A 144,179-nucleotide genomic window follows, 5' to 3' on the forward strand; every position below is an offset into this window, starting at 1 on the left:
TTTGTTCAGGCTTTGAATAGAGAAAGTGAATGCTTTCAACATACTATTTCTGCTTTTCCTGCCTTGTATTTCTAGAAGATAAAAGCAGGTGTATTCGATGGACCTCAAATTTGAACCCTCATATGTGATGAAGAATTCTCCAGGGAGATGAATAAGGAGGAGAAAGCAGCATGGCAGTCTTTTGTGGCAGTTACAAAGAACTTCCTTGGCAACAAAAAAGCAGAAAACAATGAACTTCTGGTTCAAAGGATGCTGTTAGCTTTCCGCGACATTGGATGTAACATGAGCGTTAAGATTCACTTCCTGAACAGCCACCTTGATAGGTTTCCTGAAAATCTTGGAGCAGTTAGTGATGAGAAGACTACTGCTGGAGCATCAAACAAGATTGTCCTCAACAAGTACACAAATGCAAGAGCTACAAGTGCAAATTTTTGTCTGAATAGAATTTAAATAAGTTTTGCACAAATTTTATGATTAAAATAAGTGTTTTAATATATTCTATTTATTGTAGACAAATTCTGATGCAATTATATCTTTTAGTGTATTTACTGCATTATATAAATTATTATATTTTCACAAAGATGATGCCCAAGACGACATTCTACTTCATTATGTTAAACTAAATGTTTACAATAAGATAAAAACCTAAAATCTTTTTTTTTTTTTTTTTACAGGGACAGAGAGAGAGTCAGAGAGAAGGATAGATAGGGACAGACAGACAGGAACAGAGAGAGATGAGAAGCATTAATCATCAGGTTTTTGTTGTGACACTTTAGTTGTTTATTGATTGCTTTCTCATATGTGCTTTGACCGCGGGCTTTCAGCAGACCGAGTAACCCCTTGCTCGAGCCAGAGACTTTGGGTCCAAGCTGGTAAGTTTTTTTGTTTTGTTTTGTTTTGTTTTGTTTTGTTTTGCTCAAGCCAGATGAGCCTGTTTTCAAGCTGGCGACCTCAGGGTCTCGAACCTGGGTCCTCCGCATCCCAGTCTGATGCTCTATCCATTGTGCCACCGCCTGGTCAGGCAAAACCTAAAATCTTGAATTGCAAAAACACTGTAGCTTACAGAGAAAAACTAATGTCAGATTTGAGATCAGCACACTTGAATTAGGTAAGAACAAGTGTTTTTGTGGATGCAACAAAAATTTTGTTCCCCAGTGTTATCTGCCACGGTTCTGCAGGCTGACAAAGCTCAGTTTGGCAGTCTTTGGTTGGGATCCGCCATGCAGTTGCGGTTAGATCCTCGCTGGGGCCGGAGTCATCAGACCGTGCTGAGGTCAGGGACAGTTCCTTCTCTCACTGGGCTGGTGCCTCAGTGCTCTCCCACGTGGCCTCCCTTTCTCCCTCTCCCCCTTCATCTCTCATCTCATACACACGCACATACGATGTCATATACAGGGTCCTGTAAACTGGGGCTTAAGAACTCCTGGTTTAGATGCTGTGGCATAAAATATACTGGGTTCATATTTGTAGTTATATTATTTTGGATTTCTTTTTGAATGACTGGGAAATGTTCTTCTTTGATGAGAAGATTAAAAATAAACTGTGGCCCTGACCAGTTGGCTCAGTGGTAGAGTGTCAGCTGGGCATGTGAATGTCCCAGGTTCGATTTCTGGTCAGGGTACACAGGAGAGGCAACCATTTGCTTCTCCATCTCTCCCCCTTCTCTCTTTCATTTCTCTTCCTGCATCCATGGCCTGATTGGTTCGAGCACATTGGCCCTGGGCAATGAGGATGGCTCTGTGGAGCCAACGTCTCAGGCACTAAAAATAGACCCTTTGCGAGCCTGGCCCCAGGTGGGCAGAACATTGTCCCCAGGTGGGAGTTGCTGGGTGGGTCCCAGTCAGGGCACCCGCAGTAGCCTGTCTCCCTATCTTTCTTCCTCTCACTTGGAAAAGAAGAAGAAAATAAAAAAATAAACTTGCTATAGTTTAGATGTTCGTAATAATGGAAAGTTAGAGTTTGTGTCAGAAGAGCTGGGATCTGTGAGGGGTTGGAAAGCTCTTAAAACACTCTCAACATCAGGGCCAGGGGTTAAGATTTTTTTACTTTTGGACCTGCTTGCATTTCAGATCTTGGAAGCCGGTCTCACTGGGAATCTGCCCTGGACATATTCAACACAAGTTTTATTTAGATGTGAATAAAATGCAGAGCAGTTCCAAAACTGGCCAGTTGTATGGTTTCAGATCAGCTGCCCATCACACTCTGAGAATGCAAATGAGGTAAGGAGAATGGATTTTATTTTAAGTGTGAAGTGATTGGGGGGTTTTGAGTTGGAGAGATACATGATCACATTCACATGAAAAACTATCCCGGCTTCTGGGTGGAGTTTGTTTAGACAACAGAAGTTGAAGAATAAGCTTCTGCAATCGGGCTGGCTCGGAGCAAGGGGAAAGGACAGAGACCAGGGCTGAGTGACCAGAATAATGAAGGGATTTACAATCATGTCATATTTGTATTTTAAAAAGTCATGGGAGGCTTGGATGTTTCACCTGGGAATATGAGAGGTGCCTTCGAATATGAGACTGGCTGTCAAGTAGAAGATGGATTAAAATGATTCCGAGTCTCAAAAGGCAGACCCAAGGATGAGAACTGCAGGCATGAGATTCGTGCTCAGAGTATGAAACATTCTCTCTCATAGACTTGCAGAGATGGGAGGGGCTTCATGGGGAGCCGGGGAGTTCTCATCACCGGAGGACTGTGACTGAGCAGGGGCTGGAGGACCCGGGGGACGGGGGGGAGAGATGTGCAGAGTCTAGGGAGGGAGCGTGGGGCCAGGTGACACGTAGACCCCTCTCTGAAAGGCACTGATTTTGGAAACTCAAAGAGGTAGCAAGATTAAGACCTGTGACTCTTTTCATTTACATGTAACACCACTACAGTAGAGAAAACTCATAATTATGTTACTCATCTTCGGGTTTTTTAGAGAACTTGGTACACGACATCTCCCAGGTTGGGGGGAGCTGCTGCTGACCCCTTGAGTAGAGGTGTGAGCTTTTCTTCCCACATCTAAACAACGTTTCTCAAAATACTTTTCTCTCATCTTCTTTAAAGAACTTGTGTAGGTGAAGAGTCTAGGCTCCGGGTTAGAGAAACCTTGCTTGAAATTCTCAGTCCACACTAGCTAATTGCATGAATGTAGGCAAATTATTTAATGTCTCTGAGCTCCATTTATTCATCTATTAAGTGGGGATAACATTTCCTATTTTTCTACGGTCATTATAAAGAATAATCTGTATTAAGTGCCCAGCACGTAGTAGGATTTCAATACACAGCAACCATACTCAGAAATACAAACATACATTTTCTTGTGCAAGTGAATGGAACCTAGCCCTTCCGTGTGGGAACTGGGGAGTATGAGTCACGGCGATTAAAGGGTGACTTGGCTAAAGGAAATACTCACTGATTGAATTGATGGAGTCTTCATTCCAGGATGTTATTCATTTTTTCCTCTAATAATGCATCTTTTATTTTTTTAAGATTTTATTTATTCATTATAGAGAGGGGAGAGAGAGAGAGAAGGGGGGAGGAGCAGAAAGCATCAACTCCCATATGTGCCTTGACCAGGCAAGCCCAGGGTTTTGAACCAGCAACCTCAGCATTTCCAGGTTAACACTTTACCCACTGCACCACCACAGGTCAGGCTAATGATGCATCTTTAAAGATAACCATTTACACGAGTTCTTAAAAACACTTTGAGAAATTAGCTCCAGTTCAGAGAGGATGATGTACGATGTTCAGCGCTTTCTCCAGATGGGTGCTGCGAAGCCAGAGGGAGTCCTTGAGTTTCTTTGATGAGTACACTTCTCCTGTGAGTATCAGATAAAGGTGGTGGTGGCAGTGAGAGGCGGCAACTGGTCTTCAAATAAACATGATTTGTACTTTAGTGGAAAACTGCAAAGTTCCCCACATAAATTTGAATAGCAAGTCAGTTCATTAAGCATCGTTATTGATATTGCAATCTGCTAGCAATGAATGCAATTACAAATCCATTTAGGAAGGCGTGTGATCAGGGTTTTGTTTGCTTTCATTTACTCTTCAGATGAGATGCCAGAATGATGTTTTGCAAATGAGAACTGCTGCCCTTTCATTCCCTTTGGGTCCTGTTCGTAGCTATAGCTCCAGCACCTGTCACAGGGCCTGGCACATGGATGGTTCTTGCCAGTCATCGTTCATTGTCAATGCCCTGTTCTGTGTCTCTGGTGTGCTTTTGCCCACTCAGCAAAGAGACACTCAGAAGCTGGTCATAGAGCCACCCTCATGTGTGTATCTAGTCTGCATGTCCCCAACCCCAGCAGCTGTGGTTTTCAACAAGTGTCACCCTTGACAACGCAGCCTCCATGTCCATGTTTCTAGTGAACGACCGAGACACACCAAAGCACTAGTGTGCGTAATCTGGGAGACTGTCTCTGTTCCCTCACTTTTCTGTGAAGCCCCAAGTGGAGGAGAGCAGACGAGGTCCCCCACGTTCTGGAGAGTGACAGAGAGCTGGCAGACAGGCCCTTTATGACTTTCTAAGATAATCTATTGATGCTGTCACTCCCCACAACAATCTTGAATAAAGTGAAGATGTGACCTTCGAAGGGAGCTCACCCAATAGTTTATCCATGTGGAGACTTTGGGCCTCATGAGGAATGCTGTAGTATCCTCATCTCCAGGTTCCCAGTAAACTCTCACTGAGTTTAGGGGTGGGGCTTTAAGAAAGGGTAGCTGGAAAAAAAAATAATAATAAAAAAAGAAAGGGTAGCTGGCATCTCTCTCCCTGGCTGGAAGCTGGCGGAGCTCAGAAGCATGGCCACCATTCCAGCTCGGCCACCAGGGGTCAGGGAAGAGCTCTTGGAGGGCTTGATTTCTTGATGCTGCAAATTTAGAGGGCTTTCTGAATACCCACAGTGGAGCTTAATTAGAATCTGAAGAATTCTCAAGCTATGAGGATGGATGGCACAGCCTGCAGTGGCTGGGAGGAAAAAAGGAGGAGAGGGACAACATTTAGCTTCCATTTCCCTCGACCCAGAAGGTGGTCAGGCCTAAGCGATTGTCTTACCTTGGGCTGCTATACCACAGACTGGGTGGTTTAAATGACAGGAATGTATTCCCCATAGTTCTGGAGGCTGAGATCAGGGTGCCAGCATGAAGAGGTCTCTGCTGCAGGCTTGCTGTGTCCTCACATGGCAGAGACCAGAGAGAGGAAGCCAGCTTTCTCCTGCCTTTTCTTTAATCCCATCATGGGGACCCCACCCTTATGACCCACTCACCTCCCATAGGCCCCACCTTCAAATACCATCACACTGAGGATTAGGGTTTCAACATAGGATTTTTTTGGTGGAGCACAAACACACAGCCCGTCACAGCCATTCAAAGGAGTGGTCTCAAGAGGGCAGCCTGGGGGCTCTGTTGGAGGAGGTCTTCTCATGGGAGGCAGGAACTCAGAGATGGTTCACAGTGAACAACTGGGAGGCAGGAACTCGGAGATGGTTCACAGCGAACAACTGGGAGGCAGGAACTCGGAGATGGTTCACAGGGAACACCTGGGAGGCAGGAACTCGGAGATGGTTCACAGCGAACAACTGGGAGGCAGGAACTCAGAGATGGTTCACAGCGAACAACTTGGAAGCAGGAACTCAGAGATGGTTCACAGCGAACAACTGGGAGGCAGGAACTCAGAGATGGCTCACAGCGAACAACTGGGAGGCAGGAACTCAGAGATGGTTCACAGCGAACAACTGGGAGGCAGGAACTCAGAGATGGCTCACAGCGAACAACTGGGAGGCAGGAACTCGGAGATGGTTCACAGCGAACAACTGGGAGGCAGGAACTCAGAGATGGCTCACAGCGAACAACTGGGAGGCAGGAACTCAGAGATGGTTCACAGCGAACAACTGGGAAGCAGGAACTCGGAGATGGTTCACAGTGAACAACTGGGAGGCAGGAACTCGGAGATGGTTCACAGTGAACAACTGGGAGGCAGGAACTCAGAGATGGCTCACAGCGAACAACTGGGAGGCAGGAACTCAGAGATTGTTCACAGCGAACAACTGGGAGGCAGGAACTCGGAGATGGTTCACAGTGAACAACTGGAGAGCGCAGAGTCCGTCCACGAGCCGAGCAGGAGAGTGCCTCCCACCAGGACTCTGAAGAGCCCACACAAGTGTGTCCCACAAAAGCCAGCATTTGAATAAAGGTAACACAGAATTGGGTACTTGGTGTCAGCCAGGGAAGAAACTTGCTGATGACCATTTAAGAAGAAAGACAAAGACTTGGCCCCTTTCTCTGATCTATCTTTCCCATGCATTGTCCCGGAAAGGGCGTGAAGAGATGAAATAAGGTGGAGGAAATGTCATGTTCAATCCGTACCGCAGGTCCCCAAGCCAAGGTCAGGTCTGACTGGGGAGGGTGTGGGCGGTGGAGGCAGGTGGTGGGGGAAAGGGGGAGGGAGGGAGCTTGGAATTATAGAGTTCAGGTTTTGTTTTGTTGGACAAGACTTTATAGTATCTGAAAATGAGTCCTTACAATGGTAAAAGGACTGTCCATGAAACCAAAGAGATTGGAAAGTCACAGGATCTGTCTAGGTCTAGGTACAGGTGTCCCCAAACTACGGCCCCCTGAGGCCATTTATCTGGCTCCCGCCGCACTTCCTGAAGGGGCACCTCTTTCATTGGTGGTCAGTGAGAGGAGCACTGTATGTGGGTGGCCCTCCAGCAGTCTGAGGGACAGTGAACTGGCCCCCTGGGTAAAAAGTTTGGGGACCCCTGGATGTCATCAAAAGGTAGAGCAAGGTAGGTCCATCAGAACATTCTAGAAGTAATGAAAAGAGAAAAATAAAAATGTTTGTATCATCATTGAGTTCCAATTACTCACTGAACTGTTTCCACGTGGAAGGAAGATGTTACCGAAGCATCCCTGGGCGGGAGGGAGGACAGGACTCCACCACGCAGACTGCTTCCCCGAGCGTCCTCGTTAGGTGTGCTTCCCCTTGCCCGGCCGCCCCAACTCCGCAGAGCTAGCGGCCCTGCGCTCGGCACGGTGCTCTTTCTCTCTTCTCCGGACAGAAGGTCGTACCCCTTCCCGAAGGCGCTCCAATGGTCCCCCCACCGAGGGGCATGACCTCGAGCTTGGTGTGTGTAAAAGGCAGCAGACCTCCTTGCACACTCGCCCTAGACTCCCTTTCTCCAGGAATAAAGTCTGTAGCTGGGTTTATAGTTTGATCTCAATCTGATAGAAGACACTTTTCATTTAAGTCAAATTAAGCAGCGATTGTGCTCAGAAAAGAGACCAAAGACAATTCCTGAAGGCAATCCCGGATTCTCAGGGGAAAGTTCAGTGGGTGTCTTGGTTTTAGACACGAAAGGCTCACAGTGGCATTGGGTACATGCTTCTCATACCCTCTTTCCAACCTTCTGGTGAATTTCCTATTTTGGGACATTGTCTCCCCTTAATTGGATATTGCTGAGCACTAATGTTATTTTCCAGATGGTTTTATAAAATGATTTTGAGTTCTCATTTTCTTTTAGTAGATGAGATCATTTGGAATAGAAAATTCCAAAAAGCAATATTAACCAACAAGCACAACAGGGATGGGCCTTTCTGTGGAAATTGCAGCAGGATACCACGTGATTAGATGGGGTTGAAAGCATCTTATGACATGATCTCTCTGTGGTAGGACTGTGGTAGAGGCTGAGGAATGACAGCTTTTGTGACAGCCTTCAACAGCCCCTGCTCCCGTGGTGTGTCCACATGTCCAGTCTTTGAAAGCAGGTGTTTTAATCCACGAATGATCCTGTTGATTATATCTTCAAAAGTTAACATCAACCAACTCCCTTCTCTTCGTCGCAATGGCCACCACTTTAGTCTGGACACCCACGTGGTCTCTTCCTTTCGAATTTGCCTTTCTTCCATCCATTCCCCCCAGGGTAGCAGAAGCGAATCATAAGAAAAAAACGGGTTAAGGTGGGGAATGGAGGCTAACTCACAGAATTTCTCTAATGCCTCGTAAACGAGAGCAGGGGAGTATACACCAGCCAGGAATAGATCAACAATCTGGTTGAGTAAACTTAAAAAACATTTCTCTTATTCTGATTGCAGCTCCCCAGACTTGGGAGTACTGGTGAGAACGCCCAGACTTGGGAGTACTGGTGAGAACGCCCAGACTTGGGAGTACTGGTGAGAACGCCCAGACTTGGGAGTACTGGTGAGAATGCCCAGACTTGGGAGTACTGGTGAGAACGCCCAGACTTGGGAGTACTGGTGAGAACGCCCAGACTTGGGAGTACTGGTGAGAACGCCCAGACTTGGGAGTACTGGTGAGAACGCCCAGACTTGGGAGTACTGGTGAGAATGCCCAGACTTGGGAGTACTGGTGAGAATGCCCAGACTTGGGAGTACTGGTGAGAATGCCCAGACTTGGGAGTACTGGTGAGAATGCCCAGACGTTTACTGGGTCACCCGCGCGGCTTCTGGGGGGAGGGGGCGGTTAGGAGCAGGCCGGGCTTCCAGACTTCTCTTCCTGTCCACACTGCAACTACTTTTCCCCTTTCCTAGTGGGTAGAAATGCTTCTGTTTGCAGTAGCCATGCAACCGTGCCTCTCAGATCTCCAGCTGTGGGCGGCGAGGGCTGCAGCTGTCTGACTCTGAGATCTATTGCTGAATTTGTGTAGAAGCCATGTTTTCCTTGCGCGGCTCCCAGGAACCGGCTGTGCATTGCAGAGATATTAAAAAGGCCCATTCCTGAGGGATGTAGAATGCCTCTGATGGGCACCTGTGGCTTGAGGTCGCCCCCCTTGCCCAACTATCCTTAAACTGTATGGCACTCTAAGAAGCATCCAGCGAAACTCACCTCCCTCTTTCCTTCTCTCCTTCCCTGCTTCCCCCGTTCCTTCCCTGCTTTCGTCTCTCCTTCCTTCCTTCCCTCTCTCCTTCCCTCGGAGTCAGACCAGCAGCCAAGGCTGATGGCTCTCTCTGTCTCTCCTGCCACCCTCCCAAGTCTCTCTCATAGAGGTTCCCCCTAATAAATCTCTCTCACATTTAATCCTGTCTTAATACCTGTTTCTCAGGGACCCTGTTTGTCAGGATAAGACACGAGAGACATTTGATACATTTATTCAGGAAGGAATGAAAAAATGACTTCAAATCTGATGTCTTTCTCACTTTTCTATTTCTTACCCTTTGTGTCCCTGTGCCCGATTCCTTGTTATAAAACTTGGAATTCCTTGTTCCATCCAAAGAGAAGCTCTGAGTCATCTTCCTCTTATGCCCGAGGTCAGGTCTCGGGTACCTGGAGCTGTTGTGGTTTTTTTTGTGTATTTTTTTTTAAATGATGGGATCCTAAAATTGCATGTAAAGTCATTAAAAATTCTTTCCATGGTGTTCTTGACAAGAATAAATGAGCTAACCCGTACAAGGAGCTTAGCACAGAGCCTGACACATAGTAGGTTCATTATAAATAGGTGAGAAGTGGTGGACACACGCACCACAGCTCCTATGCATCCGTCTGAAACAGCACAAGAAATATACGTAATTCAGCAAAAATTACTCACAAATGATGTTGTGATTAAAAAGAGGGCCCCTGGTTGGATCTAATGTTTATGTTTGCTTAGAGCAGGAGTCGGGAACCTTTTTGGCTGAGAGAGTCATGAACGTCACATATTTTAAAATGTAATTCCATGAGCGCCATACAATATGTTTAACACTAAATACAAGTAACTGTGTGCATTTTATGTAAGACCAACAGTTTTAAAGTACAATTCTGAATTCTTTTTAATAACGTTATGCTGTTGCTAACCAATGATGAATAAAGTACTTCTTACCATTAATGTGACTTCTAGTGCTGCATGGTTTTGCTGATGGCTTTGTAGCCTGGTTGATACGTGGTGAGGTTGAGCTTCATGCAGGCATTGAGACTTCCATCCGTTAAATGTGATTGTAGGTTGGTCTTAACGTTCTCTAGGTGTGAGAAAGACTGCTCACATGCATACGTAGAGCCAAACATTGTCAGTACAGCAATACTCACACGCTGCAGTGTGTGGTATGTGACGGGAAGTGCGTTCCAAGTTTTGACAATCAGCTGGTCTGTGCGTTGAAGTTTTTTCATTTATCCCCAACTTGTGTTTGCTCGCTAACTCTGCTTGCTGTCATGCAAGTCTTCCCAAATCTTCATTCAGTGACTTATTCACCCACATGTCTGAGGCCTTCAGGTCAACAGCTTGTAGCTCAAAATCTCTGACGGAGACACCGGGGATGTAACCAGGTCGGCGCTGTCCACTGCACACTCGTGTGGATGGGTGATGAACTTAAAAAGACGAGTGCGCTCACAAAATTCTCCAAAGAGTGCTTTGAATAACTGCAGGAGATTAGATGTGAAGCCCACTAGCTGCTGGAGATCAAGATGTTGAGCAGGGTCACTTGCTGTGCATGCATCTTTAAACTCTCCCAGTTTTTCAAAGTGTAGTAAACGACCTGTTTCAATGTCGGCGATGAAGAGTTCCAGCTTGTTTTCAAATGCAAACACTGCTTGTTGAAGGGATAAGACTGTATTTCCAATGCCTTACATGTTCACATTGAGCTGGTTCAGATGTTCAGTCATGTCCATGAGATAGTAGAACTTCAGGAGCCACTCAATGTTAGCTAACTTAGGATGCTTGACGTTTTTCATTTCAAGAAAAGTCCGGATTTCGCTCAGACAAGCCGCAAAACGGCTGAGCACCTTCCCTCTTGACAACCACTGCACATTGCTGTGCAGAAGCAGACCAGGATAATTATTCCCAAGTTCATCCAGCAGTGAAACTTGGGCAACACTAAAGTTGACCACCCGAATGACCAGCGACATCACCTCACCAAGCTGCTCGCCACACATCTGAGCACAAAGCGCCTCCTGATGTAGGATTCAGTGAAAACTTAGGATGGGTCTCTTTTCATGTTCACAAAAGAAGTGCTACAAATCCTCTGTTTTTCCCCACCATGCACGGAGCACCATCAGTACACACTGAAATAAGTTTATCCATCGGTAGATTTTTTTCTTTAGCGAACTCAGTGAAAGACTTGAATAAATAAATCCTCCCCTCTTGTGTCTCTTTCATAGGCAAAACAGCAAGACTTTCCTCAGGTAGTGTATCACCAACAGTGATACACTTGCAATCACTCTGAACTGGGATAAATGGCTTATATTTGTTGACTCATCTAAAGCGAGAGAAAAGAATGGTGTTGCATTTATGTCCTTCACTTGTGTTGCCTCAATTTGATTTGCCATCATGATGGTATGATTGTGAACAGTTCTTGCCGACAGAGGCATGTCTTTTATTTATTTGATTATCTTGTCTTTATCCGAAAAGTCATCAAAAAGTTCATTGGCAACATCAAGCATGAATGTTTTGGCATACTCCCCATCTGTGAATGGCTTTCCATTTCTCACAATTGCTAAAGCACCAGCAAAGCTAGCTGAATTCCAGTCACACTGTTGGGTCCAAACACGGAGTTGCTGCTGACTAGCTTGCACTCTGCACAGTAGCTCTTGACATGCTTTCTTCCTGCTGTCCCCCGCTGGATATTTCAATGTAAATGTAGTATGGCGTGTGTTGAAGTGCCACTTTATATTTGTCCGTTTTATCGATGCACTTTTATCATTGCTTATTAGACACACTGCAGAACCTGCTCTCTCCACAAAGGTGAATTCCTCTGTCCATTCCTGCTGAAAAGTATGTTACTCCTCATCTTTTTTTCTTTTAGCCATCTTCTTCGTCAAAAGGGTTTCTACAATTAGCTAGCTGACTACTTGATTAAAAGGAGGAAAGTTTACTTTCTGACCTCACAATGACCCGTGTACATTACGCATTATCCAATAAAAATTTGGTGTTGTCCCGAAGGATAGCTGTGATTGGCTCCAGCCACTCGCTACCATGAACATGACCGGTAGGAAATGAATGGATTGTAATATTTGAGAATGTTTTATATTTTTAACATTATTATTTTTTTATTAAAGATTTATCTGAAAGCCAGATGCAGCCATCAAAAGAGCCACATCTGGCTCGCAAGCCATAGGTTCCCGACCCCTGGCTTAGAGAGTTCTGCTGTTTACGGTAGGCCCAGAGGCCTCTTGGCCCAATGGTCCTTATTCCTCATGGAGTTCGACTGTAGAAAGGATTTGGGGCTGCAATCAAAATCATAGTAGCTGCTGATACTTTCTGAGCACTTATAGCCTAGAACGTGCAGTAACTTCCCTAGGGTCACAGAGTTAAGACAGGACAAGATGGGTTTGTGCAGTGGTGATGATGGTATTGATCTAAAGTTGGGAAATGAACAGAGCAGAAGCTTGGGATAGCTGGAGCCCTCACAGGACCCCAGTGGGGGCATTGGCCTGGCAAGGCTGGGGATCCCTTCTCAGCACCTCCAGGCGGCATCCAGTGGTGGACAAGCATGTGCTGAGTCCAGCAACTGAGCTGTGGTGCCGCTTTGCCACTAAGCAGTGTGGAACCTTGGGGAATAAGATGGAAAGCTGCTACCTACCTCAGATGGTTGTATGCGAGTCACATGAGATAACACACGTGTTCCGGTTCTGTTAGAGCACACCTTCCCAATCATAGTGGCCTAGAACAACTCACGATCCGCGGGACCGGAGTTTGGGCGGGTCTCTGTTTGGTGATTATTCCGCTCCATCTGGCGTTGATGGGGGTCCTGCTGGTGTTTGGCCGGCGGCCGGCTTTCTCTGCAGGGTCTAAGAGGGCTTCATGCTCGTGGCTGGGCCCGTGGTGGGCGAGGCTGGCAGGCTGGAGTCCGCTGGGCCACGTGCCCTTACTGCGTCACCCTGAGTTTCTCGCCGTGGTCTGTGCGTCAGGGTAGTCTGGGTTCTCACGTGCAGACTCAGAGCTCCGGGAATGAGTGATTACAGAAATAAGAAATAGAAGCTACCAGTAGTCTTTTAACACCTGGGCCCGGAAACTGGCATGATATCACTTCCTCCATATATTTTTAGGCTATCACAGAGCCAACCCGGATTGAGGGGGAGGAAGCATAGAATCCTCTTTTGGTGGAAGGAGCGTCCTAGCATTTGCAGCCCCCTTACTCTGCCACCACATGTAGTGTGTAGACTGCATAATTTTTAGGAGCTTAAGCTCGTTTCTTGGTTTCCCCACTTGCTGCCTACATAGCAGACACGTTACTTATACAGATCCTACAGTTCAGGTTTGTTTTTTTTTTTTTGTCTGAAACAAAAAAAGGGATATAAGTGGACTATATCTTTGAAAGCTAAAAGAATGACCCTCTGCTTCTTATTTTTGAATTACATTACGACTCCAGGAAACAAGGGCCAGGGAAGGAAACCAACTTGCCATGTAGTGAAATGAGTTGAGAGTCCATTGTGTTCTTCCTTCCAGGGCAATTATACACCTGTTTTCTCGGTAATTCTCCCAGCAACTCTAAAAGACTCTGACTGCCGCCATTTTTTTTTCAAATGAGAACCCTCTGAAGCTCTGGCCTAACACCACACAGCAGGCACGTGGTAGAGCCAGAATTCTTCCAGCCAGAAACACTCCCCCGACTTCAGGTCCTGATTGTGCAGCAGCTACAACTTCCCCCAAGGCGGATTCATTTGCTGCACGTAACGAAGGGTTTCCAGAGTAGACACTTCTACAAACCAACATCTGGCTGTCTGAGCTGGTAAGGGAAGGTATTGCAACAAAACAGAAAACATTTCTTTATCATATTTCAATATAGCACAACTTTTTTTTTTTAATTATAAAAGGTGCATGTTTGATGATTACATTTATTATAGGTCCGTGATTCCTGATATTGAAGAATTTTGCTGTTATTGCTGCATAGGCGAGGCAGCCTTGGAGAAGACAGAATGTTACCAAATTTGGAAATAAACTTTCTACTGGCATTTGGACACAAATGATTATTTTGCCACCCATTTATGGCAAGTGATGCTATTTATGTTGGTAATATAAATGTACTTTTAAATATATTTAAATGAAAATGTGGGTTAATTTAAAGAAAAAAAACAACAGTGAGATTGGTTGGTGCATATAACGCAGATTTGGAATCATGGGCTAATGAAATTTGGAAAATAATGATACAGTGAATGAAGATATCTACTCAATATTGGATATTGGCTAGATAGTAAGATCTAGATCCACATAGATATAGACATGGAGTGTGGAGAGCCATGCTTAGACCCGACAGCCCCTATTAGCGTGTCTGACTGTGAGCAGCTTACATAGCACCCACTGTGGTGTGCTCAGACACAGGGTGGGTGTCCATGCACAGAACCAGTTGCAGACACAGCACTTACACTCCAGTCTTGACACTTACAGGCCGTACAGTTATGGGCTCCAGAGCTGAAAAGAACCTCACCACTCCTCAGAAGTGAGCTTTCTCAAGGTCACAGGGTGAGGTAGTAGAGAAGTTAGGACCAGGACCCACGTTATTTGACTCCTGTTCGCCCAATGCTTTTCAACTCTTCTTCTAAGCTTTGAGCAGAAATAAGGTTCTAGGGAGATCGCTGTTGAAGCATTTTTACGGTGGCTGATTTATAATCCCTGTCAGATAATTCTAACGTCTGTGTCATCTTGATGTTCGCATCTGTTGCCTATCTTTTCACATTCAGTTTGAGAGCTTCCCTGTGGGGAAATGGCTGGGAACCAGACTGTGGTCCCGAGACAAGTCTTTTGTGCGGACTTTGGAAAGCAGGGTCCTGCAGGGGCTGCCCTGGCAAGCACTGGAAAGATTGTCTAAAGGAAAACAGTTGATCCCTACGGCCTTTTCCTTACATACCTGAAAGACATTAGTTAATTACCCTTCTCTGCACCTGAACCCAGGCTCTGTTAATTTACCTAATGAGCAAAGAGACCAATAAATTCAATGAGGCTGCAGAGATCTGGGCTCTCAGTCCTAGAGGCTGGGGGTCCCCTGTACCCATCTTTTTCTATATGTTGTGTCTTGTGTGTGTGTTTTCTTAAGTCCTGCAGCACCTCCCTTTCGTGCACGCCCACGGCTGAGCTGGTCTCGGCACTTCCCAGTTCTTGGTATAAGTTTTTTTTTTTTTAATTAAAACCTGGATGTGTTTGGGTAGCGTGTTAAAAGAATCTGAATTGCACTTGGATCTCGTGTTTTTGCTGGCCTCTGAAGATCTGGCGGCCGTTACTACCAGATGGGGACGGAAGTTCAGGTTCCCTCTTCTTCTCTGTTGACATCAAGTGGGGGGCCATCTTCCTTACTTGGTTACTGCAGAAGTCACACTGAGGGACTTCCAAGTCTGGGTTAGAAAGTCTTCTACCCATCTCTAGGGCATTTGCTCTGGGCACCTTCAGAAAGCAGGCCAGAGCTCTGAAACCCTAAGGCTGCTCTGCGGACAGACTACGCGGGACTCCAATACAGAGAGACAGCTGTTTGCGTTCTCCCAGCTCAGGTAGCAGACATGCACATGAAGACCCCTCCACAACCCGGCCCAAATATCCCCTAATTCCAACTGAGTGAGAGACCGCCTGTAAGGACTGCCTAGCTCAGGGTTTCTCAGCCGGAGGCGGGTACTTGCTTGTTGTGGGAGCCGCCGTGTATGTGGTAGCATGTACAGCAGCACCCTCCCAGCTGCGACAACTGAAAGTGCCTCCAGACATTTACAAATGTCCCCTGGAGAAAAAAAAAACACCGCCTTTAGTTGGTTAGCTGATCCCAGTTAACCCCTAGATTCATGAGCACATAAAATGATTGTTACTGTTTCGAAACCATGGTTTGGGGTGATTTGTTCTATAGCAGTAGACAATCAGAGGGGAGTAGGGAAGGGTAGGATGCAGAACATCGTCCCCTCACTCTCAAGCTCACCTGACGTGGGCCGCACTCTGTCTGCTCCCACCACCCCTGGAACTTCATGGTGGGCTATCCATGCTATCTAGATATATATTTATCGCTTACAGATAAATGACCCTCTACAGCAATGGTAGTCAACCTGGTCCCTGCTGCCCACTAGTGGGCATTCCCGCTTTCACGGTGGGTGGTAGCAGAGCAACCAAAGTATAAATAAAAAGATAGATTTAACTGTAGTAAGTTGTTTTATAAAGATTTGTTCTGCCAAATTTAGCGAAAATCCGACATAAAGTACTTGGTAAGTAATTATTATTATATGCTTTAACTTGCTGTAACTCTGCTTTATAAATTTTATAAAGTAAAGTTACTTCCCTACTTTATAAATTACCATTTAGGAACTGGTGGGTGATTAGAAAATTTTACTACTAAGAGAGATACAAAAGTGGGTGGTAGGTATAAAAAGGTTGACTAAGCCCTGGCCGGTTGGCTCAGTGGTAGAGCGTTGGCCTGGCGTGCAGGAGTCCCAGGTTCAATTCCCGGCCAGGGCACACAGGAGAAGTGCCCATCTGCTTCTCCACCCCTCCCTCTCTCCTTCCTCTCTGTCTCTCTCTTCCCCTCCCGCAGCCAAGGCTCCATTGGAGCAAAGATGGCCCGGGTGCTGAGGATGGCTCTGTGGCCTCCACCTCAGGCACTAGAATGGCTCTAGATGCAACAGAGCGACGCCCCAGAGGGGCAGAGCATCGCCCCCTGGTGGGCATGCCGGGTGGATCCCGGTTGGGCGCATGCGGGAGACTGTCTGACTGCCTCCCCGTTTCCAGCTTTGGAGAAATGAAAAAAAAAAAAAAAAAGGTTGACTACCCCTGCTATACATGATGAAAACAGTAAACCATGCACGTATTAGAGGAATAATAAAAATACACATTCTATGAGAACATTTGCTTTATATTATAAAATATGCATAAGGCACTTAAATCAAAATAAAAAGAAAAATTGGAAATCATTCAGGAGAACTAGCATGTGATTGTTTTCAGAAAAATGGTTGCTGATTCCACTTTCTTCTCCACTTGCTAGAAAAGAAGAGACACACATCAGAGCTTTATTGGAAAGTAATTTGTGAGGTTTACATGGTTTTTTTGTCCCTAAATCCTCAGAGGAATTTACAATGTGGAGTCTTCGATGAAGGACACTAAACATGTCCCAACACAGCTTTATTTCTGTAGAAGTTGCAGGAAAATTCTCCCCATGCCCAGGGCCTCACACTAAATCACAAGTCAAAGGAGGTACTTCTGTCAGGTTGCTGATGTCGCCAGGTGTTTATGATGACTTAGCAGGAAACCAGACCGCAGTCAGGGACAGCGATCAGCCATGGGACTTGAATAGTGGCCAGCCGATTAGCAGTCCTGTCTCTGACACATAATGTCTCATGAGATCATCTGTAAATTTAAACCCTTCCTTTTTTTTTTTTTTTTTTTTTTTTGAGAGGGACAGGGAGAGAGAGAGACAGGGACATCGAGCTGCTCCTGTATATGCCCAGACTGGGGAATTGAACTGGCAACCTCCATGCTCTAGGATGACATTCCAACCAACTGAGCTATCCGGCCAGGGCTTTTTTTTTTTTTTTTTAGAGACAGAGAGAGGAAGGGAGAGAAAGGAGTAGGGTCAGGGAAGCATTCCTTTGTTGCTCCACTCAGTCGTACATTCATTGGTTGCTTCCCTTGTGTGCCCTGACTAGGGATCGAACCTGCAACCTTGTTGTTTCTGGATGACACTCTTAACCAACTGAGCTAACCAGCCAGGGCCAAACCCTTCCTATTTTTAAGACCCATAGTTCTAAAATACCTACCATACATTTATGAAGACATGCTTGTGTCTCGCCCTTTCCCCCTTGGGAGGTGGCAGATCCATGAATGGAACCAAGGTATTAATCAACTGTTCTAAAAGGAAGAAGGGGTGGGAAGACAAGAGCGTCCCCAGACTTTATGACTTCCATCTTCTATGCTTGAGGATTCCACCCAAGGCCTTCGTCTCTTGCATTTGGGATCATGGTGCAGGATCTTCACAAGCATTTCTAACAGCCAAGGATAGGTCAACAGAGACCCTAAAAGTCTTCTATTTATTGAGGTGGTTTCCTCTTCAAGGTAAGGAGTATAAATTTAGATTGTGGTGGAAGATTCTAGGCCTAACCTGTTTGCTCTAGAGAAATAAGTGGTTAGAATGCCCCTTGGACCACTTAACTACAGAATCATGGTGCTTTTAACAAGACTGTGAAGTGGACAAGTTTCAGGGTGTTACATCAGGAATCCATTGACTTAAGATCCTGGACCACCAGGCAGCCCCAGATCAGAGCCGCCCCACCTCTCTCTGGCTGAGATCAACCAGAGCAGGATCTGTGGGAACACATGGCATCACCTGTGGCCCATGCCTGAATAATGCCAACCTTGGATCTGGCATGTGTGACTCTCAGCCTCCTAGTTTTATGTTAGAAAGACTTGGCTGGAATCCAACCTCTGCCTTGTAAGGTGAACCACAAGTGTCTCTTTATTTCTTGAGTGTCTTGTTATTTCTCTAGTTTCTGAATAGGAAGCAAACCTGAGCACTTCATGAATATATGATTATTATTATTAGGGATGAAGAATTTTGTTGCCAGTCACTGGGTTGAGAGACAAATTTATTCTCCAGGTGGGCAGACTACACCGTCTTGTCACTTCCTGTGCATGGCACTACATTGCTTTCTTGAGAATAAACATCCCTCAAAGCCGATACAACTCTTGAGACAACTCTTGCTGTTGTTTATAAAGTGAGCAGACACCTCTGATTTTAAAGGTGGTTGATTTTATACGATCTGTCCTCAGCGGTACATTGCAAATAGTTTATTTATCTGCCTGATGACTCCAAAGTCTCAGCAGAGGTCCTTGAGTGGAAAAGACCCAGGGCTACAGGTGTGCTGACTAGGGATGGGAGGCAGGCCCAGGAAAGGGATATGCCAGGTATGAAGAGCAGAGTCCTGGCCATCGGAACAGACTGAATCGAGGATCGTTTTTTTTTATGAAGACACATCTGTAATGTACCTTGTGCCTTCACTTCTTCAAGATTTCATTTCGGTTTTCAACAATTGAGCTGGAAACAACCTTGGAGATACATATGCCGTCTGGACTAAGATGACTGAGGAGATCATGGTATCTCAGAAAGGCGATTTCTTGGTTCCTACAAAATCTGGAATCACCACTGATCGCCAAGTCAGCCCAGAGTCACGGAGGGGAGCAGGTAATTTCTAAGTTCATACTCTGAGAGTGAATCCTGAATCTGTTTTTGAAAAAGACATACTTAAATTTTTTTTATTGATTTTTTTGAAGAGAGAAAGAGTGAGAGAGAGAGAGAGACATTTTTGTTCTACTTCTTTATGCAGTCACTGGTTGAACCTTTTATGTGCCCTGACCAGGGATTGAACGCACAACCTTGGCATATCAGGACCATGCTCCAGCCAACTAAACTACCCTGCCAGGGCCAAGACATACTTTTTGAAGTCTGTTATTTTGACTCTTGATGGTTTTTACAGTCTGACAGGGGGACAACTTATCTGTAAATCACAGGGGTAAAATTGAGGTCTCAGTGTACCATAGAGAGGTCAATTCTTGGAGTCTTTTATTAAGATGTTACTTTTAGAAGGGTCTTAATTCTTTATGTTCAGAGTTCAGTAATACGTTGGGTCATTTTTATTCCACCTAATCTCAAACAATTTGGAACTTAAAGGTTTGGTTCCACATGGAAAAGGCACTGGTTGAGTGAATAATTCTTTCAAACTAAAATACACCGATTGATCATGGGTTTGAATCTCAATACTCCCACCTAGTAGTTGAGTGATATTGTGCAACAGTGTAACCTCTCTGAATCTCCAGTTCCCTTTTCTGTCAAATGAGGGTACTGATAACTGATAGTACTTTCTTCTTAGGGTTGTTATAGGAACTGGATAAAATAATGTGAGGTTCTTAGCTCAGTTTCTGGCAAACAACGAGCCTTTGGAAAATATTAGCTATTATAATAATCACAAATAATGACAGAGGAGGAAGAATCTATCAAATTCAGTTTCTTCGCTCCAAAGCTGGTAGAACTACTCTGTTTTCTGTGTTCTTGCTATAATTATAGATAGTGAAAGTTTTTTGAGATAGTGTATAACCTTAACTTGGAAGATGTCAGTGGATTATTTTATAATATAATACCATAAAACATAAGAAAAGTCAAATTTTAATTTTCTAGGAACAGTTCCAACACTGGCACAAATTACTAATTAAGTCTAACTTTTCTAAGGGTCGACTCTGACAAGAATTTATTAAACACATACATCTCTGTCTTCTAGGCACTCGTTAGGAAATAGCCATTTGTACATACCTAGGGTGTCCATTTTTCTCCAGACATGTCAACCTACAGCAGAATGTCTCCCTCCCACGTTCTCTGATTATTTGGGGCAAGCAGAATCCCGTGCCTTGTTCTTGCTATTTTGGATTGTGACACATGTCTCCTTGTTCCTTAAATGTAGTGTCTCAGGGTTAGAGTTTATGCAAACTTTGCTTGTTTGGGATGAGTGGTCCTCTTTCAGTTCCTGTGTAGAAACATGTTTTATTACCCTGAAAAATATAAGTCCCCAGATATGCAGTCTCATCTAGAGAAATTCCAGTGATGATGAGAAGACTGTGGTGTGGTGGGAAGAGGAAGGAGCGGCGGCTTCTGGTTTCTGATCTGGCTCAGACTGTGTGATCATGGGCAAGTCCCTTCCCCTCTTTGAACCTACTTTTTCCCTTAAAAAAAAAGGGAAGATACTACTTCACTACATGCACGTGAAGCACTCCCCAGTCTGTAATAGAAGCTCAACTTATGTCATCTCTTACTTTTAGGATTATAATTACGCCCCTGATTTTTGTAATCTGGGAAGGCCATTGAGAGAACATTGTCCTGTGAAAACGCCTGCAAAGCTGCTAGCGCAGGACTAGCTACAGACCCCGCGGGAAGTTCATTAGCTCCTCACACCCTTCCTCACCCCCTATCTGGTCACGTGTTCTGATAGGCCAGTGGGCAGGACTGGCAGTGGTAGCAGGAAGGTTAGGTGCCTGACCTGTTTGTGTGAAAAGAATGGTGTCCCAAAGAAGCACAAAGGTGACAAAGTACCAGCTTCAGGCTGAATTCTCCAGTGGGCACAGGAGGCACAGTATCTAGGGTACCTGATACATTTAGGAGCCCACAAAACCATTCTAATTAAAAAAAAAACAAAAAATTATTATAATCATAGTAAATCTATAATAATAAACCTATTCTGGATTATCTTCACCTTTATACCAACACTGTCATAAGGTTTAATGTTTGCTGTTATTTAATGGAGGAAGGGGCCCCAGAGGCCCAGGCGCCCAGGCCTGCGGAAGTCATAAAGCGGCCCTGAGCAGCTCTGCTGACCGAGCAACCCAGGCCCGCCTCTGACATGCACTGGCCGTGAATTAGGTCACCCCCTTTCTTCTCTCAGCCGCCGTCCCCCACCCAGGCTCTGGCTCTCCCACACTTCCTGGGTTGACCTGGTGGGAGGCAACCATATCCTCTGACATTTAGGGGACTGTGGTCCAGAAAGGTCATATCAGAAGCCTCTGACAAGGCCAAATACTGTTGTTCATGATATTCAGAGATGTTGATTCAGCATCTAGGCATGTTTGTTTCTGCCCCTGCTCATGGTTAGCGAAGTCTACCAGCAGCGACCCCATCTTCCTAGAGCTGTCGGGAGAAAGACGACCAGCTCAACTCTGCCGACGTAGCACAATAGCTGGAAATAAGCAGTGCTGACTGTTTAGTGAAGCAAATGGCAGCCACCCTAAATGACTAGATGGACGAAGTGTCTGGGAAAATAAAGGGGGGCCCTGGGTAATGATTACTTCCCTTCCAAGAGACTAAGAGGAACCAAGAAAGCTTATTAGAACACATTTGAACTCACAGACTCCTTTCCCAACGACAAAGCCTTTGTTCTAAGTAGAAGTGTCTAATTTGCTTTAGAAACTGCAGAGCGTCAAACTGGGGAATTTCTCAACTTCGTAAAAATCTCAGCATTTCAGAGGAGGCAAAGTTTCTCTGCAGCCCTCAGTATAAGGGGGGTGGCGACCGGGGGGTGCAGGCAGAGGTCGAAACAAGGACTTTGTGTCCCAGGGCTTTTCCTTCTAGAAACCTCCTGAGCCAACACACAGCAAGGCCCCAGAGTGCGGGAGATGGACCCAAAGGCATGCATGCTGTAGAGCAGGGGTCGGGAACCTTTTCGGCTGAGAGAGCCACGAACGCCACATATTTTGAAATGTAATTCCGTGAGAGCCATACAACGACCCATGTATGTTACGCATTATCCAATAAAAATTTGGTGTTGTCCCGGAGGACAGCTGGGATTGGCTCCAGCCACCCGCAACCATGAACATGAGCAGTAGGAAATGAATGGATTGTAATACATGAGAATGTTTATATTTATATATATATATATTTTTTTTTTCCGATTACACACCAAAGTTTTATTGTCTAGCTTGGCCAAGCGGTGGCAACTCCAACAGTGGTCTGAGGGAGCGCGTGCCATGTTTTATATTTTTAACGTTACTATTTTTTTTTATTAAAGATTTTTCTGCAAGCCAGATGCAGCCATCAAAAGAGCCACATCTAGCTCGCGAGCCATAGGTTCCTGACCCCTGCCTTAGAGCATGTGTTCTATCTGACCAGAGATCCTGCGAATAGAGGTTATCATGTTAAGTCATGAATCCATTCATCCATCCTCTTAAGTTCCTTCGAAACTCCACATGCTGGTGATGTAAATGTGACAAAAACTTCGTCCCTGCCTGCTTTGTGATCACTTTTCTGCACAGCCCAACGTCTTACACATTTGCTTGTTCACTGTCTCTGCCTCCCACCTCCCTCTGCCCCAATAAGACTGTAATCCCCACGAGAGCAGGGGCATTGCTCTTTTGTTCATTGCTCTGAATTTAGTGCCTAGCATCATGAATGTATTTGCTAGATAAATATTTGTTGCATGATTTTGCTGAATTAATGAATGAATGAAATTATTTTATAGTAATCCTTAATGCTGAACAAACTGCTAAAATGAAAAGTCTATCAGAGCCATTCAAAGCAATTCTTATTACTATTTTGTAAGGATTTGGTTTAGGAAAGCATTTCAAAAGACACAGTAAAATTAATGTGGAAATGCCAACGCTTTCCTTTTGATACAAATATGTAACAGGGCACTACCATGGTCTACATCAACCTTTTTACAAGTTATTCACTTCGAGGAATCTGAGCTTCACTTAAACTAGCAATTGTCTTTAGTAACTTCCTTTTTTTTTTTTGTATTTTTTCTGAAGCTGGAAACGGGGAGAGACAGTCAGACAGACTCCCGCATGCTCCCGACCAGGATCCACCCGGCACGCCCACCAGGGGGCGATGCTCTGCCCCTTCCGGGGCGTTGCTCTGTTGCGACCAGAGCCACTCCAGCGCCTGGGGCAGAGGCCAAGGAGCCATCCCCAGCGCCCGGGCCATCTTTGCTCCAATGGAGCCTCGCTGGGGGAGGGGAAGAGAGAGACAGAGAGGAAGGAGAGGGGGAGGGGTGGAGAAGCAGATGGGCGCTTCTCCTGTGTGCCCTGGCTGGGAATCGAACCCGGGACTTCTGCACGCCAGGCTGATGCTCTACCACTGAGCCAACCGGCCGGGGCCTTTAGTAACTTCTAAATATAGCATTTGCCAGCTCCATAGTACAATTCACTTTTTAGTTGTTTTAAACAGTATTTCCTTTGCAGAAGACTAGATCCCTTCCCAGGAAAGATTAATCTGTTTGCAATAACCTCTAGACATATTCAAAGCCTGGTTGGCCCATGTTAACAAAAGAAACAGACCTAGGTTCTGAAACAAATCAAACAGCTTTCCAGGAATGAGCCACATGACTTTGTAAAATAATCTGATAGCTGGAGTTCAGCCTTAGAAACAGCAGGTATAGACAGTTACTATGTGAGATGATTTCTTCTTGGTGTCTGGAATTCCACAAAGTCATTTCTTTGCATTTGAAAAAGGCTCTGAATCTTTTGAGGTTTCCCCTATAAATTTAGCAGAATTAAAATACTATAAGCCATTATTTGCTAGTCAGTTTGCCTTAAAGAACCAGACAAAATTATGAAATAGTGACATAGGGAAAAGTATGACAACAAAGGATTGGGGGTACCATGAACTATAATGCCTGGGCCACCCATTTTCTAACCAATAACAACTTTAGATCTTTTATACTTAGAAGTATGAGGATATAGTTGGAGGTGGGATGAGGGTGCTTGAAACTATGCTTGCATAGCAGTTACATAAAATGAACACAACCTCCACAGTTTGTGTCAAGGAGTGGGGACAAAGAAACAATTGAAATGTATAAGAGGAATAATAAAGCTCCCCTAAGCTCTATCTTGGTGCTATCCTTGGCTCAGGTCCATTGTTGCCCTGTGAGAATTGGGCCCAAAATTGTCAGCACAGTTGTGTTTTAAAAAGAAGCTGAAAATCTCAATTTTTATGGGAAATGTTCCAGTGGTGGTGGTGGTGGGGGGTGATGATTTAGATCAGCTAGTCGGAAAAGTCCTATCTGACAAAGTGACATCCGAGTAGAGTCTTGAAGGAGATGAGAGAGTGAGTCACAAGATAGCAGGAGGCAGTCTTCCAGGAGAAGGAAAGAAGTGCAGAGATCTGCAGAAGGATGTGCCTGAGGGTCCACAGTGGCCATCATGTCTGAACTGGAACAACCCGGGGGAAGAATGAACGAAGACAAGGTCAGAGGGGAAGCAAGAAGGGGAAGGTACAGAAGTGCAGCCGGGTCTAGTAAGGGCTTTGATGAGACTATAATGGGAGGAGCACGGAGAGCCATTGGAGGGCTTTGACCACAAGTGAGGCACAAGCCAACTGGTGTTTTAAAGAGATGATTCTGGCTGCTGCCATGGGGAGAATAGTTTATAAAAGAGCAAGACCAAAAGCAGTGACTGTATTACCCAAGTAAGAGTGACTTTACATAGAGGTTGCCTGCTTTCTCACTTGCAAGTCTGCAAGTTTGAACTAGAGGTAGATAGTAGCTCTACTGACCAGGTTCTCCGGGACTCCAAACCTTTCCGAGTCATGGCTCTAAGGACTCACCTTGGGTATAAATCCAAATAGTAAAGAGTAGACATAAGGGTACTACTCTGTGGGCTAAGAAGTCATCTGTGGATGGAAGTGAGATGAGGAAAAGATAAAGAGGAAGCTACAAAGGGTACCTTACAGCTATCTCTTAAGAAAGGTGCCCAGAAGTTTCATAGACATTTCTGCTTATATCCTCTTGGTGACACCAAGCTGGAAGAATTTTTAGAAAATGTACATCTAGAAGACCAGATACCTAGTTAAAAATTCTATTAGTATAGAAGGAAGGGTTATAGATATTGGGAGGTAAATAAGAAGTTTTGATAACAGGATACTCTTGTAGTAATCCAGATGAGAGATTATGGTGATGGAAGAGGTGAGAAGCGGTTGGGTGCTGGATACAGTTTGGGGTAGAGGCAAGAGGAAGTGCTGATGCTCTGATTGCAGGGTATTAGGGAAAGAGAATAGTCAAGGGTGATGAAGGTTTTGGCTCAAGCAACTGGAAAATGGAGCTCCTTTGATTGAGAAGGCTTAAGAATAATCATAACTATACAGCACAATCAAATGTCAAAATAATCTAGAGATGTTTTCTCTCAACATATGTACCCTGATTTATCAATGTCACTGCATTAAATTTAATAAATAAATTTAAAAAAAAGAAAAAAAAAAGAATAATCATAACTTTAATTTTGGGGAAAGTTAATGTTGACACCAGCTGCAGATGTCAGTGGATATACAAGCCTGGGTTTATAGAGAGGTATGGGGCTTAGAAATAGAAGTTTGGGATTTGTCTGCATAGGTATGACATCAATAACTATGAAACAAGGAAATCACCTAGAGAATAAGTGTGGGTGGGAAAGAGTCAACAGAAGGTACTGAATCACTCTAACATTTAGAGGTTGAGTAGATTGGAGGCGTGAACAGTAAGGAAGGCAAGTAACCAAGGGAGGGGGTATGCCCTGGAAGTCAAGAGAATAAGTATTTCAGAAAGGAATGATATACTGTCAAATTCTGGTTCAGTTGAGTAAAATGAAAATTAATAACTAGTCATTGGGGTCTGACAACAAGAAGCTCATCAGTGACCTTGATATGAGTTGTTTCAACAAAATGGTGAGGGAGGATGTCTGCTTGAAGTGGATTCAAGAGAGAAAAAAAGTAGAGAAAGGAAGAGGGTGAATGCAGACAGTATTTTCAGGACTAGATCTGTAAAAGCTAGCTAAGAAATGAGGTAGTCGTCGAAGGAGGTTGTGCAGTGTTTTCTAAGATGAGATGCATTGCGGCATGTTCTGTGTGTTGATGGAAAAGATCCAGAAAAGAGGGAAATTTTGATGAGGCAGGAGAGAGAGAAGAAAGTTAGAGTAAGATCCTTCAGAGGATGAGAGGAAATGGTGCCCAGTGCACATATGGACTTTTTTGGCTTTCGAAAGGAGCGTGGATAATTCACCCAGGAGGGAAGGCAAATTACATGGGAACAGATGCAGGTAGGCAGTACAGGCAGTAGTGGGAGCTAATGGGAATTCTCCCCTGATTGCTTCTGTTTTCTTATTAAAATGCAATTCAAACTCATTAGCTGAGAGCGAGGAGGAGGGAGAAGGAAATGGAAATTTGTGGAGAGAAAAGAAAATATGAATTAGCTCTTGTCAGAAACTGGGTGAGTGAATGAACTATGGAAATGTGATGAGATTTCTGGACAGCGCTTTGGACCTATTTTATGTCAGCAGTCATGAATTTTAAGTTTGTGAATGTGAAGGTAGGTTGAGAGTTGGATGTCAGTAGAGTTAGGGATGGAGGGGGAGAGACTGAGTGAGAGAGGGAGGGAGAGAGAGGGAGAGAAGGGAGTTGGGGAGGGAGAGAAGAGATTGAGTTTATTTATTTAAGGGAGTCTTAAGAAATATGAAGAGACAATGCACTTTGGTCATAAAGCACAAAGCATGGGATAGCGGTAAGAAACTGTGTTTTGGATTCACTGGATCAACTATAGCTTTTTTTGGAAAAGTTAGCAAATTGTGCAAAAATAGACATTGCTACTTTTTAACATGATGTGTTAGAGTATGCAGAGATGCAGTTAAAATAAAATCCAGATTTCAGTGATTCAAAACACAAAAGCCACAATGATAGGATTCAAGTTGGTGACAACTTTTTTTCCACACAGTCATTTAAGGCCCCTGGTTGACGGTGGCTTTGCCAGCTTCAACATGTCACAGCTGGGGGTCATCCAAAACCTGTGTCATTAGTCAATCAGTAGTGAAAAAAGGCATAGAGGGCCAGTGTGGGAGGCTTTTCTGGGCCACTTTAGCATGTATTGCTTCCATTCTATTCCACTGAAGAGGACTTAGTCATTCCTCTGCAGGGGGAGCTGAGAGATAAAGTCTAGCTGTGTGTCCAGAAGGAAGGGAAGAATGGCTTTTGGGAGACAGCTGGCAAAGTCTATCACGATTAGCCCCTTTAGCCAACATCATCATCCCTTACATCAGGGGTCCTTAAACTTTTTACACAGGGGGTCAGTTCACTGTCCCTCAGACCGTTGGAGGGCCGGACTATAAAAAAACTATGAACAAATTCGTATGCACACTGCACATATCTTATTTTAAAGTAAAAAAACAAAATGGGAACGAATACAATATTTAAAATAGAGAACAAGTAAATTTAAATCAACAAACTGACCAGTATTTCAATGGGAACTATGTTCCTCTCACTGACCACCAATGAAAGAGGTGCCCCTTCCGGGTGTGCGGCGGGGGGCCGGATAAATGGCCTCAGGGGGCCGCGTGCGGCCCGCGGGCCGTAGTTTGGGGACCCCTGCCTTACATAAAACATAACTCATATACTCCTTAGGGAAGAAAACCCAAAATGTTGTTCATTTATTACATCTATCTCAAAGTCTAGGATCTCCAGGAGTTGCTCAGACCTCTCTTCAGGTCCAGATGTAGTTCTGGAAGGTCCAGCACCCTCTGAACTGAAAGACAAGTTACGTGTGCTTCATCTGCCCACACAATATACAAAGCTAGACGGGATAATCACAATGAAAACTCTCAAAGCTGTTCCTGCTCCATAGCAATCATGGAATCCTACCGGGGAGGTATTCCCAACCCTTGGAAGAAAATGTCTTCAGAGACACTGGGTCTGTCTTCCACTAGGCCACTACTGCTACGTCACTGGGTCTGACCTCTGCAAGAAATTTTCTTGCCCATGGTTCTTAGTGGTCTTAATAGTCTCTGCCCACCTGGAGAATATTCTTGTCTGTTATTCCCATGGCCACATATGGGGTGGATATTGCGAATGTGTGTTATTAAAGTCGTACACCTTTCATAGCCTGCTTTCTGCCCGTGCATGAGAGTAATTTTATTGACACAAGCTTGTGGTTTCTGAGCAATACAGTTTACTCAAAAACTCGATAGCGTCTGACCTACTTGTTTCCAGCCAGTTTCATGTAGTAGTAAACAGCTCCCAGTTCTTTTCTAGACCTGCCCTAAAGCCTGCTTCTCTTGCTCCACCCATCCTTCTTGCCCTCCTGGAATCTACGGTGATGTCTCAAACAACAGACTTGGATGGCAAAGCAACATTCTTTTTTTTTTAATTTTTTTTAATTTTTTATTTTATTTTACTTATTCATTTTAGAGAGGAGAGAGAGAGAGGAGAGAGAGAAGGGGGGAGGAGCTGGAAGCCTCAACTCCCATATGTGCCTTGACCAGGCAAGCCCAGGGTTTCGAACTGGCAACCTCAGCATTTCCAGGTCGTCACTTTATCCACTGCGCCACCACAGGTCAGGCAAAGCAACATTCTTGATAACATCTCTACACTGGGCTGTGTCTTCTTTTTTCCTTTTTTGTATTTGACCTACAAATCTTATTTTCTAACATTTGAGGTACAGAAACCATCAGTTTTCCCAGCCCTGAGTCGCCCTAAATTTTATGTCTTTTTATAGAGTGCCACTTCAACTGGCAAACTAGTCAAATCTTCCCTGAGTTCATCTCTTTCTTGTCATACTTTGCTCAATTCAGTAAATAGCAGCCAACATACACTAATATTCTTGCTCTTTCCAACTCTTTTCCCTGGAGCTGCAGACTTCGTGCATTCTCAGTCTGCCTTCCAAGTTATCATAGTTGATAATTCCATTGTTTTTCCTCCATGGATAACATGGGACTCTAGCTTTCCAGCCTTTGAGTTCCATTTTCTTTCTTCAGCCTGAATGCTAAGCTAAACAGCATACATTCCAGGTGTTTGTGATAGCACTCACTTTTAGGTACTAATTTCCGTATTGATTAGGGAAGATGGTAAACAAATAGACCCTTAAAATTCAGGGGCTTAAACAAAAATGTGTCCCTCTCTCACGAAGGAAGTTTAGGTCCACAGTAGTGCTGCAGTTTCTTAGAGATTCAGGTATGATGACAAGTCTGCTATTTTCCCTGCGTGGCTGCCAAGGTTTCCTTATGGCCACCTGCTCAATCAATTAGGAAGAAGAAAGCACATGGAGGAGCGTGAGTGGGAGGTTGTAATGAGGTCGGCCTGGAGTAGAACATGCTATTTCTGTTCACATCCCATTGGTGAGAACTTAGTCACATGAAACTGTAAGGGAAACAGGGAAATCAACTCCAGCCATGGGTCCAGGAAGGAGGAGATAACGGACTTTGGTGGCCAGCTTGTGGTCCCTATTACTCACAATAGTAACGGGTGAGAACAAATAAGGAAACGAATTCTTCTTGTAGGAGGACTTAACATCTTTGGAGCATCATTATTGCCCCGGGAGAATGAGAGGAGGTCATTAGGTTTACAGAAGAAGCTGAGGGCCAAATAAAGGACTTTTGGGCAGATCAGTGACTGGAAGTGTTGAATAAAGATATACATCAATTCGGTTGGAGCTGATTCGCTGCAATGTGATGGATGGGGAGATAATGACTTCTGAAGGTTATTGGTTTTTTCATTTCTAGAAGTCGGGATTTCCTTTGTTTTAAGAAAAACCCAAAATGGAATTTGAGAAAAAAGAATATCACAAGGGGAAGCTATTTTAAAGGTTAAAACAATGTACCATGCACCTCAATTTAGAATTCAGAATGAAGTGATAACGCTTCACTTATGACATGCATTAACGTCTGGCTTAATCTTGAGTACACTTTTGAAGAGCTAAAGAAGTGATTTTTCCCTAACTATAAATATATAACTGACTCAAATGGTGGTGTTATGTATATTGAACATCTCAGACTTTGGGAAGTACACTAACAGTCATTGTGATTTCTTTGCTTTTCTGAGGTCAGATGACACCTTGTGAATGGGGATGAAATTTTTCCTGAAGGAAAATGGATGTCCCCAGTGCCATTCACTCTGGGGCAAGGATGAGTGAACAGGCTTTGTTCTGGGAACAGGACAGACCTCGCCCTCTACGAATGCTCAAGAGTGGGAAGATGGAGTGTAAAAGAGGCTCGGGTATATGGCTGTGTCGGGTTTGAATTAGGTTTTCTCCGCTGGTCCCCAGCAGGAGCTAGGTAAGAAATCAACTCAAAGTTTAGATTTTGGATGTGATTTCTCCAAAGTGAATAGTTTCGGTAGCACTTGGTCAGGTTTTGAATGGTAGTCCTATTATCCCCTAAGCACCCAATAAAGGTTTTTGTGGTTGTTTTTTTTTAATCTTTCCCATTGTAAAATAAAACAGATATAGAAACTCCATGACATAAAGTTACACTTCAGTGAATTGTTAAAAGGCAAATACTTCCGTAACCCACACGGTCATGACATAGAACTTTGCCAGATGCCTCAAAAACCATCCGTTTGCCAGTATTGACCCTGTGCCAGTGTTGACTGGCAAGGATACATAATGAAGTCTCACTCACAATAGTAAGCAGAAACGTTTCTTAAAATAAATAATCCAAGACTTCTGAGTTTAGAAAGCTGAATGATCAAGTTAATATAAAAACTTACATAACATTTAGAAATTCAAAATACTATATATTCCATATCACAATTTAAAAAAATGTGCTTGCTGACTTCACAAAGAAAGGCTTTCTGCAGAGGTAAGAAATAAATAAGGAATAAAAAACCGAACTATGGGTTTGGATGACATTATGGGCAAATCCTAAAAATTCTTCAAAAACCAGTAATTCTCGCCTGACCAGGCGGTGGCGCAGTGGATAGAGCATCGGACTGGGATGCAGAGGACCCGGGTTCAAGACCCCGAGGTCGCCAGCTTGAGTGCGGGCTCATCTGGTTTGAGGAAAAGCCCACCAGCTTGAACCCAAGGTCGCTGGCTCCAGCAAGGGGTTACTCGGTCTGCTGAAGGCCCGCGGTCAAGGCACATATGAGAAAGCAATCAATGAACAACTAAGGTGTTGCAACGCGCAATGAAAAACTAATGATTGATGCTTCTCATCTCTCTCCGTTCCTGTCTGTCTGCCCCTGTCTATCCCTCTCTCTGACTCACTCTCTGTCTCTGTAAAAAAAAAACAAACAAACAAAAAAAAAACCCAGTAATTCTCATCTTTTACAAACTGATGTAGAAAATACGTAGATAAAGAGGGGAAAGCCCTGGCCAGTTGGCTCAGTGGTAGAGCGTCGGCCTGGCGTGCAGGGGTCCCGGGTTCGATTCCCGGCCAGGGCACACAGGAGAAGCGCCCATCTGCTTCTCCACTCCTCCCCCTCTCCTTCCTCTCTGTCTCTCTCTTCCCCTCACGCAGCGAGGCTTCATTGGAGCAAAGATGGCCCTGGCACTGGGGATGGCTCCTTGGCCTCTGCCCCAGGCGCTAGAGTGGCTCTGGTCGCGACAGAGCGACGCCCCTTAGGGGCAGAGCATCTCCCCCTGGTGGGCGTGCCGGGTGGATCCCGGTGGGGCGCATGTGGGAGTCTGACTGTCTCTCCCTGTTTCCAGCTTCAGAAAAATACAAAAAAAAAAAAAAAAAAAAAAAGAGGGGAAAAGTCTCCATCTCATTTTATGCCATGTCCTAATCCCTATAGATTCATAGAAAGCATTCATGATACTAATACTAATTTTTAATGTGAATACCAATTCATAATAGAATCTTAGAACAAATTTCTTTAACCTGAGATAGGAACTCATTAAAAAATAAAAGCGATGAGCAAATATTATACTTAACAGTGAAACCAGACAAGAATGTCTGTTATGCCAGTTTTTTTCAACAATATTTTGGAAGTCCTCGTTAGCACAATAATATATGAAAATAGATAAAAGTTTAAAAATACCAGATAAAGAAAAATCAAATTGTCATTTATAAGCCACATTAATATTTAGATAGAAGACTAAGGAAATTTAAAGACAAAGGACTGATAAGAGACATCATTAGAGTTACTAGCTGCTGGATTACCTTATGAAAAATTAATCCATTCTCATACATCCCCAGCCAGCAATTACAGGATAATTTTTTAAAAACACCATTTTCAGTATCAAAAAATCTGTCCACGACACAGTCTAGAGGCAACCTAGCAATAACTCTAGGACAGATGCCTAAGTTCTTTATAAAGACTATTACAAAACTTTATTGAAGGCGTAAAAGAAGATTTAGGTAAAATAGAAACATATGCTAACTTCCTGGATGAGAAGTCAGAAATATATACGAGTTCCCAAAATTTATCTGTGAAATTCAATGCAATTTTAATTAACTTCTCAACAGGGTTTCTTCACAGAACTTGATCAATTGATTCTAAAAGTCTAACAGAAGTCTAAAGGACCAAGAAAAAAAGAAAATTTTGAAGAAGACAAGTTCATTAGGGAAAGAGAACTCTCCTCACCAGATACAAAGATTTATTATAAAACTAGGGGGCAGCTCACACAGCGTGGTCAAGTGCAGGAAGAGGCACGGAAGCTCACTAACAGAGGGAGGGGAGAGTAGCTACGGAGGTAGCGCATTCCAGAGTTAAGGAATATGGACCAAGCGGCATTCCGTAGTGCGGAGGGATGACTATTCAATAAATGGTGCCAACAAACTGGTTTCCCATGTGGAAAAATAGAAGATATATATATATATATATATATATATATATATATATATATATATATATATATATATATATATATATATAAATATATAAAAAGAGGTGCAATGTATAACACACCACTCATTAAAATAAATCAGACAGTGTGCTAGGTAGAATCAGAGACACCCCCCCCCCAACCTAAGGAAGTGACATATCACCTATGTGCTCATTTATAATGGGGGACTTGAAAACTGACACAAAGTGGGTCCAGGCTGAAGGACCAGCATTTGCCCGGACACACAAAGGAGTGTAGCAGAGGAGACCCCTGTGATGGGGGCAAGTAGCCAGAGGTGAGATCTGCTATAGTGTTAGAACTATTTCACACTACACAGCTCTTGTGGGTCAGGTTATGAGTTTTAGAATCTATCCTCAGAGTGGTAGAAGCCAAGAGACTTTGAAGTGAAACAAGTCGTGATCAGACTTTCGAAAAGATGCCCCTGGCTGCTGTGTGGAAAATGGGTAAGAGCAGGGTGGGCATGGAAAGGTCACTGGGGAGGGTACAGCAACTATCCCGGGGCCCAATTATGGAGGTGGCTGTCGTCCTAGGAGGCGTTTTAGAAGGATATGCCTAAAATGGGAAAAAGTCACAAGAGCAAAAACATACTTTGTTATAATTCTTCCCATAGTTTCACACCATGTGCTGTTGGCTGAATTCAGGGATGCAAAGCCTGGGGATATGGAGGGCCAATGGGATATTTAGTGAGAAAAATCCACATAAAAGTATATCCGTGCAGTTCAAGCCTATGTTGTTCAAGAGTCAACTGTGTGCACCTTCTGGCTACTCCCACCTTCCAATTCAGACATCAGAAATTCTATCAGGGGGCAAATTAGGGGAATTATTGAGAATTTAATATGACAGCATATGAAAATCCAGTCATCTTGTTGTCTTATTACTTCTAACAAATGTGATGGAGAGTGAGCTGACTTTGGGTGATGGGCATACAACTCAATCAACAGTTCAAATGCTACAGAGATGTTTACCTGAAACCTAGGTACTCTTATTGACCAATGTCACCCCTTATTTTCTAAATAAAAAAAAGGCAGACTGAACAATTTGGGGGATGGGACTAAGATTGTTGCACAAATAAAGATTAAGCTTTTCACAATCCCCAGAACAAAATTTGCTTTATTTTGAGGTCTCCATGAGGAATTCAAGGGCCAAAGAAAGAAAGTGGTGAACTTCAAGTCAGGGAAAGCTGCAGCGGTGCTGGAGAAGAGTGTGCAGGCACACAGCCCCACGGCCCCGACCACCATGGCTCAGCGCAGGGGCGTCATGGCTGGACAGTCCCGTGCAGGGCCTGAGCGGGACAGCAACAGCAGGTGGGGACTCAGGACCTGGCCTTCTCACCGTTCTTCCAGCATCATGTAACCCCCAGAGGAGGAAGGGAAGGGGTCCGAATGACGTAAGTTTTGTCACACGAAGCCTACACTATTTCTATCCGCAAACCCACCGGAAATTGTGACTCTAAAATTTCTAGAGCCTCTTTTTTTTTTTTTTTTGTATTTTTCTGAAGCTGAAAACGAGGAGAGACAGTCAGACAGACTCCCGCATGCGCCCGACCGGGATCCACCCGGCATGCCCACCAGGGGTGACTCTCTGCCCACCAGGGGGCGATGCTCTGCCCCTCTGGGGCGTTGCTCTGCCACGACCAGAGCCACTCTAGCGCCTGGGGCAGAGGCCAAGGAGCCATCCCCAGTGCCCGGGCCATCTTTGCTCCAATGAAGCCTTGGCTGCGGGAGGGGAAGAGAGAGACGAGAGAGACAGAGAGGAAGGAGGGGGGGGTGGAGAAGCAAATGGGCACTTCTCCTGTGTGCCCTGGCCGGGAATCGAACCCGGGTCCCCCGCACGCCAGGCCGACGCTCTACCGCTGAGCCAACCGGCCAGGGCGAGCCTCTTTCTTAAAAAGGGATCTTGCCTAAAAGAGGCCCTTTATGCGAGTTCTGAGTTCTCCAAGGTTTTCTCTAATAACTTAGGAATGGCTTACATTTATTATCATGCAGGTATCCAGGTACCGCCTAGGTTTAATCAGGAAGGGACCTACAGATCATTGTACCCTAACTTCACAGATGAGGCAACTGTGTGTCTGGCCAAGTTCGCCTAGCAAGAGTGTGGAATTGCTGGGACCGGAGTTCAGGTCTGCTGCCTCCGCCTCCCTCGCCGTATCCATCTCGCCCCTCCCACTTCAGCAAGGCTAACTGGACTCGGCAGCGCGACCTGGTCCTAACTGCCCGCTATGCATGTTAACTGCTTCTTGCTTTGCATTCTATTCAACTTGTGGAGTCACGTCATGAATGTACGCTAGGAGAAATTCAGCAGGATGAATTCTTTGCTTATGGGCTCCCTACTGTTCTCACATATATTACTCCCACTCTCAAAAGGGGATTTGAGTTTCCAGGAGTGAGTGAAATAAGCCGTGCCGAGCCATTAGATCCTGTACCCCGTCGGGGGATAAACGTCCACAGAATACGCAATGCCTTTGGCAGGTTAACTGCATGTTTTGAAAAAAAAGGCTTGTTTCTAGAAAAAGATATTTCAAGGGAAAACAATTTAGTTTAATTAATTTATTTCTTTTTGAAAAAGAGGTAAATCTAAAATGTATTAGTGTGTCCTTACGCACGGGTGTCTGGTCCTTTGTTGGTCACGTGTCACCAGTCATTTACACGTCGGCCTGTAGTATAGGAGTCCTCCCTTATCCATGGGGGATAATTCTCAAGACCCCAGTGGATGTCTAAAAAAGTATGGATAGTACTGACCACTATACATCCTATGTTTTTCCCTCTCCATGCATACATACCTATGATAAAGTTTAATTTATAAATTAACACAGTAAGAGGTTAACAGCAACTGATAAAATAGAATAATTATAGGGCTTCTCTTTATCAGAATTGCCAGTATCACTGATCTTGAGATTTGGGACCGTTTCTAGTAAAATATAGGTTGCTTGAACACAAGCGCTGTGATATCGCAGTAGTCAGGTAACTGAGAAGGCTACTAACGGGTGGAGGGCGTGTACAGGGTGGAGGTAGGTGATGGACGAAGAATGACTCACATCCTGGGCAGAATAAAGTGGAGGGGCCTGAGATTTCAACGTGGTGTTCAGAATAGTGTGAAATTTAAAATGTATGAAACGTATGTTTATGGCATTTTCCATGATTACTTTTGGCCTGTGGTTGGCTGAGGGTAACAGAAACCTTGGAAGAGAAACCGCGGCTAAGGGGGAACTATTGTAATGTTTCCACAAATGAGTCTCAGGAACTTGGCTCTGATAGTGCATGAGAACATGCAGGGATCTGCAGCCTATGCCCCGTCTTGGAGTGTCCCCATGCCCACTTAGCACACTACAGGCCTTGCAAGTCCTTTCATAACACATTTGCCAAACTTCTTTGACCATGGACCGCTGTTAATTTTTTCAGTTAACATCCTTAGGACTCAAGTTTCGCAGAACACCCTTTGAGAAGTGCTTGTTCATGGTTTGTCTACAGGAGCTTAATACTGGGCAGCGGGTAACATGTTGGTCACAGGTTTTCTCTGTGAAGCCTCATAAATGTAGCTCTGGCTGTGAGCCCTCCCCAAGTCACAGCCTGACTTCAGCAGGCTCTCTTTTGTCACAATGTGACAGTAAATTTCAACTTCGTTTTCCAGCTCCTGAATGTCTAAATTATGCTCAGTATCAGCCATCACCACGGTTGAGGCCCAGACCTCAGCAGCGGCATTCCCGGACCTCTAGCTCCTGCTTCCCTACTGACTGTGTCGCCTGGCAGAGACCTCGGCTCCTAGCCTGTGTCAGTAAGATGTCCTCCCCCATGTGCTAGGGTTCAGTCCCTGGAAGGTTGGAGGCTCACAAAGGTTGCTATGCCCTTTCTCCTGTCCTGTCCCTCTTCTCCGCATTCTCCTCTCCGGTCCCTCGAAGGCCCTCTAATTTCTCTCCTTGTCACATCATTGTGATTTTGGAAGCTACTTTATTTTGAGCATGCCCTTGGGAAGACTCGTGTACACACACACATGTATATATGTGTGTAATATATGCATATATACATATACATATATACACACATACATATATGTGTATGTGTGTATGTGTGTGTGTGTGTGTGTGTGTGTGTGTGTATGTGTCCGTAAAGTCATGGTGCACTTTTGACTGTCACAGGAAAGCAACAAAAGATGATAGAAATGTGAAATCTGCACCATATAAAAGGAAAACTCTCCCAGTTTCATACCTATTCAGTGCAGTTCGATGTGGGCTCACGCACAGATTTTTTAGGGCTCCTTAGGTAGCTATCCCGTATAGCCTCTACAGACTCGTCACTGACTGATGGCCTACCAGAACAGGGTTTCTCCACCAAACTGCCGGTTTCCTTCAACTGCTTATCCCACCGAGTAATGATATTCCTATGTGGTGGTGCTTCGTTATACACACGCCGATATTCACGTTGCACTTTGGTCATGAATTCGAATTTAGCGAGCCACAGAACACACTGAACTTTCCTCTGTACTGTCCACATCTTGACTGGCATGGCCGTGGGCTGCTCCTCTGTATACAAACATGGTGTTACGTCATCATCTGCGCATGCGCACATGCTGCCACATCATCCTCCAGAAACTGGGAGGGTTTTCCTTTTATTTGGTACAGATTTCACATTTCTATTGTCTTTTGTTGCTTTCCTGTGACCGGTCAAAAGTGCACCATGACTTTACAGACACACTGTATATATATATGAAGATGCCAGGATTAGTGCTTGCTCAGTTAATGTAAGTTCCCCACTCCCTTCTTTCTCTGTTGGTCTAACTGGTGTAATCAACCCTGGGCGCACACTGCAACCATGGGTGGAACTTTTAAAATACAGATATCTGGGTCTTACTTTTAGAGACTCTGGTTTAAATGGTGGGAGTCTAAGCATCAATACCTTAAGCACCTAGGCAGTTTATTCATACACATCAGGGCACTTTCACTGATTTACTACATGGAATCAATGAATGTAAAAACTGTCATTAGTTGCCAAATCATCAGAATAAAGAAATGCTAAAATATTCCACAGTGAACTAATTCCCTGTCCGCCCACAGCTCCTGTTCAGCTATCCACGTGTTCACCCATGGCTCTTCAGATACAGCTTTCCTTCCAGATGTTCAGAAAAGTATTGCAACATAATAATGTATCCCTGTGCCTGCCCATTGAACTCCAAGCTTGTGAGAACGGGAGAATAAATCTAGACCACTTGGGCACACTTTCTCTATAGCTGTCATTGGTATGATGTTGCAGTTATAACTTTCCAGCCTGGGATGAATATTCGCTCAGCTCCTATGCACCCAAAGCAGGGCACTAGCAACTACCACTAGTCACATGGCTCAAAAATCCCATCCTGGTGCTTTGACTTCTAGGGCCATTCCTGATAGCAACCATTCTAGCCTGAGCTCCCTTGGTAACATAGCTTATAGCAAAAACTAGAGTATAATCATAGAGCCCAGGAGTGAAGGACAAGGAGACAGTAGAAAGGATGTAAGAAGAGCCAGCAGGAGAATTTGTTAACAAACATGGTGCTACCAAGGGTGACTGATTGCTCAATTTTATGGGCCCATCCCTGAGCAAAAATAACAATTATATCACTGTCCATTGGTCAAGGGAGTGATAGGAAATTATCCAGCGGGAAATTTTATGTGGATGACTCGTCTACTATCTGGAAACAATTGGCTTGGAAAACTGGCGATGAGAAAGTCAGGGAAGAGTTATGTAGATGGAGCTACAGGAGATGGCACAAGCTTACGGGTACGATCGCCTACCTGAGAACATCCACTGCAGAGGGGTGTCTCATCAACCAGTGGGAAGGGATGGCGCATCCTGTGCAGATCAGCCAATCTTTCTCATTGGTTGTCTCTGTGCTCGACAATGGGCCCAAGAACAGAGGGGTTGTGTGGCAGAGGCAGAGGCTTGCATGAGCTCTCTCTGACCTAAGTAATGCTTCTCTTGAATGTCCAACATGCCGTCAGTAGAGACCAAGGAGATCAGCGAGCCTTTTGGTAGCAGATTGATTATAACACACATCTACCACTCCTGAGTACAAAAATTTGTCCTTATAGGAATTGTTACTTAACTGAATATAGGTTTGCCATATGTAGAGTTTATACATAGTTCTACTGCAACAACTATAGCCCAACAAATAAGGGCTAAGTCTCCTCAGAAATGAAGGTCAATGTTACCTCATTAGGACACCAACCTAGATCAATGACCTCTTGAACACTGAGATAAGAATAATATTATAAAGCACAAATGTGATCATGTCATTCACATGCTTTAACCTTTTTAATGGCTACTTATTGACTTTAATATAGAAGTTCAAATTATTCATCTTAGCTAAGAGATTCTCTAAGATTTAATTTTTGTTGCTTTTTTTTCTTTATTTACAATATTTATTTTTTTGCTACACCATCCCAGAGTCAGTTCCAACAACACTGAACTACTTTCACTTCCTTAAAATGGAACCAAGCCTTTCTATGCACTGCCTGTCACCCTGACACACCCTCCCCTCTCCCACTTCCGATTTCAGAGGAGACAGTGAGAGCTCTTGGATGGTTTCCTGGACCCTCCAAGACTGACCTAGTCATGGTCATGCCCACCCACCCTTCTTGATAACTCTTAACTGTAACACTCACTATTGCTTGACCTTGGATAACCTATTAAACTATAAGTTTCTCAACACACCTGACATTAGGCATGTGAGAAAAATTAGGCATGTGAGAAAAATTCATTGAAAGGAATAAATAAATAAAGTGCTTTTCTTTTTTTTCTATTATAATATCATTTTTTTTTTAATAATTTTATTTTTTTAATGGGGTGACATCAATAAATCAGGATACATATATTCAAAGATAACAAGTCCAGGTTATCTTGTCGTTCAATTAAGTTGCATACCCACCACCCAAAGTCAGATTGTCCTCTGTCACCTTCTATCTTGTTTTCTTTGTGCCCCTCCCCACCCCCTATCCCTCTCCCATTCCCCCCTCCCCCCCGTAACCACCACACTCTTATCAATGTCTCTTAGTTTCACTATTATGTCCCACCTACGTATGGAATAATACAGTTCCTGTTTTTTTCTGATTTACTTATTTCGCTTCGTATCATGTTATCAAGATCCCACCATTTTGCTGTAAATGTTCCGATGTCATCATTTCTTATGGCTGAGTAGTATTCCATAGTGTATATGTGCCACATCTTCTTTATCCAGTCATCTATTGATAGGCTTTTTGGTTGTTTCCATGTCCTGGCCACTGTGAACAATGCTGCAATAAACATGGGGCTGCATGTGTCTTTACGTATCAATGTTTCTGAGTTTTTGGGATATATACCCAGTAGAGGGATTGCTGGGTCATAAGGTAGTTCTATTTTCAGTTTTTTGAGGAACCACCATACTTTCTTCCATAATGGTTGTACTACTTTACATTCCCACCAACAGTGTATGAGGGTTCCTTTTTCTCCACAGCCTCTCCAACATTTGCTATTACCTGACTTGCTAATAACAGCTAATCGAACAGGTGTGAGGTGATATCTCATTGCCGTTTTGATTTGCATTTCTCTAATAGCTAAAGAAGATGAGCATCTTTTCATATATCTGTTGGCCATTTGTATTTCTTCCTGGGAGAAGTGTCTATTCATATCCTCTTCCCATTTTTTTATTGGATTGTTTGTTTGTTTGTTGTTGAGTTTTAAAAAGATGAGTGCATGTTTTTTTTCTTACACTTCTCCTATGCACTTAAGAAGCAAAATGAAATAGAACATGAACAGCATGAAACTGATTGGGAAACTTACCAGGGGTAAAGTTTTTTATCATCGAGATCAACCAACCTCTTATAGTCATCATTCAGGGAGAAAAATGATTAAATTCTATATATAGATTCTCAACCATTTATCATTCTCCTATGTTTTTATATTGAAAAAATTCTGTTTTATATATATATATTATCACAATAGCATATTGCAAATTTGAGCACACTGCCTCTTGACCATTTTTCTCCCTGGTGGTCTTGACTTTTATGTGATTTAGACTTCCTAGTGACTGACAAAGGACAGCAATTTGATGCTGCAGTTCTCTTCCAGCCGTTAACATGGGGTTCTCAGGGGGAAAGTGACAGTTTTCTCAGCAAAGCATCTACAATATATCTGCAATGTGTACTCCCTGCGTCTTGAAACAACAGGAACAAAACTCCCTCTGCATCTTGATACAAGTGAGACCCATTTCCCAGTGGCATTCAATCCGATTTTACGGTAAGGGAGAAAGAAAAAGAGCCCGCTAGAACAACATGGCAATGAGAGGCTATATAGTATGGTGCTTGGGGTCACAGGCTTTGGACGCAGACATTTGGATTCAAATGCTTGTTCTGCTTTTAGCCTCTCTCTCAGCGTCAGTCCTTTCATGTACAATAGACATAATCGCATCCACGTTATAAGGTTGTTGGGGAAATTAGGACACAGTCCACTCTCCACGTTCAAATGGCAGTTCCTCCTGATACATTCTTGAGAAACTGGGACAAGAAGGGAATCTGATCAAAAGAGTCCTAGAAACCAGAATATTCAGAGAGGGCTGGGGGTGAGTAGAAGGGGGACATGGAAGGGGATGAGGGGACAGTGGGCGTTTTTCTGTAAAGTAGTTTTATCAGGACTCAGCTTCTAACCTGGGGTTCAGAAATTAGGCAATCACCCTAGGAATCACCGTGCAGAAATAACTTGTGACAGGCCTAGTATATTGTGGAGAATATTGTCAGCCACCTGCAGGGGAGAGCTAGGAGGATCCCTGGCTAGCGCACTGCCTTAAGGACTTCCATAACGTCCCGGGACACACCCTTAAGGACTTCCATAACGTCCCGGGACACACCCTTAAGGACTTCCATAATGCCCGGGACACACGGGTGCTCTGTGCTGTGCCTCCTCACAAACAGATAACAAGCACAGTGGCTTGCTTGCCAGGCAGGAAGCTGGATGATTATGATGATGATCATTTTTTTTTTTTAGCAATAAGAAGAATCATAGAAAATAATTTCCTTAATGTAAAGCTGGAGTAAACTGGAGGTTAATTTATCATTAATCCATTTCAGCTTTGACATAACAAAAACTACTGCCACATATGGAATGAGTCAAATGGGCTCCAGAGCTTTTTCTGATGAAAAATTATAAAAGTTTGTTCCCATAATAACATCTGAATAGATTTTGGATGCTCATGCAGGAAGGTTGAGATGATCAGTATGAAATTAGTGCTTTATCACTCCCAGAACACTTTTATATCGAACATTTCATCTGTACTGAATAAGAAATAGCATTAAAAAGACAGGGAAAATACCTCATATTAAAGAAGAGAAAATACAAGAGGTTATCTGATTGTTCAAGGTCACACAGCTAGTAAACAAGTAAAAAAAAAAAAAAACTAGAACAGATCTTATGACCTGAAGCCAAGAACGGAGTCCCAGACGACCTCACTGATGCTGTTTCCGTGGATTTTTATGGTAAGTGTTTAGCAGGCAGTGTTGCAGGGTGGCAACTTAGACAAGGGCATGTGTTCAGACGAGGGCACATGGATATTTCCCTGATTTGACCCATGACCGGAGTGTAAACATAACGGAGAAATTGAATACTGGTCTGTTCTTTCTCTGGGCGCACTCTTCAGCCTTATCCGGGCAGCCGTGTCCTCAGAGGCTGACCTTGTGAACCACAAGGAGAACCCTCGCCTCTGGCTTCCTCGTGGTTCATCCAGTAGGGAGCCCTGCAAAATCTGGAAGGATGGAGGGAGGGTGGAGAGGAAGTCTCCAGTACGTTCTTTCGCCAGCTCCTATTTTGAGGCTAGCTCACTACTAGACGTCACAGCTTCAGTCCAGCTGGCCTCTCCAGACAGTCCCTTGTGCCTCCAGGGCTGGGAAGCACTCCCTCCTCTTGCCCTTCAGGGCCAGGGCTGTTGGGGCGCCAGACACTACTGCCCCCAAGTACTGCACCACCCCTGTGACACCCCTACATTCTGCCCTCGCCTTTGTAAATACCGTTTTTGTTTTTTTTTTTTTTGCTCCATAAGATGACCTAGGGTTTTAAGGAGAAAAATAAGAAAAAAAAAATATTCTGAACCAAATGGTGTGTTAAAATATTTAATAAAATATACCACAATAATATTTCAACAATGTAAACTCAACAGCAGTATTAACAATCATTAGCGCTGTTATTAACAAATGAGAAAAGACTTGAATGTTCAGATACTCTTCTAGTTGTCCGCAAACCCACAGCAGCTAAAAAACATAAACATTTGCTCCATAAGATGTATGGGCATTTCCCCCTCCATTTTCTGGGGAAAAAAGTGCGTCTTATGGAGCAAAAAATACGGTATCTCTTTATCAAACTCGCGTCATGATGTCTGAATTTGAGCGAGCTTTCTGTTGCCTGCTGCAATTCTTCCTGACATTACTCTCCGGAACGCACACCATGGAAAGTGTCTGTTCTCTAGGCAAAGAAATCTAATCTCTCCCCTCTTATAAAATTAAATAAACTAGCATCCCTTTGAATTAAGAGCAATACACGGTGCGTGTCTGGTGTCACAGGCCTGGAGGATGCAGTCATGGAAACAGACTCTTTCCCTCCTTGGGTAGCAACTCTCTGACGGTCCTTCCAGAAGCCACTTCCCTTCTTTCAGCCTTGTGGTGAGGATGTGAAGGCACCACACGCCAGGAGCAGGTGGGGTCTGTGAGCGAACTGAGCTTCTTCAACTCCAGCCACAATGCCCAGCTTAAATGGAGGAACAAGGGCAAGCAGAATCACGACTTTTATCAGAAGTGTCAATAAAGAAACTGTCATTGTGCTGGATTTTCTAAGTGGTGGAAGCTCAGCCTGGTGCTGGTAACCATCTTTGACATGATAGCAATGATAGATAGATAGATAGATAGATAGATAGATAGATAGATAGATAAAAAGAATAAAATAGCAAAGCCAAAATAGACAGAACAAGAAGATGGCAAAAATGTCTTCCTGGCAACATGAGTTGACCATTTCAAATTGGCCAAACCTGAAATTGCCCCTGGTCTTTTCTTCTGTGGGCCAATCATTTTTTTTCCTCCCCTCTGATAGTTTAATTAATTTAGTTGCATCCAGAAGAGTCTGCAGTGAAGGAAAAACTCCTGATCTGGGAGACTTGAAACTTATTCCAGTTTCTGTCATTCAGAAGTTGTGTGACCTTCGGTAAATTATTTTTCCTCTCTGGGCTCAGACTCGTCTATAATAGGAGGATGTTTTACCAGCTGTTCTTTAAATGCTTCTCTAGAGCTGAATACGGAGAAGCAGGAACAGTGGCCGATCTTCACTCTGCTAGGACGAAGAGGACGGTTATGCAACAACGGAGCTCACTGTCTGTTTCCAGCACATTTAGGATAGCAGACAGGCGCCCCTGCCCTCTGCCCAATAAAGGCCACTGCAGAGAGAAGTCCTACCCAGCCCTTATTCACCCCATTGATATTCCTGGGAGATCTCATCTAATCTTCCCCATTTCAATTCAGTCAGCCAAGTACACAGGGCAATTTTCATGGTATCTCTCTTCCAATAATCAGATAAATATTTGCTGCCTACTATAAGTAAGATGTGGTGTGAGCTATCATGACAATAAACATTCTATCTCTATGGGTGTCCTCTTTGAAAGGGACTGAATTCATTTTCTGAAATAAATGTCATAGAAACAAATGAATTTTGAAGTAAAGAGGAAGAACATTTTTGAAGAGTACTTAATCCTCCTTATTCTCCGTCCACCCATTCTTCCAACCCCTAGTATTTCTGGGCTGTTCACAGTAGCTCTGTGTAGCTCTGTTTTCTGCTTTTGTTTTTCAGTAGATGAAACTTTAGCTTACATAAACAAGGCTTATGTCAAATGAATGTAACAACATAACCCTGTACAATTTGCCAAACGTTTGTTGAGTTGTGAGGTCCTATTTTTACCTACTATGTTTGGATGTGAGAAGGAAACTGTTATCATCTTGCCCTGAAAAAATCCTGATCCCACTTATGGTGGGAAAAAAAAAATCCTTAAATTTTTACATGGGAGGTATGTCAGTCTCTGCTGGCTTAAATTGCCTTTCTTTTTTTGAAGACTTTTTTTTAGCGTTTTTTGGATACTTAGTCACATTCAAGATTCATGCTTTCTCTTAGGATAGATATCTTCTTTGATAGTGATACCAGGTGGTACCTTCCACAAGATGGCTCCTGGGTGGAAAGGGAACTTAATTCTCTCTGTCTGTGTGCTGGTCCTGGTGCAGTCTCCTAAGAAGGATGTCTGTCTGCTGTAGCTGGTGTCCCTTTGAAGTTAGGGTGTGTCACCACTCCCTTCTCCCCGGTGTGGGTGCATTTCCCTACCTAGAAGCTCTCTGGACCCTGTACGTTTAGAATCATATGAAGGCTTCCTCATGTAGGCATGATCAATTATTAACTCCATTTCTAGCTCCTTCCTTCTCTTCGGAGGATACGGCTTCTCTTGGTGGGCACAGCTGAACATTCTAATCTAATCAAGGATCGTTGGTTCCAGTCCTCATCCTGAGGCCATCTGGGAACCTACCCTGTCACCTCATTCAAACAAAAGACACTCCTGTCACCCAGGAAATGACAAGAGTTTCAGGAATTCTGTGTCAGGGATGGAGTAAAAGACCAAATATTCAAACAAGAGACATTCCTTATCCCTTAGGAAGTTTCAAGAGTTTTAGGAGTTAGTTCTGTGTCAGAAATGGATATGAAGACCAAATGGATGTTTCTTACTATAATTTACAATATCACAGGAGCCCAGCACTCTGTTTTAACAAGACTTCCAGCTGATTCCTCTGCATGTGGAAGTCTGAGAGTCGCTGCTGTAGATGAAAACCGTGAGACTCAACCCCTGACCCCAGGGCCTGGCAGCCTCAGCATTACCTGGACACTTGGTAGAAATGCAGTATCTCGGTGACCACTTCAGATCTGTTGAATCCAAATATTTTAAACTGAGATTCCCGGGTGATTCTTATAAACATTACAGTTTGAGAATCATTGCACTAGTGACTGAACTTCTAGTCAACCTGACTTGTAGGTCACAGGTAGACAGATTATTTTAAAGCTTTTATATAAATGTTTTCTTCTCTCTCTGTGTTGGCAGGCCACCTACGGTCCCAGCTTGGATATCTGAGGGACGGTGATCACAGCATGACTCATGTGTGCCCACAAAAATGTGGCTTTTTCTTTCCATTCTCTATTCTTTCTCTTGAGTCACCAACCTGCTGGACAGCAGGGTGAAAAAGTATTATTTCATTCATGCATTAAAACTATCTCCGCCTCTTCCTACCTAAACTGCCACATTGAGTTAACTCAGCTACTTTGGGGTATTACATGTTCAATCTTTCTGATACACTCCACCTATCCCAGCTCCGCCCATGGTGGCTCTGAAGTGGGAGAGGCCGACGAGGACTTATGATTGCAGGAGAGAGTCTGGGCTAAGCTGTTCACATCCTGTGCAAACGAGAAACAAGAGGGGTCTTCCCTAAGAAACTTTCCTGTGAGGGGTGGAAAGCTGTCATGCTGCTCTTGTTAGAACACTTCGCTGCCATTTACTCTAGAACTGCCATAATAAATGTACAAATCTGCAATGTCTACGACAGGAGTGGCACCCCGAGACATGGATTGCTTGTGCGCAACCCGCCACAACTGTATTCTAGTCTCGATTTTTTATACCCTATTGTTGTGCGTCGGGATGAATATGGAGTTCCTCCCAGAGGCCTGCAGCTGCCCACAGGGAAAGCAAATGCCTCTTCTCCCTCACCCATGCTGGAAGCTTCCACTGCTCCTCAGGCCATCAGATTCAACATTTGTCCCTTGTTTGCATTTTCCATTTCCTTACATAACAGGAACCTTGTTTACCTACTTCATAACTGCTTCCTCGCTTCCTTTGACTTGTGGAAAACTCCAAAGTTAAGTCATGCAGTCCTGGCTCTTGACATGAAATGGGAGCCTAAGGGATTTTAATAATTGTTTTTTCCTTCTCTCTACTTTCTGGCTTTTGAGAATCTGCTCACTAGTGACTCACAAATAATCTTGACTTCCTATTCCTAGCTGAAATTCACTCTTTTCCTGAAGCATTAAAACACAGTGCTTCAGTTGACGAGCCCCTCGGGGTAGCAGTATGCTCTAGATTTGACAATACATCAGGGGAGCGCTCACAAAAAAATTGCGTTATTTTATCTTCCTCTTGCAACATCTGATTGAGGGCTGTAAAAAGAAACCCAAAGGCGCCAAAGTTTTGAATTTTTCCTGACAATTCCCCGCTGTGAGAATCTTTTCTGGAAGGCACTTTCTGAGTCCCAGGATGTAGCAGGGAACAGTGCGAGCTATCTCTGAGGAGGTCCATCTCGCCTCTGCATCACACCTCCTCGGCCTGTTCAACATCTGCAACTTATATCACCTACGCTCCACATTCCGTTAGGACCCTGCGGGGTTCAAGAAAGAAAAGACCTGACTCCGATGTAAAGAGTAAGGAGGTTTATCTGGTTCGTGTAACTGCGATGTGTGGAGACTGATCACATCCTAGGACCCGACCCCAGTGCTCTTTGGTTCCTGGAGTTCTCCTTCCTTCTTTCTGTTGGCTGTTTTGCCATCACAAAATGACCACAGAGATTCCAGGCATCCCATCTGCAGAACGTTCCCAGAGCAAAACAAAGAGCCTTTGTCCCAGCATTCTAAGCAGGTGAGGTCACATGCCCACCACTGAACCAATCAGGAGACCGGACTGCTTTCATTGCCTTTACTTAGTTACATGCTCCATTTCTGAAGCCAACAACCACATGGATTTTGAAGGGAATGTCTACCTGATACACAGGAGTCTGAGACATTATATGTCTTCTACTTAGTCTTTCAATGAGCCCTCTGTCCCCAAGATAGTCAGGAAGTCAGCCAAGAACCACTGAGATTCAAAGGACTGCTGAACGCTTAGATAATGTCATTATCACTGGTGATCTTTAGAGACTGGCAATCAAAGGACCCTCCTTCATTTTCTTAGCATACGTACAACCTCCCTGGTTTTATTGTGAACGTGACAGAGGAGGACCACCCGGGAATGACTGACTGAGGTGGAATCTTCAAGTTTTTCAACTGGAAAGACAAATTATTTCCAGGATTTCAGGAACTGAACTCTGGGGTTAGGACAAAGTGTAAAACTGTACCATTCTTAGTTAGTTCCATTAGTTACCTTATTATTTATTCACTCAGTGAGCAATTCTGATTACGTTAACAGAATAGCCTTACCACTAGTCCTTTTAGGGGTCAGACAAGATATGTAGAGCAAGAAAGAGAATCCGTGCTTAGTCCAGACCCTGCTTTGTCTTGACAAGCTTTTCATCCGAGGAGGACAGGGCTGGAAATGCACCAGGTCTTCCCGGCCCCTAGTCCTTTGGACAGCAGGGCGTCACACGCTTTTTTCTTGGGGGGACTGCCAAGGAAACACGAAAGGGATTGCCCTGAAGATTAAAAACTGCAAGTGACATTTCCATGGGTGGGTGAGTATCATGGGAGAATATTTCTCATGCTATATATATTTTAAAACACCAATAAAGTCTACTGGGGTCGCCAGTCATTACGTGCACCCTTCTGAAGGTCCGCATTACTTACCTCTCCGTGGCATTTCTCCCATCCAAGTACTAACCAGGCCCGACCCTGCTTAGCTTCCGAGATCAGACGAGATCGGGCGCGTTCAGGGTGGTATGGCCGTAGACTCTCCGTGACATTTCTACGGAGGCACTTCTTAGTCGGCCATTGTAATCTTTGCATGTGCTCCATTTATCTGTCAGAAGAATCAGGATTTTTGAGTTAATCCATTTATGATTAAGTGTCAATAGTCCCAGAGCCAAGACCGAAAATTTGAATAGGATTCTTTCAAAGGGATGACCACAAGTTCAATCAAATCTCCAATGATGATCAATAAATGCTGAGAACTGAAGAAAATTAGTTTTCACAGCATTGACAAGTCAAGTCATTCTAGGGCAATTTTTTTTTTTTTGTATTTTTTCGAAGCTGGAAACGGGGAGAGACAGTCAGACAGACTCCCGCATGCGCCCGACCGGGATCCACCTGGCACGCCCACCAGGGGCTACGCTCTGCTCACCAGGGGGCGATGCTCTGCCCCTCTGGGGCGTTGCTCTGTTGCAACCAGAGCCACTCTAGCGCCTGGGGCAGAGGCCAAGGAGCCATCCCCAGCGCCCCGGCCATCTTTGCTCCAATGGAGCCTTGGCTGCGGGAGGAGAAGAGAGAGACAGAGAGGAAGGAGAGGGGGAGGGGTGGAGAAGCAGATGGGTGCTTCTCCTGTGTGTCCTGGCCGGGAATCGAACCCGGGACCCCTTGCACGCCAGGCTGATGCTCTACCACTGAGCCAACTGGCCAGGGCCTAGGGCAATATTTTTTTATTGTATTTAATTTGAAATTAATTGAGCACATATTTCCTAGATAACAAAATTTCTATTTTCATTCTAAAGCTTGTACTGAACAGTGATATGAAGACTTCCCTACCTCATTCCTTTATATGGCCTGCTTTTTTTTTTTTTTTATTAAATTTTTTTTTTTTAGATTTTATTTATTCATTATAGAGAGGGGAGAGAAAGAGAGAGAAAGAGAGAGAGAGAGAGAGAGAAGGGGGGAGGAGCAGGAAGCATCAACTCCCATATGTGCCTCGACCAGGCAAGCCCAGGGTTTTGAACTGGCAACCTCAGCGTTTCCAGGTTGACGCTTTATCCACTGTGCCACCACAGGTCAGGCTTGGCCTGCTTTTTGAACACCTAATTGCAGCATTATTAAGAAATCATAGCCTATTTTTTAAATATGTAAAAAGAATCCACTGGTGCTTAACAAAGGGCTTAATAAAATCACAGGCAGAAAAAAAATCAATTACGGACTACTATATATTTAATAATATGCAAATGCTATAAAATTAAAACATGATTGCATTACCATTCTTTGGAGAAGAACAGATTTAAACAATTAAAAATAATATCTAATTTTTAGTACTGAGGTCTAACAATAATAAATTTGAAATTAAAAAATCATACATATATTGAATTATATTTTGACTTTTATAAAGTAATCTCATCATAGCAGACAAAATTGCAAACAGCTTGTAGCTCAAATGTTTTGTTTCTATTTATGTGAAAGCTAGTATTTTTTTTATATGAGTAAAGTAAATAAAGGACAAGTCACCAATATTATACCTACAATCTTGTAAAAATTATACAATTTAGCCTATGTTCTCTTATATGTAGATTGACTGATTTTAACAGGCTGAAAAAAAAATATTGAAATGACATGGAGTTTAAACCAAGTGAAATGATCTGATTTTCAGAGATCAGAGAAATAAATAATGCAAACTGAATTCCAGCATTCCTCCCCATTCATTACTGATTCATAGGAGATATTGCTAAATTGTTTCTTGGATAGAAAAATGTGACCCTAAGCTACTCTTTGCTCTTGGGGAGTGGCAGTTGGCCATGAACTTTGAAGTTTCAAATAGAACGTGATCGACACCTAGTGGCCACAGACAGGGTCCCTGCGGGATTTTTCTTGATCAGCCCGGAATGATGTAGTAGGAAAGTGATCTTTGGAGGAGAGGAATCTAACTCCCACATCACTTCCCCTCACCCAAATTTGACCTAATTTTGACATCATCAGCTTATTCCTGCAAACAAAGGGCCTTCTGTTAATACCATGAACTGAAGCTGTGCTCCATCTTTAAGATGTATGAAATGCCAAGCAATAATAAAAATAAGTGGTCAGCATTTTTTTTACTTGAATTGAATCAGGTGTTTATACTATATAAAAAAAATTAAACAAGACATTCCTGCCTTCTTTTACATTAACCTTCTGTTATTGTCTCCCAAAGACATTTGCTCAGGAGATGTAAATAAAACATCTCGGTCAGAACCGAATTTTTTCAGAATAGTAGAGGAATGAAAAACAATGTCGATGTTTTCTCACCGCAGTTCCGTTGGCAGCCACTTTTGGCTGGGAGAGAAAGGAGGGAGGAAGGGTAGAGAGGGAGAATCTTAGCAATGTGTTTTCCCCCTCTCCGTTGCTGAGTTAGTAAACAAGAAAATAAAAACACCCACCTGGTACCTCATTTCAGAAGTATAGGGGGTTAATGTGTGTTCTACTAGTTGGTATTAGATATTACAAAACAATATAAACATGTACTAAAAGAGACCAGGGATTTTTGTTTGTTTATGTGAGATGGGGCAGGTTGTTCATGTGTGTGTCTATGAATATGTATTTGTGTGTGGGTGTGTCTGTAGGAAGAACAGCCCTCTTATTCATGGCAGAGTCACCTGATGGACCGAGACAAAGAAGGCTATTATCACAAAGGCCTTCCTAGGACAGGGTGTTATCGTAGCTGTTGGGTTTCCATAGCAACCTGTGGATGGGTTTAGCCAGAAAGGATCAGGGGCCCAATATATAAATGACAGAATGATGACAGTGATAACTAGCAAAAAGAAGCCCAGAGCAAGATAAAAACGCTATAAAAAGAAATGCCGATATGCTGTGTATCGCAAATTCTATTTTATAATTGGTATGTCAGTTTAAAAATAAAGTTCACAAGGTCAACAGAGGTAATTGGTGAATAACTATTTATTTGATCATAACATTGAAGAATAGAAATATAAGGTCTTGGGGAGAGTGTTCACTTAAATCTTAAAGAGAAAAAGAAATAGATGCGGTTGGAAAAGCAAACTCACTGAGGATGTGCCTGGGGAGATGATGCTGAACAGTTATAGTACGAACCAAATATAGCGGCTGCTTTGTTTGTATTTCTTTTTTTTTAAAGATTTTATTTATTCATTTTTAGAGAGAGAGGAGAGAGTGAAAGAGAAGAGGGAGAGGAGCTGGAAGCATCAACTCCCATATGTGCCTTGGCCAGGCAAGCCCAGGGTCTCGAACTGGCGAGCTCAGCATTCCAGGTCGCCGAATTATTCACTGCGCCACCACAGGTCAGGCACTTGTTTATATTTCAAGTTCTTCCTCACCCCTGAAGCTTCCCCAGACTAGGCAGGGGGAAAGGGAGGTTTTTACCTGTCTGTACTCAGTCCCTTCACTGACCTATCCAATGGTCTAATTGAGTTAAGTTAAAAACAAACATTCTTAATAAATAAATGACAAATAAAAAATGGAAACCAATTAAAAATGGATATTTACCAGTGTGTTTATGATAATGTCCTGTATGTGCCTCCTCAAAACTGTGAACTCCTACGGACAGGCCTATGGAGGACGTTCCACAGAACCAGGAACAATAAAGGACCTTAATGTACCTTACTGCAGTGGTCCTCAACCCCCAGGCTGTGGACCGGTACCGGTCCGTGGGCCATTTGGTACCGGTCTGCGGGCCATTTGGTACTGGTCCGCAGAGAAAGAATAAATAACTTACATTATTTTCATTTTATTTATATTTAAGTCTGAACTATGTTTTATTTTTTAAAAATGACCAGATTCCCTCTGTTACATCCGTCTAAGACTCACTCTTTTTTTTTTTAATTTTTAACATATTGAAATTTTTTTTAAATTAAATTTAATGCAGTGACATTGATAAATCAGGGTACATATGTTGAGAGAAACTATCTCTAGATTATTTTGACATTTGATTGTGCTGTATACCCCTCCCCCAAAGTTAAATTGTCTTCTGTCACCTTCTATCTGGTTCGAGGATGTGGAGAAAAGGGAACCCTCCTGCACTGCTGGTGGGAATGCAGACTGGTGCAGCCACTGTGGAAAACAGTATGGAGATTCCTCAAAAAACTGAAAATCGAACTGCCTTTTGACCCAGCTATCCCACTTTTAGGAATATATCCCAAGGACACCATAGAACGGCTCGAAAAGGAGAAATGCATCCGCATGTTTGTGGCAGCATTGTTCACAATAAGACTCACTCTTGATGCTTGTCTCGGTCACGTGATACATTTATCCGTCCCACCCTAAAGGCCGGTCCGTGAAAATATTTTCTGACATTAAACCAGTCCATGGCCCAAAAAAGGTTGGGGACCACTGCCTTAGTGGATGCATTTAACCACCTGGAGGAAGTAACCATAGTGGTGCATGCAAGACACAGCTCCTGCCCACCCATTTTGCTGCATTCCTACCCACAGCATCACCTGGGGGATTTTCTATCTCTAGGGTAGCTGTCCACTAATCCTGACAAAGGTGAGAACAGTAATAATGTACCTTAAGAAGTCTTATCAAAATTTACAAAATGTTTTCACGTCTGCTCATTAAAAGCAAGTGTAACGTCGGTCCCTGCAGTTTATAGAAACTGGGCCTTAGGGAGAGCACAAAAATGTTTGAGGTCAAACATCTCGAACGTAAGTGGATCTGCAGTGTTGTAATCTAGGTCTTTTGACAACAGGTGATGAAAGCTGCAATGTCTTCTTCCTTCCAGAAATGCTTTCAATTTAATGGAGAACTTTAATCAAGAGCTTAAAAGGCCTTTCAAAACTCAAGGATTACCTTCCCAATGTTGGGAGTATATATAGCTTTGTCCTAAATCATCTGATCATCCTCCCAACATAGATTCTCCATGATTGGCTCCATTCTGATAGGAAGGATAGGCTGCTCGAAGGTTTGGCAACCTGGGTTATCATGGAACTCATCTCACAACATTTTAAACCAATGGTTTTTTGTATTTTTTTTCTTAAAGAGACAGAGAGAGTCAGAGAGAGGGATAGATAGGGACAGACAGACAGGAATGGAGAGATATGAGAAGCTTCAATCATTAGTTTTTCATTGCGACACAGTTGTTCATTGATTGCTTTCTCATATGTGCCTTGATCATGGGGCTACAGCAGACTGAGTAACCCCTTGCTTGAGCCAGTGACTTTGGGTCCAAGCTGGTGAGCTTTGCTCAAACCAGATGAGTCCACGCTAAAGCTGGCGACCTCAGGGTCTGGAACCTGGGTCCTCCACATCCCAGTCCGATGCTCTACCCACTGCGCCACTGCCTGGTCAGGCAAACCAATGGTTTTGTTGTTAATCGTTGGGTAGACATTCTTATTCAAGGTGCCACACATATATATTTGCTATATCTCTTCATACAACCAACAGAGAGAAAATCTTAATCAGTTCTCAGTAACAGTTTAATTACTGTCTACATGATTTATCATATTCCTCAAGGTATTAATTAATAAAACAACTCTTCTTTTTCCCCCTCTTCCTGACCAAAATTCAGTAACTATCCTGAGCAACTCTTCATGCAGATGTCTTTAGCATGCCTAAAAAAATAGTAAAAATATTAGAAAAAGGAACTAAATAAAACCAAGTATGATCTGAAAGAAGAAGGTCTCTGAATAGCCGAAGGAGTTTTCACAAAGCTCACATGCTTTATATTGTGGGAAGAGCCTTCAGATAGTCACTATGGGCCCACTTACTTTTCCTTCATATTAAAGTGACTAGGTTTCTTTTTTTTTTTCTTGTATTTTTCTGAAGCTGGAAACGGGGAGAGACAGTCAGACAGACTCCCGCATGCGCCCGGCGCCCAGGCCATCTTTGCTTCAATGGAGCCTCGCTGTGGGAGGGGAAGAGAGAGACAGAGAGGAAGGAGAGGGGGAGGGGTGGAGAAGCAAATGGGCACCTCGTCCTGGCCAGGAATCGAACCCGGGACTTCTACACGCCAGGCTGATGCTCTACCACTGAGCCCACCGGCCAGGGCCTGTGACTAGGTTTCTGAACTGATGTGAGCTTAGCAAAGTTTCATCAGACCATAATTTTTGTAACCCTCGTAATAAATACAAAACGGTCTATAGAGTGGGCTCAATAAATATTTAGTAATGAGTGAGAAGATCAACAGCAGTATTTTGTAGTTTGGGTTGTTAAAGACAAGTACATAGATTTGGGAGAAGTTATAGCTGACAGCCTGAAATCTGTAGAAAGAGCGATAAAAATAATAAAAAAAACAGACATAAAGGTCACCGAATTAAAGACATACGGTACTGCATGTCTTACTCTAACCTCTGAGGGATTACAGCACAGATACTAAAACGACTGCCAGCAACAATAACGATCCTGAGTCATTAGAAAAATATTAAATTTTGTTTAATACTCATTTAATAAAACTCAGGGAACTGTACAATACATTAAAATATTTCCATTAGAAAGGATATTAAAATATTCACTCAACTGGAAAACCTCTCATGCTAGGTTTCCTTTTCAAAATGTAATCATGATTATATCACATTGTGTACCATAAAAAAAAATTCCTTGGGTCTATTCCAGGATGTCTAACTCCATGGTATCTTTCGTAGACATAGAAAGTATGCTTTTTCTTTGTCTCTGTGATTTATTAAGCTGCCCAGTACAAAATTTTAATATAGTCCACATATCAGATCTTCCTGTTTCAGTTACAAAACAGTACAGAAGGGGATCAGCAACACAATTTAAACTCGTTAATGCAACTGTGATTCTATATATTTTATAAGTCTGCTTCCCAGACTCTTGGTCCAACCGAGACTCTACAATGCTGCGAATTAGCAACATTACATGAAAAGGAGTAAAGCACAAGAAAAAAGTCAATGTGATACTAACGAGCAGTCTTATGATTCTTCTCTTTTCACTGTTCTCTGTGGCTTGATTATGCTGCACCGCTTGGTAAACTTTCTGGTTGCAAACCATCATGATGACCAAAGGTACTGCATAACATGTACACGTCCTAAACAAGTTGAACTTAATTTGCCATGGTTCCAAAGGGTATTTGTCATAGCATAGAGTAAAAGCAGACTTGTTGGCACCACAATATTCTTTTGCCGTCTCATCTTCCCACAAGATGACAGCATTGAAGATGGTCTCCACTACCCATATGGACAGGCTGATCATGAGCGCAAATCTTCTTGTTCTTAGGAAATAAAACTTCAACGGGTAGACAACTGCTAAGTACCGGTCGGCCGCAATGCAGGTGAGGAAGGCCGTGCTGCTGTAGAAGTTCATATACATGAAGAAGGCACATGCCTTGCACAGGGCAGGGGAGAAATGCCAGTCGTCTTTATTCCAGGTGTAATCAATCCACAGAGGGAGAGTGAGCGCATAGAACAGATCTGACAGGGAGAGACTGAAGAGATAAACTCCTAATTCGTTTTCTTTCTTTGCTTGCAGAAAAGACACGCAGAGTGATCCAATGTTGGCCGGAATGCTGACGATCACCACAAAGATGTACACGATTGGAAACAAATAGTGATCCAGGTCATGCTGCTCATCCACACACGTGCCGTTCATTGTTTTTTTCCCTTTTAACGTAGCAAATTACACTAGTTATCAGACGCTGAACAGCAAAGTAAGTCTTGCCTCGTCTTGTTTGTCCTCGACACCTAATTCTCTTTTACTAAGATGTCTTCAATTATTGTTTGCTCCGAGAATTCTGACTAATTCATCAAGCGTTTAAAGAATGGATGTAGATCACTTTCTACACAGATTATCAATGACGCGAAGTCGGAATCCTGGCAGTTAGCTCGAGTGGCCAGTTGGTGTTGGGGAGCCAGCGTCCATGGGTTTACCATCACAGAATGCCGATGAAGAACCCGTGAGGATCAATTTTTCAAAGACTGTTGCCCCCAGTGTGGTGTCCGTCGTGAAACTTGGGAGGTTACTGCAAACACGTATACGGATGGCTTTATATTCACAGAGCTGGCCACCCCTTTTTAAAATGTCCTTGTTTCTGTAATAAAAGATAAACTAGAAGAGTTTAGATGTTTCAAAGCTATATCATGATCTTGAAACAATCTTCTTTTATTCCATTTATTAGAGATATCAAAAATGCATTAAATTACAATAAAGGTGTTTTTAAAGGCAACATGATCTAATTGACTTCAATAAGTAAAATCAAGCTGAGATAGTTTACCTAGAATTATCCAAGGGATGCAAGATTACAGGGAATTGTATTTCGCATTAGACCAGATCTAAGAACATAAAACTAAACTTGTAAAGTCATCTTAAGAGCTAATAAATAAGATGGCAAATCCATTGATTTGTTTGTAATTAGTAAATGCTTTTGAGTGTACAATAAGCTATATGGTTGTATGATTTCAAATTTTTAACTTTGCATGCATTCTGGATATAAAGCATTTTCAAAATCAGCTTATTTACCAAGGTAATACTGTCACAAGAAATTTTATATAGTATTTTAAATTACTGCATCTTACTGAACCTTCGTAAAGGATTGGACAACACTACCTCTTGTCTTTCCTTTGCTTCCTTTGTGCGTTAACTCATTGTATCGTTCTGATACTCTTGTGAAATAAGTGGCAGAATGTTCTCAGTTCTGGTTAAAATCTTGTGACCATCATTTTCCTCCTTTATACCTGATTATTTATTTGGTTAGTTTTTTTTAAAAATAAAGGTTTGATATTACAGGTTCATATAGGAATCGAGAATCCATCCTTCTCTCTGTACTGGAGTAGAGAAATACTTCTGTTTATCTTTCTTTGCTGGTGGTCTCCACTGGTGGCTAGGTGATTTATCTGATGGGGATTTTCACAGAAAGTTTTGTAAAGTCACTAGGCAAGAGGAGGATTCTCCTTCCTATGTGCTGTGGGGCATAGACCAGATCAAAGGCCCTCTGTTCCAAGTGTCACTAAGCCCTAAGCACAAAAGAGACTTGTCATCCCAAGGCACAAGGATTTTGATCATAGAGTAACCAAAATTCAGAGTGCATACTATAAATGTCACTCTTAAAACAAAATGGAGAACTGAAATGCTCTAGTTTTGACATACCTAAAAATAGGCATAGAATGAGAAAAACAGCGGAAATAAAAAAATGTGATGGAAAAAGGAAGTGGGAGCTGAGGTCAGGAAGGTAAGTGAGCAGGAAAGCTCTGGATGCCCTGGAGGCCGATGGGGAGCTGGAGGAACCAGAGCCTGTGAGTGTAGAAACCTAGCAACGGAGCGTGGGCAGGTGCAGGTAGGAAGTAGTCTTGGGCAATCCCACACATGTTGGGATCCACGAGCCCCTGCCTTCAAGTGAAGGGTGAACTAGAAAATAAGCAAAGTAAACTAATAAACTTTACAGATATTTGCAGATAGCTGGGCAAGTTGGCAAGTTCGCTGTCTCAGCTTTGTTTCTACAAGGAGCTATCATTAAAAAAAAAACCTTGAGTATTTATTCATGACCTCTGTCTGGTCTTCACTTGAGAACGGGGTCCAAGTCTACACTATTCAAATTTCAGGTTAATAATAAGTTAATACTGGATCTTCATTAGTCACTGGAGAAATACAAACTAAAACCACAGTGAGGTACAAATACACACTCACTAGAATAAATAAAACGAAAAAGAAAACACCAAGTGTTGGTGAGGATGCAGAGCACCTGGAACACATGTCCTGTTGTTTGGGACACTGGCACTTGTGTATACCATGTGGCTCAGCAACTCTACTTCTAGGTGCATGCTCCACAGAAACGCCTGCATGTGATTAGCAAAGGATGTGGTAGAATTAGAATGTTCACAATAGTACTATTGTATTGGTAAGATTCCTCAACTGGAGTGCTCATTAGCAGCACCATGGATAAGTAATCTGTTGTCTAGCAATACAATTGGAATCCGTATATCAATGAAAATGAACAAATGATTGCTACATGCAATAGCATGGTTGAAGTTCAGAAACATAATGCAGAGTGATAGAAAAAGGCAGGCACAAAAGAATATATACTGATTAAAAAACAGATCAAGTTAATCTACACTGTCAGAAATCAGTGTAGTGGTTCACTTATCAAGGGCTAGATGTTCTGGGGACTGTATTAAATAGCATACATACTTGTAATTTATGTTTCACTAGAAATTTGTGCTATTTATTATAATCCTATATTACAAAAAAGAGAGAGAGAGAGAGAGAGAACTGAGCCACATATGAAGCAATGAACCCCAAATGATCCTAGATTTGTTTTTTCTTAAGTGAGAAGTGGAGAGGCAGAGAGACAGAATCCCACATGTGCTCCTACCAGGATCCACCTGTCAGGCCCCTGGGCGATGCTCTGCCCATTCCGAGTGTTGCTCTTTTGCTTGCAACTGGGCTGTTTTAGCACTGAGGCAAGGCCATGGAGCTATCCTCAGTGCCCGGGGACAACTGGTTCCAACCGAGCCATGGCTGTGGGAGATGAAGAGAGAGAGAGATAGAGAGAGAAGGCAGAAGGGGAGGGGGAGAAGTGGAGAAGCAGATAAGCGCTTACTTCTCCTGTATGGCCTGACTGGGAATTGAACCCAGGACATCCACATGCTAGGCCGACACTCTACCAATGAGCTAACTAGCCAGGGTATGGTTCTAGATTATAATGCTAGACCTTCTTAAGTATTTTGCTTTTGCCTTTTCTTCAAAAATACCTTAGAAATCAGAGGTATTTTTGAAACAATGCAGAGTAGCTTTTTTGAAAAGAAAGAGAATATTTTTTTTATTTTCCATCTAAATAGTAGCACCATCGATTGGCACAAGTCTTCTAGCTATAATATTCTTAGTTAGATAAAATTACTTATGAATAATCATTTCTACAAATTATATATAAAATAACTCCACATTTTCTAGAAGATATCACTTTTATGTTCTCTATAAGACTATGTGCAATTGAAATAAATTTGTAAAAATCATTTCCCATCATGTCGTCACCCCAGTGACATTGTGTTGTTATATTGCCATATATCTGTCACGTTTTCTTTGAAAGGTTGAAAGTGTTTTTTTCCAACAATTTATAATGCAGATGTTAACAATCTTACTTAGATTGGCCTTTATTTTTCTTGCACTTGATTTTAGAAATAGATGGTTAGAAGGAACAAATATCCTGCTATCACACTAAGACATAACTATCTCCCAGCTCTCAGTCATGAGGCTGAATTTTAAAGTCTATTGAATCCTCTGTGAATTGTTTTAAAGTTGAAATTATCTTTCACTACAGATAACTTGGTAGCGAAAAAATGTAAAAGACCTATTATGATGTCTATCTATCATCTCTCTATATATATCTATTATAAGTAGACAGAACCATTGTGCATTTCTCTTTCTCCTCAACAAAGCTGATCTGCATCACTACAGACAACCATGTAAGGTGTCATGTTAAACAGACAGCAAAAGAGAGAAACAGGTAGTGGTTACCTTTGGGAGGGGCTGGGTAGTGACTGAAAGAGGGCATTTTGGGACTTCTGAGGTTTTGTAATGTTCTGTCTCTTCATTAAGAGTGTTTATTTCATGAACAACTTCTGTTTATAAGAACTAACAAGCTGTACAGTTAAGATACGTGCATTTTTCTGTATGCATGTTAATTGCAATTAAAAAGCTAAAATGTGGAATCAAAGGCTGTGTGAGATGAAATGTAAAGAATCTTAACAATCAAGATCTGTTTCTCCTGCAGAGGGGGCATACATGCCTTCCATAGTAAGGACATGATTTAACTTTCAATGCATTGAAACAAGAAAAAATTAAAAATATAAAAATAAATGCACCAAAAATAAATATTTATTATGTGAAAAATAAATATTCTAAGCACCTGGCAGAAGTAAATGCAAATCCTCCCTCAAGGAAAGCTCCCCAACTCAGGCTTCAAAGAATTCTCACACAGATAGACTTCCAACTAATCGAAACTCATTAACACACATACACACACACACACACACAAAGACAAAAAAGGGGGGAGATTAGCCACTACATGTGAGATTCAGCAAAAACAAGACTGAGGACTACCAGATCCAGAAAGCTCTAGAGAGATAATTGATAGGCACATAACACAAACAAGTGGGACTGACAGCTCTCTAGAACTGAAGAAGGACACGGAGTCTTCAAGTTTATGAAGCCCAGTGAATCCCAGCTATGATTTTAAACAAACAACTGAAGATGAAAATCTACACTTAGACACATTGCAATCAGGGGGCAGATCAACAAAAAACTAAGGAGAAAGAGCCACAGAGAAAAGAAGGCCTAGCTACAAAGGATAAAATTGAGACTGACAAAGGACTTCTCAATGGCCAGAATAAGAGAAACCAGAAGACAGCTGATTGACAGTTCCAAATTCCTAAGAAAATATAATGCTCACAAAAATTATGGGATATTTTATAGCTTCATGTTAATTTTGAAATATCCTCTAATTTTGTGAGCAGTATATATGTCATCCTTTAACTATATACCTAACAGAACTAAATTCCAAAAGCAGGGCAAATACAAAGACATTTTCAGATAAACTGCCAGTGACAAATTTACCCCCAAAATCCTTAAGGAAGAAAGGATATAAATGAAGAAGGAAAATGACACTAGAACCAAGTCCGAGATGCATGAGGGACTGGATAGGCGACTGAGGACAGAACTCTGATGTGTGCGCAACATCACGTCCATTACTAGGCTCTTCTGTCTAGAACACCTGGACCGTGAAAATATCCTTTTCTGGAACCAAGACTGAGAGAGCTGGGCGATGATCAGTGGGTGCCCCTCCCTCCTTTATTCATGCTACTCAATAAACATACCATCTTTCACTATATAAAAAAAAGGATGAATAAAATGGAAAGAATAATTTTAGGAGGATTTATAAAGTTCTCAGAGGAATAAGCTAGTTTCTTGTAGAAAGATTTTCTGTCTTGTCTGAAACAACCACAAAAGCAGAAGCTTTGATGAAGCAGATACCGGGTGTCTCTGGCAATGGAGGCAGTGGTTATGGGGGCTTGTGTGTATCTGGGTGGATTCTGGAGACTGAAAGGCTTTCAGCAGTCCTCAGGGGATTCGTGACCCTGTGTGTTCCTTCAGCTCTCTATTTCAGTTTTCGCAGGTGTAAGATAGGGAGGATCAAATGATATAACACATAAAGCAAAGTACCTAGCACATGGTAAGCCTTTCCTGTACATTAGATAATATTACTGTTTTAATGACAACACCGGCAGTCCATAGGTGTTCTTTATGCTGTCCCTTACATTTCCTAAGAGGAGGTCATCTTTGGCCATCTACCCAGAGCTTACTCGAGAAGTCAGAAGCTATCCAAATGTAATATGTACAATAACATTTCACATGGGATCCCAGCTCTGCAGATAATAGTTGTTAAATTGATTTGTGTGAATCTGAGATTTTAATGGAAGACATAATTCATATTTGTCACACATCTTTTCAGATATTGTTTTGACTAATCAAACTTTGAGAAAAAATATTTTTAGAACCAGTTCTGAAAAATATGGATAAAAATTGATTTTTGTTTTGATGTTTACCAATTGCCAAAAGAAGATAATCCATAGAATATTAAAATATATTTGTTCCTAAAATAGTACAAGTCATTAATGATGATGGTCAAAAGATAAAATGTTTCCCTACAGTGATATAGGAAACATTTGGCTTTGTATATCATTTTAATAGCTACTTATTAAGACTCTAAGTTCCAGACACTGTGATACTCATTTATTAACTAAGAATTATTGATACTTATTGCTAATGAAAATATTATTTCCAAATTTCACATTATTTCTGATGGTATAAAAGGTATCACTAGACCATTGCACTGATGAGGAAATGGTGCCAACTAATTCTACAGCCAGGACCTTTCTAGGCAATAGAGCTATTTTTTTAACCACTTAATTCAGTTTGCTAATATACTGCTTCCTGAAGAGCAAACGGAGTATAGACATTCCTCTTTTGAATATGGGTAGTTTTACCTAACTATTTGCAAAAGCAAATTTTGACATCCTTTTACCACTGCTCAGAGTAGAGTAAACCATGTGTCACCCTCCTTTCTCTCTTATAATGCTCTGCATCGCCACACTTCTACAACCTGAACTAGACAAAGTGTCGCAAACATCACTGACAATCGTCCAAAAGTGTGTCACCTACTTAAAAATCTCATTTCATTAAAAGTTTTACACTTACCCATGTTTCTCGGAGTGACGATTTTGTCAACTGAGGAACCAGATACATCTGCTTGCATCAAAAGGAGAAACCCACATTGTTGAGGGAACAGGAAATTGCGTTCACATTTCCTCCCAAAGCCAAAGAGGAAGCAGCACCCTTCACGAGAAGGGTGAACCTTATCCAAGTCTGAACCAAAAAAGTCTCCTAAATACTTTAAAATGGGTTTGATCTATTATTTAGTGTACTCTGATTTTTATAATTTGCCTTTTCTCTTTGCACCTCAATTACACTTGTATACCACTCATATATGGGAATTATTTAATAGAATATGTACTATAATTTATTTACTCATAGATTCATTTGTTATGTCAACAAATATACCTATTATACTCTTATTGCATAGTGCTGGGGGATATTTAGGAGCTGGTGATAGCCTATGGGAGCTTATCACCTAGTGCAGGAGAAAAGTGTGTGCAGTAATAACCATAGTACAATGGCAAAAAATAGATAAACACTCAAAGAGAGGTACTAAAAGGTAAGATGAGTCACTAGATGCGTGAGATGGATTCAGGGTGGTCAGCATCCTTGGTAGAGAAAGGGGGTGGGGTGCTAGGTGTGCACTGAGCATGTTTCAGTGGAAATAACTAAGCTAAGGTAACCAGCTTTGTGAAGTCTTGTTCTTTGAAGGGACCAAGTGGATTAGCTATATAGTATTGTATTGTATTGTATTGTATTGTATTGTATTGTATTGTATTGTATTGTATAACCATTTTCTCCTTTGATTCTTGAAATAGAAGGCAATGATTGCTAACACTAGTTGAACTAACTAGTTTAGAGAAATCAATAATTTTAAGAAACGTGAAGATTTATTTGAGAATGACATGGGTTGTTATAAGGAAAACTTGTGCAGTGCTTGAACATGTGATAGTTGCTGCCAAACCTGTAAGTGGTTTAATAAGAAGTAAAAGGAGCTCCTAGAACTTTTCAGATATGAAAGAGTCAGGTATCACTTTTGAACCTTGCCATCTTATACTTTTATTACAAATAAATGGGAACGTGTTACTTTAGAAGGATAGAATTAATTTAAGATGGAAATATTTAACTTAAAAATGTAATCAGGACACTGAGTCTATTTTTGTAAAAGAATATGAGAAGTTGTCATTGGTACTTTTTTTTAGTTCTTCCCAAAGATAGAAAAGATATCTTGTGATATAACCATGACTTTTAATCTTGTGGTTATTTGGGATATAACAGGAATATAGAGGTTTTCTATACTTCCTTTTAGATCTTTCACTGAGAACAATAGATGTAATAACATAATTTATAAAGTCCGTGAGAATTTGTAAAGTTATTGATCATGTAGTAATGTAAAAATTCAGAATACTTTGTATTTTTACTGAAACAATGAAAACTTTACATATAATGTGAAAAACTAATAAGGAAATCCTTAAGCCTTTGCAAAAATGAAAGTAATGATTTCAGTTCACCTATGACTCAAATTCTCCTTTTTGCTAGGCTTTGCACATCTGCTTATCTGTTGCATCTACACATGTGCATTTCATGACTCTCATTATCTCCTGTGTTACCTAACTAGACTATACTTCTGCTTTTAAGAAAAGGTATTTTTCAAATAAAATATTTATGTATTTTGCTCTTGAAAAAATGGGATGTAGTTAAAACACACAAGAAACACAAACTTTCACTTTTGATTGAATAGGAGAAATATAGTCCTGACCTATGTTGAAACATTGCCAATGCTACACAGTAAGACACTTGATAACTTTTTTTCTTTTGACAGAGACAGAGAGTGGGACAGATAGGGATAGACAGACAGGAAGGGAGAGAGATGAGAAGCATCAATTCTTCATTGTAGCACCTTAGTTGTTCATTGACTGCTTTCTCATATGTGCCTTGACTGGGGGGGAGGGGCTACAGCAGAGCGAGTGACCCCTTGCTCAAGCTAGCAACCTTGCGCTGAAGCTGTTGAGCCTTGCTCAAAAGAGATGAGCCCGCGCTCAAGCCAGCGATCTCGGTGTTTCAAAACTGGGTCCTCCACATCCCAGTCCGATGCTCTAGCCACTGTGCCACCACCTGGTCAGGCAACGCTTGATAACTTTTAATAAATTTGCTTTTTGTTTTGTCCAGAATATTTGGCAATATTGTATTTCCAACCACAGGGCAATCTAATGAAGAGTTGAAAATTTGAGAGCTGTTGAGTCTCTGTGATGTTTTGAACATCAAGGTGAGAAAAAGGCCAATTATTAATTATTCAAAATACTGCCTTTAGGGGTTTTTCATTTCTGGTGTGTCAGTTGTCTTGTCTCCTAACCACAAAATAGACACTCAACACTGGCCTGCGGCAAGGCACTGGACCACCCAAGTAGGAAAAGGGGAAGGGAATGCGGTTCTGCCCAGTTTCCACTTCACCCTGTGGCTGAAAGTGCGAGAGCCTAATCCACTGATGAAGGGCCCTTTGTGAGGCCACATAGTCTGTTTGGTGCAACTGACCAGTTAAAGCAGCATTTTTTGCTTCCTAGAAGGAATTCTGGGTAAAAAAGTGGGGCATGGAGTGGTGGTGTTAGGGAGAAGACATTCCTCGGATTTGAGTTTCAAAAGATTTAGGCAACTCAGGAGAAGGGAGGGGACTAGGGCACAGACAACATGCTTGTGAGAATTTCTCTTGAGATAAAGCAAAGTTTCCCACCCCCAAGAACAATAACAACAACAAAAAAAGGTTTCTCTGCCTGGAGGAGGTCGGGGTTAGGCTGTGAGAGAGGTACTCAGGAGAGCTCAAATGTGGTGGTCTGAGACAGGGACCCTGCATCCTGACAGCCTGCACCCCTTCCCCAGCAAGCCCTGAGCTGTGGCTCTGCGGACAGCTACCCCAGATGAGCTGCATAGCCTGGGGAGGAGAGGGGACCTGTGTCTGGCATCCGGGGTGGAGCCAGAGATGTGCTGAGACTCAAGAATATGGGTATGAGAGGCCTGGGACAGCCTCACCAAGCCCCCTGTGCCCAGCACATCACAGGCCGGGTAGAATGATTTCTGGAAGGTCCTGAGAAGCATGCAGAAGTGCTAGAAGGCCTCAGCCCACTTAATGGGGCTTCCAGTGGCCTTATGTGTCATAGAAACGGCCTTGCAGCTACTGATGAGGGGCAGCTCAGGTGAATCTGCATGGGCTAACGACTTCCAACCAGAACGAGGCCCTCTCAGGCCAGCACGGGTAGGGCTTGGGAAACAAGCCTGAGCTACTTAACCTTTCAGCCTTGGCAACGTACAAACTATGGATCTTGGATAATGTTATGGGTTGAATTGTCTAACCCTAGCACTCTGTGAAAATCCATATGTTGAAGTCTTTCTTTTTTTTTGAAAGTGAGAGTTGGGGAGGCAGAGAGATAGATGCCCGCATGTGCCCAGACTGGGATCCACCCGGCAAGCCCACTAGGGGGCGGTGCTTTGCCCATCTGGGGCCGCTGTTCTATTGCTCGGCAACCAAGCTATTTCAGTGCCCGAGGCAAGGCAATGGCGTCATCCTCAGTACCCGGGGCCAAGTTTGCTCCAACCATTCGAGCCATGGCTGCGGGGGACAGGGTGGGGGGGGGGGGTGGGGAGAAAGGGGAGGGTGGAGAAGCAGGTGGTCTACTCTTCTGTGTGCCCTGACCGGGAATTGAACCCAGGACTGCCACACTCCAGGCTGATGCTCTACCACTGAGCCAACTGGTCAGGGCCCATATGTTTAAGTCTTAATCCCTAGTACCTTACATTTTACCTGTATTTGAAGACAAGGCATAAAAGATGTGATTAAGTTAAAATGAAGCTATTAGCATAGGCCTTAATCTACTATGACTGATGTCCTTATAAGAAGAGATTTGGACGTGCAAAGAGAGACAGGAATAGGCATCACACATAGGAAATACCATGTGAGGACACAGAGGGAAGGCAGCCATCTGCAAGCCGAGGAGAGAGGCCTCAGGAGAAAGCACACTTACTGACACCTTGGTCTTGAACTTCCCAGCCTCCAGAATGGTGAGAAAAGACGTATCGGTTGTTTAAATCACCCAGGCTGTGGTATTTTGTTACAACAGCCCAAGAACACTGATACCGTTGGGACCCCGAGGAAGGAGAGGTTGGACCCTGAACTGACTGTGATGAAGTTTCCACCACCTTGGCAGAATGGGGGACTGAAAGAGAATTTCCGTTGAATTACAGGAAGATAAAGAATGTTCTATTGCTTGCATCTGAGGTTATGTCCTGAGATTGGAATCCATAGGGTTAAGATGACACCTTTTCAACAGGCATTCACTAAGCCTTTGCATAGGACTACTGAGCAGAAAGTCTTGTTCTCATTCCTTGGGTCTTGAGAGTTCTGCCTTCAGGCTTCCTTTCTACAAATGCACATATTCCTGAGGGGGTGGGGGTAGAACATTAAGTTGTCAGGTGAAACCTTGTTGGCTGCTACACCACGAACAAGCTTCCGGGGATCCGTTTACACCAGTTCTCCAAGTATGGTTCTTGGAGCAGCAGCATTAACGTCACCTGGGAAAGTGTGTGAACTATATATAGTTCTTGGTCTCGCCCCAGGCCCAGGGAGGCAGAAGCTCTGGGGTTAGAGTCCAGCAAGTGATTCTGATGCTCCAAATTTTGAGAACGATGGGTGCCTGAGCGTAGACTGTGAGAGGCGGGAACAGAGCCTCTGTAAAGGGAGGAGGGTGGCAACGCTGTGTTCAAGTTCTTGTCTGTTTTGGATACTTTAACATGATTGTCTTTTCATTAGTAATTAAAGTGCCTTATGCATCATTGTACCATTAGTTCATTTGACTTAACCTTAAAAAAAAAAAAGAGCTAATACAGCCTCTCATTTCAGATTGGTAAATGTTTTTGATTTCAAGGTTAAGTTGGAACATGCTTAAATATAGTAATAGGTAAAACGGGGGTGTGTTATCAAACTAAAGACTAGCAGGGGTCCCCAAACTTTTTACACAGGGGGCCAGTTCACTGTCCCTCAGACTGTTGGAGGGCCACCACATACAGTGCTCCTCTCACTGACCACCAGTGAAAGAGGTGCCCCTTTTGGAAGTGCGGCAGGGGGCCGGACAAATGGCCTCAGGGGGCCGCATGTGGCCCGCGGGCCGTAGTTTGGGGACGCCTGGACTAGAGTCTTTAATATCCTACGCACTTTTTTAGAAGCTATAATATATATTTCTTATTACCTGTAAGTTATATAACTTTAATGCCTTTATTATGCCCATTTATTCAAAGAACAGCCAAATGTTAAGAAGATTATTCACTCCAAATAGTTCCCTCTGATGTATTGTGGGTGTGCAGACTGCTGATTAGCTTAATTTTTGAAGTCAGGGTAATAAGTCTAAGTTCTTGTGGAAGTGTCTGTTCTGTCAAGTTTGCTTATGGTGAGGATAGCCAGCTGATAGATTAAGATTTAAGATCCCAAAAGTGTTTCAGGAATCTAGGTTTTGTCAAGGCATACATTAATACCTAAGGAGGTATAATCCAAAGGATAGGGCAGAGAAGAGATACAGATTGGCAAGAAATTGAGTTAGCTGGGACAGAGTAATTAGGGACAGACAGGAGGGAAGAACTGGAGCCTGCGTTATTGGTGTGGGTTCTGTGGCCTCCGGACTGGTGAAGGTTATGTTACCCAGAGCTGTGGGTATTATTAAACTCCATAGAATGAACAGAGCAGAGATTATCATGAAAATCCAACAGTGATAGGAATACCCGCAATTTTGTAAAAAATAATGCTAATCTTCTCCCCACTGCTTTTCAAGAGGATGTTAAAATATCTTTGCATGTGCAGCAATTGAGTTGAGTGATTGAGTATTTAGTGTTTTATGATGCCCATTTCTTTCAATAAGATCAGTATTAGGTACTGCAACATTTAATACTACATCACATGAGTGGTTTGCTAAAATGCATCATAGGGATGTGTAGTGATTTTAAAATACGTTCACAAGTTCTCTGACATGCCTACTTTCAAAAGGTAACGCCTAATTTCCTTCACCTTGAGTGCTATGTGGTACAGTGGTGTGCTATGTTGGAGAGAAGTCAGAAGCAATGCCGTGACTTCTTCCTCCTTTCTCTCTTCCATTGTTTGGTCTGAGGGAAGTCAGCTCCCAAGTCATGATAAAAAGTGCACATGTGATCACTTGTGTGACCACCATTTCTGTTTTTTCTCATGTCTCCTTCTTGGCTTGTATTTCTTGCTTTTTTATTAGAAAATTCTGTTTGTAATGGTTTCCTGAGCATGGAATGTAAATTTGGAACATGAGACATTTTCTCTAGTAAGGAATTACTTTGGTATGTGAACTAACAGGAACTAATGGTTTGTCCTGGAGGCAAGGCTACTTTATCTATTAAATATTTTGTTTCCTCTTGTGCAGATCTCACACATTGCACAAATATCTGTGGCTTGCCTTCCAATTAAAAGGTGCAACGATGCACTACAGGATGACTAATGCTGGGTACAGTTTCAACTTCCTAATTTCATGTATATGGAATTTTCCCCTATTATCACCTTGGTACTTCCCTTCTAGTGACATTATGATATGTATGTTATATGCGTATCGTAGAAATAAAATCCCAGTGTTGGTAGGAAGCTTAACATTCACTTGATTTATCATCCTTTTCTTCATCTACTGGTGCTCTAGCTCATGCTTACCATACTGTGTTAGAACATTCAGACTGAGTCCTGAGAAGGTACATCTATGGAAGCCGGTTAGTTACTGACTTGTATCACGGAATGGTAGAAGTAGGGGTGGTAGTGTTCAGAAATGTGCGGTACTGAGTAAAAATAGAAGAACAAAGTGATTCATATATAGGGGACTGTTGGGCAGATAAAATATATTATACTCACTTTGTTAAAGATGGCGCTGCCCACATGGAAGCCCGTCGCCCAGGTGATTACTTGGGATGGGAGTGATTATGTTAATATGTGTTGGGGGAGGGCTTTCACGCCAAAAGGTTTTAAAAGGAAGAGAGATCACATTGTTTGGGAGAAGAGTGATTATGTTCTAGGAGGAGCCCATGCTGTAGGAGGGCAGAGAAAGGAGAGCAGAGAGAGGCCATGTGGAGGAGGCCAGGAGAAGCAGCCAAGATGGTGGAGTACTGAAGGAGAAGCCAGTTTGTGCAGAAAGGAGATGGGGAACAGAGGTGAATGAGACTGGTGAGGTCAGAAACCTTTGATTCTAGGAAACTCAGATAAGTCAGTGGCTTTGGGAGCCCTGAATGGAAAAGGAAGTGTTTCCTACTGTGTGTATTTCTTGCCCACCGGGTGCAAGCTAGGATTAAAGATAATGGTCGACCAGTTCTTGGCTCCGTTGTTTCATTACCATCTGTCCAAATCTAATGTGAACCTGCATGGGCCAGGTGGCTGTGATGGTGGCCGTGGCTACTGGCTTTACAGGGACGATGTAACTTATCCTAATAGTACCCTTTTGAGGGTTCTATTATTTTTATAACTTATATTGGGACAATAGACACAGCTGGGGCTGTCCATGCGAAACCAGGTTAGACCTACAGTAATTTAAGAAGATAGAACGATAATAGCTGCTTTCTCTGCAGCCTCTCTCTCTTCAGTTTGCTCTACTATCAAGGAAATCAGAAATCTCAGTCCAATGCTGGATGTGGCAGAAACCCCACGACAATTCACAATGTCCCTGCCAATTTAGGGTCATCTGTCTGGAATCATGTCAACGAGCAGTGGAAGCTAAAAGCTAAATACACAGTGACAGAATAGAGAACCTTGTCATTTAACGTTTGCCAAGCGTGTAACACATTCAGCTAAAATTTACCGAGCGCCTATTGCCTTACTTGTATTGCATTTACCACGCGGCTGGTCTTCCTGCCTCCTCTTACATGAGAGGAAACAAGCTCAGAAGGCTGTGTGACTTGACCATGGTGACAGCTAAACTGGGGCTTGGTCAGGGGCTGCAAGACCGTCGGTCAACCTACTTACTTGCACTGCTACGTGCTAGATGCGCCCTAAAATGCTGGTGGGGGTCACAGTAGGCCCTTCTACCCAGTTGCCTTGCCCATCCTCTGCCTTTCGCTAAAGCGCTCTAGCAGGGAGGATCAGAAAAGGCACGAAATCAGCACACGTGAAGGCAGGAACTCGACCGTATACAGGGAGCCACCGGAAAAGGTTCGCTCTGCTGTCCCACAACAGTACGGGGGCTGCACGGGCCAGAACTGTGGCCCACACCCATGATGGCGGCGAAGGCGTCAGCAGCCTCCTGCCCTTTTCCATCACGGCGGCGACCGGACCCGCCTCCCTGAGCGCCGGTGTCATGTGACCCACACAATGGCCGGGCGCCTACAGCAGGCTTCCCAGCAACGCCGAGGGAAAGCCATGACAGCCGCCGCGGGTTCGGCGGGCCGGGCCGCCTTGCCCCTGCTGCTGTGGGCGCTGCTGGCGCGCGGCGGCGCGTACGTGCTCGACGACTCCGACGGGCTGGGCCGGGAGTTCGATGGCATCGGCGCGGTCAGCGGCGGCGGGGTGAGTGGCCGCGGGTGGCTGCGCGCGGGGCGCCTGCCCCGCCCCGTCCCGTCCCACAAGCCCCCGCGGCGCAGCCCCGCGTTTGGTCACGTGGCCTCCAGGTGTGGGAGCTTACTTCAATGGCATGGTTGATCTTGGCTCCAAACCATATTTACTTGATTTTGTCTCATGTTCTTTGAAACCTTTGTCTTATCTTTGTGTTATACTTGGTATCCTTTCGGTCTGTAGCGTTTATAGTGGCAGACCTTTGGGTGAGAGGGATTTTCTTTTTTTGTACCCCAGATCATAGCTAAAGCTAGTTTTACTTGAAAATGTTAAGGCTGAACTCTTGAATGGGTTGTCTGTTGCGTTGAATTAGATGGTGCTTGTATCCTCAAGTACAATTCAGAAGTAGCCTGAATGCTTGCTGGCTGGGTGGATGTGTTATGCTGGTCTCATCCTATTGATAACCAGTGTTGTGGCTGGACTGGTTCTTATTATAATTGCAATGCACTCAGCAATAACCATCAGGAAACGTGGGAGGAATATGGTTTCTTACTCACAAATCCAGGAAAGCACAAGCTTATTGTTCTATATCTCACTGAACGCCTGGGACCACATAGCAAGTTTGCAGGTAGAGGAAAAGAGAGAAGGGGTGTCTGCTTTTATTGAGGTGGAGAGTGGGGGCCTAGTGTTTTGAAGACTCACTCTATTGATGCTTTAAACTTAAAAAGCCCCACCTTAACCTGGCTCTTTCTCTAGCTGAGTGGATGGCAATGTGTTTATTTGAGATAGCCATCTTTGAAATGGGTGTTTTGAAGTGGATGCCTCAGTAATCAAAATGTAAACCTCGCACTTGCATTGTGAAAAAGAAGAAACCAGCTCTCAGGGATTACTGTGCAATCCATCCTTGATGAGGACATGAACTGCCTGGGTAGCTGATATACTAAAAGTCAGGGGTAGTAGTAATGCAGAAAGTATACATCTAAATAGGATTATAATACTAAAAGTCAGGGGTAGTTGTAATGCAGAAAGTACACATCTAAATAGGATTATAATAGCACTCCTATAAGATATAATTATACAGGCAATAATAGTCTGGAATCCAGTCCATAGTCATTTTTCCAAGCTTGAAGGGGCCTGCCATGAAACCAGGTTAGTGATCTAGGGGTCCTAGGGATCTGTTCAGTGTTCGGTGGTTTTGGTAATATTGTGAAATATTTTCATGTCTTGGGCCATCTGGTGTAAGTAGGTCTGCACCTGTCCTAAATTGGTAGATTGCTCCATAGCTCATCGAACCAGTCTCTTAATCCTGAGAGTAGGTTAGTTCAGATAAAGGGTAACGCCGGTGGGCTTCCAAAGTTAGGCCTACATGGTGGTAAGTGTTTGGTATCAGGTTCTTTAAAAAGAGGCGTTTCCATACAAACAAAAGAAAAACAAGGGTTCATGGTTGGCACAGATTATAAACCCAGTCTGAGTCCTGAGGGTGGTTAGTTGAGATGATTTCTAAAGGTCAGTCTTGAAGCGTCTTCACGTGGAGTGAGGGCAGGCAGTGGCAATCTGACAGATTTCCTGGTGTGTAGTTTGGATGTGTCTGGTGATCGTTCTTAATGGCCCACAGAGCAGCAGGCACAAGAGCTGCGGTGGGGGTTTCTCTGGTTTGTGCCAAGTTGCCCTCTTCAGTGTGCAGGGTGCCAGGGAAAGGGCAGTATTAGTGCTCAGTGAGTCTGGGTCAGAGGGTGGGAGAAGAATCGGAAACATCAGTGTGAAGAGTTGTAGCCAGATGTTGTAGGAAACGAGGAGAATTCAGTCTCCAGTCCAGTATACAGGCAGAAGACCTCAAGACCTGGAATCGGATAGCCACAAGGGAGAGCTGTAGTTTTCCAGTGGAACATAATTTTTCTCTCTACAGCCACCTCTACTTTTATCAGAGATAAGACTACTTTGTTTGCAGAATTAGTCTAGTTTTCTTTAAGTTGGCCTCATTATTTATATGAGTGCAGCAAAAGGCTCTTTTAGGTGTGCTTTGCCGGACCTTTTCACAAGGAATCTTAGATTGGATTCTCTAAGTCACAAGTTTAGAAAGCCAAGTCAAGGACTGGTCATCAGCCTTTGCCTACAATACCTCTAGATTTGGGCGAATTCCTCTCTTTTTGAGTTTCCTAAAATCTGAGGTTTCTGGACTTGACAGGAAGTGATCTTCCTTCCTCACCAGCTAAGGCTGCTGGGAACTCTGTAAGCAAAGTACCAGGCTGATTTTTCCAAGGGGCTTATCAGCTCCATAAAGTCAACCTTAGTTTCTCAAATCTGTTTGCTTATATCTCTCAAATATGTCATTCCAGTCACAGCCTTGGTAATATAAGCAATGTTTCCAATTGTGTCCTATTATAAGAAGGACAGATTCTTAATTCAAATAACTATGTTGCCAAGAAATAAAAAATACTGAGCTTCTGAATTCCAGAGGGACAAGGTAGGGAGAAAAATTGTTTCCTCTTTGTTCAGGAGGGTGTACTCTATCAAATTCCTGTAAGCCATAGACAGCTCAAGACAAAAAAGTTTACTTAAATCTGGGAAAAAGAAAACATTAAAGAACCGACAATGTTTTAAATAAAAAGTCATAAAAAATACCCCATCATGATTCCATGTAATTCTTGTTGATCTTTTGTTAGCAGTTCTTTTATTTATTTACTTTTTAGGTGAGAGGAGGGGAGATAGTGAGACAGACTCCTGCATGTGCCTGTACCGGGATCCACCCAACAACCCCATCCAGGGCCGATGCTTGAACCAACTGAGCTATCCTCAGTGCCTAAAGCCAACTCAGACCACTTGAACCACTGGCTGCAGGAGAAGAAGAGAGAGAGAACAGGGAGAGGAAAAGGGAGGAAAAGCAGATGGGTTGCTTTCCCTGTGTGCCCTGACTAGGAATCGAACCCAAGACATCTATATGTCGGGCTGATGCTCTATCCACTGAGCCGCCGGCCAGAGCTTCTGTTAGCAGTTCTGTGAATCCCGTTTTACCTTAGGTTCTGAACACTGTCACCCAGTTCAGTGGTATGATCTGGAAGTTATCAGAACCCTCTAGGTCAGAGTGCTTTCCCCCGAGTCTCCCTGAAGCACTTCTGGAGAAACACTTTTGCAAAAGCATCAGAGTAAAACAAATGTCCAAAAATGTCAAAAAGACTAAAAAAATTGACTATGTTAAAGATCTGATGAGAGTTGATTATAATGCAGTTGATAAGGAAATATGGTTATTTCTGTGACATACATCATTTTAAGATAACTAGAATCCCAAGTGGGAACTTGATACCAGAACAAAGTAGGTGTCTAGGAATTTTATATAACATCTGGAACACATATTAGTACCGTATACGAATATAATTTAAGATTTAGCATTACTTCTTATGTGATAATGCTTCCTATGTATTTTATCATATCAACTAAGCCTAATTGGTTTAACATCTTTGTAAGGAGGGAGAGAGAGAGAGAGAAAAAAAAAACACCCCAAATCATTTAAGATGTTCCATGAACCACCTAGAAAATCCCCAAATTAGTTTGAAGTAAAAAAGACTTCATTTAGAATTTGATGTTGAGAAATTTGTCAAAAATATCAAAAGATTTTAAAACCTTGATTGAATTAGGATCATAGGTTACCATGAAATAATACCTTCTTTCAACCAAAATGACAAAGGCTTTGCAGGCAACTAACTGAAAGTAACCTAGTTGTAAAAAGAGAAAAACTAGCTCATTTAATAGAGAAGTATCAATTTTCTTAAGTAACCGAAGACTTGATAAAGACATAGCATAGGAAATGATTTTGATAAAAAGCAGGATCTTTGTTTCCTATGTAGATAGCTCAAAAGGTTAAAAAAAAAGACTGGACCAACAAGTTCAAGGAAGCTTTGTCTTTTAGCATATGAAAAGGAATTAAGTTTTAGTTTTCTCTAAGTACATTATTTATTAAAGCCTCTTTCAAAAAATACTTCTAGTAAATTTATATCATGTTTTAGCCAGCTTGACAATGCAAGGTCAAATTCTCTTCCTCTCTCTCTTTCTGCAACTTTCTATATCCATTTAGTTTGTCTGCTTTAGGACAAAATCACTTTCATTTTCTTTAACAAATAAGCATTTTCATACTTCATACATTTTTTTTAGCCAAAATACCTACTTTTCAGACATAGATATGTTTTCCTTATTATTTCCAGTAGTTTTAATTACATTTATTTATTAGAATTCTTAACTTAGAAACCTTAATTTCTAGGCAAAACAAGGAAGCATGAAACTGTGAATGGTGATTGACAAATTTATAAATACATTTCATAATTTCTATAAGAATATACCTCTTAATTTAATAGTACAGTTTTTCAGGACATATTTACTAACAGATCGAAATATTTTTAGTTTCTCTGTAATAAGAAACCATAAGTAGATAAGCCTATGTTCAGTAATTAATGTCTTAGCATTTTATATTATTTGGCAATTTTATTATTGGCAATATTCAATGAATTGCTATCATTTAACTTTAACTTGGCAAAACTCTAAGGTTTCAAGTTACCATAAAGATTTGGGTTACTATTTTTAAGAAGATGTACTATAGAACATAATTATCTTTGAAAAGAGGATTCCTGGCAATCAAAGCTGAAGTCAGGCACTTGCATGACAAAAATAAAAGCCCAAGTACAGGCCGAGACTACACTACAGTGGGCGACTTGGTCTGTAGCCACAGGTCTGACCTGCTGTGGAAAAAGTATTCTCCCAACCCAACTGATTCTTCTTGATTTCTACACTGTTATTTCCTTAATGTTGCAATGTCACTCATGGGGACTGGCACGTATTTCAAGGTGTCCTGTGGACTAGGGAGCCACTGTATTTATTTACTACTACCCTTTTCCTTATTTTTTTGTGGTTTAAACCTAGGATAGCTAGTATATCATAAAACGAGGACCCATCTGTCCTGATATCTGGACTTGTGATATTAAATCCAGCGTTTAAACTTGCTGGAAATGGAAGTCTTTGACTATGTTTAACTCGGTTTAAAATTATTAAAATGAGAAGAGTTGTTTCATAACTCAGAGTAGGTAGATCCTACTGATAGTGTCCATGTGCGTAGCGCATTACTCATCTTAGAAGCTCAAATACTGATTAATAATAAATGGTTGCAACATAGGATTTGCACACCACTTGAAACTTCTTTGCCAAGTCCCTGGTCTTGCAGGGTTTGTGGCAGCGTTTGGAATGTTCTTTACTCCGCATGTCCCATAGGAAAGGCCGTATGGTGTAGTAGTTAAGAATGTGGATTTAAGAGCAGATTGCCAGGGGCCCATCTGGTTCCCTGTCACAGACTGTGCATCCTTGGGAAGGTTACTTAACCTCTCTGTGTCTCAGTTTCTTTCCTGGGGACACAGTGATACCTGCCTGGTAGGAGTTTTGTGAGGATATACATCAAGTATGTAGGATGGCGTCATGTACGTGACTAAAATTGGTTAATATCATCCTATTTCATAGCTTAGGGAGGAGGAAGTTGACCCAAGGGTTTTAAGTGACAACCCTGTTCCAATGTGGGTATACAACGCCTGCCACTTACGGAGAGCTGGCTCTCTGCCAGCTCCTGCACTACACTGAGGCTTCTTCCGCTGCTGGTTAGAAACGCTCCAGGCCTTATTCAGGGAATATGATTAACAAGTTGGTAATTGTTATTGCTTGATGGCGCATTTCCACATTTGGCTATAATGACTCTTAACACTACTGTCATTGATTAATCCTTCTGCATTGGATGTGACCTTGGACTTGCAGTAGTGTAATGATATAGTGTGTTTGGTTGAAGTCGGCACTTTCGGCGTTAAGGATAGGAGTGCAGAGAGGGCAAATTAACCCCCCAAACAGCAAATCACACCATTCTACTGGCACAGTGCAGGGCAGGAAGCAGTGTTTACGTTGGATCAGAGATAGCTTAGTATGCAGGTATAGTGTTCATTCAGTTACGGAGTGCCTACTGAAGTATTTGAGGCCCTGCTAGTCTTGACTCTATTTGAGAACAGGGACTGTATTATTGAACACAGTTTGTGTATATAATGCCTGTCCTTGAGAGGTACCTCTGTGCCAGCACTGTGCTAAGTCCTTTACATACATCTTATTTTAGTTTTAGAACAGCTGAATGGCTAAGATAACCCACTTTACAACCTTTGCCTTTGGTTGTGGTCACATAGCTCATAAGTGATAGAATCAGGGTGCAGTTAGGTTGCCTGTACAGTGCCACGAACGATACTATAAAAGATATTAAATCCCTGTGTATTGAATAAGAATAAATGGGCTGTGAGCTTCATTAAGACATAATCCCTGTCCTCAGGGAGCTTAGAAGTGAGAGCAGTAGAGCAGCCACTAGGGCACAGGGATAAGAGGCGGGTCTGGTGCCTGCCGCGGGAGCCCACAGGGAGGCGTCTTTGTCAATCAAACCAGGGGGGAGGAGCCGTGGGACCTCCCTTGAGGGTTGGGTTTGTGCCAAAGGCTGAGGGGTGACTTGGAATTGGCGGATTGAGGATGTGGAATGTGCATTCCAGAAAGATGAAAGAGAAAAAGCAGTTTGGTGTATCTAGAAGGAAGATGTGAGAAGGACGAGGGATGTAATGTCACAGTTAGGATCCAAATAAGGGATTTGGGTGTAATATGGAGCAGTTTCAACTTGACCCTGAAAGTTTTTTGGGGAGGGTGGTCTTGGTAGGTTTACCAGGGGTAGTCAACCTTTTCATACCTACCGCCCACTTTTGCAGTCAAATGCTCTACCACTAAAAAACTGCCCACTTTTGTATCTCTGTTAGTAGTAAAATTTTTTAACCGCTCACCGGTTCCACAGTAATGGTTATTTATAAAGTAGAGAAGTAACTTTACTTTATAAAATTTATAAAGCAGAGTTATAGCAAGTTAAAACATATAATAATAATTACTTACCAAATACTTTATGTCAGATTTTCACTAAGTTTGGCAGAATAAATCTTTATAAAACAACTTACTATAGTTAAATCTATCTTTTTATTTATACTTTGGTTGCTCCGCTAACACCCACCATGAAAGCTGGAACGCCCACTAGTGGGCGGTAAGGACCGGGTTGACTACCACTGGAAACCAATTAGATTCATGATTAGATTTGTGTTTTGGGAAAATTAATCTGGTAACGAGAGTGGAGACTACTGTACGGGGAGGCAGTTGGGAGGCTCTGAGACCAGTAGGCTATTCTAATCATTGAGTGGACGAGATGGAGGCAGTTGGGTTGGAGAGGAAGGGATGGACTGTTTTGATAGCAAGGAGGTTGTAGTGACTGAAGTGGATGAGAAGTTTGGTGAAAGGGTGTCCCTAAGTTCATTGGTTAGGCAGATTGTTGTTCCTTACTAAGATAGCAAATGCGGGCGAAGGCACAGATTTAGGAGAATGGGTTAGGTTTGGTGGGGGTCCTTGAGGGGGCTGGAGGGTCTGTGGCTCAGTGGCAAAGACTGGGAGGTACTGGGTGTGACGGAGATTGATATGGGCACCATCAAAATGTCAGCGGCAGCATAAATAAAACAGAACGTTGAGTCCCATAAAAGCCAAGTATCTTGTACTTGTTGTACACCTGGCGAGGTGTCAATGGCTTGAAGCTAGGGTTCATCTGGCTTCCACACCTAGCGATGTGTCAGTGTTTCATAATGAAACCTATTTGCTTTCCTCCCCTTGTTTATATTGCTCCCCAGAGGATACGTATTGCTCAATTCCTGGTTTTGTGATCTCTTTGTTCAATCCTCAGATACAGTTAGGGTGGTCAGGTGTCAGTCCTTGCACCTTCCACCTGTGCCACTCCATGCACTCTGATGCCAGTCTTGTGTGAGGTTTTTTCTTAGTACAGCTTGGCCTGTGGTTCACTGTGAGGTCATTCTGAACCAAAACAGCACTTACACATCTCTCATAGGGAAGAGAGTAGTGGCTGCTTTCAGCGTCGCTGCTTTGGGATATTTTCCTACAGGATGTTGAGGATGAAATGATCTGAGATTCATTCCTCCCATCCTGGCCCCCAGATACTGTGATTGACAAATGGTCTTAAGATAGAGAACCAAAGTTTCCTTTCTTTTCATAACCACTCTCTGAGTCTAGGCGCTCATGATAAATTTGTAATCATGAAGTTCATCAATAGACTTGGCAAGCTTACCTCCCAGCCGACCCTCATCTCAGTAGAAGAAAAACTTGCTTGTTGTTTGGAACCAGTGTTTTAGCTATTGGACAAACTATCGCCCCATTTGCCCAGTGATGGGAAAAATAGATGCAGGCACAAAAATAAGTAAATGAAATAACTTGGGAAATGACTTTCCACAACTCAGCTTTGTGTAAGAGTTGGCTAAATATGGGCATGCTAGGTGGAGTGCATAAAGCACTATGAAAAAGTATTCACAATTGGATTTGCTTTATTCATACTTTTGAAACTTTTTATTTTTTTTAGGCAACCTCCCGTCTTCTAGTAAATTACCCAGAGCCTTATCGTTCTCAAATATTGGATTATCTCTTTAAGGTAATGGAAAAAATAATTATTTAGTGGTACCCGTGATTCTTTAGAAACTATGGTGAACATTACCAATAGATTTTATCACCTTTACAATTCTAATTTTTTTAAAAATAGCAAATTACTTTTGTGATAAGTTGCTGTTAATTTGAAGTCTTGCTTTGGTTTTCACATCCGTAAAATCAAAGGCAGCAATGAATAATTGTCTTGAAGTGTTGTGTCCTTCATACAGTGAATCACAGGTTAATACTGTTACTTCTTTCTCCAGCCAAACTTCGGTGCCTCCTTGCATAGTCTAAAAGTCGAAATAGGTGGTGATGGGCAGACAACAGGTAGGAGTATTTGGGAAATGGGATTTCCCCCCATCATTTGAATCTATACTAAAACTTATGGACTGTGATATCGGAATATAAATAATACCAACATTTTTTGATAGCAATTATTTCTTAGTAGATGGTTCCTTAATGTTCCCTTTTCACTCTAGTTATTTTTTAAAACATTGTATCAAACATGCATTTTTTCCATCAAAAACTTTAGATTATTTAGTTGAAGTATTCAGTAGTAAACAAATCCACAGTTTTGTAAAAGCTGTGTTGACTAGACCAGTGTTTTTCAATTGCTGGTCTGCGGGCTGGTCCACTAGAAATTTTATGCCGGTCCACAAAAGAATTAACCACCTGATGTTGTATGAAGATTATAGACCCAATGATCTTAGTCGAATTTGCTTATGCTCAGGGTGATTTCTGCCTTAGCAATCCCCGAAATAAGTCTATTTTCACCAGTCCCCAAGTGTGAGAAGGTTGAAAACTACTGGACTATATAGAGCATAGAAACAGTTTGGAATTGTATTGAAAAGTTGTAAAACAACTCTTAATATTGTAAGACATGTAGGGTCATGTAAAACATGTAAGGTATTATTAGCTTTGAATAAAATAGGTGGTAAAAGTATAGGTAATCAGTATTGCAAATACATAGATTTTGTTTTTCTTTTCAAAAAAACTATTTTTAACCACCAGATCTTCGATCTTCATTGTGACCGTTTTGATTGACCTTGTATATAGTATATGTAGTCAATTAAAAGTTTATGGGCCAGTAGTTTGCAGGAAGAAAAAAAAGGAAAGAAAAAGGAATTTAAATCTCTCAGTGATTATCTACAGCTTATTATTTATAGGTCAGATTTATTTTAGTGAACTCTAGACTATTGTTTGTGTAGCTCTAGGGATTTGCAATTATATGAGTTGATAACACTTAACACTGCTTATAGCAGGAAGTTGTGGTTTTATTATTGAAGATGCTTATGATGCTTAGGATAATGCAAAAAACAAAGATGAAATAATAGGCTTTGATCATCCTTCCACAAGTTATGTAAGATTCTTCTTCTTTGCCCACTTCAGGATTGGAACTGGATCCCACTTCTGTGAAATGTGTGTGTGTGCGTGTTGGGGCGAGGGGCCCTAGTGCGCACCATTGATGGATTGCTTCCTTTCTCCTTTGCTCCCTCCCATTCAGATGGCACTGAGCCCTCCCACATGCACTATGAGTTAGACGAGAACTATTTCCGAGGATATGAGTGGTGGTTAATGAAGGAAGCTAAGAAGCGGAACCCTAATATCACACTCATGGGTAAGAGGTGAAGCTTGCACTCTGTTTTCCTTTACCTTTTAAATTCTGGATCATGTATGTGGAGGCTCTATTAATACTGAAGTACTAATAATGTAATTAATACTACCAGTATGCTACCAGTAGCAAAGCTTGTGGCAGCCACAATCCTTTCTTTGCTTTTATTTATTATCTCTGATCTTTATAACAACTCTGGAGTACGGTGTTATTTTCCCATTTCACAGAAGAAGCAGTCGAGGCTTAGAGAGGTTATGCCACTGATGTAAGATCAGATCATTAGTGAATGGCAAAATTAGATTTAGAAACTATTCCATTCTGTTTCTGCTTTTTTAATGCTAAACTGCTTTCCTCAGCAACATTTTTCATCAGAATTTGTCAAAGGGAAATGCCGTTTATAAAATTGTATATTACCTGCAGTAGTATAGTCCAGCTGTCTGTAAAATTGCGTGTTACCTGTAGTAGTAGACCGCATTTCTAGAAGCAGTACTTACAGAAGGTTTTCTGTTTGTTTGGAATGTCGGCCAGGCGGTGGTTCCTGATGGAGGCACTGGGGGTACCGAGCAGGCCAGCCCGCCCCCCCCCCCTCCCCCGTCCTTGTGGAGCTTGGCTTCTAGCGGTGGGATCAGGTGGGATCATTGACTGTCAGAGGGACTTCATTCATTTCACAGCTCTCCTGTAGCAGTGTGCACACTCTTGTAAAAGATTGCAAACGTACACAGTGATGCTGTATTTTCTTCATTTGAAATGAGCTGGATTTTTTGAAACAGGCTCGCCTATTCAGACTAAGTTCAAGTGCGACTGATGAAATCTATTTTATAGACTTGGCTTCAAGTGATTTTAAAAATCGCTTTCAACAATTAAATTAAAGGGCAAGTGTAAGTTTTTCTAAATTAAAAAAGTGAGGATTCAGTGTGTTCTTTGTAAATGGACTTTTGTAAGAAATCCCAAAAATGTTTGGAGCAGTAAAGAGCACCATTGAGCTCAGCACTTCCTTGCCCTGTGGGCTGGTTTCAAGGTCAGTTCTCATTTACATGGAGAAAATCAGGCAGACTGCACTCCATCCAAACAGACTTACACAGGGCAGGCCTTCACAATGGATTCGGCTTTTCTTTGTTTCAGTGCTCCATTACTTTAATGTCACGTTTCTTATGTGAATACACTTAGGCATTCCTTCTGAGTTTAGAAAAAGAAACATTTTTTTCATTTTGATTTTGAATTTTTAGTGGTGAACTACTAGATTGGTAACCTAAAAACAGGGAATTTAACTATTGAGTTTATTTTGATGAATTTGTAACAGAATTAGGATTTAGAATTATAATTAGTGCTTCTCTTTTTTAAAAAATTTATTTTTACCTAAAATAATAAGAGTATCTGAACAATGTGGATTATTTAATCTATGCTGTTTAACAAAGGTATATTTTCCCTATTGCATCATTGGCATTTGTATTGATTTAAGGGCAAACTAGTTTTGCTAAATTTGATTACCTAATTTGTATTTTAAGTAACCTTGGAAGTGAATGAAAAATTTGTACTGTACTTCCCTCGCGGGAGTAGGTAAGCAGAAGACTTTCAGAACTCTTTGATTGAGCTCAGGGAACAGAAATTGGATATTGAATATCTCCTATGTAGGTGGTAGCGATGTTAAACTAAACTGTGTTATATTTCTTTCTATTGGTAAGTATCTTTGAGAGATGTGTTTGTTTTTGTTTTTGTTTTTTTTATTTCTTTTTCTTGAAAGAAAGTTTGGAGTTGTTGAATCTGACTCCGGGGATCAGTAAGGAATTCTAGTGTCCATAGGCTGGAAGATTCTAGTGTCCATAGGCTCCATTGGGAGATTTTGTACACGGTGTATAATCTTTGCTTTAATTAATCAATTAATTGATTGATTTTATTTATTCATTTTAGAGAGGAGAGGGAGAGAGAGAGAGAGAGGAGAGACAGAGAGAGAGAAGGGGGGAGGAGCTAGAAGCATCAACTCCCATATGTGCCTTGACCAGGCAAGCCCAAGGTTTTGAACCAGCGACCTCAGCATTTCCAGGTCGATGCTTTATCCACTGCGCCACCACATGTCAGGCCTATAATCTTTGCTTTAGCCATATCTGTATTGGCTTTCTGCTTTGCCTGTGTTCTTTTTCGTTTCCTCTGCTTTGTTTGTAACAGTGCCAGCATTGTCACACCCACTGCCCCTCTCTGCAGGATTGCCCTGGTCATTCCCTGGCTGGCTGGGAAAAGGCTTCAACTGGCCCTACGTCAATCTTCCACTGACTGCCTACTATGTCGTGACCTGGATCGCGGGCGCCAAGCATTATCATGATTTGGACATTGATTATGTTGGGGTTAGTAATATATTTAAAACATGCTTAACTTTGGGATTTTTTTTTGTAATTTTTTAAAGTGGCACTTTGATGAGCAACCATTTCATGTCATGAGAATAACTGGTTGTGTTGGTGTCTGACAATACCATAAATTAACTGCAGGTTCCTCCTCTTCGTCCATCTCTATTCTTCTCCCTTTTGAAAATGTACTCAATATTTTCCTCTCCTGAATTTTTTTTTTCTTAATGTTAGATTTTGGAACCACCCACACTCAAATTCTCCCTCTTCAAAGCTTTCCCTGGGTTCTCTAGTTCTAATGACAATACTATGTTTATGATACCGTTTAATGATTGATCTCATTTTGCTCTGTGAGTCTTCTGTTGTCCCAGACTAGAGGGTGGCAAACTTCCTTAAAGGACCAGGGAGAAATATTTTAGGTTTTGTAGGTTAAAGGTATTATAAAGCATGTTATGTAGGTAATTATAGAAGCATTTAAAATGCAACCATTTTAAACTGTGAGAACCATTTTTTTGCTCTCAGGCTCCAAAAATACAAGTGGTGTGCCACATTTGGCAGGCTGTCTGAAATCTGCCTGCCTTTGTCCTAAACTGTTGTTTAAAATAGCTTTAAAAAACATAAAGCATATCTTGTCTCTCCAGCTGGTCTGTTGGCAGGCTGGAGGCCTGCCTCAGACTGCATGGTACCCTGCAGTGCCTTACGCACACGTGTAGTCGGTCGCCAGATGCTTTTGTTTATTAATATGCCATCTATCACTACTGACTTTGAAAGTGTTCAGGCAGTCAGCAAGCAGTTGTTGAGCTCCTGCTGTGTTGCAGGTCCTGTGACTGATGTTCCAGGGGTACCAGGATTAGGGAGCTCTGAGGAGTTAGTTCAGTGAGAGTAGGGATTGGAACTCACAGACCGCGGCATCATGGGAATGATACAGGCCACGAGGGGGCGCCACGGGCTCTGAGCCAGATGCAAGAGGACACTTGTGTTTATTATCTTTCTCTAAATTATAACTGAAAATTAGTTTGCACTTGAGAAGTTTCTTAAATACTAAGGTGTTTTTAACCCATAGCCAGACTAAATGCAGGTTTGCGTCTAATGGTAGTCTGTTTTCGTAAGGTCACACTTAGAAACTCTTTCTGGTAAACAAGGGGCGATTCCCATCTCTTTTAGACTTTGCCAATCACATGCTGTGGTGAGGAGCTTCTTTGATATAGAAACTCTCCTATGTCACCGGAGTAAGCAGAGTTCTGGCCCCTGGGCTCTGGGCCCATCTCTGTTACTAATGGTTTTCTAAGCTGCAAGTCATGGGGGTTCTCTTTCGACTCTAAATCCCCAGGCTTCCTGATCCTAAACCTGAGAGATCTGTGTATGTTCCTTTTATCCTTATTAAGAGTGTGCTTTGGTGATGTAGCAAATCACTGTGATTCTCTGTGTGTGCTAAACAAACTACTCCGGTATGGTGTACTTATGACTGCTTGGCTTTCAAGTGTGCCTTTGGGAATCTTGTAGGAAGTATTACAACAATCCCTGTGTCTTAGAGGCCTCCAGGGCCAGCGCAGCTCCTGCACAAATCTCCTGGTCAGTGTTCGTTGAATGACTGATTGAATGAATATTCCATTTTTGGAAACCTCTGGAATAAACAATTTTTGAAAATACCCACAAATATTTTAAGATTTTTTTTTTGTAGTATTTTTCTGAAGCTGGAAACGGGGAGAGACAGTCAGACAGACTCCCGCATGCGCCCGACCGGGATCCACCCGGCACGCCCACCAGGGGGCGAAGCTCTGCCCACCAGGGGGTGATGCTCTGCCCCTCCGGGGCGTCGCTCTGCCGCGACCAGAGCCACTCCAGCGCCTGGGGCAGAGGCCAAGGAGCCATCCCCAGCGCCCGGGCCATCTTTGCTCCAATGGAGCCTTGGCTGAGGGAGGGGAAGAGAGAGACAGAGAGGAAGGAGGGGGGGGGGGGTGGAGAAGCAAATGGGCGCTTCTCCTATGTGCCCTGGCCGGGAATCAAACCCGGGTCCCCTGCACTCCAGGCCAACGCTCTACCACTGAGCCAACCGGCCAGGGCCAATATTTTAAGATGTTTTAAAAATAGTATTTTAATTTTAAAAGTTATGTTGTCTTATACATAGCTATAAATGCTATAACAGGTTATCCCCTAAAGTAAGAGAAATGGCTTTTCAGGCCCTATGAAAGGTGATGAGAGAAGTGGCATGTATGAGCATCTCTTTTTTTCTGACACTTAAAAACTTTTCACTTCTGGCTTTTTGACTTTTTGTTTTGCAGATTTGGAATGAGAGGTCATTTGACAGCAATTATATCAAGGTATGTACAACTTAAAAAGCTTTTAATCTTTAAGTTATTAGTGAATAATTCTTTTATGGTTCCATGGAAAATAGTAGTAAAAACTGTATATATATTGTTTTATAGCACAGTTATTTGTTTTGTTACTTGTGATACAAAATTTAAGCAAAATCTTAATAATATTTATATTCCTGATTAAAGCATATGTAATTTCATATACTCCCAAATTTTATATATATATATAAATATATATTTATATTTATATATATATATGTATATATAACTATTATGGGTCTGTCTGACTCATTACATTCTAATTCAACTTCCCTTGGTTTGAAAAACTATTTTACACAATTTAGACTTCATTTCTTTCCTCTCAACCTTTAGTTTACCTGCAGTAAAATATCTCAGGATATGAAAACTTCTTGTTTGTAATTGCTATTTTATAGCAAGATTTTATTGGTATTTGTGTCCTGTTAGTTAAAATGAGTTCAGTACCGGCAGATGAATGTAGGTGTTCAGGTTGGATAAGGTATATGACCATATATTCCATACAGTGTAGTGGATGGCCCCTGGAAATAGTAAGGATTTGTTTTTAAGAGTAGAAATGAACATGATTCAAACACGCGATTTATATAAAAATGGCAGGACTATTGTTTCTTTTATTTTTGCTGTTTAGGTTGTATCTTAAGATTTACCTTTGGTTTTCAGTGACGTGGTTTTAAAATTGTGTTTGGAAAACCCCACTTAGGTGTGATCGTGGTGGATGGAAGGGATATGTGAGTCTCAGGACGGTACTAAAGACCAGAGCAGGCGCTCTGTGCTTTGGTGATTTATTTCCTGTTAAGATTTAGCTTGTTACTTTTCACTTTACTGGGTGGATAGTCCTACAGGCCTGTCATGTCTCTACATGTGAAAGACTTGAGGGGCACAGAATGGACATTTATTTCTACTGCTAGTATGGTACTACATATTGAGAACAGTAATATTTTTAGTAACAGCAGAATATTTAAAGACACTGGAAATACTCAAAAGAAAATTACAGTTTAAAGCGTTTTACCAACTGGCATGTTTAATATAAACTCAATTTTATTTTGTGTCTGCATAAGAAATTTCCTGAAAGAATGTATACCGATATTATAGTGGTTATTTCTGGGTAGTACTATTTTTTTTTCACTTTCCACCCTCCTGTCCAAATTTTCTATGGTTAAACATAATTTTGAAAGCAAAGGCAAAAATTCCTCTAAAACATTTTAACCTCGTAGTTTAGTTTATTGCCTTTTTACATTCCCACAAATATAGACATTATCATAATGCTTTTATTTTCCATAGGAAGCACATTTCTACTGAGAAATAATACTGACACTTTGTCCAGAATGCTGATTTTTAAAGATACTTTAGCTACCTTGGTCGTAATTTAGTCGATGAAAAGTCATCTGTCACCATTCCTCTGTTTGGGTTCTCTCTCCAAAAGGTTTTAAGAAGAATGCTGAACTATCAAGGTTTCCAGCAAGTGAAAATCATAGCGAGTGATAATCTCTGGCAGCCCATTTCTGCTTCTATGCTGCTCGACGCTGAGCTCTTGAAGGTGATTGATGTTATAGGGTAAGGAGAGTTTCCCTTTGAGAACTCGGTTTCTGCTTGCTTGCTCTGAGCATGGACTGTGCCTTTCCTTTTGTGTTTTCCTCCCCATTTGATTACGTTTTAAGAAAGTAGCTTTCTGGTGTTTGCTCAACTAAAGCCTGTATAACTGATGTTTCATTCCTTTTTCTTTGAAATGTATGGATTTTGGGGTTTTTCTTATGACAATGAAAGGTTTTGGTAATTTTTAAAAATTGTGTTAATGTTTGCAGTAATAAAACATGGCATTGTTTAGATTAAGGGGCAGAATGGTATTTATATTTTAGAAGTTATTAAAGGCAATGTTGTGAAACTAGTTCCTGACTCTCAGACTTCCTGAGGTTGGGAGTTCTCTCATGTTCTGATCGCTGACCATGACTTCTGTTATGTCCCCTTAGCCAGCAGGACGGCCTTGACCCTGCTCCGAGTCCATTCCGCCCTTCAGCCTTCTGGGCCTTGGCCTCAATGGGTCCCAGCAGTATTTTTTTCCCCCATATTATTTATTTTATTTTATTTTTTTCAGTTTGATTGAGGAATAATTGTCATTCATCACTGAAGCATGATAATTTGATTTATATATATTGTGAGGTGATTACTACAGTAGGTTTAATTAGCATCTGTCATGCAAAGGTACACTAAAAAGAAAAGAAAAATTAATTCTTATTATGAGAGCTCTTAGGATCCTGCTCTATTACAACTTTCCTATGTGTTGTGTAGCAGTGTTAACTAGTCATTACACTGTATCTCTAGTCAGTATTTATCTTATAACTGGAATTTTGTACCTTTTGATCACCTTCCTTCAATTCTACCCCCACCATTGGCCCAGCAAAAAAAAAAAAAAATTTTTTTTTTTTTTTTTGAGAGAAAGAGAGATAGACAGGGACACACAGACAGGAAGGAAGAGAGATGAGAAACATCAGCTTGTTGCAGTACCTTAGTTGCTCATTGATTGCTCTCTCATATGTGCCTTGACCAAGGGCTCAGGTGACCCCTGGCTCAAGCCAGCAACCTTGAGCTTCAAGCTGGCGACCTTTGGGTTCAAGCCAGCAACCATGGGGTCATGTCTGTGATCCCATGCTCAAGCTGGTGAGCCTGTGCTCAAGCCGGAGACCTCAGGGTTTCAAACCTGGGTCCTTAGTGTCCCAGGTCGGCACTCGATCCACTGTGCCACCTCCTGGTCAGGCCCAGCAAATGTTTTTAAAGTAAATTTTAATTTTACTATTCATCGATGATCCTCCTTCCCATTTGTGTGTGGTTATGTGTTTATCTCGTCTTCAGGGCATTCCGAGACCCAGGGCTGGGACACAAGACACTGGCAGTCCGTCTACCATCTACCTGGGAGCTTCCCGTTGTTTTAAAATAGAACATGTTGACGAAGACATGTATTTTTATTTACTCAACACATGGATGCGAGTGCCACATTTTGACCATTTTCCATTTCCTGCCCCCTTCCCTTCCAGAGCTCATTATCCTGGGACCCGCACCGTCAAGCAGGCGTGGCTGACGAAGAAGAAGCTTTGGTCTTCCGAAGATTTTAGCACCTTGAACAACGATGTGGGTGCTGGCTGCTGGGCTCGCATATTGAATCAGAATTATATCAATGGCTACATGACTTCGTAAGTGACTCAAGGTTTTACAAGGTTTTTACCTTGAGCATTTTCTAAAACACAATAAGTAGAAAAAATGTACAATGTAATTTCATATTTTCACAACCTAGACTCAATGATTGTAGGCATTTTGCCTTATTAACTTCATCTATGATTTTTAACAAGCTGTACACACACACACACACACACACACACACACACACACACACACAGATATATATTTTAATGAATATTATGAAGTAAAGTTACAGATGTCATGGCACTTTAACCCTAAATATTTGAGCATGTGAATCCAAAATTAAGGGTATTTTCCTACATGATTACAGTATCATTTTGATACATACGAGCATAAGAACATTTTTAAAAGTGTCCTAATACCCAGTCTGTATTCAGATTTTGCTAATTGTCTCCAAAAATGTCATTCATAATTTCTTTTTTAAAGAACCAATCGAGCACTATGCAGTACGTTTAGATGTCACGACCTTAACATCTCTTTTAATCTAGAGTCATTTTCTTCCTTCCTCATTTTTTATGATGGTGACCGTTGGAAAGATTAGACAAGTTATCTTGTGGACTATCCACTTCCCAATCTGTCTGATCGATTCCTTGGAGCGTCACTTAATTTGTATAACTGTTTACAAAACAGAGGTTCTGCAGCGAGAACACAGCTCTTTTTTTTATTTCTCGAGGAAGCATTTCTTAAATGTTTTGAGAAGCCTTCATTGTAATTAGATTCAAATCAGCTTTCTACAACAAAAATTAATAGAACCGAAGCAAGCCAATACATACCTTTGCGATGTACATGTGAGCTAAGATATTATTCTGACAGCCTCCTTTGTTCTTTTTCTTCTCTTTTTGAAGAAAAGATGCTCATCATGGGGAGTTTGGTTCTAATAACTTAATTTTATTAGGAGTTGTGTGTGCTCATGGCAGAGGCTTTAGTAACTGCGTATAAGTATTATACAAAGTCACTCAGACTTTTTGCCATTCATAAGGAACTGTGCTTAAAAATTTGCTAAATATCTCCCCATTTATATTATATATGTAAAATTATAATACAAAATTCAGAACTTACTATATAATGTTTAGTAAATAAGCTGCTTCTCACTTAACAAGGCATTGTGGACTTTTTCTCGTATTTAAGTGTAACTCGACGTGATCACTCTTAATATTTATGTATTTGTTTGAGATAAAGCAGAATTTTCCAAGCTCACCTTCTCCCCAGAAGCGCCTGAGACACTTGCTTATACTGACTGAGTGGCAGCGGCCCAGTCCTTCTGAGCCTGGGTTCCGGGGCGGGTCCTGGGAGCCGGGTCTCGTCTGTGCCCCGGTGGTTCTGATTGCCACAAATACTCAGGAGACAGTCATGTAGGAAATATACGCTACCTCACTAAATGCCCTCCTCCCTAGAAACGGAACTTATTACTGTTTCCCGTAATAGCTCAGTCCACCCTGAAATGACCAGTTGTGTACCGCTATCTTTATAGATGTCGATAATTGTTTCCTCGGGGTGTGTTCGTGGAAATGGACTCAGTGTCTGGATCAGAGGTCTATAGATTTTCAAGGCATCCGTGTATATTACGAAGAGCTCCCCAGGTAGTTGAATCTGTTTCCAGCCCTAGCCAGACAAGCCATGCATCTTGGGACCCCCACGTAGAATCCTGAGAACGCTTAAAATTTTCAGTGGTAGTAAGGATTTTTGAAAGTTGTGACTATTATTTCTACTTTGTGTTGACAGAATTAGAATGCTTTGACCTTCTTCTAAGACCATCACTCTGTCATTTTTTTTTTAATATGTGAAGACTTAATAAGAAAAATAGGATTCTGTGGTAAGCTCTAGGATTTCTTTTTTAAGTTGTGAGGAACCCTTGTATACTTATTCCTGAAAAAGTCCATTACAAATTCCAACTCATTCTATTTAACATGATGAGGGGGCAAGCGTCCCTTCTGCCCTCAGCTGCTCCTGAGAGCCACAGTCACAATTGTGGGGGTCTGCACCCACTGTGGACATCTGAAAGAATGGACCAGAATACAGACCAGCAAGCTGACCCAGTCAGGACTTGTAGACGAAACGGAATCACTGCTGTGCTACCGCCCAGACCTTGTCCTGCCCTCTCTGGTGTATTAGGACGTTTAATTCTCACAGCAGTCACACGAGCTAGGGACAGTTCTTATCCTTCTTTGGTTAAGTGCTGGGACCATGATTTAAACCCAGGCAGTCAGACTCCTAAGAGTTCTCAATTTTAAAACTTTTAATCTCTAAGAGTCAAATTCATAAAATTATATCATGAAACTGGGGCATTAAGAAGGCTGACTGTGCCTGACCTGTGGTGGCGCAGTGGATAAAGTGTCAACCTGGAAATGCTGAGGTCGCCGGTTCGAAACCCTGGGCTTGCCTGGTCAAGGCACATATGGGAGTTGATGCTTCCAGCTCCTCCCCCACTTCTCTCTCTCTGTCTCTCCTCTCTCTCTTTGTCTCTCCCTCTCCTCTAAAAAAAAAAAAAGAATAAATAAATAAAAATTTAAAAAAGAATAAAAGACTACTGTATTTTTTTTTTTAAAAAAAGAAGGCTGATTGTCACAAGGAAAGCTGGTATGGATAAAGCTTTTATTGGTATTTGACTCAAATTTGTGACAGGCTGGTGCTGGTAGGGCGTGATCTGTGTCCTGGCTCCACCATTGCTCAGTAAAAATTGCTCACCTTGTATGCATTTGTTTGTTTTTATTATATGACTCACTGTTCACAGTATTTAGACACATCTAGCACTAGATTTTTCAAAATGTGAATGAACTTAGCTTCTATTTTCTTGTTTTGGGTGGTCATTTTTTGGTTATTTGTGTGTATTTATATAAATTACATTTAAGTCTTTTCACTTGTAGGCTTCTAGGCATGTAGGTTTTTATCACAAGCTGTTTTGGCCTTTCTCTCTTATCAAACACCTCTTTTAGAACCATCGCTTGGAATCTGGTGGCCAGTTACTATGAGCAGTTGCCGTACGGGCGCAGTGGACTGATGACCGCTCAGGAGCCGTGGAGTGGGCACTATGTGGTCCAGCCTCCCATCTGGGTATCAGGTAGGTTCTCGTACCGGCGCTCGCTCCCTAATCTCCTTTCTAAGACACAGAGCAGAAAATACGTAAAGGAGAGGGCGGAAATAATACTCACGGAGGGCGGAAATTTCCCCCTAATTCTCTTCGTTCTTACGGCCGGCTAATAATCGAAAGACATAAGACAGACGATCAGGATGGAAAGAAACCCCCCACAAATTTACCTTTGTGCACACGGCGGTCTCATAAATACGGACCTACGAAGTGATCAAAGCAGGCTATTGACATACTTCTTCGACAAAGAAGAATGAATGTGTGAAGAACTGACGAAACAGCAGAACCGGCGTAGGTGCTGTTAGTGGAGAGACTAAGCAGCGTGCTCACTCGCTTTCTCCGCCGTGACTTTCCTGTCTGGGGCAACAGGGCGTCTCTGGTCCCTGGTGCAGGGGGGGTGCCTTTCACCTGGGGCACGTTTCCTGCTTCCAGGGGGACAGACAGGAGGGCACAGTGTTCTTCCTGCACTGCTCTTTCTCAACTACCGTGTTTTTCTCTCCATAAGACGCACCCGACCATGAGACACACCTAGGGTTTTAGGGAGGAAAATAAGAAAAAAAAATCTGAACCAAATGGTGTGTTAAAATATTTAATAAAATACTGTATTTTTTGCTCCATAAGATGCACGAGCATTTTCCCCTCCACTTTTTTTGGGGGAAAAAAGTGCATTGTATGGAGCAAAAAATATGGTAACTTTAATTAAAGATTATCATTACGCTACTTTGGCACGTGTCCTGGTTGGTTAACTCCTTAAATGCTGAAACTGGCTTTTTGGATGTGGGGTTGGGATGTCGAGTACCGCTCGGAATACTTCAGGGCCAGCGTAGGAGATACCCAATCAATATATATTGTGGAAATATACTTGTTTGAAACCGTAAAGCTTAGCTTCTGAAATGCGTTAACTTTTTTTAATCTTTTTTTTTTTTTTGGTAGTGATATTAGGATGGGTTATATAGAGATGAACAAAGGTTGGGAGGGGATAACTTTATTTTACTCTTAGAAAAAGACAATATTCATGAACTGACAAGGTGTGGTTCTTTTATTTTTACCACATTCTACGAACCTTCCCACAATTGTACCACCTCACTCAGTGGTAGTCAACTTTGTCCCTACTGCCCACTAGTGGGCGTTCCAGCTTTCGTGGTGGGTGGTAGTGGAGCAACCAAAGTACAAGTTATATAAATAAAAAGATAGATTTAACTATAGTAAGTTGTTTTATAAAGATTTATTCTGCCAAACAGCGAAAATCCAACATAAAGTACTTGGTAAGTAATTATTATATGCTTTAACTTGCTGTAACTCTGCTTTATAAATTTTATAGAGTAAAGTTACTTCCCTACTTTATAAATCACCATTACTGTGGAACCAGTGGGCGGTTAGAAAATTTTACTACTAACAGAGATACAAAAGTGGGCGGTAGGTATAAAAAGGTTGACTACCCCTGACCTCACTGGACTAATTGTTGGAAATTTGGGACATGTAATTGGCAAATATTTTCTTCCAGAATAAAAATAGCTTGTTAGACTTAAGCAGACTGGAATCAGCAGATGGTTTTTCTTGTTTAAAAGAAACCCTTTTAATACCATTTTTACCTTATTTGGGTCTCTCTCTGCGCTCCTGTAGCTCACACTACTCAGTTTACTCGACCAGGCTGGCGGTACCTGAAGACAGTGGGCCATTTAGAGAAAGGAGGAAGCTACGTGGCCCTGACGGACGGCTTAGGTAACCTCACCATCATCATTGAAACTATGGTAATTCCTTGTTGTTTTTTTTTTTTGGGGGGGGGGCAGGGGATTAACTCACTGTTTTATTTTTTGGCTTCTGAAGGTTAAGCATAGAATGTATAGTATGTAGTGGAGGAAGAAACTTTTCCCTACACCTTTCCAGGTTTGGCATCTGGGGCGCCCCAAATTAACCTGACGAAAGACAGACTAACCTGAGAAGAGAAAACAATTGCTGGGTACACGCAGGGCATGGACACGTGGGGAAACTCAGCGATGAGGAACTCAGAGGGGTGGTTAGGATTTGGTTAGAGCTTAGTAAGTAGTGGGCGCTTTTGGAAACAGTGCCCATTACTACAAAATAGATGTCTTTTTGGAAAGATACACGGGTTTTCAGGAGAGCAAACAGGAGACGAGGAAGTCCGTGAGAGCAGTGGGCGGTACTGGTGTGGCAGGTCCTTCCCTCTCCTCCAGGGCCATACAGCGCCCTGAGATCTGGGGGAGGTCACTGTTCCCAGTTTCCTCTCTGGGGGTACATCCACCCTGAAGAGGGATTACGGCAGCCTTATTTCCCAGAAGTTGCTACTTTTAGATAAGAGAACCTCACAGAAGACTTTTTTTATGCATCAGTTGGGTCTCAGATATCTTCAATTTAGTCTTTCTACCAAAGTGTCATATTTTGGGGTGGCATTTTTCTGATCCCCTTCAAACACATATGTAAAGTGTATAACTTCAGAAGTTTTAACATGTGTATGCCCAGTAAACCATCACCACAATCAAGGTACGTGAATGTGTATCCATCACCCACCAGAAAGAGTACTTGTGTCCCTTTAGAAATAGTCCCTCTGTCCTGCTCCTCCTCACACACTGTGACTTCCCTGATCATTGTTTCATGTCACTGAAGAACAGTTTGCACTGTCCAGACTTTTATGTCAGTGGAACCACACAGGTACACTGTTTCTTGTCTTGCTGTTTTCACTCAGTATGCTTGTTCCGAGATCCGTCCATGGGGCGTGGTTCCTCCAGTTGCTGGGGTACCTCATGGTAGAGACACATCCTGGGGTGTTTATCCAGTCACCCGATGATGGAAGTTCGGTTGTAGATTCTCCTTTTAGCCTATGAATATTGTGTACAAATTTTACATGGATCTGCATTTGCCTTTATTTGATGTATTCTACTTGGAAAGTAGTTATCACGTAAAAATTAACGTGAGTGTTGTAAAATGACTGAAATTTTGCTATGAATTCAAAGTTTGATTCAGTCAAAACATTAGTGAGCTTTACTTTGACTAAATGGACATTCAGTAAAGGTTATATTAGAAAAGAATCCTTAAAATTTTGAAATAAACTCATAGTTGTTACCGAATGTGTACACTTTCCATTAATCTTGGGGCATCAAATGTTTAATGTTTTTCCCCTGAGATGACTTGTGCATCATTTGGATAACATATGTGATCTTTTGTTTCCCCAGAGCCACAGACATTCTAAGTGTATACGGCCATTTCTTCCTTATTTCAATGTGTCTCAGCAACTTGCTACCTTTGTTCTCAATGGTTCTTTCGTAAGTAAATATGTGGGACTTTTATTTTGGTTTTGATCTTGAGAGTTTATATATTTGATCACAGGCTAGCAGTTCTTAAGGGAAACCGTGTGTCACAGACATTAAGAGTTTGCATGTGAATGGCTAAGAGCATGCTGACTTCTATCTGCTGATTGGTTTTGGTTAAACGCTACAGAAGCCACTAGGAGGAAAAACTCTCTGTTTGTTTAAAAACACTTAATCGTTTTTATTAGTAGAAGCATCAATTATGTAGTCCAGGGAACTTGCAAGATTGATCTTTATGGTATGCTGTGCAAAAAAAAAAAAAAAAAGACATATTATGTTCTAGCTATGTCTGGCTGTTGTTAGATCTGAACTTTCTGACTACCAAACACATAAGAATTGCTCTTTTAAAATTTATTTACAAATTAAATTTAAAGGGGTGATATTGATCAATAGAGTACATAGGTATCATTTTCTGTCACCATGTATTTGTCCCTCTTTCCTCTCCTCCCTCTCCGATCCTTGTAAGGAATTATTCTTAATACCAGGAAACTTTTCTTTCTGGTGAGAGGAGAGGAGGCCAGGAGACAGACTCCTGCCAGCACCCTGACCGGGGTCCACCTGGCAAGCCCACTAGGGGGTGTTTCTCTGTTGTTCAGCAACTGAGCTCTTCTTAGCGCCTGAGGCAAGGCCATGGAGCCATCCACAGTACCCGGGGCCAACTTGCTCTAATTGAGCCTTGGCTGCAGGAGGGGGGGGGGAGAGAGAGAGAGACAGACAGACAGACAGACAGACAGACAGACACAGAGAGAGAAACGAGAGAGGTGGGGAGGAGAAGCAGATGGGTACTTGTCCTGTGTGCCCTGACTGGGAATTGAACCCAGGACATCCACACGCTGAGCCTATGCTCTACCACTGAGCCAGCCAGTCAGGGCCTCAGAAAAAAAATTAAAAGTTTTTTATACAGATACAGTAATGAATATTTTTGAAGCTAGGGCATTAAAATCATTAAACTTTTGCCAGAAGTCTGTAGATTTATAGGAAATAAAATATTTGCTTGAATAACGTCTTTCTACTTTCAAAATGTCACCATTTAAAGTTTGAGGTGGGCCTTGTGGTAAATAGAAACAGCATACACATCGACGCGGTTTGTCCTTGCTGGTGCTGGTTGTGGGACCCCTCCCTCACGAGAGTGTGTGACGGCCACTCATTGTGCCGTCCCCTGTGTTCTGTCCTCAGAGCAAGATCCCGGAGCTGCAGGTGTGGCACAGCAAGCTCGGAAAGCCGCCCCTGACCGTCCTTCTCGAGCAGCTGGATTCTCTATGGGTAGTTTTAACATAAATCCCTATATTTTGACCATTGCAACAGTAAAAAAGAACAGAAATTAGATTACTGAATTAAGAACTTTTATCATTCATATGGTTGAAGCATAATAGAAATAAAGTCGTCCTTAACCTTTTAAATAGAAATTCCCTTTCAGGGCAGTTTCTGTTTTATAGGCATGTTTTGTCTTTTTTGTGTGTGTGTGTGATAGAAACAGAGAGAGGGACAGACAGGGACAGACAGACAGGAAGGGAGAGAGATGAGAAGCATCAATTCTTCGTTGTGGCACCTTAGTTGTTCATTGATTGCTTTCTCTTATGTGCCTTGACCGGGGCCTACAACAGACCGAGTGACCCCTAGCTCAAGCCAGCGACCTTGGGCTCAAGCTGGTGAGCCTTGCTCAGAACAGATGAGCCCATGCTCAAGCCGGGGACCTCGGGGTTTCAAACCTGGGTCCTCCACATCCTGGTCCGGCGCTCTATCCACTGCGCCACCGCCTGGTCAGGCGGCGTGTCTGTCTTTTTAGGTACTTAGTTTGTCCTGGTGAATGGCCCCTCCGTCTCTTGTTTGCCCCAGTCTGAAATTTGAGTTTCCTTTAAAACTGTCTTTCCCACCCACCCTTTCTGTACCGCCAGTGCTCAGAGATAGTGGGTCCTGTCGTCCACCTGTCCTTTTACCCCTTCCCCATTCCCTGGTCCCCGGTCCCAGTCCCAGGCCCCTGTTCCGTTGCTCCTGCGTGTCTCCATTCCTCATTTCCTCGCTCCGGGACTTGGGAACCTGCTTCCTGTTTCTCCAGCCCCCAGTCTGACTCTCCTCAGTCCCTGTCAGTCACACCGCTGCTGGAGCCATGTGTCTAAAATGCAGGTCTGCTTTGCGGCCGTCGCTTGCTCAGAGCGCCTCCGTGATTTTCCCTGTGAGCCCACATCCCTCAGCACCACCAGTGACCCTCGTCATCACCTTGATGGGGGAGGCCACCTGCCTTCCCAGATGCCAGTCTACTGAAGCTGGCCTTCCAGATTACCCTTCCTGCAGTTTTCAGAGCATGGCATGCCGATTTGGTGACTCCTGTGACTTTGCACGTGCCTTTCCGTCCTTCTATGCCTCTCCACATATCCTTGTCCTCCTTCGAGACTCAGCTTAAGTGTCACTTTCTCCGGGGCTTTGCCCGCCAGCCTCAGCTCACAGCCACCCAGATATATGTGCCTGTCTAGCTAAGCGTTCCAGCACACTGGACACCGTGAGGCTCGGGCCCTGCCTCAGTCGGATGTGTATCCCAGGTGCCTCAGTACATGCCTGTCTCGTGCTGAGTATGTGGCGGTGGTCTCGGGCAACGTTCCGGAGAGTGGAGTGGCCTCAGCAAGCACATCACTTCACCCAATTGACACAAATCGACTTTTTCTGGAAATTGCTAATATCCTGTGACTCCACTAGTCACTCTCAACGATTGAACACCCATTAAGTATTAAATTCCGGGCTCTACTTTTTTGTACAAGAAATTGCAAGAAATAGCATAATAAAATTGATTTTCCCCGTAGGAAAAAAATCATATCATTTGGGGTTATTTCTGAGCCAGAGTATGGTGTTAGACATTTCATAGATCTCTGAACAGTTATGTATTATTAAAGCAAAGGTAGGCTATAACCCCCTTTGGGTCAAAGGAGAAAAAAAGCTGCTCAAATTTCATTAGATAGGGATACATCGAATGTCTGCATTAACTATGCGAAAGATTGCAGTGTCCTCCGAGGCCACACTTAGCATAGAGCAGTTGGAACAGAGGATGTGTTTCTCACAGGTCCCTCCTGGGGCTGAGAGCGCTCGAGAAATATTCTCATTTCACCCTTGCAACAGCCCTATGAAGTATGTATATTTCTTCCCCATTTTGGAGATGAGGAAACTGTGGCTTACAGAGATTAAGTCGCTAAGGTCATAAATGTGATAGAAACCTAATTTGCTAATATGTTGAGCATATAATGAATTGGACTTTATTTCTTAGTAGTAAAAGGGATTTTATGACTGTGACACCTGAGTCGACAGTGAGATTTTATGAACTTTTCTGCCAAAGTAAAAAAAAAATTAGTCGATTCTTAAAAAGTAAATAAGGAGATCTCTTAGTTATGTGTATTGAATGTAGATAAGCTTTGAGGAGCTGACAGTCTAATGGAAAAGAATAGACTAGCAGAAATAGATTTTGGCATTTCCCTCCATGTAGTGAAATTCTTTTAAAAATACTTTCTATGAAGTATAATCTTATAAAGTCTTCAAAGAAACTTAAAAAAAAATTCTGAGGGCCTTGATATGAGGTATGTCCGGTACAAGTGGTTAGGAAGTTCTAACAGAAATGAGTTGGGGGTATCTTTTTATTTAAAAGCAATTATTTATTTAATTAAAATGTTTTTGGTATTTTTCTGAAGTGAGAGGAGGGGAGGCAGAGACAGACTCCCTCATATGCCTGACAGGATACACCCGGCATGCCCACCAGGGGGCGATGCTCTGCCCATCTGGGGCGTTGCTCCAGTTGCAGCCGGAGCATTCTAGCACCTGAGGCAGAGGCCACAGAGCCGTCCTCAGTGCCCAGGTCACCTTGACTGCAGGAGGGTAAAAGAAAGATGAGAGAAAGGAAAGGAGGAAGGGTGGAGAAGCAGATGGGCGCTTCTCCTTTGTGCCCTGAACTGGATTCGAACCCGGGACTTCCACATGCTGGGCCGACTCTCTACCGCTGAGCCAACCAACCAGGGCTGAGTTGGGCTTATCTTGAAGCTTATTTTTATAAAGCTATTTTGCCCAAGTGATATGTGCCGGAGACCTTGACCTTGACCACGAGGTGTTCTGTTTCAGCTGCTCGACACTGACGGCCGCTTCTCCCTGGAGCTGCAAGAGGATGAGCTGTTCACACTCACGACTCTCACCACTGGGAGCAAGGGCAGCTACCCGCCGCCTCCCGAGTCCCAGCCCTTCCCACGTGTCTACAAGGACGACTTCAATGTGGGTGCGTTTCCGTTACTACAGTGTAACTCGGTGTCCGTTTTCAGCAGTAGTAGAGATACTGCCTGCCAACCAGCACGAAGTGAGAATAGCTGTAAGATATTATGACGAAAATTGCTCGTCTAGAGCCTTCATTATTGTAAGACTATAGTCTAACTTAATAAAACTAAGAAGAGACCGATAGCCTGGGCTCAAAACTGGTTTTTGTTCCATTTTAGAAGTAGAAGAAGTTTTGTGATATCTAAATTCTGTGTTTGGTCTAGTAAGCCTTTTCTCTTTGTTTTTATTTTATAAATTTTTATTAATTTTAATGGGGTGACATTAATACATCAGGGTATATATGTTCAAAGAAAACATCTCCAGGTAAGCCTTTTCTAACGTCCTCTCAGCTGATGACTGTGACCAGTTGTTCAGAACCTTGTCTGACGGGTATCAGGAATAACAGAGCTCTCGTTGAGCCCTTGCTAAGGATTAGCGTATGTACACATGTTAGGTGCATGCTTCATTTGCTCTCTTGTCTTCTTCCCCTCTTCAAAATGAGCAGACTTGGGAAACAAGGCAGTCAAGCAGCTTGCCTGGGGGGGGGGGCAGGGGGGTGGCGGGGGGGGGGGGGTAGACAGACTGAGCAAGAATTTGAACCCAGGTCTGCCTTACTCCAGCTCTCTCCTCTTAAGCAGTTGTACGGATCAAATATATAAGTCTGTATGTCAAACTGACCACATGGATGTTAAATAATGACGATATAAAAATCAGTACGTATTTCTTTATTAACTGAAACCCCAAACTTTCGCTGGTTAAGATGTTTCATTTTCTTATTTAAAACTTTTCAACGGTGTTTTAAAATGTACCATTAAATCTCAGAGGACAAAAAATATCCTGTAAGGATTTGATCTTCATCAGAGTTTATTATGTTCTGAACAGATTACCCGTTTTTTAGTGAAGCTCCGAATTTTGCTGATCAGACTGGCGTATTTGAATACTTTATGAATACAGAGGACCCCGGAGAGCACCGCTTCACACTGCGCCAAGTTCTCAATCAGCGACCGGTCACGTGGGCTGCCGATGCCTTCAACACGATCAGCATCATTGGAGATTACAAATGGTATGTAAAATCAATGCTCTTAATGTAGATGGTGGCCACAAGGTAGCAACATTGTTTGGCTGGGTCCATTTCCTTCCCTCAGATTTTCCCAGTTTCATAGTGCTAATTGCAGGAGCAGACGATTTTTAATGTAAGCATTGAGGTCTTTGGACCCAATAAAAATGTAATGTTTATTTATAGACTTGATAGTTGGAGGGTTGCTGGTGGTCTTTTTTCTTTTTTCTTTGCTGGCGGGTGGATTTGTTGATCTGGTGCTGCCACCTGCTGGATACATTCTTGAATTACACTGTTTTAGCCTCTAGAAAATCTATTGACCAGGTGACAGTAGATGACAATGATAAAAAGTGAAAGTAGCTTTTAGTTGAATAGTGAATTCAGCTCTTTTCTTTAGGCATCGGGTAAAGTGACAAGTTGTATTTATTCTTCACTTAAAATATAATGACCAACCCAAAGCTTCCTTTCTCCTTTAAGTCAGTTATGGACTTCCAGTGTACTGGCTTATTATACCTGTTTTAGGGTTTTTCTGTTTGTTTATTTTTTTTTATTTTTCCTTTTAGCTAGTATAATTCCACTGTAATTATAAAACACAAGCATTTCAGGTTTAGATATACCAACTCTTAATGCTAAGCCACCAAACAGTCACATTTGTAGCTTAGACATTAGACAGGGAAGGGAATATAATGTGAACAGAACCTTGAATCGTTTATCTGTGGAATGCTGCAGAAAATCTTGATCCATCATATATTGCCTGTCGCCTGTTACAATCACAATTCTAGTCCCAAGCTCTGAGATAAGTCTTGACAAACTTCCAGCTACCCAGAGTTTCTGGAACCCGTGCAGCAGATCAAACTAAGCCCTGGTATGAATTTCCCCCACCACCTCATGGCAGAGGTCTCCTCCTCCCCAGCTGTAGACTGGGAAACCGAGGCTTCGGGCTGAGATCTCCCCATGACCCCACACCTAGAGATTCCAGAACCAGCACGAGAAGCCAGATCTCTCCAGGTCTGCAGCCCATGCTCTTTGGACCACACCTCACAGCCTTGTTTTAATTCTTCTTGTAAAAGTACGAAAGGGAAAAGTAGTGAGCTCTACAGTTTTGTTTTAGTGAATCGGCTCTTACTATCGGTTCTTAGAACTGTGTTTGCAATAGAACCTCCTCTCTCATTCTTAACATGTAGTTAAGTACCCAGCCTAGTAATTTAGGCAGACTTGGCCAAAGCTACTTAAGATTTTCCATTTCATCGGAAAGCTTTGGTTGGGATCTGACGACGAGCACACAGTTAACCACTCGCTGCACGCGTCTGAACTCTGCATCCCCTCAGTCGAGTTTACTTGATATGCAGGTGGTTTCTGCTCTCTCAGCCCTGCTGAGAGATGTGGTCGTGCACAACCAAGCCACACTGTCACTCTGCCTGAGCCATTGTCCGTGAAACTGCCCGCAAGCTCCGATGCAGGCGTCACTTATTCTGGTAGGGGACGTGAAAGAAAGGGAGAAGTTTGATCTTTTCTCGCTCTAACTCGAAATATATAGAATAACTTTATGGTGCTGCTAGTGTCGGTAGCACTTTCAAACTTCCAAGGAACCAGAAAAGAGGTTGGGATGTGAGGAGCGTGTTGGTCCTTCGTGGTTTCATGCGGGTGATAATATGCAGGGAGAAGCGTCCCCTCTGTGGGAGGACACGCAGGGCTGACCCCGCATGTGTTACTTAGTGTTTGCTCGTTCCTTGTTAGTGCTTCTCCTCTCCTTCCCCTGAGCAGTTGGCATTTTAGCGGCTGTGAGTTATTCTCAGAGTTGTGTTGGCGCAGGGTGGTTCTGTCGTTGTATAGGGTGACACAGTCGTGTATACACTGTCATTGTATAGGGTGTCTAGTCACATTTATAAGAAGCAGCCTGGAGGAGAGCTCATTGTTCAAGCCCTGGGGGTTCCTGGTTGGCTGGCATCTTTGCCCTCCTTTGACACACTCCTGGTCCACCAGTGATTCCAGAACCAGGTTTTCACTGTCTCTGTATAAACAGAGATGCCCTAGAGGGGAAATGGGCATTCCCGGACCAGCACATCAGCATTGCCTGGGCATTTGATGGACAGGGAGTCAAGGGCGCAGCCTAGAGCGACTGAATTGAACAGCCTTAGAGTCAACATTGAGTTGGTTCTGTCTTTGCAGAGAAATAATTTTAGCTCTTGTGTCTGGAGTTTTTAGGTCTCTTTAGTGATAAATGTAAAACTTAGCCCTGAAGTTGTTTATGTTCCCACAGAGCTGGAAATGTAATAGACCTTTTGTTCCAAATTGTGTGGAAACTTGCCTTTTATGTATTCCTAGGGAAAAAAACAACAACATGGCTTCTGTTAATATTATTGTGTTCTTACAATGAGAAGTTGTTTTACTATAGGGAGATAAGAAATATTTTCTTAAGAACCTTAAAAACAGTAAACATTGTTGTCTAGCAATTCCTTAAAAGAGGCAATGGAATGGCTTGACTTTAATCACAAAAAAGTTAAAACGGTCACCAGTGAAGATTCTGGAAGCCATTCCTGCCACGAGCCAGACGTAGCAAACCACGTGCTCGCCTCCACTAGAGGTTGGGAAGCGCGTGGCCGAGACGTGACGTCTCTGTTCCGCACCCGGAACGGCATCATTAAAGCGCTAACCACCAGTTTCTTTCTGCAGGTCTAACATGACCATCAGATGTGACGTTCTCATAGAGACCCCTGAGAAGGGAGGTGTGTTCATTGCCGGAAGAGTGAACAAAGGTGGCATCTTGATTAGAAGCGCCAGAGGCGTTTTCTTCTGGATTTTTGCAAATGGGACCTACCGAGTTACAGGCGATCTGGGTGAGTGGCTCATTCTAGGCACGGGAGAGAGAGGCCGCTCAGTGACAGAGGATTGTGCGAAGCATTACCCGGTCTTACGGAGCTGAGCTGGCTGTCAGGGTAGCGTTTGCAGGGACGGGGGAGGGGTAGTAGGGAGCGAACGCTCAGGAAACATTGTAAATGAAAGCAGGACTGTAAGCGTGTTGCCACTGTACTTCTAGAAATATGAGGAGAGGGACTGAGATGCTCAGAGTGGAGTAATCCTATTTCCTAATTTAGTTCATTATTTGAGAACAGCTTGACTTTTCTCATTCATCTTAACAGCCCTTGTTTCATGTAGAAAGTGTTCTGTTCCGGGTAGGTGCTTAGACGAGGTCCAGGTTGAATTCTATCCACTTCCCTTTGGTGTCGGAATGGACCCTGCTCTGTGGAAACTCGGTCTTGTGGTCGTGACTCTTCTTTGATTCTCAGTCTCTTGACTTGCCTCTTGCTTTAATAGACAATCTTCTCTCCTATAATTTCTGTTCTCCATGAATAAAATAGAAATGAAAGAGGAAGTGGGTGCTAAGGAGGTTAGAATAGAAGTTGCAGAATCCTAGTATGACCGATCCAGATGATAACGCACATTTCCAATCCAAAACAGAGCCACAGGGGTGAACTGATTTGCCCAAGGTCTCAGAATGAGTTAGTGGCAGACTGGGAGCTAAGAACTTAAATCTGCATCTTCTGTCCCCAGTGCTCTGTGTTTTAAACTGCCCCCTTAGCCTCTCATCGTGGGTTTTTCTCAGGCACTAAAATATGTAATACATCCCCAGATTAACTCATTCTGTTCTATGATCCTCAGTGAATGTTATTACCATGTTGTCATCAAACACACCAGCTAGAAATCTTATGGTAGTCTTTTAATACTCCTTCCTGTCCTCCACATTCAGTCCAATCGGGTAAAAGTGTGTGCTGGAAGGATGGAAGCCAATGCATTATATTATACTGTGGCTGGTCTGAAGTCTATTTCACCGATTCCTGTGTGAGCTCACATACCGGATTCTGCCCAGAGGAGGGTCTCGGCGTGGGCTTGTTGAGAGCCGCATGCTTGAAGGAAGGACGTTTTGTTTTAAATCAGTTGTAAGTCTGGAAATGTAGATCTGTGTCAGGGTCGCCTTTACTACATACAAAAGCCAGCTGGGAGCTCCCATTGAGCTATGCCGTTCTGTGACTTAGAGGATCTGTTTGTGTTGCAGCCGGGTGGATCCTGTATGCCTTCGAGCAGATCTGTGTCAGGGTCGCCTTTACTACATACAAAAGCCACTGGGAGCGCCCACTGAGCTATGCTGTTCTGTGACTTAGAGGATCTGTTTGTGTTGCAGCCGGGTGGATCCTGTATGCCTTCGGGCAGGTTGACGTCACAGCACACAAATGGTATACACTCACTTTAACTATTAAGGTAAGTGCTGCCGGACAGAACTCCTGGAGGTGAGATGGTCTCTTCTTGTTCCTTTCTAGCATTTCTGTTAACAAATGAGAGGGAAAGTGTGATAAATGATGGAAATAGATAGAGAGTCTGCCATGAGTCCAGCAAACCACCCCTCCCTGGAATGATAGCATGTGTCTGATTTACCCTGTTGACTTCATCACTCCCAAAATTTAACTGTTATTTCAAGTTTGCTTGAACGAAGATTACAACTGGAGCTTATTGGTATAAGCAAAGTCACATGCATTTATTTTTGATGGTTGAATATGATTTGGTTTTTGACTAAACGCACAATATTTTAGAAGTTGGTTTCCATGAATATATTTGTCAGAGAATATATCAGGTTAATTGTAATACCATGGGTACCTAAAAATATTTGTCAGAATCACTGGTTGCTCGAGTATTGACTGACATGCTTCTTAGGGACGCTGTGTGGAGAAACTCCTCTGTGTAATATACTGCTCTCTGCCAAGACAGTCCAGCATAGTTTTCTTCAGGTAATAACAGAGATTAAAAATGAAATTCAAATAACTTTTTAAAGGAGTTTTTTTTTCTTTCTTACAGAGACAGAGCGAGAATCAGAGAGAGGGATAGATAGGGACAGACAGACAGGAATGGAGAGAGATGAGAAGCATCAATCATCAGTTTTTCATTGTGGCACTTAGTTGTTCATGGATTGCTTTCTCATATGTGCCTTGACCATGGGGCTAACAGCAGACCGAGTAACCCCTTGCTTGAGCCAGCGACCTTGGGTCCTAGCTGGTGAGCCTTGCTCAAACCAGTTGAGCCCACGCTCAAGCTGGCAACCTCGGGGTCTCGAACCTGAGTCCTCCGCATCCTGGTCCGATGCTCTATCCACTGTGCCACTGCTTGGTCAGGCATCAAATAACCTTTTGAACTTGTTCTTTTCCTTTACCCAACCACCAGAAATGACAATACTGATTTTTCAGGCAGTATCAGACTGTATTGACCATCAACCTGGTCCCTACTGCCCACTAGTGGGCGTTCCAGCTTTCATGGTGGGCGATAGCGGAGCAACCAAAGTATAAATAAAAAGATAGATTTAACTATAGAAGTTGTTTTATAAAGATTTATTCTGCCAAATTTAGCAAAAATCCGACATAAAGTGCTTGGTAAGTAATTATTATTATATGCTTTAACTTGCTGTCATAGTGCTTTATAAATTTTTTAAAGTAAAGTTACTTCTCTACTTTATAAATCACCATTACTGTGGAACCGGTGGGCGGTTAGGAAATTTTACTACTAACAGAGATACAAAAGTGGGTGGTAGGTATAAAAAGGTTGACTACCCTTGGTCTAGTTTATTGTGATTATATGACACTTGATGGACATAACTTTGTCCCCAGGTCTTTCCTTTTATGGTAAACTGAGGCAGAAAGGGGTGCCTTTAACTGCAGATAGAAGGCAGGAATATTTTAGGTGCCTCTTGGATTGTACATATCCTGTTACTTTGGTCAGATAGTTAGAAATGGGAGCTATTCAATTTTAAATCTGAGCAGATACTGCTCTATTGCTAGCCAAATTATATCAACTTATAGAGGTTATAAGTATATTTAATATTATCAAATTTTAAAGATTTTTTTTCAAACTAATAAACATGATTTGTACTTCCTTGATAATTAGGGAGACTGTACATTTTATGTTTATCGGCTATTTGTATTTTCTTTTCTCTGAAGTTGAATTCCTTCTTTATTTCCCTATTGTGTTGTCTTTTTCTGATGGACCTGTATGAATTTATGTATTCTGGGTAGTAACACATTGTCTGTCATAGGCGTTACAGATCCTCTCTCGTGATTTGTACTTTAATTTTGCTCATGGTATTTTTCATGAATAGAAATTTGAAATTTTGGCTTTGTAAAATTTTCTCTTTTTTCATTACTTTTATGTTCTATGTTTTGTTTAAGAAGGCCTTTTTAAAACAAATGTCTAGCTATCATTTATTACATAGACTGTCCTTTTGCCCATGATTTAAAAGCCGCGTTTTGATGTATTAAATCTCCACATGTGCATAGGCTTGTTTCTGAACATTGCTGTTCTTTGTGTGGCTGTCTCTTACTCTCCAGCGTCACACTTTGAAATGCTCTGACTTTCTACACTCTTTGGTCCCATGGTTTATTCCCTTACTTCCTTCAAGGCTCTTTCCCAGCGGCCTTACATAAAATAGCATTATGTATTTCTGCTTTATTTTCCCAAAGCTCTTCTTCTGTCCTGACATCGCACGTAGTCTGCTGATGGCTTGTGTTAGCCCCACCCTCTGCATGGGAAAGCCGCTCCTGTAATGACCCAGCTCCTTCCCATCCCGGCACGCTGGCTCCCAGCACCTTGGAGAGCGCCTGGCACCGCGCCCCGCGAACCTCGCTCAGAGCAAGAGGTTGACTATATCTGTCAAAATTATCTCTGCTATTCTTGTGTCTATACTCTGCTGTTTGAATTTTTACATCGTCTTTTCAATTCCATGAAAAATGCTGCCAGTATTACACTGAATTTATACATTAATTTGGGCAATAGTGGCTTTTATTTTTTTAAAAAAGAATAATGTGTTTTCCCATCAAGACCGTGGGAGCAAGAACAGCCTGCGTCTCACCGTTGGTTAAGATCTCCCACTGTGTCCTTTAGTTTTATTTTTGTAGTTCTTACACATTTCTTACTAAAGGTTTATTTTTCATAATTTTATGAATTTTTTGAATTCATATGGGGGGGTTAAAAAATAAATTTCCTTAAAATTTTAAAGGTACTTTGTGTACATAGTTAAAAAAAATCAGAAGCGCTTATGGAAACAGAGGCCCCTGTCCCGCCCCCTTGCTCCTTCTCCTCACCCCATTCTGTGGACGGCGGCAGCTGTTTCTCCTGCCTCTTGCATGTGTGTGATTTTTTACTTTTAGAGATTAGCTCTGGTCTTGCTACTGGTTGGATTGGAACTCTGCTGACTTCCTCCCGCCCCCATCCCCTCCGCCAGCCCCATTGTGTTTTGTTCCATTAGCCGTGGGCATCTGCTTCTTCCTCACACCCAACTCCGCACCTTCTCCCAGAGCTCTCTGACTCTCCAGACCAAAGGAGTCTCTTGGGCACCCACACACACTCACATCAGCCTATTTTAATTCTTTTTATTTATTTATTTAGTTTTTAGTTTTCTGAAGTTAGAAATGGGGAGGCAGTCAGACAGACAACCACATGCACCTGACCAGGATCCACCCAGCATGGCCACCAGGGGGCGATGCTCTGCCCATCTGGGGCCTCGCTCCATTGCAACTGGAACCATTCTAGTGCCTGAGGTGGAGGCCATGGAGCCATCCTCAGTGCCCGGGCTAACTTTGCTCCAATGGAGCCTTGGCTGCAGGAGGGGAAGAGAGAGAGAGAGAAGAAGGAGAGGGGAAGAGTGGAGAAGCAGATGGGCACTTCTCCTGTGTGCCCTGGCCAGGAATCAAACCTGGGACTTCCACATACCTGACTGATACTCTACCTGAGCCAACTGATCAGGGCTGCCTCTTTTAATTCTTCACATGCCACTCATCTCTTGGCTCTTATTGTGTGTGCGTATGTGTGCATGTGCATGTGTGTGTGTGCATGTGTGTGTGCGTATGTGTGCATGTGCATGTGTGTGTGTGCATGTGTGTGACCTCCTGCTAGAACGTAAGCTCTGTAAGAGCAAGGATGGTGTCTTTCTTGTGCATCCTAACTTCCAAGTGCATTGCATACACAGCATTTGACATAAACATTTGCTGTGTAAATGAAGAGAGCAAAGTGAAAACCACATCTTTATGGTGTCCTTTTCCCAAATTATAGCTAATATGAGGATTTTCTCAATTTAATATCAACCATCATTGATTTCTTCTCAGCACACGTCGGGTGCTTTCCCCTCAGTCCTGTCGTATAGTGTTTAGACCAAGGACCGTGAGGTCTAGTATGTTCATTTGCAAGTATTTTTTTTTGTATTTTTCTAAAGTGAGAGGAGGGGAGACAGTCAGACAGACTCCTGCATGCACCCGAGCGGGATCCACCTGGCATGCCAACCAGGGGGTGATGCTCTGCCCATCTGGGGCGTTGCTCAGTTGCAACAGAACCATTCTAACCCCTGAGGAGGAGGCCATGGAGCCATCCTCAGTGCCTGGACCAACTTTGCTCCAGTGGAGCCTTGGCTGCAGAAGGGGAAGAGAGAGACAGAGGGGAAGGAAAAGGGGAGGGTGGAGAAGCAGGTGGGCACTTCTCCTGTGCGCCCTGGCCAGGAATCGAACCTGGGACTTCCACATGCTGGGCCGACATTCTACCACTGAGCTAGCCGGTTTTTGCAAGTATTTTATGTTACTCATCTTCTGTTTTCCCATCCACAGTGTCACGAACACCCTTATGGAGATGAAGTGGGATGATAAGAAAAGGTGGCACATTACCTGATATGTGGGAAGTGCTTAATGAGTCAAGTTAATAGTCTTAGGAGTAGGCATGTGTGGATCCAGACAGATCAGCCTTCCTCCCGCCTTGTTGATATATATAAACTGAGACTCCCAGCAAGTGTTTCATCTAAGTCAGTGGTTGGTAAACTGCGGCTCGCAAGCCACATGCGGCTCTTTGGCCCCTTGAGTGTGGCTCTTCCACAAAATACCATGTGTGGGCGCTACCTCGATAAGGAATGTACCTACCTATATAGTTTAAGTTTAAAAAATTTGACTCTCTAAAGAAATTTCAATTGTTGTACCATTGATATTTGGCTCTGCTGACTAATGAGTTTGCCGACCACTGATCTAAATTAGCTCCTATATTTTTTCTTTATCTGTAACATAAAGATAACTTTTATAAGGTTGCTTCAGGGCCAAATGTTTTCTATACTTTCATTAACACACTTTTTTCAGCTTTACTATATGCACTGTTCTGGGGACCCAGCAGTGAACAAGACAGACACAGTCCCTGTCTCTTAGCATCTAGATTCCTCTAGGACAGGGGTCTCAAACTCAACTCAGCATGTGGGCCGCAGAGCAAGATCACAGCCATTTGGCGGGCCGCACTAGGTCTACAAAAGGCAACTGTTACGCAACACTTTTCTCACTGCAGTTGAAAACAAAGGCCGCGAGTTTGAGACCCCTGCTCTAGGACAGGGGTTGGCAAACGTTCCTGTAAAGGCCTGGGTAGTAAATACCTCACACTCTATGAGCCACATGGCCTGTGAGGCAAAGGCCCGGGTGGTAAATACCTCACACTTGGCCTGTGAGGCAGCTACTCTCGTCTGCTTTTGTGGTGCGCCACAGACAGTAGGTAACTGCATGGGGGTAGCTGTGCTCCAATAAATTTATTTATAAAAGTAGGTGGCCAGCCTGTCGGTCATAGTTGGCCGGCTCCTGTCCTAAGACAGTAAACTCGTAGATAAGTCAGTAACTAAAATTATGAAGGAAATAAAGGGGGATCGTGAGGTGAAGTGGCCCCCCTGGCCGGATTTCTAAGCAGAGCGGCCAGGGAAGACCTCTTTGAAGCGGGTGATGTCTGAGATGAGGGCACCGTTGGGACTGGCCCGTGTGCAAAGCAGCCCGGGGCCGGGTTGGCTGAGACCTGGGGGGTGAAGAGCTGTCAGACAGGCCCTGTGAGTGGGAGTCCCTCGGCTCAGTGTTAACATTCACTGTCCCTAGGAGGCAGGAGATGTCTGACAGGCAGCCTCCGAGCTGAACGGAGCGGTGCGGTAGGTAGTGATAGGGGTGGATGTTGACAATGAGGATTCAGTTCCTACCTCTGCTGGCACACCTGCGACTCTGGTTTTTCATCTTAAGTCTCAGTGCCTCCATCTGTAGAATGAAAGAACGAAATTAACCCTTAGTGAGTTTTTTTCATGCTCACTGACCCCTGGGAGTTTTTTTTTAATGAAATTAGTTCTAGTTACAGTTTTATTAACTTAAAATCATGTTTGTTTGATAACCAATTTATGGAAACAAGAAGAACATTTGCCTTTTTTTTAATGTCGCCTTACACATTTTTAAAGTAAATCGATCATACTCTGGATGGTCAGGAGGTATGAGGAGGTACATGGACGTTCGCACTACTCAAAGGTTAAAGTCTATTGCAGCATATGACTTCAAAACATGTCATCTGGGTCTCGGCCTCTTGCCTGGGATCCTTAGCTCTTCATCCTGTGAAATCAGCTCGCTGGAAATGTGTAGCTGTGATGGCATGCTGTAAGAAGAGGCTCGTAAGTGTGCTGTAATAATGAGAGGAAGGGCGAGCTGGCATTCAGTGTCTGTGTGCGGGCGCTTAGCTAGGGGGCAGGGGCAGTCCTAGAAGAGGGCGTTGCTGTATCTTTCTCTGCTGGTGGCCAGGAAGTCATTTCTCTGGACACTTCCCACCTTACTCCCTCCTACAACAGTGACTACTTTTCTAATGTCAGGGTGAGCTCTTCATATGACTGTGAAGGGATAGTCTGCACGTGGGGACAAGAAGGACTTACATAAGTGGATGTTTGGCCCCAGCAGTCATATCTGAAGAACTGGTGGTTGTTAGCCATGACCCATGTGCATGCAACTTGTAAATAACGTTTTGTTTTATTTATTTATTTATTTATTTATTTATTTATTTATTTATTTAACTGTAGTGGGCTCTTTTCTAAAATTTTACAATAGTGTTATGAAAAGTTTCACATTTCTCTTGGTTTTACAATGTTTTGGTGGAGTCCAAGGAAATACTGCAATATTCCTTGTGCCTTGGAAACTATTTGCATAGGTAGGTAAGAACTTCCTCTGAGAAAATTGTTCTTGTATTTTAAACTATTGTTCCAACTTGCAGAATTGTTTACCTGCGGTAAGTCTTAAGTGAGGAGGATGTTTGCTCCCCTCAGGAGGTGGGCCACATGTTGTTAAGAAACAGACCTCAGAGAATAATTGCCATGTCTCCAAGGATGCCTTTCTGTCTGCGCAGGGCCGCCTCTCCTCCGGCACGTTGAACGGCCAGCCGCTCTGGACGAGTGTCCCGGTGAGTTTCCCGAAGAACGGCTGGGCAGCGATCGGCACTTCCGCCTTTGAATTCGCACAGTTTGACAACTTTCAGGTGGAAGCCACGCCCTAACTTCACAGAGCACTCTAAAACACTCTTTAGATTTTTTCTTCCTTTCTTTTTGATTTTGGTTCTGAGCCAATTCTTGTTTTGATGGATCGACACGGGAGTCTTTGGAGGCTAAAAAGACTGAAGAGACAATGAGGAGAAAAGGTATTTTTGCTTGATCCTGTGGAAGATGTTTTTAGAACGAATGCCAAGAGGAAACAGATGAGTCTTCAATGTTCCCTGGTGTGTACCCTACAGTCCGCATGGTACACAGGTCCCCCGGCCTTAGCCGTGGTCTGGGTGGCCCAGGCCGGAAGCCTCGGTGTTCAAGTGGAGGTCACTCTTGTCATCGTAGTTGCAAGTGATTGTGCCGATGGCAGCACCTTGGTCGTCGCAGGGGTGTATTCACTCACGCTGATGTGTGTCTCAGTGAGCTGAGGGCCTGTCTTAAGATAGTGCTGCCTCACTGGGAAGCTGAAGAACACTAAATGCTGCTTTTTGAAAACCACATCGACGTGTTATTTTAAAAGTATGTTCTAAAAGGTGTTTTTTCTTTTCCTTTTTATGATGATTCTTTACAATCATAGATATGATGAGTGGGATGATTTTAACAAAATCTCATTAATAAACTACCTCTACACCTGCTTGTGTAATAATAAATACTAGCAGATACTGGGTTATCTACGTTTTTTATTTTATCCTTTCGAATCCGATTTTTGGGTGCACAACCCTTCTCACTCTGTTATGACGTTTTCCCAGGCGGCTGGAAGGAGGTGGAAATTCCCACACAGCCAACGCTGCACGTGGGTCTAAAGATGAAACTAAAGCTGATTTTCTTGTCTCACTTCGTTGCGCTTTTCCTGGTCTGTCTGCTCATGTGTCACTGGTAACGGAGTAGGAGCTAGTGAATTCTCTTATCTCCTTGTAGGCTGAAGAGGAATACTTAGCTATTTGCTAGTTCATAGAATTGGATCATCCTCTAATATTTTGTGGTTAGATGCATCTATTTTATTAAACTACCAATGCCTTTATATTTAAATATGGGCCAGCATATTTGTCATGCAGTATGATTTATGTTTAAGAATTAGTGTACCTCCTAAGAACAACTCAGTTATTCATGTGGATACAGTAAGTTCTGGAATTCTTTATAATGAAAGTTTAAAGCTTCAATGATCTAACTCTTTAATTTTGGAATTTGTAATGGTTTGATACAGGCTAATCTGACATGAGATTTTGTATTACTATGAATCACAGAAATCTGGATATTAGAGTCCATTAGATTATAGAGAAAAATTTTAAATTAAAACCAAGTCTAAGTGATTTCCAGTTTGGTCCCTACATATGTTTTTTAAAAATTTACTGAAGTATAATTTAAACACAATAAAGTGTTTTTCTTTTGCTTGTTTATATTTTACTTTCGCTTGAAATAAAGCCTGGTTTTTCTTGTATGTCAGAAGTATTAAAATTTCGTTATATTCTGAAAGTAGCTTTTTTTTGCTTAATTAAAGCTCATGGGTAAGTTGAAGCTGTTCTAAAATGTGTTCTCCTCCTCTCTCTCCCCTTTCCTCTGTCTCCCCTTTCTTCCTCCTTCCCCTCCTCCCCTCCCCCTCCCCTCCCCCTCCTCCTCCCCTTCCCCTCCTCCCCTCCCCCTCCCCTTCCCCTTCTCCCCTCCCCCTCTCTGCCCCTCTATCACATTCTTACTATCTCATCCTCATTGCTCCTCCCTCTCCTACTGTTTCCCTTCTCCCTTCCTTCTCCTTCCCTCCCTTTTCCACCTTCTTCCTCCTTCCTCCCCTCCCCTTTTCCTTCTCCAATAAAATTGAACTTGATGCTCCATAGAAGCGATAATTGTTACTCAACTACGAAAAATGCAGACACTTTGAGGGATGATAGGGGACTGTTGAGCATGGCATGTGAAGGGACTTTGTTCCAGCAGGGTATTTATAGTTTTTACGTTCTCCGGGAGAGGGAAGCATGATAGAATTAAGTGATTGGAAGGCAATGCTGAAAGAGAGTTGGCTGCTTTCTGCATCTGTTCAGCAGATTGCACTGATTAGTGGTTTTGAATTGTGTGGTATGTATCTAACAAAGTGTGGGGAGTGTTGCTCAGCCCCGTTAGAGATTTTATATGCAAGATAGAGCCGTGAGTGTGCTCTGGGAATCTCTGTGGACTTAGGCACCTGGGGTTTTGCCGCGGGGGAGTCGCTGCTCTGTTTGGTGGCACACAGGCTGTCAGCTACTCGGTTGGTAGACTCAGCAGAGGACACAACTTCCTGAGAGTAAATGATGCTCGAACTGGCCCGTATTGATGGTTCTTCAGTATGGAGGACACAGTGGTATCCTCCCAGGTGGGCTTGCATGATTTCTGGCCCGGGAGGGTCACAGGGTTTCTCAGCGGCTCGTGACATTGCGGATGGGGATAGGAATATGGTCAGGTGGTGACAATGGGCGGATTCAGCGAGTCTCTACCCTCCTGCCTCTTTCCAGTTGCTTTGGAGACTCTAGATAAGCCCTGGGCTGCTGCTCCCCAGGGCGGACTGTGACAGTCCCAAACAGTTGGAGAACTGCTGCCAGCCTGGGCGAGCTGAAGGGAAGTTTTCTCGGGTGTAGCCTCCCACTGTGGGTCCAAGCACGAGCCCCTAGTGCTCTCTTCCCATGCAGCCTCCATGGCAGAGCACAGACTGTGGTTACTTTTGCAAGGAATTAAAGTTTGCGAATAAAACTATCTAAGACACTGTGATGGTGAATTTTATGTGTTAACTTGACTAGGCCATGGTACTCAGATATTTGGTTAGACATTATTCTAGGTGTTTCTGGGAAGGTCTTTTTTTTTAAACTATTCATTTTGCAGAGGTTGGGAGAGAGAAAGAGAACAAGGGAGAGAGAGAGAAGGGAGGGAGGAAGAGCAGGAAGCATCAACTCCCATATGGGCCTTAACCAGGCAAGCCCAGGGTTTGAACCAACAACCTCAGCATTTCAGGTCGACGCTTTACCCACTGCACCACCACAGGTCAGGCTGGGAAGGTCTTTTTAAAAAAGAATCTGCGTGAAGCAGATTACCCTCCATAATGTGGGTGGGTCTCACCCACTCAGTTAAAGACCTTAATTAAAAAAAACAAAAAACCCCAAACTGACTTCTCTGGAAGGAGAGGGGACCCGGCCAGCCCACTGACTGCCTTCGGACTCGAACAGTGACTCCTCCCTGGGTCAGCAGCCGCCGGCCTGCCCTGTAGATCTGAACTTTCTAAGCCTCTGCACCGGCGTGAGCCAGTTCCGGAAACAGGTCTCTCTGTGTGTACGCCCTGGTGGTCCCGTTGCCCTGGAGGACTCTGCCTAGGGCAGATGCCTGGATCCTGGCACTGCATCTTGGAATTCCTAAAAGAAAGGAGATACAATCTTCTACTCTGGAATATTGCATTACACTTTCTAATAAAAACGTAACTTAGAACATGGAAATTTTGAGCTGTTTTTCATAGCAGATAGAAGACTGCATGGGAAATCTTCAGTGATCATAAACATCTGTGAGTGAATGTTTAATGGAAAGCTCACAGTTAGTCTAACTGTGATGACTCCCCCCCCCTCCAGTAGTGCAAATGGCTTGAGGGCCGTTAATTTAATCCTCTAAAGAGAGTACATATGGCTTACTGGATTTTGATAATGTGCAAGTAAAAAGTTTGTTTAAAAAAATGGACTTTTGAGCTCTGGCTGGGTAGCTCAGTGGATAGAGCGTTGTCTGGCACACCGAGGTTGTGGGTTCTGTCCCAGGTCAGGGCACGTATGAGAAGCAATCAATGCACAGCTGAAGGGAACAGCTAAGTGAAGCAACACGTTCATGCTTCTCTTTTTCTTCTTCTTCATCTCCTCCCTCCTTCCCTTCCTCTCTTCTGCTCTCTCAAATCAGCGGGGAAATTAAAAAAAAATGTAAAAAATTGACTTTTGAAAATCCCTCTTTTGCAAGGTTCACTGGCATTTTACTTCCCAAATATTCCTTTTATTTTTCTTTATTGCTGTTCAGGATGGGAGAAAGGGCCTGACCCCTCCCCATTTCAGATGTGCTGGAAAGAGCAATTTACACGGAATGAACCGATTTAGTAAACTTCGGCCAGAGTGACAGGAGAATCTGGGAAATAAGGCCCTTTCGCTGGCCTCCTGAACACATCAGATAAAACGGGGGTTAGTTACGCAGGCGGAAGGGGGCAGCGGGCGTTGGAGCAGGCCACTCAGGGTGTCCACCGCAGGGTGCCTGGTGGCCAACTTATTTACAATCTCCTTGGTTATCTCAGTACTACTCTATTAAAGTTGGCAGACTCGAATCATCGTGGTTTTTAGGCGGAAAGTACACACATAAAAAAAAAAAAAAACAACCCACAGAGTTACATGACTGGGAAATGTTGGCGCGGAGGGTTTTAGATGTAATCTGCCAGAAGTCTTCATTCTCCAGAGGAAAAATCCGACACCCACAGAGGCGAGCGGTTCCAGGGGACGTCATGACGCCCTGGGAAGACTTCTCGCGAGCAGGAAGCCGGCCGGCTCAGCCGGGGTCCACCCACCCCTAATCTCTGTCACTTCACCTTCCACCTTCAATCCAAGTCAGGAAGTCACCCGGCCCTTCGGCGCTGCGTCGCTTTTTTTTCTGTGAAACTCTAACTGTACACGTACCTGCCATCTGGGAATCAGCGAACCCAAGTAAAAGGCTGCAAATTCTTGCTGTGCCACTCACACCATTTATTTTTAGCAGCGGAGGGCTCATTCCTGTGCCTAGCATCTTGAAATAATAACAGCCGGCATCCATGGAGAATTAGTTCGTAAGCTCCATGGAAGCAGGGATCAAGTCTGATTTTACGTCCCGCTGTGTCCGCTGGGCCTCGCGTAGTCCTTGATGCATAATATATAATACAACAAGTAAATAGCTGCTGGGTGAGGGGATGTGGTGTTTACGAGGTGGCGGACACTGTGCTAAGCACTCCTCGTGGCTTATCTCCTCCTGTCCTCATAACAATCCCGTGAGGTAGGTAACGTTTGAAACCCACGCTTGAAAACGTGCCCAGGGATACGAGCATAAGGAGTGTCGGGACATGGGCTAGTCTGTCTGACTCCATCCTGAATTACTAGGGAAGCGAGAGGTTTGGGGGTTGCCACTGATTCTCAAATGACATGTATCAGACTCCTCTTAAGATTCAATATGATGCATTTTAAAAGCCTGATTAGCTGACGTGTTATCCAGCACAAAGGATAAGTCACTTAGCCTTACAAAAAATAAAAAAAAAAAATAAAAAAAAAAAGAAAGAAAAAAAAAAAGAACAAAAGAGAACAAAAACTGACCTGTTGGGTTGGCCAAAGACAGATAGTATGGGGGTTGGGGATAGGGTCAGGTCGAACGGCAAATAATTATTATTCTGTAAATTTTCTACCCTATCTTGTTTGAGATGTCGAGAGATTTTCTTCTGAGCCACACCATCCAAGTTGAAAATGCCGCCCTGTGGTGTGATGGCACCTAGCTCGTGAATGAGAGACGCTGAGATCTCACTCCCAGGGTTTACTTGCATGATGCTAAATCCTTGTCAAAGGCAGTGCTGAGCTTGGGCAGGAGCAGAGGAGAGCCCTGAGCTACAGGAACTGTCTTTGCTTTCTACGCCCCAGGCGCTGCTCTGCCTCCTCCAGGGGAGAGAATATTTTTTCTCTTTTGCTGGAGGCACTTCTAATGCCAGCAGCCTGTGTGTGGGGGTGAGGGTGTGCTTCTGTTTCTCATGCCCGTACAGAGAAGTTGAGGTCACTGTGTTTGGAACAGGATCCCTAACGCTGACCTGTGGGACTGGCCTGGTCTGGGGCTGAAGTCTTTTGAGTGCTGGATGTGGGTTAGAGGCCACGTGGCCACATCTTTAAGGTGTTCTTACCCCTCCATATTTCTAGAGCCTCGTTCCCAGTGGTGGATGCACGTTAGAATCGCCGGAGGGGGCCCTGGCCGGTTGGCTCAGCGGTGGAGCATCGGCCTGGCGTGCGGGGGACCCGGGTTCGATTCCCGGCCAGGGCACATAGGAGAGGCGCCCATTTGCTTCTCCACTCCCCCCCCCCCCTTCCTCTCTGCTTCTCTCTTCCCCTCCAGCAGCCGAGGCTCCATTGGAGCAGGGATGGCCCGGGCGCTGGGGATGGCTCCTTGGCCTCTGCCCCAGGCGCTAGAGTGGCTCTGGTCGCGGCAGAGCGACGCCCCGGAGGGGCAGAGCATCGCCCCCTGGTGGGCAGAGCATCACCCCTGGTGGGCGTGCGGGGTGGATCCCGGTCGGTCGCATGCGGGAGTCTGTCTGACTGTCTCTCCCCGTTTCCAGCTTCAGAAAGAAAAAATAAAAAAAAAAATAAAAAAAAAAATAAAAAGAATCGCCGGAGGGGACTTGATATGCTGATGCGCAGGTTCTTCCCGGAAGGATCTGAAGTAATTGGTATTTGATGTGTAGTCAGGGTTGAGAGCCATTCTTTTTATTTATTTATTTATTTATTTATTTATTTTTATTTTTCCGAAGCTGGAAACGGGGAGAGACAGTCAGACAGACTCCCGCATGCTCCCGACCGGGATCCACCCCGCACGCCCACCAGGGGCGACGCTCTGCCCACCAGGGGGCGATGCTCTGCCCCTCCGGGGCGTCGCTCTGCCGCGACCAGAGCCACTCTAGCACCTGGGGCAGAGGCCAAGGAGCCATCCCCAGTGCCCGGGCCATCTTTGCTCCAATGGAGCCTTGGCTGCGGGAGGGGAAGAGAGAGACAGAGAGGAAGGAGAGGGGGAGGGGTGGAGAAGCAGATGGGCGCTTCTCCTGTGTGCCCTGGCCGGGAATCGAACCTGGGACCCCTGCACGCCAGGCCGACACTCTACCACTGAGCCAACCGGCCAGGGCCGAGAGCCATTCTTGTAGCTTAGCAAGGTTCCTATCCAGCAAACAATGATTTCCCCTCCTTTTCCTCCCTTCCTGTGTCCTGAGTCGTGCCGCATGGGGGCTTCTGCTCATTTAAGTGGCATTTCTAGGACTGTCAAAGACTGTGCATTTGATTGGGGTAGGTGGCTGTACGGAGGGGAAGGCCTCTATGAGAAATAGAGTGAGATGTGTATTGCAATAGACTCTTTTTATTTTTAATTAAAATTCTGAATAAACCCATTGAAAGAAATAATAAAAAACAAACAAGTATGAACTAGAAAAGTTTTAGGGTTTTTCTGTAGCCAGTAAATCTGAGCACAGGTATCCTCTGACAAATGGGAGCTTTCAGCTAAATGAATGCTTTTCTAAGAAAATTAAAAAAAGGCTTTAATAAAACTGACTCAAGAGGAACTGAAGAAAGAAGAAGAAAATGACCAAATATCATTGAAGAAATTGAGCCATTTGTCATAAAACATCAGGCACAAACAGTTTCCAGTTGGATAATTTTGAATTATTGTGGGTCTGATGGTTCTTAGGCTGTTTAAAAATGTTCTACAACAGAGAAAAAAGAGGCAGAGCTTCTGAATTATCTTTATGAAGCAAGTGCAATATTGGCATAAAAGACTGGGTGAGGGCAGCAGTTAGAAACAAGTGGCTAAGCGATCTACTCATTCCTAAGGACATGGTATGAAAACACTGCCCCAAGTAGAAGCACATGGAATCTAGCGATGCAGAGAGGAATAGCGCCATGGCCAAGTGAGGTTCATTTTAACAAAGGGGGATCAATAGTGGGAATCTGCTCATGTAATTCTCTGTTTTGATGGGTAAAGGAGGGAGGGGAAACGTATGCTGATTTCAATGGATGTGGCCAAGGCATTTGATAAAAGTCAGCATATGTTCTGGATAAACAAAATGTTGAAACAGTAACAGATCGTAGTAGGGATATTTCCATGAGTTATTTTCATTATGCTTAATGGTGAATCAATAGAACCATGTTGTCATTAGAAATAGACGGGATTCCCACAACAATAACCACTATGATTGGAGAGATGGAACATAAAGTTCAGAGCACTAGTTGAAGAGTGTGTCCTGTATTGCAGGTAAATAATTTACTCCTCCCAAAATCTCTGCAAAAGAGATACTATTATTCCCATTTTACTGATGAGAAACTAAAAGCGTGGGGCAGTGACTTGCCCACAGTCGCACTGCTGGCAGGGGACAGAGCTGGGCTTGGAATCTGTGCCTGGACTGTCCCTCTGGAAGAAAATTCTTGCTAATAGGAGACTTGAATAAATGGAGATTGGAAGATAATTTTGTAGAGATGGCATTCCTTCTAAATTTATTAATGAATTATATTAAACTCCAATTATTATAATTCCAGTAAGATTTTCTTACCGTGAAAAAAAAATTATTCAGTCAAGTTCCTCCAGAAGATTAGATATTCAAGAGTAGGCTAGAAAAAATTTGTAGGAAAGTGTGATGAAAAAGGACTTAAAGTTGTGAGCATGTTAATGGCCCAGGAATAAACAAATGGAGGACATGCAGTGGGGTTGGCAAACTGAGGCCGATGAAAGTCCTGCCCAGCCATTTACATATTGCCTGTGGCCACTTTCCTGGTACACTGGCAGAGCTGAGTGGGTGCAGCAGAGACCAATGGGCAGAAAAGCCAGAAATATTTAGTCTGTTCCTTTCCAGAAAATCTTCATCAACCCCTGGCATGGAATAAAGTCCGCATTTTAGTGTTTCTAGATGGCATGTGAAAATCAGCGGGACTAAATGCTTAGAGCAGTTGTCTTATTTCTCCCCCCACATACAAATTGCAAATAGTAAGTAACATTGTATTGAAAGAAAGGGTAGTTTTTATTAGTTAGCCATGGAAGAAGTTCTACCAGGGATGCGATAGACAAGGAAGAAGAAAGAGATTTACACTATGACTATAAAAGGTTAAAATGGCAGGGAACACTGGAAACAATACTGAAAGTCAAATGGCTAACTGGGAAAAAGATTCGTCAGAAGTGTTGAACATGGTTCAGCATTTGTTAGTCAGGGTTCAGCTATGGATTACAGATCCTGTTCTGGCTCATTAAATAGGAAGAGATTTCATACAAGGAAGGAAGTGGTTACGAACACCTGGAAGGGCTGAAGGGGGAGATGCCAGAACTGGTCTGCCAGGGCAGCTGCTGCTGGGGTTCAGACAGGAAGCTGCTGAGAAAGCTGCTGTCTCCTCTACTGATCATTGGGTACCAGGTCACAGCAGTGAGCCAAGAACAGGAAGCTGCAGCCAGAACCATTGGCTCACGAGTCTCATTGAGCCCAGTGATCCTACAGCAGCAAATGTGAATGCCATATGTGCCTCGGGTATTGACTTAAGTTTCGCACTCAAATCCCTGCTAGTGTGTCCCAGTGTTAGAATTCCATCACATTTAAAATCTTAGCTGCAAGGGAGTCTGGCAAGGGTGGTTTTTAGCTTTCCTAGAACAGAAGAAGATTAGGGCAGGTGCTAAAGGAGCCAGTGTACCCTACTGCCCACAGTGATGCACCCTGGAGTGTATATAGAGAACTGTACAGCGCTAACCAGGAAAAAGTAAGTGCCCTATTTTCAAAAAACAGGCAACAGAGAAGACAGGTCACTCAAAAGAAGACAATCAAGAGGTCATTAAAAATGAAAGGCTGCTCAACCTTATTATAATGAAGAACTGCAACTGAAATCACCAATGATAAACTTGATATGTCAAAGATGTTGAGGGGGGAAAGAGGGAACCTCATGTTACTACACAGTCAGAAAGCCGTTATAAAGGGCAGAGTAGACTCCCTGATCCAGTGATCCTGCTGCTGGGAGTATCTGCCAAGAAAGGAGCTCATCTAGTTATTTCTCTTCATGGCAAAGTACTGCAGACCCTCTAGATGCCCATCAGAAGGGGACTGAGGAAATACATGATGGTACATTTACATCACAAAATACTGTTCCACCTTTGAAAAAGAGAGACATTGCTCAGGGGTGGCCCTGTATGGAAATAGAGCACAGACTTGGGAATTACAGTGCCTGAGTTTGAACCCTGGTTCTACCACTGACTAGCTGTGTGATCCTTGAACGTAATCCATTTTCCCTTTTGTAAAATGAAAATAATAACAGCAAAGTAGGCATAATAACAGCTAATCACCTTCTTGGCTAGGGTTGTATGAAAATTACATGAGTTACTATTATGCCTCCTTTTTAGCTCTCAGTGATTATTAGATGTTATTATGTTTGTTGCTCGAGATCATGACCATGACGTGACATTCCAAGTGATAAATTAAGGTTTCAGAAAATCAAGTACTTTGTGATCTATTTTGTATAAAAAATAGTGTACACATCAGCACACACACATAAACGACAGAGGCAGCAGTAGAATTTTCCAGACTGTGTTCAAGGTATTAGAAGAGATCCTCTGAATGGGATTTCAGGTGATTTTGCTTATATGGGCATTGTATTAATATATTTCAGTGTGTATGTATGTGTGTTTATACTGTGCCATGTAGCATTTTTAAAAAGTTATTAAAATAACCAGAGGAGGATTTAAAGTCCCTTATATTATTTTGCCTAAAGTAAGACACAACTCACTACTGGCAGACAGGGCCCCAAGGTCCCCGAAGAGAAGCTGGGAGTGTCAGCCATGCTTGGAAACACGCTGGACCACCGCAGGGAGCTTGGGGTCTCCAAGCAGGGATCCGGCATCAGTTCAGATCACCATGGCAACCGCAGTGGAACGTTAAAAAAAGAAGCGGTTTTTAGGGAAGAAAGTGCCTCTCTATCATTGGGAGCATAAAAATAAGCTTATAAATTTTATGTTTTTGACAGCAGTTCTCTTTCTTCCATCCCCAAACTCCCCGAGTGAGGATTCCAGCCCTTGGACCATAGGTTCAGACAGCTAACGAACGATTTGGCATAGAAGCTCTTTTCCTAAACGGCAGATGTTTCCTGTTCTGATGACCCGTGGACTCTGGAGATGATTGTTTAATAAACACGTGGGAAATGAGGCGTCCAAGAGAGCGGTGTCCCCTTCAAAACGGAATTAGCAAATTTGTGAGTTCTATGGAAAGTGCTTCGGAGGCTGGAGGGGGTTCCTCGCTCTGCCGCTTGGACGTTTGATGGCTTAGCTTCTGCCTGGCCCCTCTGGAGACAGCTGCTCCTCTCATCTAGAGAGCTGTCTTCATTGTAGGAGAGTTATCACCATTAGAAATGAGTTGTCTGGAGCTCCAAATCTACCTTTCTAGAATTTCCACCAATTATTCTAATTCTAGATCAGAATCAACTTCGAGAATGTCTTAACTCTTACCCCAATTCAAAACCCTTCAAATAGATAAAGTCGCTGTCGTAGACCATCTTGGAAAGTGGTATTAATTTATCATCTATGATTGGGGGTTCAGGAATTCTTGGGTACCAGGGGTGTAAGAATACAGCAGACATCCCCCCTGATACTCTTGTTTGAAAAGCTCGTGATGTTTCTCCTCTTTTTTCCTGTAACATTTTCCTTTTGATCTAGTTATGCTTCAAAAATCAGGATAAATGTTATGCCTCTAAGGAGGTTGCCGGGCCCTCTCGGGGCCACGGGTCATCTGCTCTGTGGCTGCTCCTCTTCCCTGAGGTGAGGCGGCTTCTTTTTGGATCCCTCCGCTCCCCGAGACTCACTCAAGGGTTGGGCAGTGGGAGTGGAGGGCGGTGCTGTCCCTGGGTGACTCCCGGGTGCACATCTTTCTCTGGGGCTCGTTAAACGCCGACGGTACAGTGTGGTGCTGAGGACAGGGAACATGCCCCCGTGTCCGCTAACATCCCTGTTAGCGCTGCCTCAGACGACATTGCTTCCCTGTTCTGTTAGTTGTCAGTGAGCGTGCGGTTCAGCGGCTGACAGACGAGTTGTCCTCTTTCCCAGCTGAGACGTCACAGAGCTTTGAGAGCTCCCACCAGGGAGCCCGCGGGTCCTCCCCTGGGCTGACCCGTCCTTTCAGTGCGACAGGTTTGCACTTGGGTGCTCTCCTCTAGTTAGGCCGTGAGCTGTTAAAACGGGGTCACAGGCTTCGTAGGCTTGTGTCTGGTGTGCAGTGTGGTCATCTCTCCTTCGAAGGGCCTGCAAAGCCCCACGGCTGAGACTAAAAGCTGCTAAGGACCCCATGTCCCAGTTTCAGAGAACAGCCCAGTGGGGCCCAGCCTCTCCCTGCAGGGCTTTCTGAGGGACACCAGCTAGAGCAGGAGCCCCGCTCCTGTTGCAACTCCCCCGGATGGAGAGGGCTGGGGGCAAGGCGTATCCGCTTGGGGTGTGTCTGTTTGTGGCATTGTTGATGAAGACAGACTATTCTGTTTGCTCTCCTCCCCAAAATAAGGGATAGAAGGCTCCCAAATGTAGTGTGGGAGCCTGAACCATCCCTCTTTCCAACGGCGGGGGAACCAGTGGTCGCGTGTCTGCTCTCCCAGGCTCCCATGCTGCTGGAGAGTGGGGACAGGGGCTCGGGGGCCGGCGGGCCCAGAGGCAGCCCCGGCCAGTTGTCTGTACTAGCTCCGTGTGCGTGGCGGGGTCATATGAACATCTCATGGATTTCGGACATGCCCAGGAGGGGGCGCTGGCTGCCTTACAGGTTTCCTATTAGGAGGGTGGTCCCTGCAGTCTTCTTTGGGGGTAGTGAGGGAGGGAGGTACAGGATAGACACAGCAGGACTTCCCAAAGGAGGGGGCCTGATGACCACTCATCCTCAGCAAAATCCACAAATGGGTTCCTGAGAGCCCATTTTGAACCCTACCCCATGGAGGTGACTGCTGTCCAGTTGGGATTAAACAAAGAAATGGGCAACCCAACAGAAAGAGGCTGGCACTTGGCCGACACCTGGGCAGGCGGGCGCCTGGGCCTCCCCTCTGTCTTCCTGTCCCAACACCACAGCAGCAGGAACTGGACAGAGAGACAGAGGGAGTGTGGGGGCACCTGGGGTGGCAGGTCCAGTCCACCTGCGGCCTGGGCCTTGACTCCCACATGAGTCTGAAGCATTACAATGGAGAATGGGTCTTTAAGAATAGGAGTTATACTTTTCTAATAATTAAAACCGACAAAAAAAATCAATGGAACTGAGTTGAAATAGTCCTAAAATCCCCCTCTCTCCAGCAGGGACGTTCTGGCAGATCAGGTGCTTTGAGCCAGGACAGTTATGGGGAAAGTAAGTGCCTCCCATATACTCAGCACCCAGAAATGAGACCACCAGGGCACCAACTTCTTTGGGTATGTTTGTAAACCGTCCATGCGTCTATAACATGGTCCCACCACGGAGGCCGCTGGGAGGCTGGTTCACCTTCCTGGTCTGGAGAGTGAAGTTGTGAAGAGAGCGCTCGCCTTACGGCGGTGTGTGGCACCATGGGCGTGTGGAATGGACCTGTGGGCCTGCAGTAGTGAGTGGGGTCCTTTTCTTGACCTTTAAAGATGGAGATTCATTAGAAGTACAAGATTGAATTACCCAGCCAACCAGCTGTGAATGAGGAGCCACCTCTGAGCAGAAAATCATAACAAATTGGATGAGTTTTAGAGTGGGGTGATGTCCTAAAACTCCTTCATGCATCCATTGTGTCTCCTCCTTGTGCTGCTCCTGTGTAGAATTGAAAACAAGCGCATAAATATTTGTTTCATTTCTGTTTATTGTCTGCCTCCTCCACTAGACTATAAGCTTCCAAGGGCAGGGCCACATCTGTTGGGCTCACCATTCTATCTCCATTACCAGCCCAGTGATGGGCACATGGCAGACACTCAATATTTATTAAAGGAATGGTTTTATGAACACTCAATGGTGGTCGTTAAAATAATGTTCTTTAAATTGCTGATATTATTGTAAGCTAAATGTCCTGGTTTCACTAGGCTGTGATCCAAAATAAGATCATATTTTCTTTTTAAAAATCCACATTGTAATGTTTTTTTACCCGAGGAGCCCCCTCCCCAGGGGAATTCTGGGAGTTGTCCGAGGGGCTGTCTCTCAATGGGGCTCAGAACTGTGCCCAGTTCTCCCTGCTGTTGTCCAGCCCCCTCTGATGTGCTCACACTGCTGCCCTGGTTTCCAGTGACCCTGAGAGGGTGGCTCTCCTGCGGGCGTGGCTGCTGGTGCTGGTGTCCCTCTCTAGCACTCCATCCTGGCTTCGGGGGAGCAAGGACTGACCTGTCCCCTCGGGGGAGCAAGGGCTGTCCTGTCCCCTCTGCTCTTCCGTGCTGGCCTGGGCGCGGACGCTCTTCCTCTTATTCCCCGGAGCACACGAGAGACCCAGAGACCTCAGAGAGTAACTTACACCCACCCCTGCCTGTCAATACCCACAAACAAATGAGCTACTTCCCTGCCCACCTCCTGGCCAGCCACCAAGCCGTGGGACAGCTCCTCATCCAGCACTGGGAAGGCCCCACACGCCTCCCTCCCTCGGGGTCCGGGACAAACATCCCTGAGCATCTCAACAGAGGAGTCATTTGTGTGCCTTCCCGCAACGCTGAGACCACAGCTCTGCTGCCGGGCGCACCCTGCTTGTCTTATTAAACGAAACATTCAGCAACATCAACATGCAGTGAACTCCACTGCCCAGAGCTCTTCCCCAGGGGTGCCAGGTGGGCATCTGCTAGTAAATATTTTCCTAAACCAAAATACAGTCTTCCCTGAAAGTAAATTCCAGACTCCTCTCTTAGGAGGCAGAAAGTATTGGCAGCTTCAAAAGTTTTGGGGTCTATTCTCAGTGATCTGGTTATTACCGTTGAGGTGTTTTTGCAGGACGACACTCATTTGGATGTTATGATCCCTTTGTTAGAAATCTAGTCACTACTTTGTACTTATCCTTATTTATTATTTATTTAACAAATATTTATTAAAGATTTAAAAAAATCCCTGTTTCTAATAGAATTTATATTCTTAGAGCAGAGATCGGCAATTTTTTTTCTGTAAATGGTCAGATAGGAAATACTGCGGGCTTTGTGGTGCGCGGGTCTTTTGGACACTACCCAGCGCTGCCATTTTTGCACCGAAGCCGCCGTAGACGGAGTATATGTGGTGGGCAGTTAGACAGACCTGAGTGGAGCAAGGGGCGCAGGCCAGGCCCTGGAGGTCACCAGGGTGGAAACCCCCGGGTGCCTAGCAACGGGCAACACTGGGGAAATAAGGTCTCACCCCCAGGGTAACCCTCTTCCACTGGCACGTTGCTGGCCATGCGGGTTAGACCTCCTCAGCGGGGGTGTGAACAAGGGGGCTGGAAGTAGCCCCCAAGCATTAAGCCCCCAGGACACTGAGGTTCTGACCCTTATTAATACATCCAGGCCTCAGCTGTGTTTCAGCTCCAGGCCCAGAAAAGCAGCAGAACCGGACAAGCTGACCTCGGGACCAACTGCATTAACTAATGACCTCTTGCCTTGGCACCTACCGATTAGGGGAGACCACGACTCTAAAAGAACCAGAGAACTGATGGACATTCTATGGAGATCCTCCCCTGGGACCCCACGGATCTCCACCTTCCAAGCCCTTGGGATGGAGGCCCCGGCTCCTTCTCCCTCCAGGCTCCTGCCCCTCTTCTCCCCCTTCCCCGGGCACATTTTCCTTGCCTCTCTTCCTCCTAAGCTCTACGGGGCCCCGTGAGACTTGGGATGGAGGACCCGGCTCCTTCTCCCTCCAGGCTCCTGCCCCTCTTCTCCCCCTTCCCCGGGCACATTTTCCTTGCCTCTCTTCCTCCTAAGCTCTACGGGGCCCCATGAGACTTGCATCCAGGGGCGCAGTGGGCAGCGGCAGCTCGTCCCAGGCTAACCCCCTGACCTTGTCTCCGGCCCCCTTTTCTCTGAGTTCTAGTGTAGGTCATTTCTTCCCGAGCGTGTTCCTGCACGGCCAATAAATTCTTGCTTTACTTGCTGCACTTTGTCTCTTTGACTGAATTATTTACTTAAAAAGACAAGAATCGAGGTCTCATCATTTCGCCGATAAAAAATAGACACGGGTGTCTCCAAGAGAACTTTATTTACAAAACAGATGGCTGCCCCTGGGTGTCGTAGTTGGATGACTTCTGTTCTGGACAATAAAACAGATACATAAAGTGGCAGGTGTGACTGAGTGCCCAGAATAAAAATAAGACATGAGGAACAGCAGGGGACTGATGATGTAGGAACTTACGGTGAGTGAGATTGGGAATCCCTGGAGGATTTGGAGAGGGGACGGTCTGATCTGACTCCCGACTCCAGGGGAGCACACTGGATGGAAACTTGGAGAGCGGTTGGGAGGTTATTGCAATGGCCCGGATGCAAAGGGATGGTGACCGGTACAGATTGGGAGTGATGAGGTAAGACGCGGTGGCATTCTAGGTACATTTAGAAGGTTTAACATTAACATAGGCTTTATTGATGGTCTGTACTAAGAAGGACGTCCAAGGATGGCACTAAGATCCCAGTGTGAGCAGTTGGAAGAATGGATTTTCCATGTACTGAGATGGATAAGAGAGAAGGAAGAGCAGAATACCGCAAGTTCTGTTTGGAACATTAAGTTTGAGGTGCTTGTCTGACATCCAGGTAAAGATATCGAATAGACACTTGGGTGTATGAGTCTGAGATTAAGGGCGAGGTAGCCAGTGTCACAAATCTGAGTCATCGGCATGCTGGCGGTCCTGCCGTAAGGGTGAGCTCAGCCGGGGAGTGAGAACTGATGTAGGAGAGGCCTGAGGATTGAGCCCGGGGGTGTGGGCGGTGTTCTGGGGTTTGGAGATTTGGGAACAGAGACCAGGGAGAGGAGGATTCAGCCGAAGAAACAGAGTGAGTGGCCAGTGTGGGAGGAGAGAGGCCAGGGAGAGTGGGCTCCGGGCAGGGGTGGGATGGAGGAGCCAGTGCTGCTGGTGGGGCCACAGGGATGTGGCCGGGGATCACGGGCCTCCTGTGATCCGGTGCTAGAGACCAGGGGCCGGGGGCACTCCTTGCCTTTCCTCGGGGACCCTGCATCCATTCCCCTCGGTGGTTCCCTGCCGTGGCCTCCACGGAGCTCCTGGGCCATCACTCTTCCCCGATCCCTGTATCACCAGACAAGCTGCACTTTCTTTGTGACCTGGCAACTTGGCAGGGAAATCGTACCTCCCAAATTGCTCATAATCCTTGGCTAAACGGCTCCCTGTGTACCGAAGAAAGAAGCCAGCAGAGCCGGAGAATGATTTCTGGAACGAAGGGGAAAACTTTCTGACAAAAATACAGGCCCATCACGTCCCACCTCCACGCCCTCCCCTGCTCGCTGGGGCGGGATGAACTCTCCTGCCAAGTTGGGTTGCTCTCACAGGGAAAGAATGCAGCGACCTGGCCAGGCTGGGGAGCACGCTGGCTCTCACACGGAGGCGAAAGCAATGGGGATGCCCTTTCCTGAGGGGGTGAACGGGTGTGTCTGAGGGCAAGCGTGGGGTGCGGAGGAGGGTGGGCAGAGGGCTCGCGAGGGCTGCCAGAGAAGAAAGACCAACACAGAAATGGCGGTAATGGAGATGGCAGGCGTGGCTTGTTTGTGCATCATTTTGAGCAGCTGACCTCAAATTGGCCCCGCGTTGAAGGTCACGGATCCAGGAAATCAGCCCCCCCCCTCACTCCTTTTTCCCTCACAGCGAAGACAGCACCTGGCACTCTGGGTTCACATCTGTTCGCGCCTTTGTTCTATTTTTTTTCCTGTTCTGTTCCATTTGGGTATTTGGCAGGAGAGACTGAGGTTTGGAAGCGACACCACAGCTGTCTCCTCCATGCCCACTCTACTGAGTTACCTTGAAATCCCTCCTGCTTGGCATGCTCTCTCTGGTTCCCGCTGAGCCGAGTCTCAGGCAGGCCTTTGTTCTGACACGGGATCTTGTACTTGGCACCTCCCCCCTAAAGTCTTCTTGGATTATTGAGCATCTGTCTTCTAGGCTTCAAATCTTGTGGTTGTCCCTCAATAAAGCTGAGAGCTATGGAAGTGATGGCACCTCTGGAAGCTTTGGGTCCCAAGCCAAGGACTACACAGGGATGCTCTGTGTTTGACACGGGTCAGGCCAGGTACGTCCTTTAGATCAGTGGTTCACCTGTAAAGATGGAATGCTTCTAGACTTATTTATAGCTTCTCCTTGTTACTGGGCTTTACCAAATCCATAATACCACATTTGCATAGTGGCCTGAACAGGTAACGAGTCACAGAAAATGTAGGCAGAGAAGAAAGAAGCATGTTGTTGGTAGAAGAATATATTATTTTAATATCAGCTGCCAGAAATATTCCCAGCAAGGGAGGTATTTTAGGGTAAGGATCTTGACAAGTCTTTGGGGGAGCCGACAACCCAAGGAATCTTGCAAGTGCTGTGCACGGATAGTAGGATGTGGAGGGAGGGAGAAGAGGGGGCGGAGCTGGAGAGGGTGCCGAGGCTGGCCACGTGCCAGCGCCTCTGTCCGTCAGCCAGGGTCTCCAGAGAAGCAGCGCCAGTGATATGGATGTATACGCACATGTACATGTAGAAAGAGATTTATTACAAGAGATTGACTCACATCATCGTGGAGGCAGAGAAATGTCAGGGTCTGATCTGTCCAGGCCCAAAGGCCCAAGGACCAGGAGCACCACGGGCCAAGGATCACTGTCCCAGCTCCAGTGGGCAGCGGGAGTGAATTCAACCATCCTCCACCCTTTTTTCCTATTCAAGCCCTTGGCTGATTGGGTGATGCTCACCCTCACTGGGGAGGCTCACCTGCTCTACTCAGTTCCCCAGTTCAAATGCTAATCTGTTTGGGAAACCCACTCACAGCCCTCAAAGTAACGTTTCACCAGATGCCCGGGCATCCGTGGCCCTGTCCGGTTCCATGGCAGCGCCCCTGCTGGTGAGGGGCCGCAGGAATCTGATGCCCCGAGATGACGAGATGACGAGTGCTCAGGCTGAAGGGGCGCGGGTTAGCAGAGTGATGCTCCCGCCTCTCCCAGTTGTTGGAATCTTTGCTCAAAGGTGCACACAAGCGTACGACTTCTCTCAGTGGTGTGCTTCTGTCAGATGTGTGTGGACATTACGTAGGTAAGCGTGTGTATGTGTGAGAGGGAGACACAGAGGCAGAGTGGCGTGTGCAGATGGAAGGGACTGAGCTTCCCTACGAGGGTTGCCCCAGCGCAGAGCAGGGATTGGATGAGGCGGACACTTCTCAAATTCGGCAGAAGCAAGACTCTGAACCAGAGGTGGCAGAAAGGCGTAGATACCCAGACATCGTGTGGGCCATTGGAATGAAACGGGAGTTACAGTCATCTTGCCTAGATTATAGAGGGCATGGTGGCGCCAGTGCTATGTTCCCAATGTGCAGTGGGGTTCCATTAACTGTTGGAAAATAGCTCTGAGGCTAATCGACCTACAATCTGACCATCGCCGCCCTCTGCTCTCCACAAAGCACACGTGCTCTACCTCCCTAGCCCTCTCTAGCTTTCCTCTTCCGGCAACTTTCCGTCTCCTCTTTTATCAAAGGCACTTTAACCTAATTTTAGCCGAGAAATCGCTAGGGCTGAGGGTGTGATTATTTTACAGTGCCCGTTTTTATTCAGGGCCTTAAAAATATAATTCAATAAAAGCAACTTGGTTTACATCGAACCTTAGGACACCGGTTGTGTAAGATGAATGAGACTTTCGTGCAAGCTGCTGGATGTCCGAATGACAAGACGCTGAGTACGGTGTTTGCCCCAAGTCCTGAATGGCTTGGCGGGAAGCAGCATCCCAGGTCCTCGCTGGAGGGGGCGCACGCCAGCCCTTCCCTGCTCCGCTGCGGCGCGCGGCGCCATTCGTCTGTGTCCTCTGCTGAGCTCCGCGCATCTAATGCTAATCAGATCAGAATGAAGTAAGCAAGGAATCATGTGAACTGTACTTTTAGAGTGCGCGTCAAGGCAGTGCAAGTTTAAAATTCACCACGAAGCCATCATGGCTTCTTAAGATGCTATAAAAAAGTCCACTTTAATAAATATCACAGAGTGTACCTGTAGCCTATTAAGTGCATTTTAGAGCTAGGCCAAGTGAAAAGTGTAATCTGCTTTTAAGTACTTCCCACTAGTGTAAATTACCCAAATGAAGTATTTGGGCATGCTTGCGCTGCTAAATGAGGCGGAAAACTTGACCAAACTTTCACGTTACTAATACTCCTCAGGTGCTGGGCTGTGTTAGGGACGAATTATGCAATCAATGGAAGAGGAAGGCCCGCTCGTTGGGTTTTGAGGACCGAGTTCTTGTTCTCTGATCCTGGACCACACTTCCCTTCTTTGGGCTGCAGGCTCCTTACGTGTAAAGTGAGGTTAATTAATCCTGGGAGTACTGTTTTTCAGGTTAAATGAGTTAATACATGCAAAAGTACTTAGTTCAGGCCTTGCAAGTGCTAAGTACTCCGTGAATGATTGCTACTGTTACGATAAGCCTATAGCATGTAACACAACACTATTGCTTTTCGAGTCAGAAGTTCTATTGATTCCAGCCATTTAAGATGGAAAATATATCTTAAGTTCTCCTCCTGCTGCCTGTTAGGCAGAATTTTATTAGCTAAGGTACACATTATCACAATGAAAAGGAAAGTTTAAAAATAATTCATGTGTAATCTTCCTATCCTATGAAACAATGGTTTTCCTCTCTCCGGATTCCCTTGTCCATATAATAGGGACATCTTGACATCATTGTAATCAGAGCTTAATAGCGTTATTCTCTCGTCTGCACTGTCACAGAATGAACTGTAAATATTTTTATATGGTCGCCATGGTTGTAATTTTTCATGACCGTGTAACATTTGGTTGCGGTTGTAGATTTAACTGTGCCTATTTTTAGTCACTTGGATTGCTTCTGTTTTTTTACATACAAGGCAGAGGTAACGATCATTTGTAGAAGGAGTCAGGCAGGTAGAAGTTCTAGATTCCCAGAACTGAAGAGGTGGGTTCTCATGCATGGGGCTGGGAGGGGACTTGGCAGCAGAAGCATTCGGGGGGCGGAGGGCCAGGGCTCCCCAGTCTCCTGGGGAACCAGCAGCAGTGGGGGTGAGGTTGGGTGTTGCAGAGGCCGATGCCGCAACCAAGGCTGACGCAGGCTGTCTGGAGAAAGGTGAAGGGGACCTTGGGTTTGCCTTCTGGATTGACTTACTCAATTCAGCAGGGAAGGGAAGGATGGAACAGGCACAGAAGTCCCTTCCAGCAGGGAGATTGTGGTCAGCATCTCAGAGTCAACCTGTGCTTCTGCTGCTAACTATGAGCCCATTTAATCCTATTAAGGTCCGATTTACTTGACAAGGTTTGTAGTGTCTCAGGTAAGCAGATGGAGAAACTGGTGGCATGGAGAGGCGGTGTAAGTTGGCTAGGTCCCTGACTGAGCAATGAGGAACTCCAGGGGGCACCCAGCTGCTGCCCTGGGGTTTGTGTTAACAGCATAGGCCGGCAAAAGCCAGCTCTGCATTGCAGTTATCAGCAAAAAGCCTAACTTTGCTGCTGCGTGAATCCGGCCACTGCAGCAAATAGATAAAATGTGTTCTCAGGAATGTCCCTGGGACACCTGTGACACTTCTACAGCACAGCCACCCGCCACGTGCATGGGCATCTGTTCTATGTTTGAGGGCCTCTAAGAACCCTGGGGATCCATGGAGAATTGTGGAAGGGACACCATCTCAGCTGCCATTCCCAAGCCATGACTAGGTCAACCAAACAGTTTCCACAATGACTATTTCAAACTTGCATCACTCAGTTCTCTTGTGATATTATGAAAATGTATAGGTTAATTAAAATGATAGAAAATAAAATATCACATTGGCAAATGTATATATATTATAATATATTGTTACCCTATATATTTGTATATGTATGTATACAAATATGTATATCTACAAATACATATTTGTAAGTATTTATACATTATATGTGTTATATATAATGGGTAACATATAAAACAATATATCTGTATGTTATATACTTATAAATATCAAATATATTTATATTGGTTTAAGCATACAGCTATACAAATATGTGTGTGCACAGATGTTTATTACATGGCTCTTTTTAATAGTGAAAGATTGGGAATTATTTAAATGATCAATGATAGAATGGATAAACTACGCATACTATGGAATTGAAGCCTTAAAAAAGCATGCTTGCAGGAGTATTTAGTGACAAGGAAAGCTCTTCATGATGTAATATTATGGGTTTTTTTTTCAGAGACAGAGAGAGAGTCAGAGAGAGGGATAGATAGGGACAGGCAGGAACAAAGAGATGAGAAGCATCAATATTCAGTTTCTCACTGTGACACCTTAGTTGTTCATTGATTGCTTTCTCACATGTGCCTTGACCGTGGGCCTTCAGCAGACTGAGTAACCCCTTGCTCTAGCCAGAGACCTTGGGTCCAAGCTGGTGAGCTTTTGCTCAAACCAGATGAGCCTGCGCTCAAGCTGGTGACCGCGGGGTCTTGAACCTGGGTCCTCTACATCCCAGTCCGATGCTCTATCCACTGTGCCACTGCCTGGTCAGGCATAATATTACGTTTTAATAATCCATGTTTGCAAAGAAAATAAGGTTTTCATAAAAGCAACTGAACATATCAAAATGAAAATGGTGATTATTTCTGGGAGGTCAGAATACGGGGTTTTGTTTTCTTCCTCATGCTTTACAGTTGACCCGTTTCTCCGATAAGCATGACTACACACATAGAAACCATTGTGTGAACGAAGCCACGAGAGAAAAACCATGCCTTCTACATTCTCCCGACTTAGTTCAATTTTCCAAAGTCTGTCCTGTTGTCAGATTATGTCATTTCATTTTGGCTTGGGGAATAAGATACTATAGGAATTTTGGGATGCGAAAAGGGGAAGATTTTCTAAAGGAGGTTTCTAAGGAGCGCTGGCAGATGAACTGCTTTATAGAAACTAGTCCAGGTGGGGCAGATGGACAGTAGGGGGCGGCTGAGGCATCCTGGAGGGAGGGCTGTGTGGCTTCCGGTCTGACTTGGCCATCTGTGAGCGCAGGGTCTGGGACTTTGCATAGTGTAGGGACTGGATAAGCCTAGGTTCCAGTCCAGGTCCAACGTTACCTGAGTTGACTTCCTCTCATGAAATCTCAACGCTGGTGTAAAATGACCACCTTGTTGGATTGTATGAAGAGTTACGAAATAATGTACTTAAAAGTGGGAGCAAGGAGTCTGGCCGATTCTGAGGACTTGTAACTGATATCCAGCTCTTGATCTTCCCTGGTTTACGTCTTTGCCTGTCAAATCAGGGAATTAGAATAAATGATGTCTAAATTCTCGTTTCTTTTTAAGCCACCGATAGTACTAAAAAAGCCTCGAGCAATGGGAATTTAATATCCCCGTAGCTTTTACTTATCCTCCCTTGGCAAAGGATGAGTCACCACAGTGCGTGCACACACATCAAGGAACCAAGTAGCGGGGTCTGAGCAGCGGGCTTCCAGGAAGCCGGAGCGCGCCACCGTGCGCAAGGCGAGCGCCGCTGCGGAACGAGGTGCCGGTTGCAGGTGCCTTGGCCTCTTGCCCTTTCCTGGAAAGACTTGTTTCATTATCCGAGGGCTCTGTGTTTTATTTTCTCTCGAGCAGTGGTTCTCAAGCTTTATTGCAAATCACAATCACCAGAGCTTTAAGAGCACCCCAGGTCCCCAAAGCACCCCATACTCATACCAATGAAATCTGGGTTAAGGCTCCCCAGATGGGTCCAATGTGCACCCAAAGTTAAGATCCCTGCGTGATAGAGGACGAGGGCTCAGACGCCCCTGTGAACCCCGCGTGTCAGTTCTTTGCACTGAGTGAATGGAAGCAGCTCCTCTCTCCAAGTCCTTCCAGATCGTCACCGGGGCTGGATATCCCCCGAGGAGGGGGAGGGGGAGGGGGAGGCGGGAGGGTCCTGTGGCTGTTTTATGTTTGTAATCCTGACATAGTACTGGTTTGGCTCATAGGGTGGTTAACCTTCCCCAAATAGATGTGTCTGAAGGGGTTTTGAGGGAGGAGGTATTTCAAACATCACCTAATGCCGCTGCTTATATGGCCAGGGGCGGCGGGGGTGGGGTGGGGTGGGGGTGGAGAAACCAGCTGAGTGACGTGAACGGACGCATTCAGGACGCGTGCAGGACGCATGCATAGCTGAGAAATTGGCCCAGACTTCGCTCTCCCACTCACTTCCTTTATCATCCTTGGTGCGACCTCAGTTCTGCCATGATGCCTGTCAAAGGGCTAAAGTCAAATGTAGCCTGTTTGTCACACAACTGTGTTCAGAAATGTTTTAGGGCAACAACAGCTATCGAGGTAAGCAATCTGTCTGTGTTTCTGTTTGAGGTCTGGCTTCTCAAAGACACACTATGGAGCTAAACAGAAGTCTGGCAGTCGCTTACTGGTGGCTCTTCTTTCTAAGAGGACATATCCTCTCTTGTGAGAAGCTTTGATTTTTAGACAAAGAGATAAAGAAATTCTTTTCTGGCTTACCCAGTGTGACTGATACATTTGCAAATATTTTTCTACTAAGGCAGGAGAAAGGGATAGTGTAAAAATACTCCATTATACATAGAAAGAAACCTATAGAATAATTCCAAAAATCAGTCTCCTAAAATATATATATTTTAAACATATATATATATATATATATATATATATATATATATATATGCATGTCTGGCATGAACCTTAGGATTTCTAATCCTTTTTTGACCATTTCCAGGAGACAGAAGAACTTCAGTTTTAAGTGATGACCACTAGATGGCAGCATAACTACGGTTAATGTATCATTGGCTTGCTTGGCATAAACTGGGATTTTTTTTTAAAATACTGAACTGAGGTTGGAACTCAAAAGGTTTTATGGATGTGAATATGCTGTTAAAGCATTCTAAAGTATAGAATACATATATCTAATATATAATTTCTACTATTATTATGTAAAGTATCATATGGGCATTCTTACTTTAATTCTCACTATCATTATTCATACTACATGTAATTTAAGCAGGTTTAATGTTATGGCTAAAAGTCATTTGCTGGATACCCCAACCTTTCTTGGCTAATTTAAGCTTTGCCTGGCTAAAACTACCTTCCTCAAAGGGCAGGGATGTTTATTTATTAGATGGCTTTCATCTATAGCATTAGCCACACAGCTGTGATCCTGCTAATTACTGGTCTGTCATGATTGTCACTCAGTTGTATGATGCAGTCATTTGCTTCTTTTTCTATCATAATTTAATGTGGACCACAACCTGATTTTTGAGATTTTGTGGATGCAATATGTTAAATCATTTTATCTTTACTGAGTACCAGGCTGTGTTTGAGCTGCTGGCAAGGCAGAAGAGGACTGCGTGGAAGTTCACGTGCTGGCTGAAGGCACCGTGAGGCACATGTAAGGCACACACTTCGGCACCGTGTACATTCCTCTTTGCAAGTCCTTTTAGGATTTAGATCCTTATTCTATTAATTGTGGCAAGTTCTTTTGGAAATAGCTGGGTGATCAGGAAAAATACGGGGCCCTAAAAGTATCAGAGGTGACTTCCATAGTTAAGGATTATTAGGAGCAGATTAATGCCAGACGTGTTTGTTGGGGACCAGGGCCCCACTGCAGCTGTCTGTTGTTGTCACTATCTGTCATCTTTAGGACACATCCACATGGGAGAGACGAAGTCGGTTAGAAGTAGGCAGGCAGTCTGGTTAGTTTAGTTAGCTAAAGAAAAGAACACACACAGAGACTGGTCAACAAACAGAATAAGACATTGTTCTAGGCAAAACAATTCTTACCTTTTTAAAAACGCTTGGCTGTTGGTAAACTGCATTAAAAATATATATATATATATCACGTGTGCATTCAACAACCCTTTGCCCAGAAACGTGGCACTGTGCCCCGGCTCTCGTCGCTACCAGTGATGAGAGAATTCAGAAGTAGAATGATAAAACATGTCAAGTGCATATCGGAGGTGCCTGGAAATGTACTATTTTACTATGGCTGCTACCTAGGACAAGCCCTGACATTGATACCCAGGCTCTTTCTGGTTCAATAATTTAAGACTTGAGGTCTTCAGATGGTTCTCCAAGCACCTGCTCCGAGCTGCGAGCCCCTGGTCTGTCAGCCCTACTCCTGGGGTCTTTCTGCTTCTCTGTGCATCTGCCCGCTTGTGTTTTGTAAGTGCTGGAAGGGGAGGCCATGCTCTGTCGGTCCTTGGCCCGCAGGACCATAACCCCAACCAGCTTAGTTCTGGGCAGAGTACAAAGTAAGCAACAGGCCTTCCCAGAGATGGAACGTGACAAGACGATACCTCGTGCAATTGGATGAGCCCGGAAAAGACCCTCCTTGCTGCGGCCAGGCCGGGGCACTTGAGATTGACGCCCATTCACAGCTGGGCAGCAGGAGGGCTGAGCGGCCCCGGGGTTGGAAAAAGACCTTACAGTGTCCGGGAAAAGCTGTTGCTTACAGCCTCATAAAGCGGACTTTCCATTTCCAACAACAAACGCCAGCAGACAAACAGGGAGCGGAAATGGCAAAAAGAGAGAAGAGCGAAACGATGGCCGATGGCCGGGTGTGAGTCGGCAGAGAGGAACGGTGTCAGGGTTGCTAGGGCCTTGCGTTTTCCATCACGAAACAAATATATTATATTTAGAGACAGCGGCACCTTCTGGCATTGGCTAAGTGATCCCCACGGCTGGCTGACTGTCCAGGGCGGTTTCTCCCTTAAGCAAGGGAGGGCGCGGAAAATCCTTCCACCTAATGAAATGTTGTCTCTGGTGCAGGGAGAGCAACCCACTTCTGGGTTTTATGTCTACTATTGATTCTCGGTGTATTTTTTGTTAATAGAAGCCTTGATGAAATTCCGTTAATTGTGTTTTAGAGGACGGAGGGATTGTCTTTTTTTTTTTTTTAAATATTCTCCGAACCTCCTCACTTAGGGCTCTTCAGCCCTCCCCCCTTCTCCCCATCAATACTTTAACTTGGATGGATGGTTTGTGGCAGTTTAAAAAAAAAAAAATCAAACCCTCGCTCTACCTTTTTGATCTGCTTCCAGTTTGCACAACTGCACAAGTGCTGAAAAAGCCAAGCGCCTCTAAGCAGTTAGATGCTGAAATACGGCCCTTAAATCCTGAGGGGTTGGTGTTTCATTCTGGATGCCGTTGTCGTTTTACGGAGAGCCCCTTCCCGAGATGGTTGCATTTTAATGCAGAAAGTACAGGAGGGTGGAAGTGAGGTCCCCAGGCGGCGTGTCAGTCTGCGGGAGGGGTCCTGCGCTTCCGTACCAACCCCAGAAGCACTTGTCAGTAACCGGGCTTCCCTTCTCCAAGCCATGGTGAGCCAGAAACAGAACACGGCGGGTTCAGGACAGTTAGCAGCTGGTGACGGGGTGGGAGCGGCTGCGTCTTCCATCGTGTGATGTCTTTGCTGTCTTTCCTGGGGTTGGCATCGTCTGGAGTACATCTTCTTGCTGTTGGGCAAGAGGATGGCTGAACTTCTTGGGAAAAATGGTCTCCTAAAAGAATTTGGACAAGAAGACTTAGGGCCCTGGCCGGTTGGCTCAGCGGTAGAGCGTCGGCCTAGCGTGCGGAGGACCCGGGTTCGATTCCCAGCCAGGGCACACAGGAGAAGCGCCCATTTGCTTCTCCACCCCTCCGCAGCGCCTTCCTCTCTGTCTCTCTCTTCCCCTCCTGCAGCCGAGGCTCCATTGGAGCAAAGATGGCCCGGGCACTGGGGATGGCTCCTTGACCTCTGCCCCAGGCGCTAGAGTGGCTCTGGTCGCAACATGGCGACGCCCAGGATGGGCAGAGCATCGCCTCCGAGTGTCGCCCCTGGTGGGCGTGCCGGGTGGATCCCGGTCAGGCGCATGCGGGAGTCTGTCTGACTGTCTCTCCCTGTTTCCAGCTTCAGAAAAATGCAAAAAAAGGAAAAAGAAAAAAAAAAAAAAAAAGAAGACTTAGGGATTCATAGACACTGTGGTCTTTATTGACTGGGTGTGGTGGACGTGGGAAGAGGAATTAAACTTATTTAATGGACTAGAAGGTTCAGATTGATTTAAACCCAAAGAATAATAAAAACGAGAGGCAATAGGAAGGCAGGATATTATAGTGAAAATGGTTCTGCTTCGGTGTTGACAAGACTTGGATTTCAGTCGCGATTTTGTGCCTTAGGAGCCCTATGTGCCTGCGTAAACCATTCAACCTCTCTGAACCTCAGTTCTCCTCCATGCAATAGGGTTTTCGGGGGGCTTCTCATGGGCTGGGTGCAGAACTTCACATGCATTACCTAATTTAACCCTGTTAAGAAACTTATGAAGCAGGAACTATGATTATTCCTATTATGCAGATGAGGAAACCGAGGCACACGGAAAATTTGTCCCTTTCCTGAATCAGTGGCCGGGGCAGGATTTGGCCACAGTCGGGCCAGGGCTGGGTTGGAAACCACTGTGTCCCTGCTCTTACTGCAAAGCCTCCCTGGAGACATAGTTCTTGCTTAGCTTACATGATTGTGGTGCGATCAAATAAGTTACTATTTATCTATGGTGAAGAATGTTCTGTGAAATAAAGACTCGTGCAAATGTAAGGTGATGCTAGTATGAACAGCCTTCTTCGTGTTAGATGCGGAGGATGTGTCTCCCTAAGACCGTAGACTCAGATGCCATGAGGCTGCTTCTCATCACGGGTGTGCTAGTTTCCTGGGTTTCCAAAACCAGCAGCACAAACTGGGCGGCTTGGAACAACCCGCCTTTACCGTCTCACAGTTCTGGAGGCCGGAAGTTCAAAAGCAAGGTATTGGCAGGGCCGCACGTCCTCTGAAGGCACAAGGATCTGTTCCAGGCGTCTCTCCTTGCTCTGGGAGCCTCACACCTTCCTTGGCTTATAGGTGTCTGTCTTCTCCCTGGGTCTCTTTGCACTGTCTTCTGTCTGTGCATGTCTGTGTCCGAATGTCCTCGTTTTATAAGGATACCGATTATAACGGAATAAGGCCCACCCCACTGACTTCATCTTAACTTGATCATCTGCGAATCCCTGTTTCTAGTTAAAGTCACATTTACTGATACTGGGGATTATGACTTCAGTGTCATTTTTTCCCAGGTTGAGGGAGAAACAGTTCTCCCCAGACAGTGAAAAAGCATGGAGATGAAATTTGGAGTCAAGCACACCTGAGTTCAAATCTAGCCTCCGCCATTTACAAATGTAAGGTGGCTGTGTTAGTTTCCTGTTACAGCTGTAGCAAAATACATGCACGTTGTGGCTAAAAGCAATAACATTTACTATTTTCTAGATAGTTTTAGAGGTTCGAAGTCCAGAATGGGTCAGACTGGGCTGAAATCAAGGTGTCAGCAGGACTGTGCACCTGGCGCAGGTTCGTGAGGACAGTTTCTTGCCTTTTTCAGTTATAGGAGCTGCCTGCATTCCTTTGCTAGTGGCCCCTTCTTCTGTTTTTAAAGCCGGCAATGTATCATCTCCAAATCTCTCTCTGAGTTTGACTTGGCCCTTCTGCCACCCTTTCCCATCTTTCAAGGACCCTCGTGATTGCATTGTGATTCGAAGGATCCCTTGGGATTACCACCTGGATAATTCAGTATCATCCCCCACGTCAAGGTCCCGACCTGCCTCTCAGCTGCAGTCTTTCTGCCATGTGAGTAACATACTCACAGGCTCCAGGGATGAGGACATGGACCTTTTTTTGGGGGGAGAGTATTCTGCCTACCACAGTGAATGTCCTCAGCCCTTCCTCTGTCTTGAGAACCACTGTGATTGTACTACAGAGACGGGTTGAGAAGGTTGAAAGAAGTCATTCCTGTGAGGTGCTGTGGCCAGTGTCAGACACAGAGTGGCAACACCTTCATTGCCTGCTAGTTGCTGATACTATTATCCTTTTCATCCATGTAATGTTTTAATGGACAGGTTTCTCTTTGACTCCTTTTATATAAGGGGGAAACCTTTGCAAAAATTTCTGATGTTTGTATAAATTCAAAGCAAAGCCTAGGTGGTCTCTTTTCTGAGCAATTGGTAAAGCAGCATGGACCTAGTGGGGGTGGAGAGGGGAGGGATGGGGGTGCCGACTGTCATTTATGTTGACTACATTCAGTCTTCTTTGTTCCCTATTCAATCAAGTGGCAATTACTAGAGACCATGCTTGGAAAAACAGCCAATTTAATTTGGCGATCTGAAGGCAGTTAAATATTCCACTTTTAGGCACCTTAATGTTTAAGACATTTTAATGGCCACTGTAACACTCTATCACCTCCCAATCCCCAGCCCCAGTTTAAATCATTCTGGAGTGTTTAATGTATCTTATAGAAGCTGCCTAAAGCCATACCAATGGAATGGAATGATAAAAATTATTGTTTTTTATAACTCCAATAACGCTATAAATAATTGAAGAATACTTTATAGTTTTACAAAAGGCTTTCTCATAGACTATCAAATAAATGACTGATTTGATGGTTACACAAGTGTTCTAGAGTGAAGACAGAGGTTGAAGCACTAGCATCTGAGTCAGACCCACCTGCTTTTTTTTGTGACAAGAGACAGAGAGAGAGAGACAGTGAGAGGGATAGATAGGGACAGACAGACAGGAAGGGAGGGAGGTGAGAAGCATCAATTCTTCATTGCAGCTCCTTAGTTGTTCATTGATTGCTTTCTCATATGTGCCTTGACCAGGGGGCTACAGCAGAGTGAGTGACCCCTTGCTCAAGCCAGCGACCTTGGGCTCAAGCCAGTGACCTTAGGCTTAAGCTGGTAAGTCCATGCTCAAGCCGGATGAGCCCACGGTCAAGCCAGTGACCTCAGAAATCCACCTGCTTTTTAATTCCATCTCTGCCTCTTATGAAGCTTGTGATCCCAGGCAAGTCACAGACCCTCTCTGAACCTCAGTTTCTTCATTTGTCAAATGAGGCAAGCATTGTGGTTCCTTACAGGGTCGTAGTGAGGTGTCAGGGAGAGACCACCCCACACAGCTCTCGGTACAGTGCCTGGCACATCTCAGTGACCGACCCATAGTGGCGGCCACCATTTCCTTGTTACTATATTATAAAGAGGTATTAAAAGGAAGGTCCACCAGCCCTAATTTCAGCTGTGCATTAAGTTAATAGAGGCTACAGTCCAAGTTGAGGTGCAAAACCACAGCAAAACTGTCAAAAGGAGGTAAAAAGAAAAACTTGGCTTCTGAGGAGCTCCTGACCACTCGCCTGCAGCCCTGTGACAGCGGAAAGGTGGACAAAGGGTGGGTGAGGGGAGGGGAATTGGGGACGGAGTTGTTAATGGCAGGAGTCGCTTCCATAAGGAGAAGGGTGGGTGCTCAGGCCCAGAGAGGGGCTGTGAGGCATCCAGGCAGAGAGCGTAGGTGTTGAGTGACTGGCAGTTTGGTGGACACCACAGACTGGCATCATGGACTGGTGCAGACTCGCCTCCCAGCTCCTGTGGGAGAGGCTGATCCGCTGCCACCGAGGGGAGGGGCCTGGGGCGGGCTGTGCTCGCAGCGTTTCTCTGGGAGAAGGGAGTAGATCCTGTGGGCAGATGGGGGCCATGCTTGCGAGCGGGCATGGGGGCGGCCTCAGAGCCTGGTCCCTGCGGCTGCCAGCCTGGGTGAGGTATCTGACCGGGGAGGGGTGGGGTCTGGGTTTTCAGGGGCTGAAGAAGGATGTGCACATGTCAGCTGACGGGAGTTCTCCTGGGTCGCCAGCAGGGCAGGAGAGAAGCCGCAGCGGTGGGGTGGGGCGAGGGTGGTGTCTCGGGGGCTCAGTGGGGTGGGGTGGGGGAAAGACCTCGGGGCAACAGCCAAGGGAGAACCTTTCCCTTCCTCACACTGTGATCCAGGAGGGTCAGAAACCACAGTGAACAGGTCTGAGAAGGAAGAATGCGCAAGGCGGGGAAAGAGGAGTCAGACTTCATCTTCCTCCAGGCAGGCGATGGGACTGCTCCCGGGCTGGGACTATGGAGGGCTGGAAGTGAGACAAAGATGGTGACCATTTCATCATTCTTTTGGACTAGAAGATATGAATGACCCCATTACGACTTCTGTGATTACTTTAAACTGTCTGGAAGAATT

The 144,179-nt window shown here is 43.8% G+C and overlaps 2 protein-coding genes across 3 annotated transcripts; one reads left to right on the forward strand and one right to left on the reverse strand.

Annotated features, from left to right (window-relative positions):
• Positions 1-55,012: 55,012 nt before the first annotated feature.
• On the reverse strand, positions 55,013-70,773 carry GPR65 (G protein-coupled receptor 65). Of its 2 annotated transcripts, none has more exons than XM_066341875.1 (2): positions 70,709-70,773; positions 55,013-56,596 (listed from the first exon to the last, which is right to left on the reverse strand). In XM_066341875.1, exon 2 carries the CDS (start codon positions 56,155-56,157, stop codon positions 55,156-55,158), a length of 1,002 nt encoding a protein of 333 aa, XP_066197972.1. In that variant the 5' UTR covers positions 56,158-56,596; positions 70,709-70,773; the 3' UTR covers positions 55,013-55,155. The 2 variants fall into 2 exon arrangements, with proteins under 2 accessions (XP_066197972.1, XP_066197971.1); XM_066341874.1 differs by lacking the exon at positions 70,709-70,773 and adding an exon at positions 62,755-62,813.
• Positions 70,774-71,045: 272 nt separating this feature from the next.
• Positions 71,046-113,516, forward strand: GALC (galactosylceramidase). Its single transcript, XM_066342758.1, has 17 exons — positions 71,046-71,248; positions 79,686-79,754; positions 80,014-80,077; positions 81,255-81,368; positions 83,562-83,701; positions 85,981-86,019; positions 87,473-87,603; positions 89,079-89,234; positions 92,175-92,299; positions 93,950-94,077; positions 95,518-95,607; positions 96,829-96,915; positions 99,748-99,898; positions 100,816-100,996; positions 103,664-103,827; positions 105,171-105,247; positions 112,184-113,516. Exons 1-17 carry the CDS (start codon positions 71,054-71,056, stop codon positions 112,328-112,330), a joined length of 2,058 nt encoding a protein of 685 aa, XP_066198855.1. The 5' UTR covers positions 71,046-71,053; the 3' UTR covers positions 112,331-113,516.
• Positions 113,517-144,179: the final 30,663 nt, after the last annotated feature.

The sequence above is a fragment of the Saccopteryx leptura genome, chromosome 6 (genome assembly GCF_036850995.1).
Source record: "Saccopteryx leptura isolate mSacLep1 chromosome 6, mSacLep1_pri_phased_curated, whole genome shotgun sequence".
NCBI classification, from domain to species: domain Eukaryota; kingdom Metazoa; phylum Chordata; class Mammalia; order Chiroptera; family Emballonuridae; genus Saccopteryx; species Saccopteryx leptura.

Excerpts from the sequence above, each read along its gene's own strand:
- GPR65 (XM_066341875.1), bottom strand. The coding sequence starts at position 56,157 with ATGAACGGCACGTGTGTGGATGAGCAGCATGACCTGGATCACTATTTG.
- GALC (XM_066342758.1), top strand. The coding sequence starts at position 71,054 with ATGGCCGGGCGCCTACAGCAGGCTTCCCAGCAACGCCGAGGGAAAGCC. Across the intron at positions 71,249-79,685 it reads GCGCGGTCAGCGGCGGCGGG|GCAACCTCCCGTCTTCTAGT; the intron begins GTGAGTGGCCGC and ends TATTTTTTTTAG. Across the intron at positions 86,020-87,472 it reads TTGACAGCAATTATATCAAG|GTTTTAAGAAGAATGCTGAA; the intron begins GTATGTACAACT and ends TCTCTCCAAAAG.